Source organism: Oryzias latipes, chromosome 6 (assembly GCF_002234675.1).
Source record: "Oryzias latipes chromosome 6, ASM223467v1".
NCBI classification, from domain to species: domain Eukaryota; kingdom Metazoa; phylum Chordata; class Actinopteri; order Beloniformes; family Adrianichthyidae; genus Oryzias; species Oryzias latipes.
The window spans coordinates 2,562,585-2,706,763 of NC_019864.2; the positions used below are offsets into that span (position 1 = coordinate 2,562,585).

General features: G+C 41.7%; 1 protein-coding gene and 1 long non-coding RNA gene across 2 annotated transcripts; one reads left to right on the forward strand and one right to left on the reverse strand.

Moving 5' to 3' along the window:
• Positions 1 to 28,213: 28,213 nt before the first annotated feature.
• LOC101175057 (solute carrier family 23 member 2-like) lies at positions 28,214 to 93,553 on the reverse strand. The gene is made up of 12 exons (XM_004086272.4): positions 93,110 to 93,553; positions 85,022 to 85,168; positions 76,761 to 76,918; positions 75,371 to 75,554; positions 74,169 to 74,350; positions 70,180 to 70,297; positions 63,412 to 63,568; positions 56,945 to 57,198; positions 45,703 to 45,867; positions 38,585 to 38,693; positions 29,221 to 29,316; positions 28,214 to 29,119 (listed from the first exon to the last, which is right to left on the reverse strand). The coding sequence occupies exons 1-12, from the start codon at positions 93,158 to 93,160 to the stop codon at positions 28,935 to 28,937; spliced, it is 1,806 nt and encodes a 601-aa protein (XP_004086320.2). The 5' UTR covers positions 93,161 to 93,553; the 3' UTR covers positions 28,214 to 28,934.
• A 31,619-nt stretch (positions 93,554 to 125,172) lies between these two features.
• LOC105353637 lies at positions 125,173 to 128,618 on the forward strand. The gene is made up of 3 exons (XR_002873348.1): positions 125,173 to 125,352; positions 127,966 to 128,349; positions 128,435 to 128,618. It is a non-coding gene; the product is annotated as an uncharacterized LOC105353637 (long non-coding RNA).
• Positions 128,619 to 144,179: the final 15,561 nt, after the last annotated feature.

Below are 144,179 nucleotides of genomic sequence, written 5' to 3' on the forward strand. Positions count from 1 at the left end.
AGGAAGCACAGAGTGACAGAGTGACACTCCCAATGTGCATTTTCAATTGTTATTACCAACAAAGCACCCCCACACCATCACACCTCCTCCTCCATGCTTCACGGTGGGAACCAGGCATGTAGAGTCCATCCGTTCACCTTTTCTGCGTCACACAAAGACACGGTGGTTGGAACCAAAAATCTCCAATTTGGACTCATCAGACCAAAGCACAGATTTCCACTGGTCTAATGTCCATTCCTTGTGTTCTTTAGCCCAAACAAGTCTCTTCTGCTTGTTGCCTTTCTTTAGCAGTGGTTTCCTAGCAGATATTCTACCATGAAGGCCTGATTCACACAGTCTCCTTTGAACAGTTGTTGTAGAGATGTGTCTGCTGCTACAACTCTGTGTGCCATTGACCTGCTCTCTAATCTGAGCTGCTGTTAACCTGCCATTTCTGAGGCTGCTGACTCGGATGAACTTATCTTCTGCAGCAGAGGGGACTCTTGATCTTCCTTTCCTGGGGCGGTCCGCATGTGAGCCAGTTTCTTTGAAGCGTTTGATGGTTTTTGGTGACTGCACTTGATGACACTTTCAAAGTTCTGCACAACACAACTGATGGTCCTAACCCCATTTAAAAGGCAAGATATCACTTATTAAACCTGACAGGACACACCTGTTAAGTGAAAAACATTTCAGGTGACTACCTCTTGAAGCTCATCAAGAGAATGCCAAGAGTGTGCAAAGCAGTAATCAAATCAAAAGGTGCCTACTATGAAAAACCTACAATATGACATATTTTCAGTTGTTTCATACTTTTTTGTTATGTATATAATTCCACATTTGTTAATTCATAGTTTTGATGCCTTTGGTGTGACTTCGGAGCTCTTTAAATGAGAAGGTGTGTCAAAACCTTTGTTCTGTTCTGTGTGTGTATAAAAAAAAACACCCCTCTCACCCTCCGGTGATTTCTCCTCCAAGCTCAGGTCCTCTACCAGAGGCCTGGGAGCTTGAGGTTCCTGCGCAGTATCTTAGCTGTTCCTAGCACTGCGGCCATAGGAAGAGATACAGACCACGGATGTGTGTATATATATATATATATATATATATATATATATATATATATATATATATATATATATATATATATATATATATATATATATATATATATATATATATATATATATATATATGTATTCGTCTGGCTTCATTGTCTCTTGTGTACCTCTTTAGGCGGCTGCTCAAGGCTAGGAGCCTTTGTTTGGCAGTTTCCAGTGCTTCAGGTATGGGCATCTGGCTGTATCTCTTAGGTACTTGCTTTCTCATTGTACCTCTTTGAGCCTCTGTCAGCTTACTCACATCCTTCCGAGTTGCCTTGATTTTGGCCTCGAACCGTTGCTTCCACGGTGGGTACTGTTTTCTTCCATGGTTGCTCTTGTAGCCAAGCATCTCAAGGATCACTGCCGCTGAAGTGTAAACCAGTTCATTGGTTTCTGTGATGGTTGTGGTAGGAATTGCCCTCAATGCTTCATTCACAGTTTCCAGTAGACTTTCAGGCGGTCCATCACTTAACCGTTGTAGCTGGTGTCGGGGTTGCCTAGTGTTCATTGTAGACATGATCTTGTTTTTTAGGTCAGATGCTGCCTCGCTCAGCGTAATTGTGGTTGTTGGGGCTGTGTACCCAATCTCAGGGTGGGAGTGTGGTATAACCTCCTCTCTGACCTGTTGTTCTAGCTCTCCCGTGGCATTGTATTGTAGCGCTTCAATCTCAAGTTGTGATAGGAGTTGCCGTTTGTAGATGTTAGAGCACTGGGCTACCAGTTGTTTGGCAGTTAGCCTTGATTGTGGGTTGCGAAGCATCCATTCATTCCACGTTCTCTGCATGTAACCCCTCTGGGTGGGATTACTTGAGTAGTAGCATTCTAACAGAACCTTGTTCTCACATCTAGTCCATTTCCGTCTTGTTCCAGTAGCCCACTTTCCATCAGGGTGCTCTGGTCCCTCAGCACCTGACGCAGACCTTGTTTGGCCGGGCGACGTCTGAGCCGGCATGACATGTGGTTCATTATCTCTCGTGTTGTGAGGTAGGCATTAGCGTTAAGGGTCGTGCCCAAGGACCCTCAGTAGGTGAGATTAATTGCCCGTCATTGTTATGGTAATTGCCCCATTTCCATGGTATCCGTGGATTACCATTAATTGTTCATTCCGTCCTTGGAATCGAACCCGGGTTTCCTGCATTTCCAGCCGGAATAAACAGGCTCTTTGCAACTCAACCTGCAAAAGTGTACGCTCAGTGGCAGGGTCAAAACAGTCGAGAACTGAACAGTACTGGAAAAGTACTGGAAAAGTATATGGGAGAAAGAGACAGCACATTACAGCAATGCCCCCTGGCTGGTCTCTCTGAGAAAAGAACATAGCAACCTCCCTGAACAGAATCCAGTAACCATCACAGTGGCTGACATCCAAGAAAGAGTCTCAGGTATGAAGAACTGGACAGCACCGGGCCCTGACATGATACATGCCTACTGGCTAAATAAGCTTACCGCACTCCACGAACTCCTGGCATCACAAATGAACCAGCTGCTAAGAGATAGGACTCACCCCGAATGGTTAACGGAAGGGCGAACGATCCTGATCCAGAAGGATCCCTCAAAGGGTGCAGTCCCATCCAACTACCGGCCAATAACCTGTCTGTCCACAACATGGCAGCTCATGTCAGGCATCATTGCAACCAAGATAAATAGGCACATGGATCAATTCATGAGTAACACACAGAAGGGCATTGGTAGAGACTCCAGAGGAGCCAAACACCAACTCCTGGTCGACAGAACAGTCGCTCAAGACTGCAAGTCACGACACACCAACCTGTGCACAGCCTGGATTGATTAAAAGAAGGCCTATGACTCAATGCCACACACATAGATCACTGAATGCTTGGAGCTGTACAAAATCAACAGGACTCTAAGAGCCTTCATAGGAAACTCAATGAAGCTGTGGAAAACCACCCTTGAAGTCAATGGGAAGCCACTTGCACAAGTGTCCATCAAATATGGGATATACCAAGGTGATGCTCTGTCCCCACTGCTGTTCTACATAGGTCTGAACCCCCTCAGCCAAATAATCAACAAGACTGGCTATGGATACCGACTCAGAAATGGGGCCAACATCAGTCACCTCCTCTACATGGATGACATCAAGATATATGCTAAGAGCGAGCGTGACATTGACTCCCTGATCCACACAACCAGGATCTACAGTACTGACATTGGGATGTCATTCGGGCTCAAGAAATGCAGCCGGTTGGTGACAAAGAGAGGCAAGGTAGTCCACACAGGAGGGGTCTCACTCCCAGAAGGAACAATAGCAGACATCGAGGACAGTTACAAGTACCTTGGAATTCCGCAGGCAAATGGCATCCTGGAGCAGGCAACAAGGAAAGCTGCAACAGCTAAATACCTCCAACAAGTAAGGCAAGTCCTGAGAGGCCAGCTCAATGGCAAAAATAAGACCCGGGCAATAAACAGCTACGCACTGCCAGTTATCAGATACCCTGCAGGAATAATAAGATGGCCAAAGGAAGAGATACAGACCACGGATGTTAAAACACGAAAGCTTCTCACCATGCATGGAGGGTTGCATCCCAAATCCATCACCCTGAGACTGTATGCTAGCCGCAAGGAAGGAGGCCGAGGACTAGTGAGCGTAGAAGCCACTATCCAGGATGAAACATCCAAGATGCATGAATACATCAAGCTCAAGGCCCCAACTGACAGTGTGCTCAGTGAATGTCTCAGGCAATGGAGAACAGAGGATACAGTGCTGGAAGACAGATCCTCATGGGAGGACAAACCCCTGCATGGGATGTACCACCGGACCATAACTGAAGTGGCTGATATTAAGAAGTCCTATCAATGGCTAGAAAAGGCTGGCCTACAGGACAGCACTGAAGCGCTCATCCTGGCAGCTCAGGAACAAGCCCTGAGCACCAGAGCAATAGAGGGTCAGATCTACCACACCAGACGCCACCAGTGTGTGAATGTGTGAGTGAATGTGTGTGTGACTGGGTGAATGGGTCTGTGACTGTAAAGCGCCTTGTCCTTGTAGGAAGAAAGGCGCTATATAAGTATACGCCATTTACCATTTACCAGACAAGACCCAAGGTGTAGGCTGTGCAAAGAGGCGCCTGAAACAATCCAGCACATAACTGCAGGGTGTAAGATGCTGGCAGGTAAAGCATACATGGAGCGCCACAAACAAGTGGCTGGAATAATATACAGGAACATGTGTGCAGGATATGAACTGGAAACCACAAGGTCAAAATGGGAAGTGGCTGGTGGTAGAGAATGAGAGGGTAAAGATCCTGTGGGACTTCCAGATCCAGACTGATAGGATGGTAATGGCGAACCAACCAGACATTGTATTGGTGGATAAAGAACAGAGGAAAGCCATTGTGGTGGATGTGGCAGTACCAAGCGATGGGAACATCAGGAAGAAGGAACATGAGAAACTGGAGAAATACCAGGGACTCAGAGAAGAACTGGAGAAAGCATGGAAAGTGAAGGTGACAGTGGTGCCCATGGTAATTGGAGCACTCGGGGCAGTAACCCCCAAGCTGGAGGAGTGGCTACAACAGATACCTGAAAAGACCTCAGACCTCTCAGTCCAGAAAAGCGCAGTGCTAGGAACAGCTAAGATACTGCGCAGGACCCTCATGCTCCCAGGCCTCTGGTAGAGGACCCGAGCTTGGAGGAGAAACCACCCGCGTAGGGTGAGAGTGGCGTTTTTTTTTTTTTGTTTTTTTTATATATATATATATATATATATACATATAAAGGTGTCTCAGTTTCGTGAACTTTTTCAGCACAACTTTGAAAGCTTCTTTCTCTGTTTGTTTTACCAGTGCATTGTGTTGTTCATCCGGATTTGCTGTTGAGCTTGTCAATGACTCTCTTCCAAGCCGTGTCTTCTGCACATACAGCTTGACAGAGTTACATAAATATTTGATCACTAGCAGATCATCGTTTTCATTCTGTAACCCTTGTGCTATCCTAGGCACTTGAACATTGGGAGTTGGGTCATCTAGACCCACTACACAGTGCCCTGAACCTTTTTTCTTCAATGATTTGTGATCTTCACTGGTGTCCATGGATTACATGAAATCTTTCCATCTTTAACCACCTTTGTCATGGTAGGGAGAACACGTCAATGTAAGGGTGGGGTCATCTAAGATAGCACAAGGGATAATCCTGGACTTAATTTTCTATGAAGGTTTTAACCTTTAAGTTTATAAAGTGTGTAGTGAGGGTTTTTATAGTCTTGAGACTTTATGTATTTCAGCTACTGGGGGTTATTTTTGGAACCTGTCCACCAAGACAAATGAGGGAACACTGTGTATTGTATTTGAGGATAAACTTTGTTTTTGTTAGTATTCCTGTTTATATTTTTTTGGGACCAGGGGGGTATTCCAGAGGCAGGTTATGCTAGTTAGCACGGTAAGTTTGAGGCTAAGGAAGCGTTGTTTCATTCGTTTTATTGTTAAAAAAATGAGTATATCCGCAGGCTCAAACTTAGACATTTGAGAGTTCAAAGTGTACAATAAATTAAGATGGAAAAACATTTAATTGAATTGGAGTAATATGACATTTAGTTAGATAAATATATTGAGTTGAATAGATGTACGAATTTAGATTGAATAAATTCAATTCAATTACTTGTTACCAATTGAATTAATTCATTTAAGCTGGATAAGTTATATATATATATGCATTACAAGGAAAATGAGATAGAAAATCGTGCGTTTACTTTGTCCGTTCTGTTTCTCCAAGCAGAAACTCTTTCTTTTGCTGAGGATGCAGCCGTATTACTTTATTGATGGACGTATAATCTTCATACGCCGTCATTTAAATCTCCTCCGTCTCACTGAAATATAGCGCTCTTTTTTTCTTTTCTCCACACGTTTCCATGGTGACTCCGGAAATCAGCGATCCATTGAGAATGTCTTTATGTACTTGCTGTGCACGTGCATTAACCCAGGATTACCAAGTGGAGCGTAATTACGCTAACTCATATCCGGTCTTTTGGAACCGACATACCCTGAGTAAGCAAGTTCAGGCGGATTTCAGCCAGAGTTCAGGATTAAAGTAAGGCTAGTTTAAACATGCTTCCTGGAATACCCCCCAGATGAAAGAGAGAAATGGAGTGGGATATTAGAAATGGTGGCATGAAGAAAGGAAAGACAGGGAGGTAAAGTGGTTGGAGGATGTATAAACAAAGACAAAATGGTCGAGGTGACTATTTTCACGTGTAGATGTTATCAAAAGGGCTGGGTCTGTCCACAGACATGTTCATCCACAAAGATAAATATTATAAACATACTTGTTGGCTGCTAAAATATTTTTATAACCTTTTTTTGTGTGACAGAAATTAGCTTTTTGAGGCAAAATGTTTTTAAGTGTACTTGCTGAAACAGATTAATGTTTAATTTGATATTTCTGTAAAAAGAAATGGTTGAAACAAGATCACTTAATGCTTCTGTTCTCCGTTTAGTTAAGCCATAGTGTATAAAAGTTGAATGATTGATTTATCAGTCATTCTTATCCCAGGTATGTTTGCTTGAAGCAGGTATAGATTTTATGTGAACTTTATTCACCTTTGCACTCATTTTGGGGAGAGTTACATATCTTGTTAGTACGTCTTTGAAAAACCTACTTTACACTGCAAAACACTTAAAAAGGTAGTAGCAATTTCGCAAGAGGCAGGTTGAGCTTAATTTAGGATATTTTGAATTTGTAAACCATATTTTTTTCAATATGAGTGCATGATGTCACCTTTGCTTGTTTTCCACATAACTCTTGTGCTATCTTATGGGGTGAAGAGGCTTTCATGTAATCCATGGACACCAGTGAAGATCACAAATCACCGAAGAAAAAAGGTTTAGTGCACTGTCTTGTGGCGATACTGTGATATATTCTCCACTGTTCAGTTTTTGGAATATATTCTCCACTGTGCTATAATTCAGTAGGAATCATACTATATCATATTGATATGTTACTTATTCCTGTCTTCTTACTGTAAATGGCTGGCCCGGGACAAGAGACATAAATTTTGTTTTATCCCTGTGGTAAAATGACAAAGATTCCCGATTCCTAAAAAAAATGGACACATATCAGACTATCTCAATTGCCAAAAAAATTATCTGGGGGGGATTTCACATGGTCTAAATTGGATTATAATGATCTAGAATACCGGAGAAAGGTAGTTTTCCATCTCTCGGTGGGTGGAGTGTCCTTGCCCCAGGTGGAGGAGTTTAAATACCTTGGGGTCTTATTCACGAGTGAGGGAAGATCGGAGCGTGAGATTGACAGGCGGATCGGAGCGGCGTCCGTAGTTTTGCGGTCACTCTATCGGTCCGTCGTGGTGAAGAGAGAGCTGAGCCGAAAAGCAAAGCTCTCAATTTACTGGTCGATCTTCGTTCCAATACTCACCTATGGTCACGAGCTATGGGTCATGACCGAAAGAACGAGGTCCCGAATACAAGCGGCTGAAATGAGCTTCCTCCGTAGGGTGGCTGGGCGCTCCCTTAGAGATAGGGTGAGAAGCTCGGTCACCCGCGGGGAGCTGGGAGTAGAACCGCTTCTCCTCCACATCCAGAGGAACCAGTTGAGGTGGCTCGGGCATCTAGACCGGATGCCCCCTGGACGCCTCTCTGGAGAGGTGTTGCGGGCGTGTCCCACTGGGCGGAGGCCCCGGGGAAGACCCAGGATACGCTGGAGAGACTACGTCTCTCGGCTGGCCTGGGAACGCCTCGGGGTCGGGGGCTCCCTCCCTTGGGGGCCCCTCGGGGGCCCCTCGGGGGACTGAGCTGGAGGAAGTGGCTGGGGTGAGGGAAGTCTGGGCATCTCTGCTCAGTCTGCTGCCCCCGCGACCCGGTCCCGGATAAGTGGAAGAAGATGGATGGATGGATGGATGGATGGATGATATAGAATGTTTTGAATTACTTGAAAAACATTTGGTCACCTTGATGCTTCTTTTTTCATACCACCTTGTGTTAACCACAATTGTGAATTGGTGCTTTATAAACAAACTAAATATATTTGAATTCAATGTCAAACCACTGCCTTCAGTAATTTCAAATACTTCACCGAGGCCAAACATCTCAATAAATTCCAGGTATCTCAGTGGACTTTGACTTTAGTAGAAGAAGAAATGACTCTCTTAGACAAACTAGAAGGAGAAGAAAACCCACATTAACACAAAGTTCAAGTAATGTAAAAAGGTAAATAAAAAAAGCAAAGACTCATGCAATATATAACCCTGAATACATTTAGAAATCACACCAGGAGTAAACAGATCTTAATGTCTGCCAAGGTTGATAAAATAAGCAAATGTAGAACGCAGTGGAACCTTTCATAGCCCTACACACATCCATAATTCTGATTAATGAATCTAATGTGAAACTACACTAAATGGCTCTAATCAGCCAATCATACGGCAGCAACTCAATGCATTTAGTCATGTAGACAAATACCAGACGATCTGCTGCAGTTCAAACCAAGCTTCAGAATGGGGAAGAAAGATGATAGAAGTGACTTTGAACTTGGAATGGTCGTTGGTGTCAGACGGGCTGGTCTGAGTATTTCAGAAACAACTGATATACTGGGAATTTAACTAACAACCATCTCCGGGGTTTACAGAGAATGGTCTGAAGATGAAGAAATCTGCAGTGAGCTGCATATTTCCTTAGTACCAATTGAGGATGGTTCCAATGCCACCTAAGTATTGTTGCTGACCATGTCCATTCCTTAATGACCACAGCATTCTGGTCTGCTGTGTGATTTGTGGCCCTGTGACAGACTGGCGACCTGTCCAGGATGTCCCCTGCTTTGCCCACAAGTGGCCAGGATAGGCCAGCTCATTAACCCTGAAAGGGACAAAAAGGGTTTAGAAGTTGAATGAACCTCAAACTGGTTTCTAGGACATGTCAATGAGTTTACTGAACTCAAATGGCCTCTACAGTCACCATATCTTAACCCAACAGAGAACCTTTGGGATGTGGTAGAACGGAAGATTGGCACCATGGATGTGCAGCCGAGCAACTGTGTGATACTGTCATACTGCCAAACTCTGATGAATGTTTCCAGTACCTTGTTGAATGTATGCCACCAAGGATTAAGGCAGTTCTGAAGGCAAAGGGGGGTTCAGCCAAGTACAAGCAAGGTGGACCTATTACAGTGGCTGGTGAGTGTAGAAAGTAACTACACTTTCATAACAGAGCAAAACAGGAAATATTTGCAAAAAGGAAAGAAATTATCTCTGTATACTATTTCCTAAATATGGGGTTTGACTACCGCAGACCCAAAAGTACAATTTTCGTCCAAGAGGAAGTGTAACACCCTCATTCAAAAATGTGTCACCAAACATTATGCAACCAATACTTCAGTCAAAAAAATGAAGTTGTCCCATCTGGTTTGTGGTTGAAAGATGCTCAAACCTTTTGTGATCACAGATATTGCATGTTCTTTGAAGTTTCTATGCTTGTGCTGAACAATAAAACACTTGGATTAATTAGCAATACAGGTCTTTGGACCAGCACAGATGGGTTACCAAGGCTATGCCAATTATTGGGAGGCATCTAATAGAGGTACTTACGCCCACAGAGCCGAGAGCACTTGGCTGGCATGGAGAAAAAATGGTTTGGGATGTGTGGGATTGCACATGCTCATTTTTGCATGCCATTTACCCTGATGAGTGGGTGAGTTAGACAATACAAAACAGAAAAAGAAATCCTATTCGAGCTGTGAGGATCAAACTCAATTTGTTTCACAACACTTGTTTATTACACTCACCTCACTAAACCATCTAAACTAATTAAATATATTTTTTAAATTACTAATCAAAACAATAAAATTTATCAATTTATTAAAAAAATAGTTTTGATTAAAGAAGATGTCTGTAAAAGATCATCGTAACCCCCCCACCATTCACCCCACGGACAACTTGCTTAAATCTCAGTGCAGTAATCATGGGACTTTGCAATACTATAATATACTCTCCACTGTTCAATTTCATAATATATTCCCCACTGTGCATTACTTAAATATATTCTCCACTGCTCAATTTTGTAATATATTCTCCACTGTGCAATACTCGATAGGAATCATTCTATATCCTATTGATATATGCTTATTCCTGTCTTCTGACTGTTTTTCATGTCCCCCAGCCGGGACTTGAACCGGGGGCCTTCTTGCTGTGATGCAAGAGCGCTAACCACTGCGCCACCGTGCAGCCCATCAATGGGGGACCTTTCTGTGTGGAGTTTGCATGTTCTCCCCGTGCATGCGTGGGTTTTCTCCGGGATCTCCGGCTTCCTCCCACCATCCAAAAACATGCTACATAGGTTGATTGGCAACTCTAAATTGTCCATAGGTGTGAGTGTGAGAGTGAATGGGTGTGTGATTGAGGAGATTCCACCCTGAGACAGACTGGCGACCAGTCCAGGGTATCCCTTGCCTACGCCCAAGTGGCTGGGATAGGCTCCGGCAACCCCGTGACCCCGAAAGGGAATAAACGGTTAAGAATATGAATGAATGAATGAATGTCTTCTCACTGTAAACAGCTGGCCCGGGACCAGAGACACAAATTTCGTTTTATCACTGTGGAAAATGACTATAAAGATTCCTGATTCCTAAAAAAAGTCTTTAAAACCTTGAACAAAGTTCAGCAGTTTTATCTGCAGTCGTCGCACATCAGAGACTATATAATGTCTGGAAGTACAAGAAATGGTTAGCAAGCAGCAACGTATTTGCACTAAGAAACTAAAACAGCCTGTTATAAGGATATTATCTTCGGTGATCACAGGGGGAAAATGTTTTTGAAAATAGAATCAAAATTGTGACCTAAGTGGAAGTTGATACAACAAAAATTAAAAATATTCAGTGAAGTTTTAAAATGACATTAGTCGAAAGTAATCTTTATTTATTTACCCCTTGTGCTATCTTAGATGACCCCACCTTTACATTGACGTGTTCTCCCTACCATGACAAAGGTGGATAAAGGTGGAAAGATTTCATGTAATCCATGGACACCAGTGAAGATCACAAATCATTGAAGGAAAAAGGTTCAGAGCACTGTCTAGTGGGTCTAGATGACCCAACTCCCAATGGTAAAGTGGCTAGGCTAGCACAAGGGTTAAACATATTTGCTAAATGGCTGAAGCCCATTATTAGACAAATTCACACACTAAAATCACAAATTTCTCATAAACATACCGAATAAATCTAACAAAACCGAGGGGTGCATTATGTCAAATTTTCACAAACCTTTGGTATCTGTCACCCTGGACAGGTCGCCTGTCTACCACACAGGGGCGGACTTACCATTAGTCAAAAGTAGGTGATTCAAGCTGAACACTTAATAAAAATGTCTAAAATAACTTTTAGGCCCATTATTATTTAACTGAACTGGCATAAGATTGATCATGTAAAAGTGTTCAGTCCTGCGCGTCCATCTTCAGGAATATTCCTGATATTAATGTCAAAACCACGTTAACAGCCTGGTGGGATTTCCTTAAAATGAATAACTCTTCCCTCACACGAGCAAACTGACACCCATTTGGAACAATCCTGACATCCTGAAAAGCAAGAAAAAGCTGAACTTTCCAACCTGGAAGGCTAACGGTATTACACATTTAGAACATATAAATCAAGATAAAACATTTGTATCTTTTGAAAACCTAAAAGAACGGTATCGACTAAGTAATCAAACATTTTTAGAATATCAGCAACTGAAATCCGTAATACGTGCAAGGTTTAATCCAAGCAATATAAACTTGACACTCCCTGATACAGTGAATACATTTCTGAAACAAACATCATACAAAATTATGTCTAATATATATATATATATATTTATTAGTAATATTGGAAACCAAGTCACATTGCCTACAGAGAAATGGGTTTCTGACTTGGGTTTTAAACTCTTTTTGGTCACAGATTTGCTCAAACGCGTTTAGACTAACCAAAAGTCCAAATCTGCAACTGATTCAGTTTAAAATTGGTCCTAGAACTCACTACACAGGACAAAGAATATTCAAGATGGGTCTCAGAGAATCAGACATTTGTGGGTTCTGTAACAGCAATAACCCAGATCATTATTTGCACGCATTGCAGCTTTGCACGTCGGTCTCCTGGATTTGGCAGAAGGTGTGTGTATTTTTCAACCTTGTTCGACATCCCTATTACAGCCTCGCCAACTCTTTGTGTACTCGGTGAAATGAGTGCCAACAGTATAGAGGAAATATCGAAATCCGTCATCTTTACTGTCACGGTGCCCCTGTCTGCCCCGCCTCCTCCTGCTCTGTTCCTGATTCCACCAGCTGTGACCACTTCACCTTCATCAACCCGTCTGCTCTTAAGGAGATCCAGTCCATCCATTCGACGCCAGATCGTTACCCCTTATGGTGACTACGCCTGGTCTGCCTGCTCATGCCTTGTTTACTCTCGTCTTGCCACGTTCTAACCCTGTGTATCCCTGTCACAGGATTCATCACGACGAAGGTCACCTGTGTGGAAAACCTCGGCTGCTTACCTGTTGCTACGACGAAATCCGGAGACGCTCTGCCGCTACTCTGCCTCCAGCCACGCCACGAGCCACGCTCTCGCCAAGGATCATCTTACAGCCAAAACAGAATTGACATTAAAACACTCTTGTGATCGTTCTGGGTTTCAGCGTCTGGGTCTGTCCCGCCTACCGATCATGACAGAACGATCTGGCCAAAATCCAGACCCAGCTGACCCAGATGGTCTTCGCTACGCTGTGAATCTGCAAGGGATCACCCTGGGACGTCAAGCTGATGCTCTGTCGCAATTCGCCTCAGTCCAACAAGAGCTTTTCCGACGCCTTGACGGTATGTCGCAAACATTACTGGAAGTTACTGGTCAAGCCTCCGCTTCTATTCCCACAGTTCCTGTCGCCGCTTCCGGCAACAATCCTGCTTCCGCACCAGTCCTGACGTCAGAGAATATCCGCCTCCAGCCCGAACCATTTCACGGAGATGTGGAGGCGTGTGGAGGCTTCCTCCTCCAATGTCAGCTTCTTTTCCAACAAGCTCCACGTTATTACTTCTCCGACCACAGTAAGGTTACACTGATCATAAATTCATTACGCAGTAAAGCCCTGCAATGGGCACAAGCCTTTCTGACAGCTAACCCCATAACTCACCTAACTTTTGAGCGTTTCATTGACGAATTCAGATTAGTGTTTGACCAACCCCGGAAACAGGAGGAAGCCGCCCGCAAACTGTTAGCCCTCAGGCAACGTAACCGCCCCGTAAGTCAACACATCATTGATTTCCGCATTTTAGCGGTAGAGGCTGGTTGGACCGACCCGGCACTCCGGGGCGTGTTTTATCAATCTCTCAGCGAACCCATCAAAGACCATCTATGCACCCAGCCGGAAGCTAATTCATTCGAGGAGTTGGTTGCTGCGGCCCTTCGTTCCGATATCAGGCTCCGAGAGCGCAATCTTGAACGAAGTCATATGCCCCGTATTGTTCCAGTATGGACATCTCCTAACCTGCCAGTCTGTCCCGATCCTGGTTCTCAACCAGAGAACCCACGCGTTACCCCCGATGAACCCATGCAGGTTGGACATTCGAAGCTCACCGCGGAAGAGCGGATGAGACGACGCAACGAAGGTGCGTGTTTTTATTGCGGGGAACTAGGTCACCAGGTCAATCAGTGTAATCGCCGTTTAAAACTCCAGAACCCCCCGTTAGATGACGGGTCGCGGGGGGATAATGCTAATTCAGCAAATGAATTTTTTTTTGTACCCGTCAAAATATGTCATCAGTCTAAAATGGAGAAGTTTCGGGCGCTCATCGATTCTGGCGCTGAACAGAGTTTAATAGATCAAAATATAGTCAATCGGTTATCTCTACCCACCGAACGCCTTTCATCCCCTGTTAAGGCGGCCGGCCTCGGTGGTCAACACCTCTCGCTCATTACGCACCGCACTAAACCTGTCATGCTAGTTACCTCGGGGAATCATCACGAATTCTTGCAATTTTTCGTTACGCACACTCCTCAAACATCCGTGGTTTTGGGGTTTTCCTGGCTTAAGCTCCATAATCCCCATCTCGATTGGAGTAACCACAATATCATGGGTTGGAGTGATTACTGCTTGAGTAATTGTCTCAAATCTGCGGTTCCTTCTATCACTGCTCCCATTAGCGTTGAATCTGACATCATCGATCTATCTAACATCCCTAAGTGTTATCATGATTTGAAACTGGTATTCAGTAAAGCCAAGGCCGTCTCCTTACCACCTCATAGGCCCTATGATTGTTCCATCAATCTTTTAGAGGGGGCCCCCCTTCCTAAAGGGAGATTGTTCAATTTGTCAGGCCCTGAAAAAGTGGCCATGGAACGCTACATTCAGGAAGCTCTCACCCTTGGTCATATTCGTCCCTCCTCGTCTCCTGCCGGAGCGGGGTTTTTTTTTGTTCAGAAAAAAGACAAAACCCTCAGGCCTTGTATCGACTTCCGTGAACTCAATCAGATTACGGTGAAGGACAAATATTTGTTGCCCCTGATCAGTTCGGTGTTTGATTCACTTCAGGAGGCGCGCGTTTTTACTAAACTCGACCTCCGCAACGCTTATCATCTCATGCGCATGAAAGAGGGGGATGAGTGGAAGACCGCATTTAACACCCCCATCGGCCATTACGAATACCTCGTAATGCCCTTCGGTCTCACTAATGCTCCCGCTATTTTTCAACGTCTCGTTAACGACGTCCTTAGGGACTTTTTGAATCAGTTCGTTTTCGTATACTTAGACGACATCCTAATCTATTCAAGAGATCCTGTCGTCCACCAGAACCATGTTCGTCAAGTCCTACAGAGATTAGTCGAAAATCAGTTATTTGTGAAGGCTGAAAAATGCCAGTTCCATGCCAACAGCATCCCGTTTCTGGGCTACATCTTTGAAGCCGGCAGCATACGTCCAGATCCCGCCAAGATCACTGCAGTCTCCCAGTGGGAACCCCCTTCTTCTCGCAAAAAACTCCAACAATTCCTAAGTTTTGCCAATTTTTATCGTCGGTTCATTAGAAACTACAGCGCTATTGCCGCACCTCTCACCCAGCTTACTTCCACATCCAAGCCCTTCCACTGGGGTCCCTCAGCTCAGAATGCTTTTGATACGCTCAAGAAGTTATTTGTCTCTGCCCCCATCCTCATACAGCCAGACACCTCCAGACAGTTTGTGGTCGAGGTGGACGCTTCTGACTCCGGAGTAGGGGCTGTCCTATCCCAGCGTGAAGAATCATCAGGAAAACTCAAGCCTTGCGCCTACTTTTCCAAGAAGCTATCCCCAGCTGAACGGAATTACGATGTGGGAAATAGAGAACTCCTCGCTATCAAACTGGCTCTTGAAGAGTGGCGACATTGGCTGGAGGGCTCGACACATCCATTCATAGTGTGGACTGATCATAAAAATCTTGCATATCTGCGCTCAGCTAAACGCCTCAACTCACGTCAAGCCCGTTGGTGTTTATTCTTCGATCGGTTCAATTTTTCTATCACATACAGACCTGGCAGCCGTAACATCAAGCCGGATGCCTTATCTCGCCAATTCTCTGACTCTGTACTCTCTGAACTCACCACCAGCATCATTCCGGAGACCTGCATCATTGGCAACCTGACCTGGGACATAGAGACAAGAGTCATTCGGGCGCAAGGTGAGGAACCTGACCATCCCACACCCCCTAACGGCACTCTCTATGTTCCCCTCTCACTAAGGTCAGACGTCATCACTTGGGCTCACACCTCCCGTATCGCCTGTCACGGCGGAGTTACACGCACTCTCAACCTTGTGCGTCGACGGTTTTTCTGGCCTTCCATGAATCGAGACGTTCGAGACTACATAGCCGGCTGTTCCACCTGTGCGCGCTCCAAGTCCTCGACCTCTCCTCCAGCAGGGTTGCTACATCCTCTGCCCACGCCCAACCGCCCTTGGTCCCATATCGCACTAGACTTCGTCATCGGCCTGCCCCCGTCACAGGGTAACTCGGTCGTACTCACCATCATTGACCGGTTCTCTAAGTTTGTCCACTTTGTTCCTCTCCCTCAGCTGCCCTCGGCCACCCAAACCGCTGACGTGTTGGTCAATCATGTCTTCAGGAACCACGGCATCCCCTCCGACATCGTGTCCGACCGCGGACCTCAATTTGTATCTCAAGTCTGGAGAGCTTTCTGTTCTGCCCTAGGTGCCACCGTCAGCCTCTCTTCGGGTTACCATCCCCAATCCAACGGGCAGGCCGAGCGGGCCAACCAGGAGCTGGAGACTTCCCTCCGTTGTATTGCCGCCCAGAATACTACAGATTGGGCCCGATACTTAGTCTGGGTCGAGTACGCCCACAATTCCCATCCTTCCTCGGCCACAGGTTTGTCCCCCTTTGAAGCCTCACTCGGTTACTTGCCTCCTCTGTTTCCCTCTCAGGAACTTGATTTGTCCGTCCCCTCCGTGCAAGAGCACCTTCGGCGATGCCAACGCATCTGGCACCAGGCTAAGGCAGCCCTCCTACGCACCTCGGAGAATTACTGTCGCGCAGCCAACCGCCATCGTGTTGACGGCCCCACATACCAACCTGGCCAGAAAGTGTGGCTTTCCTCCAAGAACATCCCTATTCAGGCCACATCACGCAAGTTGGCTCCCCGGTTTATCGGTCCGTACACCATCGACCGCATCATCAATCCCACCTGTGTCCGTCTCCGTCTTCCCGCAGCCCTTAAGGTACACCCATCGTTTCACATTTCTCAAATCAAGCCTGTTCTGGACAGCAGTTTGTGCCCGCCTTCCGCTTCCCCGCCACCCGCCCGGCTCATTGATGATGCTCCGGCGTACACGGTCAGCCGCATATTGGACGTCCGGCGCCGGGGTCGCGGCCATCAGTTCTTGGTGGACTGGGTGGGTTATGGTCCTGAGGAACGGTCCTGGGTCTCCCGTTCCCTCATCTTGGACCCCTCCCTCATTTCCGACTTCTACCGCGCTCATCCGGATCGTCGGCCTGGACCGCCTGGAGGCGGTCGTTAGGGGGGGGGGTACTGTCACGGTGCCCCTGTCTGCCCCGCCTCCTCCTGCTCTGTTCCTGATTCCACCAGCTGTGACCACTTCACCTTCATCAACCCGTCTGCTCTTAAGGAGATCCAGTCCATCCATTCGACGCCAGATCGTTACCCCTTATGGTGACTACGCCTGGTCTGCCTGCTCATGCCTTGTTTACTCTCGTCTTGCCACGTTCTAACCCTGTGTATCCCTGTCACAGGATTCATCACGACGAAGGTCACCTGTGTGGAAAACCTCGGCTGCTTACCTGTTGCTATGACGAAATCCGGAGACGCTCTGCCGCTACTCTGCCTCCAGCCACGCCACGAGCCACGCTCTCGCCAAGGATCATCTTACAGCCAAAACAGAATTGACATTAAAACACTCTTGTGATCGTTCTGGGTTTCAGCGTCTGGGTCTGTCCTACCTACCGATCATGACATTTACTGCCCTTTGCATTGCTAAAAAAACAATCTTAGTCAATTGGAAGAGAAAAACAGCATCAGTTATAAACAATACCAAAACTTACTTTTAGATCATGTCAGCTTAGAGTTAACATCCACAGTTAACAAAAACAATACAGAAGAACTCCAGTCCCTCTGGTCCCTTGTAATTAGCACCGCCACCTAGTGGGGAGGGGTGGCCTGTGTGCTTCTTTCCAGGGCCTGTGGGTGGGGGTGTGGTGGTCTGGTCTGGGTCTGGCTTCCGGGGGTTTTCCGGGGCAGGGGTCTGGGAGCTCCGCCATCCAGGTTGGTATCACTACCTGGGACGGGGTGGATGTTTTTGCCCCTGGGGTCTCTAAATTGGGGGTGGGGATTGGGTGCGCGCGGGGACCCTGCTTGGCATGCACCAATTTTAATTGCACCCCTCCTAGAACATGCACCACACACTAAGCACCAACTTACATAAATACACTCATGTAGGGCCCGGTGGTGGACAAGTTTGGGTGATCAGACTCTGCTGTTGTAGAATGGAGGAGTCTGTATCACCCCTGTCCACCAATTTTAATTGCACCTCTTTAACACACACACCATGAGAGGGGGATGCTCACGTTGCTCCCTGACCCCTGCCCCCCACCCGGCGTCTGCTGACAGGGTTTTGGTGGCGCTGTTGGGCCTCCTGCGCCCCTGATCTTGCTGCTCTTTTTCCGTGCAGGGAGGGAGTATACAACATCTGAGCGGGCTCGGCGGCATCCCCTGGGGGCTGGGTGGTGCCCCTCTCTTGGGTATACCAGGACACCCCAATCTTTTCCATCCTTGCTTACAGCAACTAGAGACTGGTCCTCAGGCTCACCGTCCCCTGGTCCTGTCTGGGGCCTCCGCTGGTCGGTCGGGCGGTCGGTTTCTGCCGCTTCCCCCCTATTGACCTTGGTGGGGCTGACGGGCAGGTTGCACGGGTGTGCAGTGTGGGCTGACCATGGGCTATGCCGGCCTGCCTCTGGGGTTGGGGGTGGGTGGGGGCTCAGGACTCCGGGGCGGTGGCGTGCCTCTCGTCTGGGCGCCGGTCGGGCATTGGGTATAGGCCCGGTGCTAGATGGGGTGGGGCGGATCCTTGGCAGGGCGGGGCTCCGGCTCTGCGTGTTCTCTGTTCCTCCTACTCCTCGGCCGGGAGGCTGCTGGGTCCTGACCTCCGTCTCCGTTTCTGTGGTGGGGGTCCGGTGTATGGGAGGGTGGTTGCTCCTGGATCTTTGTCTGACGGTGAGGCTCTTGGATGCCTGGATCGGCCGGGTTGCTGCACTGTCTGACCCTAGCTCTGGGGTGTGGGGTGCCGGGCACCCTGCCTTTGCTGGAGCATTGCATGGGTATTGTTTTTTTTTTCTCTTTTTCTACAACCCACTTCATGAATATTGGTAATGCGAATATTGTGTGTACCTGTGCAGAAATCTTGGGAGATAAATCTTTAACCATTGATGCATGTTTATACTTCAATCCTGTAAGTAGTTGTGTGCAGACTATTTTTTTGTTTGTTTTTTTGCTGTGTGAACTAAATTATGTAATTTAATTTACTTACGACACTTTTATGTTTTAACTTTGTAATACCGACCACCCCCCACTCTAACCCCTTATCCCCCATCTCTGACATCCCACTCTGTTTCTTTCTCTCCTCTTTTGTTTCTTTTTTCTATCCGGTCCAACAAGGATGCATACAAATGTAATTTTCATAAGTAAAGCTTAGCCTCAAATACAAAAGGGGTTTATACAAATATACACTCAGTCTGTCTGAAGATCCATAAACCCCAATTGTAACAATAAAATTTGTCCAATACAGGAGCACTCAGCTCTGATCTGCTTGCTCAGCTGTTGGGCAGGACAAGTTAAAAAAACTAACTTGGCACAACAAAAACACTTTTCAACTGGTCCAGATTAAATGTTAAAAAGGATATTTTCACACCAAACACACGTTATCAGTAGGCCACAAAAAATATTGACACTCATGGTTTAATATTAAACAAAAAGTGAATGAGTCTTTCACAGCAGCTACTGAACAACCAGCAGTTACGGCACATAAACTGTAAAATATACAAAAGACGTAGTGGTTTATTTTAAAAAGTTTGTTGGATCTGAATTATGGATTCATGTTTTCCTGTATTCATCTTCAAATATGGCTTTTTTGTGTCATTGAAGATAACATGGAAACCATTAATGCGTCACAAACATTATTTTTGAAAATGTACTTAATATTAATAAGATTAAGATTAATATTGTCCAATGAATCATCCAATAATTCTTTAAATTCTTTTGATTCATTGTTCCCAGTTGTCTTTTAATTATAATTATGCTGAATTTAGAAAGAAAAAAAAACCAATATGTATCATTTTTTAGGACATAGTTTCTGCTGAGCAGCATTATTTGTGCAGTAACCCCGCCCACCTTTTTCTCCCTGTTTTAGAGAGTATGGAGCTGGGATATTTTGTTTTATATAATGGAATGCCATATTTTTAACAAAAAAAATCTTTTCTAAGGTCATTTTTTATCTCCTGATTTATAATTTCAATAATTACTCAATCCTCAATCATCAGAAAAATGCCACAAGAACATGTTAAAAACACAGTTTTCATCAGATCTTTAACAACATCCCAAAACACCAAGTGTACTGCATGTTACAAGCTAAAAAAAAGATTCTTTAATTCAAGAATTTTGTGTCTTGAAAAAACAATGTTTTGAGTTTTAGGATTTTTTTAAGGATCCTTCATCTGGTAAAAAAGGAAAATCAAAAATACTTTTGTAGTCCTCCAACATTATTCTAACATGGCATTTAAATATCAACTGCCCACATAATGTACATACAGCAGGTTTTATTGCAATGAAAACATGTTAGTCACACCATTTATATGTGTGTTGAGTTGAGGGCAACCATCGAAACAGTAGATGTCATGGATTGGCCACGTGGTATTATTTCAACAGAAGGGCCAGACCAGGAGCTTATGTGTGGAGTGTTTTGGTAATCAACCTTAAACGAAAGAGAAATAACATGGAATCTGGATGAAAACACTTTGACTTAAAAATGAATATATAATTTAAAACAGAACATTTTTGAGTTTTTATTTCAAAACTGTGGCTTTTGTTCTTATTTTAGAGCCAATTGCACCAATGGCTTGATGTGACTCATGTAACAGGCAAACTTAGAGAAATGCTGCGTTCATGTGGTGTTTCAATGATTGGAAGACTGAAAAACAACTAATCAGGGGCCCCCAAACCTTTACTTGGAAGGGGCCACACAACTTTTGTCCTCTCTGATGTGCCTAATTTTAAACTCCTTTAGTCTTTATTTATTATGAAGCGTTCATTCATTCATTCATTCATTCATTCATTCATTCATTCATTCATTCATTCATTCATTCATTCATTCATTCATTCATTCATTCATTCATTTATGATTCTTTTTAATAAAGCAAACAACATTATTTATGAAATAAAAAACTATCCAAATAACTCTCTTTGAGATCTTCAAAGAAAAAAAGTCAGGAAAATTATAATAATACATTTCAAAATTATAACCAATAAATAGTAAATCCTCTCCCATCATAGTCCCGCTGAGACTTTGGAGGGCTGCAACTTCTCGCACATCTCATAGTTTGCGCTAAACTTCACACATAAAACTAAGAAGTTGCACGTCTGTTTCTCATCCAATAATAATAAAAAAAAGTCTAATTCTTCTGTCTTCTGCTGCAGCTGGACATATATCTGCGTTACCTTTTTTTCATCAGCACAGTGTTCCCTCATTTCATATCCGTGAACAATTATGGCAGTAAAACTCCTCACTACCCACTTTCTCCACTTTTCTCAGACAGACATGAACATTTTCACACTTTCCTCTCTTGTTTGAAATCTCAAAGTTTAAACCTTCATAGTAATTAAGCAGGAGTACAAAATGAAATTGAAAGATCTGATCGCCATCAAGAATCGCGTGGCCAGACTGAAAAAAAAAAAAAATTCATGCGGCTCTGATATTGTTTAGGGGGCCGGACCAAACATGGAGGTGGGCCGGATCTGGCCCACAGTCTGTATTTTGCCCACCTCTGAACTAAGATAACAGGAAATCAGTTTTTTTATGACACAAAAGGCTTGTGTCATAAAATCATATCAAGTGGAGCTCAGTGCTAGAATATTATTAATGATGGTTTTAAGCCTTAGCTGTAAATAGTGAAAATGTTTTTCATTAGGTGGTTACCAGTTTCATGAGAAAACAGGGATCTGAGTGTGCAGCAAGACTTGAAATGCAGGGATTGTCAAAGAAAATGGCACCAGGCTATAAAGGCTTATTGAGTTGAAGAAAAAAAAGGTTAAATTCAATTATGGAAGGCCATTGACAGAGACTAAACAAAGACAAATGGGTTTTTCTCATGAAGGAACCTGTAAGAATGCAGCTTTTAACTTTAATGGAAATTCAGGGCTCCATCATGGTTTAGTTAAGTATAGTCAAATATATTCCCTCCATTCTCCTTTCACAGGGAAAACAAACAATGTTGAAAGGAATTACCCACAAGAAATGAAAGAGAGTTTTCTAAAATATGTCTCCTGTAAATTTTGTGGCAGCTTGTTGACTTCTGCGACCCTTATTGAATTAAATAAATGACAGCTTTTGGGCGCCTGTACTCCATGGATTAGTACACTACTTCTACCTTAGAGTAAAGTTCCATAAAGTAGTTTAACCAAGAAGAAACAAACCTGCTCCATCTTTTGTGTTAATCCCTAATCTGTTGCTCTTGATTGATTACCTTTTGTTCCTGATGGTTAATATAAAGTCTTCAAGAAAGCACAAATCCTTTCTGTGCAAATGTTCTCAATATTTGTCCAGAAAAAGCCATATTCTTCTTTTTTAGTGGTAGAATAAAATGCATTGATTGACAAACATATTTGTCCCATTTCTACAATGAGTAGATTCTGATAGATCTTCTACCTTTGAAGTCTTTACATTACAAGTCAGTCAGAAATCACATTTTGTAAAGGATGATAAATCTTGCTTGGTTAATTCTCTAATGGACTTTATCTAATGCCTCACATTCTGAACATGGTGTCCTAAAGTGCATCTTTACTTGTCAAACTCTCAAGTCAGTTCAGCCCAATCAGCCCAATAATCTTCTTAGATTATTGTCAGAGAGTAGTTTGCTTGTCTTGACAAGAATTCAGAGTTTTTGCTTCTGTCAATGACCTGTTATTGTCACCAGGTGATAGTGGACTTCTCAGACTTGGCCCCAACCCTGACCTCATGGCTTTGCAAGTGCTGCTGCTGCTGCGTGTGTGGTCTAGTTTTCCTCGCTGTGTCACTCAGGACATTGGTAAAACCTGCTACCCTAATTGCAACAGATAGTACAGCTAAGAGTTCAAACTTGTTCTTCAAAATCCTTTTAAGGAAAAAAACAAAACAGAAATATTAAACTTTCACCAATTTGATAATCTTTTGAAATGAGTTAGTTAACAAATGTATCCAAACAGGACATCTAACATTTACTGTTTTGTGTTTTTTGTGCAGATAATGTAGTGTCTGACTAAGCTGACTGTCTTTGACAATTTAAAGCTTGAAAATTGTATCTGTGTGTCTGCTGCAGTGACATCTCCACATATAACTGCAGCAGTAGAAAGTGGTGGAGGATAATTATATACACTCGTTTTAAAAACCACAACAAACATGATCCCTTTGACATTTTGAAAAAACAAACATTTGTTAATTACCACGATAATGTTCTAACATTAAGCTGGCATACAACTCTCTATTTTAGAAAAATACTTTAAACAAAGAGGGACACTGACCATATTAATTTTATTTTTGATTTGAATAAAACGCCTCTTTAATGCATAAAATCATCACGTTATTCAAAAGGAAACGAAAAGAGGACACATGTCTAACAGTGTTTATTGCATCACCAGGTCGTGTTAGACAGATTTTTTTCCTATTTAATTTTTTCTTAATTTATGTTGTCAAATGCTGCTCTTTAAGGACATTTTGTGAATTGGATTAGCTGCTAAGTTGCATCCGCTTGTCTCAAACAATGTTCAGCATTTTTATCTCATTTAAGCTTTTGTTAAACACAGACATGCTCAGACAGACAGAAGGCTCTTCATGAATACCACAGAGGATTTAACCTGGGAGTTTAGTGACATGCTGGATCCGGATGGGACAGATGTGGATCTTAACGCTTAGAGCATTCTGTAGTTTTTATTTAGGAGAGCAGCTCATCTTTGCTGTCTACTGATCCGAAGATCAGTATCTAAAAGGAGGAGTCAGAGGTTTGATTGTTTTTTTAATGCTTAATGGTGGAGGAAGACAAAACAGCATTTGGATGTTTACTCCGAGGTTTATTTAAAAAAAGACAGAACATTCCTAAGCATGTGGACGCACACACCTACAATGTAGAAGAAGTACTCTCCTTTTGTGAAGGTTCTTAGCTCAACAACATAAACCTAATCTTAACTACTACCACTAAAGACCTAATCTTAGCATTAGTGTTAACCCACTTAACCTTCTCCTCAGTCATTATCCTTACTATAAACTAGACAGCACAATATGTGGCACTCAATATCAGGTTTCGGTGGCCAAAATAAAAGTTCGATGGCATGAAAAGAGTTGTCTTTGTGAAAAAAAAAACAAAAAAACATTCTTTTTCATTTTAAACTCTTCTCAACTTGTTTTTTGGCATCTGTTTGAACTTTGTTTTACTGTCAGCGCATTTCCCCCTTCAACATAAGTCAAAAATGTCCTCGGTTGAGCTACTGTCAGGTGTTTGCACAGCATTTCCTTCCTTCCTCACCTTTCGTCTCACAAGCACAAATATTCGTGAGCATTCCAGTATTCCTGAAATAGTTTGTCTTTCACTTGGTTTCTACGGTGGCCCTGGAGTGCAAATTACATCAACAAAGCACTGGACACAAAAACATTTTAAAGATCACAATGACAGTTAAAAAAACAAATGACTATAAAAAAAAAAAAACACAAGTCCCAAAGTATGAAAGAAGCTAAAAATGAAAAGTTTTGGAAAACAAAAGTAACTTCCAATAATCAAAATGAAATGTTACAAAATGAAACTGTATAAGAAACGGTAATACAACACATCGCTGATTGGATAATGATGTTTTTCAAATGTGTCTTTAAAGCCTGCATCCTATTAAAAGTATTATTAAGGCATGGAGCATTTGCAGTATTGCTGCATGCCAAATAACCTTCGAATGTAACCCTTGTGCTATCCTAGGCACTTTAACATTGGGAGTTGGGTCATCTAGACCCACTAGACAGTGCTCTGAACCTTTTTTCTTCAATGATTTGTGATCTTCACTGGTGTCCATGGATTACATGAAATCTTTCCACCTTTATTCACCTTTGTCATTATTTTTATTGTTAAATAATTTTTACTTTTGATTTTGGACAATTTCTTTTGTTTTCCGAAATGTTCTTTTCTTTTTTATGGAAAGTGTAAAGAAAATTGTCGTTTTGATCTCTAATATGTTTTTGTGTTGAGCGATTTGTTGGTGGGATTTGTTCTTTAGTGCCACTGTAACCTTCCTGTTTTTAAAATAACTGATTCAAAGCATGTAGCTTGGAAAATGTTGATTTGATGGTAGAACTGAATCAAAGTAGGAGCGTGTTCACATGTCTCTGTCCACATGTGGCAGATGTCACATGTGGGACGAACGGACTGGTCATCTTTTCTGCGTACATCCTCAGATAAAACCACAATTAAAATAACACGTGAAATTCTGAAAAATTAGAAGTAGAAAACGTATGGAGGAATGTTTCTAAAGAGTTAAATCTGGTGCAAACCGTCCTTTGATCTACAGGTTCTTGGGACTTTCGGTGGAAGGATGGCTGTGGACTGTGGTTGCCCTAAAAACGTGACTCAGACGACTCAGTCAATCACTGTCCAGAGATTTGGCCTCATTTTGCGATAGCCGGATGTAAGGCATTTTCCATAGGTGACGTCCCACCCTCTCTGCCCAGTGATAATATTTTGTAGCGATGGTCACAGACATATTGGGCCTATGGTCAGATCTGGCAGAGCAAGGAATTGTGGGATCCCATTCACTTTGCTTGTCTGGGCAGATTGGGGTTTAAGCGTGGGTACTTGTCAATGTGTTTTGTTGTCTAGCTGTTTTGCCCTTTGTCAGCCTATCCTGTTAAGTTTATTTGTTTCTGCATCATGAGTGAGAGGGAGGGAGAGGATGAGGAGACCCTTGTGCTGAAACACGTGTTTCAAAAACAATGCCAGAGTACATTTGGACTGACTGCTATGTAATACATGCCTAAGATTGATGCCTGACACTGTCAGAGACGTGTGGCCCAAGTGCACAGTTTGAGCCAGTAGGTGTAGAATAATTCAAGGATTTACAATAAATATGTCTTTCTCATCTTAAAAATATAATAATCATAATTAAAGCTTTCAAGTTTTTGTGGTTACTTAAAGTGCTATTTTTAGAAGTGCCGGTACTCAGTACAGGTGTGTACCGACCCACTTAAAGCACTTCTTGTTCTTCAATGGAAAAATTATGTGTAGTTATGTGGATCAATTGTGATTTCACAGATATAACATTCTGATTCCCAACTTCCCCCTGATACACACACGTTTCATTTGCAGACATGGTCATGGCAGACATAAAGCTAAGAAACAAAAACAGGCAAGAAGCATGCTATTGACGAAAAAGTATTGGCCTTAACCGTTTATAAATAAAGCCTGGAGCATAGGTGAGAGATCACTGACTTTCAAACTCAGCCTTCCTAGAGTTTATTCTTATCTGAGACTTGCACTGTCACCACCTATGCTTATGTAAGAAATCCTTCTGCCGAAATAGATGGTATCAAAAGTTTGCTTTTATGTTCAGATTGTATTTCTTGGTGTTTATAAGGCCTGCATCTTTTCTTTTCTGCAACATGGTGATTTTAAATATTTTGGCTAGTTTCTTTTTTATCGCTCCATAGTGGCACATTGGTTTGCACGCTTGCCTCATTTTGATAAGGCCCTGGTTCAAATTCTAGCTTGGTCCTTTCGGTGTGGAGTTCACATGTCCTCCTTGTTCATGTGTGGGTTTTTTCTGGACACTCTGGGCTTTGTCCAACAGTCCAAAAACGTGCTTCAGAGGTTGATTGGTCACTCTAAATCAGTGTTTTTCAACCTTTTCTGAGCCACGGCACACTTTAACCTTAAAAAAAATCCCGCGGCACACCAGGATCCAAAAATAAAAAAAAAACAAAAAAAACGGAGAAACTCAGTCTGTATTGATCTACAGCCCCTCCACAATCTCACATGCATTTTTGAGATAATTGTGGCAGAAAAAGCTTGAAACTGCAGCTGTTTTTTTCTAAAAGATGCAATAAAAGTTAAGTTAGAAGATGTAAAAACAGTTTGATGTGTGTTCGTTGATTTCAAGACGTTTAACAACAGATCTCCTTGAGCGCTGTCACTCTCACAACCCAATGCATCATGGGAGATGTAGTGCATTAAACGGCCGGCGGAGATCGCGTCTCTGAGCTTCCTTGTTTTGTTCACTTGTTCCACGTCTGACATCGGATTCTGTGGAAAGCTGCACCGATAAAGACGAGCTTTAGCTGGTATTTATGTTAGAACTGAGCGACTTTACGAGCTAAATCGGGACAAGGAAGTGAAGACTTTAACCACTTCTGATTGGTCAGACTGATGACACGTGATTAACCCCCCCAAGAATGATTGGTGGAGACAGTTAAAAGGACGGGACTTTTCCAAAATACAGCCGGAGTTGCAGGTGAATCGCGGTACGTCATTCTTATCAAAATGTCTTTAATAAAATAAAATAAACGCAAAGAAAAAGTATTTTACGATCTTTTATATTCTTAACTCCTCAGTGTTTTATCAGGGCCTGTTTGGATGAACAGAGAGCTGAAATCCTGGAGATGGGAAATGTTTAATTTTTCAGTTAATGAGGGCAATTTCCCACGGCACACTTGACCATCTCCCACGGCACACTAGTGTGCCGCGGCACACTGGTTGAAAAACACTGCTCTAAATTACCCCTAGGTTTGATTGTGTGGCACAGCAACAGACTGGAGGCCTGTTCAGGGTTTACTCTACGTTTGTCCAACAGTAACTGGTTTGGCTTCTGAGACCCCAAAAAGGATATAGGGTTCTGGAGATGGATGAAATTCTATGAGGTCAAAAAACTACCTTCAGCAACACATCATGTAAACAATACTTAAGTTCACTCTCAATATCCACTGACGCCTTGTTACTTTCCAGGTCATGTTGCTAAAATGCTGAGCTCAAAAGGTTTTCAGTGGCTTCTGAAGATGAATATATGGATGACCCAAATATCTGCCAATTATCCTTTCAATCAAAACTTATCTGAAAACTGTTGGTACATTTTTTAAAGGCTATCATTCCAGCAAAACTAGTCTGGTAGATCTAATGTGATCGAAGGCTGACTTCTGGGACAATTATAAAAGTTCTGTGTTGAGAAACACACATGTACTCATTGAATAGAGACCACACAAAGGCATTTAATTCTCTGGTCATAGTTATATATATATATACACATATATTTAATGCAAATATTACATCCTAATAAAACAAGTGGGGTCTCAGGTAGTTACACTTTTGGACAGGGTATAAACAGTTTTTGTAAATAAGTTAACATGAAATGAATCATAATCTAATATATAATTCTTTAAATTACATTTCAGAGTTTTATTAGTAGAATGAATTTAAATAACAAAAGCCTCAAGTCCATAACTAGACTAAAAACAACATTTTACTATACTGCTATACAATTATCGTCAAACAAAAATGTATAATACCTAAAGCATGGTGAAAAAGGAATTTTTTTCATCTCTATTAAGAGATGACAGATCAAAAGAATGAGGCGTACAGCCTAAAGCAGGAGTGTTGAAAAAAGAATGTGCAAAGCATTTTTTTGAAGATGTTGCACCACTTCTTTGGTAAAACTGCCTGCCGATCCTGTTGGACCTCCTCTTAGTGAGGTAGGGTTGATCCTGTGTACATTTCATGCCTAACCCTCCAAACTCATGTGAAAAGGGCTTTTTAAGCTAAATTACAACTTAAAAATGAGTTAGTTTTGCTTCTCACAAATTTGGATCTAGCATTCATTTTTGTCATCAAAAATAGCACCCACCTTTCTACTGGATGTAAAGCGAAAACTAAAAACACTAAACGCTTTTTGCTGCAGCATTTTCCAAAGAAGGTGAAGCAGAAAGGCGATACTGTAATCTGATTCATCCACATTGCATTTTCTTTAACTATAACGATAAGATCAAAGCAGTACTGTAACATTATACACTGTCCTTGTTTGTGCCCAAAATACATAAAAGGAATGTTTTTTGAATGCAAGATGTTTCCACCATCATTTGGCCTTGTTGAAAAGCTGAAAACCTTCCTACTTGGATACTCTCTCCTTTGTGTTTTTGTAAGAAGGAAGGAAGGGCAGATACTGAAAACATTTCAACCGTTTGAAAACACTGTGGCAGAAAGGAATATCATAGCACGACAAGTCACATGAACTATTCATTTCCTCTTGAACCTTGTCTTGCCAGTTCTTGATCCCTCTTTCTTTATCAGTACCTGATAAAAAAAAACAAAAAACAAACAAAACAGAAGCATACGGTTAGCTGGTAAAAATGAGTGGGTTTGTTTGGCCCTAGAAGAAAGAAAAACCCTCTTACCAGGAATTGTATTGTCTAGGATGAAGCCAAAAAATCCCCCAATAAACATGTGTGTGGTAAAGAGCACCACAATCACTTGGTCCAGCTCCTTTAATCCTTGAAATGTAAAGCAGAATATATAATGTTAGTCTTTATTTTTCTGTATGTGTCTGTTCAGCTGGTCTTCTAGCTGACCATTTTTGGATAGATGACACATACTTAGTGACCTAAACACTAAAAGACACTTTAATACCCTCAATCTGTCCAACTAGAACTACTTACCCCAGCTGAGCAGCTACTTCCTCTTAAGTGCAATGTTCCACCTTTTAGTGTGATTGGTGCAGCTTGTTGAGGAGACAACCGTGTACTTCAGTACACTCTTTTTTTTTTGAGGCACCACCATTTACTGTTGTTTATTTCTGAGTGTGCAGGATGGGTGATTTTTTTAACAGCACAATGAGAAGTGCAGCCTTCGGCTCTTTTTGTGTCTTGGGTGTAGAGCCAGAACGTATCTGCCTTCTAAAGATGGGATAATTGTTGCTGAAAAATCTTACTGTTGTTGCCAAAGGCCAAAGCTGTTAAAAGACTTGGAATCTTTTCAAGACTTTTCAAAACTAAGACGAATCAGTAAATGATAACAGGTGCTGGGATACAACATCACTAGAGTGTAGTTGGAGTGAGCTGGGCTATAATTAGGCTTTGATTAACTTAACCCTTTAACATCGGAGCTGTTGCCGGCGACACCTGAATAACACACACTCTTCGAACTACTGTAACTCTTCAACCGTTAACGCAATCAATGTCAATAAGATGATTCTGATGCAAAGAAAATGGCTAACGGCTAGTGTTGCATGACAGTGCAAGGCCCTCAACACAAGGCTGCTTTTCTCCCCTTCAGAATCAGTTGTACTTACCTTAATTGTGTACATAGTTGAAGAGCTACGGTAGTTTAAAGAATGTTAACAATGAAGCTAAAGCTTCTATGTTAAAAAATTTAACTGGGTGGCTGTGTTGCAGGGCGGTGGGCCTCTCATTGAGGATCGCAAGTTTGGTTCTTCTCTTGCCCGTCCATGGGTCATAATGTGTTTGGGCAAGACACTGAACCTCACATTGCTCCTGGTGGTTACAGGTTGGCATCAGTGTTAGACAGCAGAGCCACCATCAGTGTGTGAATGTGTGTGTGGAAGGCTGAGTACTGAGTAAAACACTCTGGGCATTAAATGAAAATAGAATAGAAGTATATAAGTGAGGTGATAAGATGCATTTAAATGAATGTTTACAAAAGAGAACATTAAAATGACACTTGTGGTGACTGACATTGTCACCTTCACTGGTACACTACATACTGGATTTTCAGAATAAATAGCCTCTGTATGATATTTGTTTGCCGGTGTATAACAGATTTTTTAAAGATGAAAAATAAGAAACCCATACAAAAATATTGCTATTAAAAGTAATATTATTAATTACCATATTTTTTGAAGTATAAGTCGCAAACTATTGACTGTGTCGAACTCCCGGCCTTCAGAGCAAACCTCCCGCTGGTTGTCCAGAAATCCTGTCTTTTCTACTGATGATTACCTAGATCATGTGTCTTTAGCCAATAAGGAGCTTCAACAGCATATTGGTCGGAAAACATATTCAACACTGGCTTTTGTGGCCTAGATCCTGATACCGCTGGTATAAGAGAACTGGACTGAGCGAGTGTGACATCATATGTCTGGCTCCAGCAAAATGAAGCCCATTCACTTGACATTTTTCCGCAAAACTGACGCTGCCATTTAAAAAAGTCTTAAAAACCTTGAATGTAAAAATTTGAAAATAAGGCCTTAAAAAGCACAGTCTTAAATTGTGATATCTTGGTCGAAAAATAGTGCTGTTAAAAAAAATGTTCTGGTCTAAAATTTAATCTTTCAACCATGACTATGCAAGTAAAGCATGTTATGCACCATCAAGCTGGATGCCAACCACTGACAAAAAAAAGAAAAAAAAGAATACAAAGAAGAAGAAGGTAAAACAGGTAGCACCTGTGTGACCAGGGCTGTAAGACGATACGATCCGGTACTGTTTGGTATTTCTGCTTTAACACTCATACAATAGGAGCTGCGGCTGTGAACTAGGCAGCACTTTATCTTATAATTTTAGCGTCTCAGTGTCCTAACATCGCTACAAAATTTGATCTTACTTTATCTGCAAATTCCGTTGCTTCCCTAAACAAACACGCTCTTACAGCCAGTTTACGTTTGAGTTGTTGTGCGGGGACACTCAATTCATTCACAATCAGGTAGGCATATTTCTATGCAAGCTGGAGGTTGGTTGGTTTGCAATGGGACTAAAAAACACTAAATGATTCTACCACAGTTTTCTGAACACTATTGTAATTAATAGTTCCAGATAAAACCTAATGCAATGGTAGAAAGGAAACATGCAGCAAAGAAAATAGTTTATGTTTGAAAAGGTCATTGAAAAAAGAACAATGCAAGGGGAATATTGTTCAGAAGGAAGATTGTTAGTGAGGATGAAGATGTACAAGCTGAAATTAGTTGAGGAGAGGAAAATGAAAAATGAGGGATATATGTGAATTCTTAAGTAAAATAATGAATTCAAATATTAGATCCATCCATCTTCTTCCACTCATCCGGGACCGGGTCCCGGGGGCAGCACTCTAAGCAGAGATGTCCAGGCTTCCCTCGTTCCGGCCACTTCCTCCAGCTCCTCTGGGGATCCCGAGGCGTTCCCAGGCCAGCCGACAGACATGGTCTCTCCAGCGTGTCCTGAGTCCTCCCTAGGGCCTCCTCCCAGTGGGACGGGCCCGGAGCACTTCCACACTTCCCAAGTCTACCCTCCCCCCCACTCTGGACCTCTACCAGTTTGCATATCGGTCAAACCGTTCGACCGATGATGCCATCTCAACAGCCCTCCACTCACCCCTCACTCACCTGGAAACAAAAGACTCTCATGTCAGAATGCTATTCATTGACTTCAGCTCTGCCTTCAATACAGTCATCCCCCAGCAGCTCATCCACAAGCTAGACCAGCTAGGACTCAACACCTCCCTGTGTAGCTGGCTTCTGGACTTTCTGACAGGGAGACCACAGGCAGTTCGTGTCGGCAACAACACCTCCAGCACCATTACAATTAACACAGGGGTCCCCCAAGGATGTGTGCTGAGCCCCCTTCTCTTCACTCTGCTGACCCACGACTGCACCCCAACATCAAGCTCCAACCTCTTTATCAAGTTTGCGGATGACACCACAGTGGTGGGTCTCATCAACAACAACGATGAGACCCCCTACAGGAGGGAGGTGAACAGGCTGGCTCTGTGGTGCAAAGACAATAATCTCCACCTGAATGTGGAGAAGACAAAGGAGATGGTTGTGGACTTCCGGAGAACTCCCACCCAGCACGCTCCACTCATCATCAATGGTGCTGCTGTGGAAAGGGTGAGCTGCACCAAGTTCCTGGGGGTGCACATCTCCGACGATCTGTCTTGGAACCAAAACACTGCATCACTCGCCAAGAAAGCCCAACAACGCCTGTACTTCCTCCGCAAACTGAAGAGGGCCAGAGCTCCTCCCCCCATCATGCAGACCTTCTACAGGGGGGCCATCGAGAGCATCCTGACCAGCTGCATCACCGTGTGGTACGGAGCCTGCAACGCGTCCTGCCAGAAGACTCTGCAGCACATTGTGAGAACAGCTGAGAAGATCGTTGGTGTCCCTCTTACTGGCCTCTCGGACATTTACCGCTCCCGCCTCACCCGCAAAGCCATCAGGATTGCAGGGGACCCCTCACACCCATCCCAGAGACACTTCAACCTGCTGCCATCAGGGAGGAGGCTGCAAAGTCTGCAGGCCAGAACCAGCAGACTAAAAGACAGTTTCCTCCATCAGGCGATAAGGACACTCAACTCCCTCCCTGCCCTCCCCCCTCTGGCCCCTCCACTCCGTCCTACAAGCCCGCACTGAAAACTTTCACAACAGTTCAGATCGCCACTTTCACCAAAGACTGCCATCACTAACCCATCCACTTACTGTTCTCAGCACTGTTGTCACTTTAAACTGCCACTTTAACCATCTCATTGCTCCCTGCACTGTTTAGACTACTGTTATTCTTCTTATTATTGCTGTCTTTTTATCTATTTTTTAAGTCGTTTATTTATTTATTATTTTATATGCTGCTTGCACTGTGGGGTGAGAGGAAAGCAATTTCATCTGTGCTGTATGTCTTTATGGATGCAGTACATTTGACAATAAAGCCGACTTTGACTTTGACTTTGACATGGAGGCGTCCGGGATGTCTTCGAACTAGATACCGCCTCAACTGTCTCCTATTAACGTGGAGGAGCAGCGGCTCTACTCCGAGTTCTCTGCGGGTGACCGAACTTCTCATCCTATCTCTAAGGGAGCGCCCTGCCACCCTACAGAGGAAGCTCATTTCAATGGCTTGTATTCAGGACCACATATCATCGGTCCTGACCCGGAGCTCATGAGACCATAGGTGAGTAGTGGAACGTAGATCAACCGGTAAATTGAGAGCTTTGCTTTCTGGCTCAACTCTTCACCACAACGGACCTAGATTTTTAATCTCCTCCACCAGGGACAGGAACACGCCACCCACAGAGAGATGGCAAATTACATTTTTTCAGTCAAGTAACATGGTGTCGGATCCCTCTCCCATGGGCCCACCACCTGCAGGAGAGCTCGAAAGGGCCCGGTCCAATGTGGTTTTGGTGGCAGTCAAAGGCAGGTTCCTCGTCACCTAACTTGGATTTTGTTTTTGCTTTGTTACGTTCAAGATTTATGCAGCTGCATTTATCTGCATTAGGGGTGTAAACAAGGATTTATTTCCTAATTTGTGGTCACTGATCAAATTAATAGTCAATATTTGTTCATTTGGAATGGTTCAATTTGATCCGATTCACTGAACTAAAATGGATCCAGGACATCTTTAATAAAACTTCAACCAGTGTGACTTAGAGAGAAATACCTGGTGCTGAGCAGTCTAAGTGAAGTTTTCCAGATTCTTTGTATTTCTAAGATAATCAAGTATAAATTAAATATGTGTACAAACAAACTAGTGAACAAAAATTAATGTCGGGATAATTACTTTTATATAGAAATTGATTACTTGACTTTAATTACTGGATAAAATAGTAATTAAAATACTTATTCCCAAATTTAAAAAGTAATTCACCACTAATTACTTTTTTCCACTCACATACAAATTCTCAAGGGAATAAAGCTAACACAAACAAGATAACCTCATTAAGATCACCACATCACATGAAGATGAACAAAAACATAGCACAATGAATATAAATATAAAATAGTAGCCTACATGGTGTATAGACAGGTTGATCATTGACTCTAGCGCAGTGGAAAGCAGTTTATCTCCAGGACATAACATGCATCTAGCTGAAATTCCTTTCCATTGCTTTCAAAAAATTGGAAATAAGCAGAATATCTCCTGTTGTCGAATGACCCTACGTACTCGTCTACGTCCAAATTTATGCTCTCTTCATGTTACTTTGACCAATATCCAACTAGCGCACATGTGTTGTTAGCTGTTTTATTGTTTTTTTTTTTTCTTATTGGCATCCGTTTTGTTTCGAGAGAACGTCAGAGTTTACACACATTTTTTTAGTAGCCCCCCAGTTCCCTGCACCAAAACGTGATTGGTGAAATAATGAGGTTCGCCGAGTCTAGTAATTGTAATTTCTTACGTTACCCTGTAACTGACAAGTAATTGTTCTAAAGTTCAAGGATTTTGTTTTTTCTTCGTCCATGGGAATTTGGGGAATTTGTCTTAATTTTCTATATGTTGTTGTTACTCTTTCGGCTTTTCCCATCAGGGGTCGCCACAGCGAACGAGTCGCATGGTAAACTTGGCAATGTTTTACGCCGGATGCCTTTCCTGATGCAACCCTCTCAAAGCAACCGGGCTTGGGACCGGCACAGAAGTAGAGAAGGGAACAGGGAGCAGCCGGAGTCGAACCCAGGTTTCACGGACGGAAGGCGCCGCAAACCAGCACAAGCTAAACCGGCTCCCCTCTTAATTTTCTATATGCAAGATCTTAAAAAGTCTTTAATTATACTTTAAGAAATGTGTAGGAACCCTGTTTATAAATGTTTTACAATGACGTCTGGTTAAATGTCTTTATTACAGAATTTGTTATGTGTTTTTAGGTTAACAGTTGGATTGATTTGACTGCTTTTCTAAGCACAGGTCAAAGATGAGCAGCACAGCTTATCATGAGTTAAAATGCAGAAATCTGTTGTGGGAAATTAAGGACTGCACTTTCTGACATTATAGTGTGATATGAGTGTAACACACAGGCATTGTTTCAGTGGGTGGTAAAGTCATGAAAAAAAATAAACAAGTTGTCTCTTTTGAAAACTCTTTCAGTTACTTGACATTTTGCAGACCTAACTTGGCATTGTTTTCCATTGGAACCAAAATTTTACAAAGTAATTTTTCAATTGTGGAAGCAGCACAAACTAAATTCAATTAGCCTGCATAGCATTGTGCAGGCAGTCATTACAAGGACAGACGTCTCAGACTCTTCCAATAAATCCTAACTGTAGCCTCAGCCAAACTCATGAAAATGTAGGGATACAATAGTTTAAAAGTTGCATCACCGAATCTTAAACCTTAATTTATTTTCTTGTTGTAAGAGATTTGTTCTTGATTTTAAATAATACCACACAAGATGCATGACATTACTAGTTTTATTTGACTCCTTTTGAGGCCTTATTACAGGAAATTTTTTAACAGTCACAGCCAGTACCACAACAAGGCCTCATAATATAGTGGATTTACAGTGACTTCCAGATTATGCTTGTTAGGCAAGCAGAACTTTGTAATCACAATACCAGTACAATGCTAGTTCCCTGAGTCAGAAACAGCCCTTCATGTGACATGTGTACCACGATACTGATGAATACAGAGATACTTTGAGTTTGTGGATTCCTGCATGTCCAGTTGCTTGCTTTCATAATACCCTTCAGGCAGTAAAATGCCTAATGAAGGTGCATCAAATTGAATCAAGCACTCCACGCAGGGCTGACGTAGTTGGCCTCTGAACACACTCTTGTTCAAATGGCCCACCCCAGCATACACACACAGTTCCTGTCCAAAAAAGTAGCAGTCAAAAGTTCAAGGTATCCACTGAGTTGCCGGTAAGTCTCCCCGGCCTGTACATCAAAGAAATCTGGATGAGAGTAGTTTGTTTACAAGACGCACTGACTCTGGTGTGGAGATATCAGCTGAGTGTTGAGGCTGGGGAAAGACTCTGGGGAAAGAGTGCTTTATCTGATCCCGCCAGATTATGGCTACTGGCATGGGGGTTGGCCAAGAGGATTGGGAGGTAAGCAGCCTAGACCTGACAGAACCAGACAAGCCTCATGCCCAGTGGTGAACTCTGGATTAGCACTTTTCTGGGAGACACTCGCACCACATGATTCATAGGATCAAGGTCTTATGTCTGCAGAGAAGGGCTATTTTATCGGAAAGATTGCTCTTTTGACGGGGACTTGAAAGATCCCTCACCCCCTGCAGATCAATAATTCATCTAAAGGAGGATAGCAGCAGAGAGTTTGTGATTGATCAGTGATAGATTGCAAATGCTTTACTTTGTCAAGATAAATTATTTTGATTAGCTGACATTTCAGGATTGACTTAATGCTCTGCAGTTGGAAATGAAAAGCAGAGTTCTATGTGAGAATTAAGGAAACATATTAGACTAGAGTTTTTACTTCCACTGCTTCCAGACTAACCACAGGAGAGAATATTGGTATTCATATCAGTATTCATTCCTACTCCATAAACCGCCCCCCATAGGAGTCAGATTTTTTTTCTATGGTGCATTTGTCACTTTGGGTGTTACTCTTTACTTCTGCTGATGTTATACAATCACTACACTGAACTAATTCAGGACTCATGTAACCCATAACAATGTTGAGAAAGTATAATTGTGAGGAAAGGTAGCTTAGAACAACCAATCAGTAATGTATTGTCATGTACAAGAGTCTGAAAGCAACTTGTAAAACACCACTGATATGAGAAAAGACAATCAACCTGAACCCCAACAGTGCCCTCAAAAGGCTAAACATCTTCCTACACCCAGCTGAGTCTTGGAGGTCTAGCAGGACCAGCTGAGTTACAAATGCAATGATTTTCTCCTTATTTGACCCGGAGAAAAGGGGAGGAGGAAAAAAAACTATGCAGACACGATCAGCTAAGACAATTATAAAAGGTTGCCCATGCCCTTTTAAAATCTGGGCTAAAGATTAAAGGTGAAGCGTTTGCCATCTGGGACTGTGGGATTTGAAAACAACTTGGCTTTAGGAGCTTAGGCTGGCAATACCGCTGCCATCTTTTCAAGTGTAATCTGCAGGTAAAGGGACAGTGGGAAGATGGAGCTTCAAACTTGATGGCATGTAGGCCTACCTGAGACACACCTGAACGTTTTTAATGTTTTTTAGGATAAAAGAAATCAAACTCTAATTGACAAGAGGCAACAATTCCAGAAACGGAAATCCTTTTAGTGTCAGTGAGGCATCGCTGAAGTCTGCTAAATAATTTTGGCAAGATAATGAAGTTGAAAAAAAGCCTAGCACAAAAGGAAGTTGAGGCATGTTGGTTCTGATAAATTACTTAATACGAGAAAGACTATGTTTCAGTCTGCACTTAAAGTATTTAAAGCATTTAAATTAGGAATTTACAACTAAGATCTCCAGAAAAACAAATGACAAGAGTTCATTAACACCTTACCCTTTTAACCCTACATACCATTCCTATCATATTTGATACACACCTTTCTGAGACCTTCTATCTCATTAGAATGATCAGTAATGTCCTTAAAAACCCATTTTTTATAACTTGGTCCATGTTGCCTGCCCTGTAGTTCATAATCACCCCACTAGGGGCAGTATAAAGGCTTTTCTTGCTCATTTCAAAATGGCTGCTTCTTTAAAATCTCAGAAAGACTTTGGGCGGGAAGTATTTTTTGCATCTTAAACCAACATTTTTATGAACAAAACGTACCAAATCATCCAACATATCATAATTAACACTATCTATATCAAATAAAGATTGATATTGGAACATTTTTGTGGATATTATCATAGGGTTGAAGAAACCTCCTAGTTACAAAGACAATTTAATTTTCTTTCAATTCTTTGATGTCGTGGACTTTACAGGGTTAAATTAAATGTAATCGGCCAAAAAAACACAAAAGAGTCTGTGGAAAAAATAAGGCATAAATCAAAAAATCATATACAGCACGCCAAATAGTTTAGAGGAGTTTGCACATATATTTGGGTTGAGGTAGTCCTTGAATGATTCTGCTTAAACCAAAAAAGTTTTTTTAGAAGCTAGTAACCTGTGTCGATGATGCCAGGATTGGAGTGAAACCAGCTGGGTAGCACAAGACCGCTGAAAGTGGAGAAGCCCAGGATAAGGAGGTTGCGAGACGAGTTGAGGTCCACGTACTGAATAAAAAAAAATAAGGAAAGCAATTATGAGAGACAAACAGTTTTAGGAGGTTTAATCAATTCCAGATGCAAACCATTAATTTATTTTTGTGTCTAAACAAAATAAGGAATGCTATGTTGGTTTTGGAATGTATCTAAAATGTGATTAGAATTAATCTGGGAACAGAAATGACCTACATTCTTCTTTGGTGTGGGATTCACCTTTTATTTAATCATGAGTAAATGTCAGAGTGTGGTCAGCCCAGCCATGAATAGGTTTCACAATAGGTATGTGATTAGATTTTGTTTTTCCATACCACAGCCCAAAGAAGACACAGACACAGAAGCATGTCTAAACATGCCTTTCATAAATTTGTTTTGGTCAATAAAATAGTTTAAATGATAACAGAAAGAGCAAAGTGTTTCAACCTTTTACAAAGTCTGATGAGAGAGGCTCTTTAAATGGAAAAAAAAAACCTTGTTGGGTGGGCTGCAACACTAATGAGTAGGTGAACTGTTGAAAAAATGCGTAGAAATGATCTTGAGACTTTGAACATTAGTTTGCAGGCAAATTTCATTTGGTGTCTCTGCTTGTTTTTAGTGAAGGTTTAGAGAGCTACAGAAGTCCTTTGAAGATAGCTAAAAAGTTATTTTTCTACAACCTCAATAATAAACTGACATAAAGTCCAGCTCTAACTAATGCTTTTTTATCTTAGTACTAGCCGGTTTTCTTGACTGTTTAAGACTAAATATCAGAAGAGTGAAGACCTGCGAGGCTCTGGTGGGGGATGGGCTGGGAGGGGGGGGGGGGGGGGGGGGGGGGTCAGTCCTGTACTTGATGGGTTATTTTTGTGGGATGGGGAGGGTTTGGGGTGTTTGGCTGTTTGGAAGACCCACTAAAACCCTTGAGGGCTCCTCTTTCAGCGAGTGGCATGGGCTGGTTGGGCCTGGGGGGTCTTTACTTTTGCCGGGGAGACCTGAAGGCTTGGGGGGCTTGGGGGACGAGTCCTCCAAAAATATTGTGGGAGAATCTGGAAGCTGTCCTCTGACTGCCCTCCTTTCTCACATGACAATTCATTAGAATGTCTGTGGGAGGGTCAATTTGCAATGCTTCTTGGGGATTGGGCTACTTGTTGGTGATTCTTCCCCTCTTGGTTTTAATCGCACATTAGACATATATGGTCTTTCGGTGGGAGGCTGATTAAAAGTCACTGCTAACAAGCAGAAGGTGTTCTTACTGTGCTCTACCCACCAATTTAAAACTACACTCACTCCTTACTCCGACACATTATACACAATAGGGTTGTGCCGATGGACGATACCATCGTCCATCGTGATGGGTGACTGACATCCCGATGGAGAGACACCATCGTGATGCCACGCCCCCGGCACGCTGGGAGTCGACACCATAATCCGCGGTTACATGTGAAAAATATCTTGACCGGATCAATGGTCGGATTAGAATTCAACTGTGTACATGGTTCCAGAAAAATGTTTTCAGAATATAACAAACGTTCACATGGGTCACACTTTTGGTCGGAATAAATCATTCGCACATGCGCAGTAGGGTTTGAAAAACCGGAAGCGGATATCAGTTCCGCCGAGCGGCTATTTTTTTCTCAAACTTTATGAATGTAACAATTCAATACAAAACAATGTTGCCGAGCGCCTTTATACATTTATATATCAGCTCGGTAATATACAAGACGATCTTCTAAACGTGCTTTTAATAATGTTACGATTATTATGAAACGCCTGTTCGCTCATCATTTTATTTTTAATCCGTGTGGTCATTGCTTTTTCTGTTGAAAAACGGAGCCGGAAAGAAGCCAGAATTAGCAGTATGCTAACACGGGCTAACAACATTAACTTTGGGTGGTGCTGCAATCTGCATCTTGGCTGCATGTAAACATGTGGGATCAACATCAGCCTTTATTTAGTCGGGACACGACTCGACTTTCGGTTTCGATTGTTTGAACGATTTCTAAGGACTGAGCGGCCTTTCTGCTTTGAAGCTTACACCGCCCCAAAGCGCTGTGTGTGTGCTCACGATCTTCTGCTCAGACACACACTTTTAGACCCGGTTCTGAGTTCGGTAGCCCGTTCCCCTGGAGCTGCGGAACGGATCGCAGTTCTAAATCTCCCACATACCGCTCATGTAACAAAGCACCCCCCCCCCCCTTTCCACTCAAACACAAAGCTGTAAGTCCCCGCTCCGCCGGTCCACTTGACTAGTTTAGTGCGGGAGCAGACCATTTCTTTTCTAGTTTGTTAGTTGCTTTTTTGTTAAAGTCACTTCCCTCAGTTTATACTGGATAATCGCGGATGAGTCATTAGTTGGGAAATAAAATAAATAAAGTAAAATAACGAATAGCAATTATATAAGACCGAAATATTAAAAATACCCCCCCCCCCACGACGATATCAACGACACTGTCAACGGCCAATTTGAGTGACATCGCCCAACCCTAATACACAACATGTAAACATGACATTTGGAGGGTGGTACCCACAGATTCCCTGTCCCCTACCCAATCCCTTGTATGGGGGTCCAGCCATTCAGCAGTAGTGGCTATTTACTTTGGGTATTTGGCTTCCTGGGTCTGGGGATCCTGGCCCAGGACCAGGGGGATCTCTGAGATGTTTGGCTATACCATGAGTTGGAGATCCCTGTACATCATAGTTGGGGGTGTCCATTTCACAGTGGGGCTGGTTCTGGTCCTAAGCCTTCATAAGGGGACCTCCAACATTGCCCCATCACTTCTTGCTGGAGTCCTCTTATAGGGTGGAAGGATCTGTCCCTGCATATGTTCTCTGCTAGCCTCCAGTGTCTAGTAGTTTGCCTGGAATACTATGGGGGAAATTCTTGGATTGCCCTAGTTTACCTGAGGTTAGGGGTGGGGGATGGTATGGACTCCTGAGTGGTGGCAGGCCCCTCATCTGGGCTAGTGGGACTCTCGGGTAAGTAGGCAACTTGTACTTGGTCTCTAATTGCAGCAGAAGGACTGGCCTCTGGTTAAGCTGGGGTTCATGAGGGCCGCAGCTCTTTGATGCTAGGGCCTCCTCCTGCGGTCCCTCTGGCTCTGGACTGGGTGGCTGGGGTGTCTGGTTCCCTGGTGGGTGGATTTCCTTGCTCTTCTTCTCCATGCTGGTATATTGCGGGTCCTGGCTGCCACTGCAGCCTTATCTTCCGCCGAGAGCTTGTGTGGGCGATTGGGCGTTTGCATCATTTTTTTTTTTACTTTCTACATTACACCAAATCATCCATTAGTCTAGTAAACACATACTCACCTGAACACAGGTGTCTACTCATTCTTGCAAAAAACAAGATAATTGATTGGCAAATGCTTGACATGTATTTGCATGTGCATTGAGTTGATCCGTATATGTGTGTACATATGGGTCAGCATAGAGATCTATGTGAAGGTTTAACTTTTTGAAACGGCTCATGGTTGTAAAAGTACAGAAAAAAGCAGTACTGTTCAAGTGTTAGGATTAAGCCTTAGACACAAGCACCAGTATGGGGGGTGGAGTCGTTTAGGTGCTGCATGTTTTTGGGTTGAACATCCCCATGGAGGGTCGTAAAGCAGAGCGGCCAAATCTTAAGGGGAGCACAGGTGTACATTGCAGTTCCCTTGACACTTATGCGCAGTGGCGGTCCTAAAAAAAAAGCCTTGATCATTGATGTCGTTGTGGCAGGTAGCACTGGAAAATGTCCATCCGTAGTTATGAGGACAAACCCTTTTGTTATCTCGTTTCTCTTCTTATTCTTTTCTTTTTTATAAATGGGGCACCAGATGGCTATGACCTTTTTTTGTCCATCTCTCTGGCATTTTGGCATTTGACAATAAACTTCCTACCAAAGTCGTCAACTAAACCAATTTTACCCTTTGGTGACCTCATCGTTTTGTGTTTCCCCTTTTTATTTGACCATTTTACACAAAAATTAACAAAAAAGGCAGAATTTTCTTACCTGTATCTGTACCTGTAACTTCACTGAATGACTAATTTCTAACATATTTATGAAGTAGACACCCCCATACCTTCCTCCCCCATCCATCCACTTATTTTAGGAGAGACCAACAGTTGAACTGATTCCTTCCACCCCTCCCTTTTTTCTTTATACACTTTTCTGGTGTCTTCTCGGTCAAAAGGAACGTGTCGCAGAGCTTTGGCTGAGCGCGTGCAGATGAGCGTAGATATACCAGTTTCAGCCCGTTCCAAAAACCGTGATGTAAGAGATAATAGAAAACCATACCAAATATAAAAAATCTTATCTCTTTTAAAGACAAAATATTTTTTTTTATCTTCAAAGGGGTTGGCGCTTCCTTTGAATTGGTGCCCCGACAACCGCCTGTACTCCTTGTACCTAAAACCACTACTGCTTGTGCGGCTACCTTAAGGCAGTGTGTTTCAACCATCTTTCCTGTGGTTGGTCTGGAGATGGTCAGGAGTGCCGTGGGAAATTACCCTCATTAACTGATCTAAAAACGTTTTCCATCTCCAGGATATCCAGCTCTGTATTCATCCAAACAGGCCCTGATAAAACACTGAGTAGTTAGGAATATGAAAGATCATAAAATACTTTTTTGATTCTATTAAAGACACTTTGAGAAGAATGACGGTACCGCGATTTAGCCACAGCTACAGCTGTTTTCGGAAAAGTCCCGCCCCTTTAACTGTCTCCAATCATTCTTGGAGGCTTAATCATACGTCATCAGTCTGACCAATCTTCACTTCCTTGTTCAGATTTAGCTCCTAAAGTCTCTCAGTTCCAACAAAAATACCAGCTAAAGCTCGTCTTTAGCGGTGTAGCTTTCCACAGAATCCGGTGTCAGACCATGAAACAAGTGAACAAAACAATGAAGCTTAGAGAAGCGAGTCTGTCTGCCAACGGCTGCAGTTTTTGCACTACATCTCCCATGATGCACCAGGTTAAAGTGACACCGTTTCAGCGTAAAATGAATCTTCCCTGTTAAACGTCTTTAAACCACAATGAACACACATGAAACAGTTTTTCAATCTTCTTGATGAAATCAGAGGTCATCAGTTTAGTTCTCCTTCAAGGTTTGTGTTTATTAACAGCCAAACATCCCAGAGTTTGGTCCAAGTCATCTTTCTAACTGTTACCGCCCCGACAGGCAAACCTGTCCCAGTCTAGGGGAAATCAAAAAGGGGCCAAAACGATGGACACCAAAGTTTAGGAACACAGTTTATTAGATGGTAGAAATAACCTGTGTCCTGTAAAACAGAATTACTGTGCTGGTCCCAACAAAAGACAAAACAAAGGGATTGGAGCCTTGGCCAAAAATAAAATAATTTAGGGAGACAACTGACCCAGCCACGTTGACCGTCGGAGTCAGCAGCTCCCTGCTAAGGCTGCCTAACAAAATCTAACTATTGAAACAAAATAAACAAAACCCGCAAATAAGGACTACCAAGGTCCAACTCCAAAATAACATAACAAAACCCAGCAGTATAAGACTGCTGAGGACCAAGAGGGAATCAAAATGGAAACAAACCAACCAGCACAGCTCCAACACAAAAACAACTGCTCCTCAGCCTCCTGCTCTGCTCTCTCTGCATGCCTCTCCTGGTTGTGGCCTCCTCTGACTTAAATACCTGGCAGGTGCTGATCAAGATCATTGGCCACACCTGCCAGGTGAGCAGAATGACAGGTGATGCAGCAAAGCAGAAGCAGCAAGACATAACACTAACTGAAACACTTTTCTAATAAGGTCTGGATTATTTCATATGTTCAATTTAAGAAGAAGTAATAACAACATTTAAGAAACAGGATTAAGGTGAAATGGCCAACAGACACATTTAAACTAAATTGAAACAACTTAATTATCTAAAAAGCAATAAAACATTTTTGTTAAAGTTTTCAAAGAGATCTTTGATTAAGACAAAAGAAAAACTAATAAAACTTCAATGTGTTCACTTTTTGTGTAGCTACAGAAAACAGAAATATAATGTTAGTATTTTTGTTTAAAATTTATCAAACATTTTGTGATCATATAATTGTTCAAAGGTTACAGTTGCCTTTGCACTAACATTGAAAAACATATTTAAAAAATTAATCACTATTTAGAAAGAATATATATATTTTTTTGTGAGGTTACATAAAATTTCATGTTAATAAACTGAAGGGAAAAACAACTACCAGGGTAAAATGTCAAATAATTTAGTTGTAAATTATTACGGAAAACTAACTTAACATTTATTACATCTTTTAAAAAAAAAAACAGCTGCCACTTCCAGCTTTTTCTGCCACAATTATCACAAAAATGCACATGAGATTGTAGAGGTACATCAATAGAGACTATGAGTTCTTCCTTCTTTGATTTTTGGATGCTGGTGTGCCGCAGGAGTTTTGTCAAGGATAAAGTGTGCCTTGGCTCAAAAAAGGTTGAAAAACACTGCTTTAAGGGGCATTATGACAAAGGAATATACCATTGTTGTGTGTGTAATAAGTGTATTGTGAAGTACTCGTGAGCCTAATAAAGTTACATGCACTTATGACGTTTGCATGATGCTGTTGTATGGTGGCCTTATCCCACACTCTAGTCATTAGTAAGGTGTGAGATCTGCCTCCTTACTAACTGTGCATAAATGCTGTACCCATGGGGTGTGCAGGTGATATTCTAGTGCCTGTATAAAGCCTGTAGGATACCCAGACAATTCTCTAATTTGCTCATTTCTGCATGCACTGAGCCAACAAGGAGCTTATCACGTGAACAGCATTTACAGGCTGCCCATTCGGGCAGTCTAAAGGATTTGGGGGGGTGGGTTAAAAATGAAAAATCTGCACGACATCCCGTCATCTCAACTGCTTCACCCTTGCAGTACTTTACTAATGCTTATTATATGAGTGTTTGGCACTAGCCGCTGCTCACAGCATTTTTAGTCGACTTGCTCAACCTTACTATTTTGTGCGTTCATCTGCGTGCCTCAAACAGCAGTTGTGACTAAGGCTTTAATCATGTCTCAACTTCGGTAAACCATGTAAAAATGTGATAGATACCTGGAGGTTAGAAATCCCTACAGCTGCTATCATTCCAAACATAACCAGGAACATGCCTCCAATGACTGGGTCTGGGATGGTGATAAATACTGCTCCAAACTTCCCAAAGATCCCCAGAACAATCATGAGAATTCCAGTGGTCTGAAGAACAAGTCTGCTTCCAACCTAGAGGGCAGAAGCAGAGAAACATGTTGTTATTTTGAGTACAAGATGGTTAAGGCACAATTCCCAACAAGCTAAGGTATCAGAAAGAAACTCTACATAGAAGGTTAATATTTTGGGTTTAGAAAAAATATCAGCAATGTAAAGCAAAAAGAGTGAAAAGTTTCATTAAAAGACTACTTACTGTAAGTGAACTTTCTATGCAGAGAAAGAAGTTCTTCATGAAGACAAAATTTAGATCAAGGTGCTTAGCATTGTGGATTGCACTAGCCCCCCCCCCCCCCCCCCCCCCAACAATATTTGTACTCCAGTGCAAATGGAGAAAAGAAAAGAAGAAAACAAGTGTATCCTAGTTTTGGCAGTGCATTTTGTACAAATAAACAAATGTTATTGGCATAAATATTCTTCAAAAGTTTCTTTTTTAAAGTTTTGTTCCCAACCTCTGCAAAACAAAAGACATGGACAACACGTTTTAAAGTACGCTAAAGTACACTCTATTGCTCTGAATAAAAAAAAAAAACTTTATGTTGAGCAATACTCCAGTGCTCCTTAAAAAATGTTTTACAAAGGATTAGAAATGTTTCAGAAGGGTTTTTGATGACTAAGGATCGGTGACAGACATTCTCCCGCTGCGGGGGTGGTTCTCCGTATTCATGGCTTTTGAGTTTGAAGATGTTCTTCAGCACAATTTTGCATGCTTTTTTTCAAGACCTCTGTGTTCTGCCTCCTGATCGGCTGTTGACCATGTCAAGCAATCTCCCCTGTGCCGTGTCTCCTGTACAGAATTTGTTCGACTCATAAATCTCAGATCATGAGCAGATCTTTGTTTTCATTCTAACTGTGAGAGTTTAAAAAAGAGAGAAAAGTGCGAAAATGTTTGTCTGTCTGTTGTGTTTCTGTTGCGCATGCCTCCTCCAGGAACACTACACCTGTTGCTCATTCCCACAATCAGCACCTCCACACCTGCTGGCCATCAAGGACACTCTCTATTCCTCCAGGACCTTCAGCCAGTGCTAGATTATTGTCTACCTTGTGGTAACAGTCTTCGGCCTCTGACATTTATCTGCACCTAAGAACTACTGAAATCAAACTTTTGCATGATCCTTTTCAGAGATCCCATCCTATTAGCCCGTCTGTCTGCCTGCCAGTCCGCCTGCCTGTTTGACCACCTGCAAGTCTCTCTGCCAACCGTTTCTCATAAATAAACCAATTCACTTCCACCAGTTTATGTCCGCCCTTGAAATGAGTCATCCACCACCTTCTGCTATCTCTGTCTGAGAAAAGTGTATAAAGAGTAATGATGGGATTTACAGCCTGAAAATATCTGTAATTCTATTTCGCTGTTTATTTTTCGACCATAACCCCCACAATATACGAAGGAACACTTTACCTATTTAGCACTTTTTTTTACTTATTAGAAAGCCCAAAGTGTTTTACAGTGACAGTCCCATTGACTTATGCACACACACACATTCACACACTGATGGTGGCTTTGCTGCCTTACACTGGAACCCACCTGTAATTATCAGAAGTAATGTGAGGTTTAGTGTCTTGCCCAAGGACTCATGAGCAGGCAAGACAAGAACCCAACTTGCGATCATGCAATCAAAGGCTGACCACCCTATCTGGACCATGGAACAAGTAAAGGTGGCATATATGACTACAAGCCATTGGGTCAAAGCCACAGAGTCTTTGAAACTAACAGATGACACATTTTAATGGTGTGCTTTTTCTGTAGATAGAAGACTAAAGACTTTATGCTGAGATGCCTTTTAAACAAGGCCAAAAATAGATTTTTAATAGTATAACCTGTATCAATGTAATGTCAGATAAAAAACACAGGATAAGTAACTAAAATGTGTAATTTATTTTCAAACTACTGGGCAAAAATGCATTATACTGTTTGTAAACATCGCAGGGGACACAAATTACTTTATAGGAATTTATGGCGTTGGCAACAAGCAAGTTATGTTAATTAAATGCACGTGTTTAAAATTTTAACCTTCATTTTCACACGGGGAGGACTGTTGTCTAACAAGGATTACATTTAAACAGCTTTAAACACTTAAACCACCACGTCTGCCCCTGTGGTCATTGAGCAGCTCTACTGGAGCAAAATATGGCTAAACGCCTAACTCTAGGGCACCCATCTGGAGTTGACAGAATTAAATTAAAGTGAAGTCTGTGAAGCCTAAAGTTTGATTTTTTATTATTTTTTGCTGTCAAAAAATTTGAACCAGCAACCATTCCTTTAGATGTTCTTTAAGCCCTTAGGTCAGTACTCCGAAAAAACAAACCAGACTTTCCGAATCAATCTGGACCAGGGATCTGCTGCATTCTTTCCAGGACACAAATGCGAGAAAAATCTTCCAAGTAGATAAAACAGTTGAGCTTTTATCTGTTACTTATGATAGAATATTAGAGCTACCAAAAAACGTAATATTACGAGACTTAACGTTGCAAATTTACCAGATTTAAAGTCGTCAATTTACGAACTTTTTCCCCGTAAATTTAAGGTATCTAAAGTGGTAAAGTCGAAGTGAGCAAACAGTGCTGCAAGTGAACGCTGCGAAGGCCAATAAAACAGGTCAGCTGAACTGAATTGAACAGGTAAGCTGAATGTTTATTGCTAACGTTACAAATGTTTGGAAGCTTCTTCGTTTGATTTATGGTTTAATAATGTTTTATTTATTGACATGTGGCTTGCAGGATCTCTGCAGCCAGTTGATGAAGTCATCAGTATCCCTGCAGCTGTCCACCTAATATCTTCTGCTGCATTTTCAATGTTCTTATGCTAATGTGACAGACTATTTTAATTCCTCTTTGTTGTTTTGTGTTGAAACAAGGCATTTACTTTGGAGGAGGGGACGTTTGTAACACTATTTTCATCCCCCTTGTGCGCATGACACTTACATGATGTAACGTGACAAATGTACTTCTGGGTATGTAAATGAAAAGGGCAGAATAAAGTAGTGGTCCTCTTTACCCAAACGTGTCTCTGAGCTCCTTATTATACATATAAAATTCAGCTCCTCTTAATTCCTCTTTGAGCATGGCTCAGATAAACAGACAACTTTTGCTGTTTATTCTTGTTCATTTATAACTTTTTTCTCTTAAATTACAGGTTTCAAAGTCATAAATTTACTACTTTAAAACATGTAATTTAAGAGAAAAAAGTAATAAATTTAGCCTTTGACTTTTAAAGTCATAAATATAATTAAAAAATAATCTAACAGCTATGACTTTTTTTCTCATAAATTTAGGACTTTATAGTCGTAATTTATTATTATTTATTATTTACCAAGGCTGTGTCCCACCAAGGTGGGGTAGCCTAGACCAGGCACACAATTTTAGCTCCCTCTGTCTCTTCCCCAAACCCTCCTCCTTCAGTGCGTGAGTGCGTGTGTGCGTATGTGCGTGCGACTGGTCTGAGATCTGGTCTAAGCCACACCACACTGCACCAGGGTCAGCTCCACAGCCCAGTGTGGGCACCTCCACTGCAGGGCCTCAGCCAAGGCTGGTTTCCCCTTGCCGCTTCATCCCAAGACCAGACCTCTACCACACCCATCCATTCATTCATACACAAACTCCCTCCACCCATCCCTGTCCTGAGCAGCCTCTCTCCCCTGCACCACAGTCATCCCTCTTGCATTCAACGCTCTTCTTACACCCTCTGTCCATCCCATTCGCGGTCTTCCTCTCATTCTCACTCCACTCACATCAGATTCATATACCCTTTTCACCAATCGCTCCCTTTCCATTCTTTCAACATGTCCAAACCATCCCAGTGCCTTTTGCTCTGCTCTTTCAGCCAACTCTCGCGTCACACCAGTTCTCTCTCGGATAACTTCATTTCTCACACGATCCATACGCGTCACACCACACATACTCCTCAAACATCTCATCTCAACTACATTCAGCTTCCTCTTTTCCGCCACTTTCAGACTCCATGTTTCAGCCCCATATAACGCTGCAGGCACCACCACACCCTCATACAATCTCCTTTTCCTATCCTTTCCCAGTGACCTACATTCAAACACTCTCTTCATTCCCCCCATATCTTTCGTACTTCATTCATTCTAAACTCTACCTCTCCCCCTATTCCACCATCCACACAGACACACGACCCCAAATACTGAAAACACTCTACCTCTTCCAACAACCCCCCATTTAATGCCACATTCAATCTGCGTTCACCCTTTAACCTCGTACACCTCATCACCTTACTCTTTTCCACATTCACTCTCAACTTCCTTCTGTCACACACCCTTCCAAACTCCTCAACCAGACGTGCCAAGCTCTCTTCTGAGTCAGCCACTAGTGCAGTATCATCTGCAAACAGTAACTGATTCACACTCCATTCGCTGCCGTCAGTCTTCACCATGCTCACACCCGTACCCGACATCCTCTCATTCACCTCTTTTACAACACCATCCATATACACGTTAAACAACCACGGAGACATCACGCATCCCTGACGCAGACCAACCCTCACAGGAAACCACTCACTCATGCTATTTCCCACTCTCGTCCCACTCGTCGTAATTTAAAAAAAATAAATTTTTGTTTTTGTAAATTGGCCTTAAAACTCCATCATAGTTACTTGGAAGACAATAGAAATATTTCACTCCTTCACCAATTTAGGGAGATTTTCTAAATAATATTAACCATCTGCCTGATTTCTGAAATTTTATGAAATCACTCATCTTATGGACCTGCTTAGTCCCGTTAAGGGTCACAGCTACTGCTGGGTTAAGGCGGGATCCACCCTGGACAGCTCATCAATCCGTCTCAAGGTGAAGCAGAGACAGAACCATGCACACCATCTATAGAATATTTTAGAGAACCCAGTCAAGAAATGAAGCACGGTTTTGGATTGTGGAAGGAAGCCAGAGTATCCTGAGAACACTCCACACAGAAAGGTTTTGGACTAAAACATCATAACACTAAAACGATCATGCATGCTTATTTTATTATAACAATAATGCTCATTAATAGTTAGATTTTTTTTGCAAGTGGACAGAGTACAAGATACCTTTTTGTGCTTTTAAAGAAAGCTTGATTTGTAATTAGCACTTAAAAAAAACAGCATTGAACTGAACTGAATTGTATCCTAAATACACAATAACTCTTAATGATGTTCCTGAGCTCAGCTTGATTGAGATCTTTATGCACAGAAGTTTAGACTGTGAGTTTTTGTTCCAGTATGACTTTATAAAGCTATAAACCTGACGTTATGTATTTTCCGAGCGCTGGCAGCTATGCGCTAACATACAGTAGGTGGCCGGCAACAATCGATGATAACGTCTGTATTTGATGACACTATTATTTCCATATTTCTCCGCTTGGAGGGATAAAGGCGGGTATAGGGAGACGCTGGAGGCGTAGGAAACAAATTGGAATGCAGCCTTAGTCTCTGTCTGATTGTCTTAATTATTAGGTCAAGCATGGTTTTTATTCTGTCCTAGTTACCTGTCTGTCTTCAAGTCTGTCAATTTATGCCTTGAACAAGTTTCTGCCCTTTATTTTGGTTTTTGGATAACAGATTATTGCCTGCCGATTGATTAATGTTTGTTGTGACCTCTGCTATGTTTGCTGAACCTTAAGTTGGATGTTGATTCTGTTGTGGGGGAACTTCAGGTCAGGACCCCCTCTGCATGCCACCGGTCTGTCACTGGAATACCTTGTGCTCCCTGGATTCACCTCTGTCAAGTATCCCTTTAATTGACTGCTGTTCCTGCTGGTGAGGCCTATTCCCAGCTGCCCTAAGAAGGCCTCAAAATACTATCTTAGCATTACCGCTAACCTTGTATTTTCTCACGGTCTAACAGCAGAACCTAGCAAATGTCTTTTTAAACTGTTTTTTTGTTTCATCTTTTGGGTATTGTTGTAAATTAGTGGCTCTGAGTAACCATATATGTGCACATTAGTTGCACTTAAACTTGCAAGTCTTGAACTTAGTACTTCTTACTGGAGAGATGTGAATCTATTATGGTTAGAACTTTTAGACTGACATACGAGCACCTGTCATTGAGAGATATTGACTCATAAAGCTTCATTCACCATTTTATACCTATTTTCTAATGTTTCAATTTTGGCTCTAACTAACTCTAACCGGTAACAGTACAAACACATACTACCAGAGGTTGTTTTTGGTGGTCTGGTAATGAATATATAATTTAGATTCTAATGTTCTTGCTTTTAAATTGAATTGGATGCAATCGAAGTCAGGATTGGCGTTTCTTTCATGAGAAGCTCTTGCAGGGGCTATTACTGTGGACGCCCTGCTATTACTGTGGAGGAGGACTGCAGCTACGGGTGAGGAATTGGTTGCAGATCTGCTGTTTTGAGGTAGTTGGTGTTAAACTAACATCAATGTAAATTCCAGGTTGAAGGGTTCCACGTAGGAGTGTCGGTGGGTGTGTGGCCTTGCATGTGTGAGTGTGTCTGAGATATTTCCATGTGTCTGGGAGGCTTTGACATACACTCACAAAGAAAGGTCATCTTCTTTCACCTTTTACTCATCCGAGTTCTGGTTTTCAGTTGCTGTCACTTTGTCTTCATTCTGCTGTCAGACTTCATTCCTAACTATTCTCACTGCTCTGGTCCAATAGCACCAAAACATTCCTTCTTTTGAGAGGCATTATGTATTTTTTTATTTTTAAATGTTTCCAAATGTGCTTATTTTATAGATTGTGTTGAGCATTCTCTTATCCGAACCATCAACACCTGCAGTTGAGCTTTCATCCTATCTTCAGCTCCTTGACCCCAGCTGCTTGGATTGAGAATGCTAAGAATCTGCAAAGAGCAAACACATGGGGTGTATTCAAACTGGAAAAAATCCGCTGGTCTAGACCCAGTCCGCTTAATTTGATCTGGAACAAGTCCTGAACCTAGCGTTTGGTCTGTATTAAGACTGACGTCAAGCGACCTTTAGAACAAAACCATGAAACTTCAAAAAAAATCCATGTGAAAAAAAATCTCTTCACTCATTGATCAGGAACTACGAAGGCAGGGTAAAGCAACTAGAGGCAGAAATTATGTAAGTCCTGGGCTTTGCAGTCCTTCTCAGGGTAGTTCATGCAAATTTTATATTTTGGTGACCAATTTTAAACGTCTGTATCAACATCAGGCTCAACACTTTTTACTCGCTTTTTTGGTCTGGAGTCATACTGCAGGGCGGTTACTGACAAGAAGACAGCTAAGAATTTACACTGATAAGTGTTTATGACATACAGATTGTCAGGATAACCATGAGAAGCAATTTCTATCACGGTAAAATTTGTTTTGATGAGCCTGAATTCATCCAAACACATTTCACATTTTGATGAGTTGAGTCTCATCGTTGTGGTGTTATGGCATTGTTTTTGAGAGAAATCTGTTAAGGAACTAAAAGGCAGCTTTTAGCAACGCATGCTGTGTAAAAAGAGACAAAAAAGCATGCAAGAAGCCTTTTCAGCCGTGTTCAAAAAAACGTTCTAACAGTTGGACCTTTTTTTCTGTTTGATAACATGACAATCGTTGCTTTATATTTGTGGCTCATTTGTTGGTACATTCCTGTTTACGTCTGCTCCGGTGGCCATTTGGTCCAGTTGTTCCACTCTAAGGATGGATTGTTTTCAGACTTGGGATCTCAGAGCGAACCGGAGCTCAGTCGGATTAAAAAGAACAGAGACCACCTCGAAAGATGGGTCTGAGAACGGTTCCTGGTCTCAGATCAGGGTCCAATTGGGAGTATTCAGACTGAAAATTTGTTTTAGATTAAGGAAAGGAAATGAACTCTGGTTCACTTTAAGCCAGGGGTGTCAAACATACGGCCCGCGGGCCGTATCCGGCCTGCCAGGTGCTTTAGTCTGGCCCAGACATGAAGAGTAAAAATCAAAAGGATGTTCAAAATTGAAATCACATTTCTAGTCATTCCTGTGGCAAGTTATGATTTTTAAAAGAAATAACCAAACTGAGCAATCCGCCACTAGGGGGAGCAAAGGAAAAGCAAAACAGGAAGAACAGCATATCTCTGCATGTGACAAAAGCAAAGCCTAACAGCTCTGGGTAGGCAATAGTTTGGTTCCCTGTGAGCTTCACCACTGTTACGTTGCTATAAGAATGATCAGTAAGGACACCCTAATGACCAAAATGTTGGCAAAAAGAAAAAAAAGTTGAAGTGAAGTCCTGAGCTTTCCAGGAAAAATTGACAGTTTTATTTGTTCACAGAGTTGAATTCAAAACCTGCATGCTTGGTATGTCATCAACAGGTCACTGTGCTAAGATAATATAACTTTCAGCACCGCAATGAGACTCACCTTGAAGAAAAGTTGCACCATTTGCAGTTAAGAAAAAAATAAGATTTATCAACTATTAGCTGGACTGATAAATAACTGTCTGCATTTACTGAAGCAGTTTTGTCAGTGATGGAGCAGTGACACCTAGCTACCTTATTGCAAACAAGTTGGTGCAAACATCCAAACCATTTTTAGATGGTGAACTTGTTAAAAATGCTGAAGGCTACAGAAAGGTTGTATCCCAAAAAGCAGTCGACCTTGTCCAACATGAGTCTGTCAAGGATCACGATTACAGACACAACTTCTCTGAGGAGACTTGGGCGCCAAGTGAAGGAATTCAGTCATTTATTGCATTTTTGGGCACTATTGATGAAAGCACCGACATCACAGATATGTACAGCTGTGCATATTTATCAGATGTGTTGAAGAGACGTCACAGCGGAGTTTCTGGAGTTGTTGGACACAACAGCTGATGACATGGTCAGCTCTCTAGTTACTGTGCTGGACGATGTTGAAGTGAACTGGTCACGTAACGTCAATTTGGTCACTGATGGTGCCCCATTAAAGGTCAGGATGTAGGCAGGTGTTGCCACTGTGTTTTGCACACTTGAATGACAGTAAATGTGTTTCTGCACAGGATCTGAATCCTGACATTAATGGCCGGGTGAAGTTTCAGAAGAGAAAGGGAGGTTAACTCCAAACTCCTATGTTCACAAATGTTTGCAAGTTTATTTTAGTGTAATTTTTAATGGTTTGGACATTTACATTTTAGGCAGATGTTTAATTTTTTTCCGTAGCCCTTCTTGAGTTTATTATCAGGATTGCTTCAGTGTCAGATGTAAAATATTTAGTCTGTATAAAATTAAATAGACCTTTTTTTAAGTGAAATTAATTTTATTTAAGATCCATTGGCCTCTGTGAAAGAATGTGCAATAAGAAATGATTAGGCTACCATGTTGGTTAAGGCATGCTTTCCAATTAAATAAGAAAAAACTAAAACAAAGCTATTATTTTGCCTTTACGTTACTTGTCCGGCCCACTTGGGTTCAAACGGGTTGAATGTGGCCCCTGAACTAAAATGAGTTTGACACCCCTGCTTTAAGCAGACCAAATGTGTCCAGTCTGAGTACACCCTTAGCTAACTTCCTTCTTGTGTTTTGTAAATGATTTGCCTGTCATGTCACTCCAAACCACAGGCAGATGCAGATTCATTATAGTTGTTTTTTTTTTTGTATCTTGGACTGTTACCAACAGGTGTGAAACAGAGGACAGGTACCTGTTCACGTGATAAAAGCTTGCATAGTAGCCATAACAAGGAACTGACTGAAAAGTGAACAATTGAGACTGAAACAATGGACAGACATTATAAAAATGTTTAATTCTATGGAGATGCATAGAGTAAATCATTCAGCATTTAGTAATGACCACCAGTGTATTTATTCAGGCACCAGACTTTTGCTTGGTGCAAAGTCTTGTATTGCATTTGCTGACAGTCTGAGTATAACGTCTCCATTTATCCCTTTCTGTATCTTGACCTCTGCCTGTTTTGACTTGGCTGTATCTCGCTCTTGCCCAGTTTGCTGAATCTCTCATCGGCTCCTTGACCATCTTCTCTAGCCCTGTATGTGTTTGTCAATAAAAACAGTTGCACATAGATCCAAACGCTTCCGCCTGTTTATCACTGAAGACTTCGTCAGACCCGGATCCAGCAACAAGCATGCCCTGTCCTTCGAATAGGCCATATTTGCAACGCTACTTGGAATACGGTTGCCAACTCCATTGCTTGAATACTGCAACTTATGCCATTATGGAGCAATTACTTGCTAACACTACGCAGTGTCACACTTCAACAGTTATTGTGGTGTCAGATGTCAGGTTTTTTTTGTTTTTTGGGGGGGATTTGTACAGAATGGGAAATCAGCTGAAAATATTAAATTGCCAGCAAACAGTCTCTATACAAGCCAGAAAAAAAAATCGTTGGCGAAATTGCTAGTATTTTTAATTAAGATTACTTTCACACTATAGAAAGCAGGACTCTGTTTAAATTAGAGAGGAAAGTTGAGACATTTTCCACCTTTACTCGGTTTTGTTTGTCGTCACACACTGCACTCTTATTAGTGAAACTAGCTTGTTGAAAAAATAATGCAGCCTTAACAGCTGCTCAATTGGTAGCATTGTTGCCTGCAACGGGGTTAGACCGAGAGGAGGGAGAAAGTGCAATAAATACAAAACTGTTCATTTCACAAGAATATCATTCTGCCTGCACCTACTCACTATAGAGGTTTACTTAAACATAGAAAACTTGTCGTTCACTCCTCTTCCATTGCTGCTTAAAATTGATTTATACTAGATGTGGAGATTTCACACTGGCCGAATCACACTAGAAATTACTTGCACTGTGAACTGAGATCCACTTCTCCTCAAACCTGGATTAGTTTATAGTCAGAACCGAAGTTCAGGTGAGCTGTCCAACGTGACAAACTAAGCTGATAGAGTGAGAGGAAGAAAAATAAAATGTGGCCTAAACTTGCCAGCGTGAAGGTTTCCTCAGTGAAGAAGGGTACTAACTTCACCCTGGCAGAACCCTTTTGGGTTCTGCCAGGGTGAAGTTAGTTTCCAAAAGGGTTCTGCCAGGGTGAAGTTAGTACCAAAAAAGGTTCTGCCAGTTTTTCTTCTTCTTCTAGACACTGCAAACTATGCAGGAACCTTTAGGAAAAGCTTTAAAAGCTCCAATACAAATCTAAATGTGGTAAGAGCTCTATCAGCTTTTGTGAAATGCTTCTTCTAACACTTCGTACCTTGGTTATTCCAAGTGCAGCGATGTTTTGGCTGTAAGAGGTGGTGCCATTCCCAGTTCCCCATAATGCAGCCAGGATACAGCCGATGCCTTCCACAGCAATCCCTCGGTTGATGGCATGAGTTGGAGGTGGGGGGGCACCAGACAAGCGAGCACATGCATAGTAATCACCAATGGACTCCATAGTTGATGCCAAGACGCCTGCCATCATGCCCAGAACAGAAGACAGACTCACTGTGGGCACACCCCACTGACCTGTGGACAAGTGGAAAGAGTACAAGAGACTGTAACATTCTATCTATAATTGTCTTTTCAAATGCACTTTAACCCTTTTAATGCTGATTGAATTACAGTAACTCTGCGACTGTTTACGCAATTAATGTAATTCCAAAGGATTTCGAAGCTGAGAAACTCAGCTTTGCGATTATATGCAACACATATCAATTCTTATCTTGAACCTGCTTTTGGTTTTTAATCCATGGGAATCTAAAAACTATTTGCTAGTTTTATTGTTGTATTTCCAATGCAGTCAGAATCTTTTCTGATTGAAGAGTTACCCACAGTTACTTAATTATCCACTTTTATCTTTGGCGGAAAGGCTTCAGTCATCCACCCTCAGGATCAAACACACAAATTTCGATTATTTGTTCTACATCAAAGATATATTTATTGCCTATACCAGAGGGATCTGTGAAAGCTGCCAGAACTCTTCTTGCCATGCTGACTTTACTTCATCTGTTAAACAAACATCTGAAAAGATCCAAATTTCACGCTGAGATTTTATTTTGTAGCATGTGGTAATGTTCTGATATGGTTAATTCATCCCAGCTGTCACAGTAAAAGCATATGAAGTTCTTAGGTGAATGTGGCAGATGCTTTTGACTCACTTGTTACACTGACTGCCTGCGGGGAACTGCTGGTCTTATCACTATGTACCTGCAAATTCAAGGTTTTTAAGAGTACCTTCACCGCTAACCTTTATCCCTCCAAGCGGAGAAATATGGAAATAATAGTGTCATCAACCACAGTTGATGAAATCAACTTTTTTTTTGTATTTTTTTAATTACTGTTGACATTACACTAGTTATAACTACATTTGCTGCATTGAGTTAATCCCATGTGACAAAGGGGGTGTATTTGATCTTAAAATAAATCATGTAAAACTTTGTTGAAAGTAGAAAATTCTTTCATGTTTAAAAAAAATATTTTGATGTTTTGTTGATACAAAAATGTTAATTTTTTTTAACTATTTATTATTTATATTAATCATAACAGTAACATAAACACAATCAGTTGCTGCAGTTCCATGTGCAAAATATCTTTGATCGGATCAAAGATAAGTGTTAATATGGGCACAGAAAAATATATCAGATTGTAACAAATGTTTACATACGCCACACTTTTGATCGGAATAACACATTTTGACATGCTGAGAACTTTCCAAAACACCAGAAACAACCCTAGAAGAAGAGTTCTGTTGTAAACAAGCAAAGCTAGAGCGAGATCATCTTCCAAACGTGATTTTATTATTGTTATGATTATTATTAAGTGCGTATTCCCTCATAATTTATATGTGATATGTGCGGCCAGTGCTTTATCCTTGGCGAAACGGAACCGGAAGAAGGGTTAGGATTAGGCTAATACGTGCTAACAACTTTTAGCCATGGATGAACTTAAAATTCATACGGGTAATGCCAAAAATGTGCATCTTGGCTGCATGTAAATATGTGGGAATTACATCAGCTTTTATTTTGTCTGGACATGATTGGAAACATGAATTCACATGATTGTTTACATTGTTTTTCAGGACTGTGCGGAGCAGCATTTCTGCATTCAAAAGTTGCCTTCGCCAGCTCACACACCGTCTCCAGCCACTCCTCTGCTCGGAGTTACAGTTTCTTCTGGGAAAAACGGTTCTCCTGAGTCCTGCAGCTCACTCACGCAGAGCAGCCGGACGGACAGCGGTCTGAAGCATCCTCCAGAGCGCAAACCGTAACAAAGCACCCTTCCCTGCCATAAACACAAAGCTACAAGTCCGGTTGCTGTTCTCAGGGACATGGTTCGCTTGCGCGGGGCAGACAGCCGTCCTGTTTGCGCTCCAAAGCCTCCTTTGGAGCGCCACACCGTCTATGCATTACGTAAAAGCCGCTGCAGTAGTGACCCACTATCGGAATAAATTGTTTGTAGGCACCACGGTTGTATCAACAATCGGCATAACCCACCTATATCGATCAGAAGGAAATTTTGATTCGAGTAAGACATAAGTAAGAGTTTTCCGAACAGTGTGTTTACATGACTTCTTGGGTTATTTTATCTCAGACACGGTTTGTGTTTTTTCACACACCTGACATGTTTTGGCGGAATCACTTCCGCCTTTGTCAGAGTTGTCATCAGGGACTCCGCCCCTTGATGTCAGTTTGCTGCTGGAGGATGTTGCTCCAGGTATAGGAGAGCAGGAAGGCCCCCTCATCTCGGTTCATGGAAGTGTGGGCTTGCTTTCGTATCTCCACCGCCTCCATGATCCATCTGCGGTGTCTGTTGTCTTCAGTGCGGAGGACTTTGGCCTTTTCCCCGTCCATGATGTGGTTTTCTTGCTTGCAGTGGTCCGTTACGGCTGATTTTATATTTTCTTGAACTGCCTGTTATCATCTTGCTACTGTTAGTATTTTCTTTGTTTCCTTTTTGCATTCTTTTTGATGTTCTGTTTTTCTTGTGATGAAGGTTTTTCATGGCCCTTTGGATGCCTTCTGTTACTCCTCTGATGTATGGCAATGTGACCATTCCTTTGTTTTCTGTCTTCTTTGTCCGTTTCTTCCCTGTTTCCTTGTTTTTCCTCTGCTCCACCTGTTTTTGTCCCTTTTTTATGGCCCATTAAGAATACTGACACCTGGTTAGTGCATTTTGTATATGTTTCTGTTCTTCTTTTTTGTCCTCCACATACGGTACCAGTTCTGCGAGGCCAAATAAAGTTCTACGGATATTTTGTGAGTGGTAGGGTGTTCCAATGTCCATAATAGATATTGGTCTGTGTGAGTTGGTTTCCTATGCACTTTTATTTTTATGTCCCTATTTTCTGTATGCGTGATGTCTATATCCAGAAAATTGATGGAATTGTCTTTTTCCTCTTCATGTGTGAATTTGATTTGTCCCACATTGTCCATGGTGTTCAGCTGGTCTGTGATCTCCTGTGTGTGCCCAGATTTGATTTTCTTCAGAATGTCATCAACGTCGCGTTTCCATTGAGCCAGTGCTCCGGTGCTGATGTTATTGCTTTCTTTTCCAGGTCTTCCATGAAGAAGCTGCACATTGTCGCTGATAGTGGGTCACCCATGGGAAAGCCTTCCTTTTGTATATAGATTGTGTTGCAGGATTAGAAATAGGTGGATGTGGTAATTAAACGGAGTAGTAGTGCAATGTCGTTAATCGTGAGATTCCTTAGAGATTTGTCTGCTGTTAACCGCTCCTGCACTATTTGTAGTGTGGCTTCTACAGGATTCCGAGTGAATAGTCATACTACATTGTTTGAAATTAATATTTCGTTTGCTTCCATCTTTATGTTTTGAGTTCTTCTGCCAGCTGTTTTGCATTTTCAAAATGGCAATCTGTGTTCCTAGGAGGATTTTCAATATATCGGCAATGAATTTGGATAGGTTGTATGTTACTGATTCAATGCTGTCTATTATGGGCCTTAGTGGTGCTCCAGGTTTGTGTATTTTTGGTGTGCCATTGATCCGGGGGATGATGCTGGCTGTCGGTATGAGGTGGTTTATTGGTGATTTATTTTTTTCCTGTAGCTGTTTCACTATAATCTTGAGTTTTTTCTTCTTTGCTTCTGTGGGGTCTTTTTTCAGGACCTCATAGGTGTTCTGGTCTTCAAGCATCTCTTTCATTTGCTGTTCGTATTGCTCTGTGTCCAGGATGACTGTGGCTCTGGTAATATGGTGATTTCACTATTGTTTTTCAAATTGTGGACGGCTGCCATTTTTTTTCTGGTTATGATGCTTGGTGGTAACTTTGCGGTTTTGAGGATGCCTGCAATTTCATTGCGTAGTGGTGCAACGAATACAAGGAAACAGGGAAGAAACGGACAAAGAAGACAGAAAACAAAGGAATGGTCACTTTGCCATACTTCAGAGGAGTAACAGAACGCTTCCAAAGGGCCTTGAAAAAACATCACGTCAGCATCCCAGTTAAACCGCAAAAAAATCTCAGGGAGCTATTGGTTCATCCAAAAGACAAGATTAAGAAAAATAGAAAATGCATTGTCATTTATGTAATACCATCTCACATCTGGTTCACACAGGTTCTGAGGGTCCGAACAGGGGATCTCCCCTGTGTCTTTCCGACCACGGTCAGGAAGAGAAAAGTCAGCGCAGGAAAGGTTCAACACTTCCTTGTCCAAATTCACCGGCTGTGCCTTGTCATCTGCCTCAAAGCCAAAGTGTGCCCAAATAGCAGACACAGTATTTGGTTTAGACACTAAATTCGTGGCCATTTTTCTCAAGCGCCGCCATAGGTTATATTGCCTATGAACCATCAATGAAGCTACGGGTAGGCATACTTGCAATTAAAATATAACTAACTCCAACTGTTTTAATTACGCTATTGTCTTTTATGCCCCTGTTTGTGTGTATTAAATTTAACATTATCTGTAAACATTACAAGTACTGAAACATGGCAAGCAGTTAATTAAAATCACACACAAAAAAGTCCCCCATAATATGTATAATGGACTGTCCCTCCCTAGCGCAGGAGGATGCGAGCTTTTTTCCCCAGAAGCCCTTGAAGTTTGAAAATAGGACTCACGGAAAAAGTAAATTATTAGCAAAGATGAATGTCTTTGTTATAGTTCAAATCACACACCATATGCAGAACTTTAAAAAAAAAAAAGGAACGTGCGGTGACGAGTCATCACCGCGGTGATGCAGTTATCGTCACACCCCTACATACATACAACCATGGATCTCAGATGATGGGTAAATAAGGACACAAAGCTGATGCCTTTGAATCAGAACACCAGCAGAATCCTTCAAGCCCCTTGTGTAACTTTTAAGAATTTTCAAAAGCGTATATATTACTTAGCACACATGCTTAATATTTGTGGAAGAGAAAAAAAGGAAACCCAAAGCCTTTACGGTAAAGACAGATTTCAGCATTAGTTTTTTTTTTACAGTATAAAGTAAATTGCTGTATATCTTTTGAAAAATAATTAAACAAACCCATTCCATCTTTGTCATTTATAATATTTGCACTATTAGATTTTTTTCCCCCAAGTTTTCTTCCCAGAGAGAGTTAAATTGCTTTAATTTTTTTTCAGTTTTTCACTTTGTCTTTTTAAAGTCCCACTCCAGGCATCTTTAAATCTATTTTTGCCAGGGGACTTTTAATTCTGCTTATGCCGTTTTTGGCCCAAATTAATAAACCTGTGAATGAAAATGAAAAAATCCTCTATGACAGGAGTTTAGTAGAAATACACCTCAGAGTTGTGGGCGGGACCGCTGGAGCGGAGAAAGCCTGCACTCATTTCTAATGATCCCTTTTTTTAAACGGTATTCCTTTAGCCTACAGCCCTTCACACCCCAAACCTAACATTATAGGTGCAACAAAAATGGCTGGCATTATTGGAGCTATCCAGCCTTACAGTGTACATCCAGATTCCAGCTTAGTGGAGGAATAATAATAATAATAATGGATTGGATTTATCTGCGCTTTTCAAGACACCCAAAGTGCTTACATTGTGTCCATTATTCATTCACTCCTCATCCATACTTGGTGATGGTAGCTACTGTTGTAGCCACAGCTGCCCTGGGGCAGACTGACAGAGGCGTGGCTGCCAGTTCACGCCTACGGCCCCTCTGACCATCACCGGGATCATTCATGCGCATTCACACACCAGTGGAGCCACACTGGAGGCAAGGAGGGTGAAGTGTCTTGCCCAAGGACACAACGACATTTTGGCTGGTGGGAGCGGGGATCGAACCACCAACCCTTCGATCATTGGACAACCCGCTCAACCACCTGAGCCACTGTCGCCCTAAACAATGACATACGTAGATCTATTTGTCTGCAGGCAGATGATCAGAATGGAGCGGAGCAGGAAGCTTGCGGCCTGCCGACTGTAGTTTGTAAGTAACAACTACAAGAATTTTAATAAGGAATTTTTTCAATTACTCTTGATTCACAATTGCAACTGTTTCGTTTACCTAGCTTTAATCTTAGTTGTCTTTATATATGTCCGCCATCATGACAAATCTGCCACAATAACATGTTAAAAACACCAAGCCCTTTTTTCATTCGAATAAGTCTTTAACATAAATTCAAATTTTCATTTTATGTTTGTCATTTTTTGATCCTACCTTTAAAATCATTGAAACCATTTCATAAAAATTGTAATAGATTATTCACTAAAAAATCAAAAACATTCTCTGTGAACTTCAACTTTTGTTTTTGTCAGTTCTCCACACTTACCCGGGTATGGCACGTTAATCCAGGGGGAGTTCGTCACAGCATCCATGCTAATATCAGTCCTTGCTGCAAAGCCGTACTGATCAGACTTTGAAGGCAAAACGTCAAAGACGGTCAGCAAGAAGCAGACCAGCCAGCTGCCACACATCCCGAACAAAGCCTAGAATTTCAAATAACACAAACCATTTCATTACACTTTCACTGAAGCTGTATGAATGATGCTAACCAGCCTTGAATTTTTTTTAGCAGTACCTAAACGATGCTTTTGCTAAAGAAAATAAACATTAAAGATATTTAATAATGAACGGAGCACACACATTCCGAGCCTCATGCAGTTTAAAGAGCCAACATTTCCTGTCACTTATCAACTTTTCATGAAAAGTGAGAGAAACCAATAAATCACACGCCGCTGCCTGCAGTCACACAGCGGGTGAGATTCATCTGAAGCACATGCTCCTTCAAAGAAATTCCCACATCTTTTAACAGCCTAAATGTTTAAAGATGTTTATGATTCCACACCTCTGGTTCCTTCTACATTTTAGGTGCACTCTCATTTGCTGCACTGCTTTTAAGTTGCAATGACTAAGCATGTGTTTAAGAGCAACGTGCCAAAGGGCAGCAGAATGTAAACCTAAATGTGCTTTATAGGGAAAGCAGTAAACAGGAATATATATTTTTTGTTTAAGAGTTACAAAATGGTTGGAATTAAGTAGAAGAAAATCAAAATAAAACCCTGCAGCAAAGTATGACTTTAATTTTCCATCCATTTGATTTGCATGGTAATAAACAGGAGTTTACAAGATTTTGTCAACCAACTGAGCTGTGTTGGTTTTCACTTGGCCTCTTTTCCTTGCATCATAAATTACAACACTGCATATTTTCTGTGGCAAAATGATAGCTTGTGTTGAAAAGCAAACAAAAAAACATGCTCTTTTGTTAGCATCAAAAGGTCTGGTGGTTTTTTTGGTTTGTTATTATATATTTGGCTTTGGCAAATTGGTTAAAAGCATAATTAGGCATTTGTCTGAATAATATAGAACACACCTTCTTGGTGTACGGATACATTCCTTTTGATGTAATGAAGCCATGACTTCAGTTGTTTCATGGCTTTGAAGTTTGTAATGTAGCTACGGGCAGTTAGGCTGGGTAAGATGTGGAACTTACAAAAAGAAATGTAAAATGAAACACAGCAAATGAAACACATTCAAGAGCTATGATCAGAAAATTACTTGATTCAGAAAAACCTAATTTGTCCGAATAAATCATTTCTCGTTAAAAAAGCCAAAGATCATGCATTCCCCTGAGATTCTGTTTGATCTCTTATACATTTCTTTAGGCTTTTATCTTCTACGACTGCATTTCACCTACGTCTAGCTTTCTGTGGCTGAAATATGTGGTGTGCATTGATCAAAAAGCTGTATTTGCATGTGTCATTCAAGAACAGATGCAGATATGCAGAAACAGGCCTTGTTCCACATTCCAGTCCGAAGTGTGTCACAGCTTCATTAAAACCAGAGACGGGATCCCTTCTCCGAGACTTTCAGACATGCAACAACTCACAACAGACCATCACACACAATTTACAAAAGAAGATTAAAAGAAGAACCAGCAAAAAGTTTTTAATATAATTTACATTCAATAATATACATATGCTTCGGTGGTTCGAAGATTTAAGCATTCCTTTGCAAGACATCTGTTTGTAAAACTGTGTGCTGAAAACTGCTGTCTTAGGTTCAAATAAAGGTCGGATTGGTGAGGGGTCCTTGTTGTGCACAACAGTTTGGATGAAAAGTAAATCTGTTGTCTAATTCATTGCTAAGTTGCTCATCTGAGCTTCTTCAATTACTTACAAGTATTAACAGTGGTCCTTCGATATGACGTGGTTCACCTTTCACGTTCTTGCTGTTTTCCTGATTTATTTTTTGTCCGATTTTACAGGCTTTGCTTAGTTTTTGTAGGACATTGTGTTCTGCGTCCTGATTGGCCGTAGACCATTACCATCAACCTCTTCTGTGCCGTGTCTCCTCTACAGAATGTGTCCAACTTGCCAAATTTACATAATGTTTTGATTGGCATTAGATCTTTATTTTCATTCTATAATATTGTACTTATATATTTATGATAGTTAAAACTGTAAGCGTTTAAACAAGAGATATACATTTAAAAATGTTCATGTTTGTCTGTGAAAAGTACATAAAGTGTATAGTAGAGTGTTTTGCAGCTTTAAAAAACATAAAATATTGTACAAAATTAAGTTGACTATTTTGCAGATTTTGTTTATTGCAGGTTATTTTTAGAACAGAACTTCTGTAACTCATTACCAATTAGTAGAGGGAAAAATAGAAAATAATGGGAGAATCTGAAAAGGCTTTACTTCAAATATTATTGAAAGTGTCTCATTAGTAAAAAGGATTAATTCAGGCACCTAGATCAATAATACTAAAAAAGTGTGGCAGTGCGAACTATACATTTACTCCTGTCCAGAGCCCTGGGTAACTAAATAAATGAATGGTAAATGGTGTATTCTTATCTAACACTTTTCTATTTTCATCAAAACCCAAGGCGCATTACAATTAGGGCTGGGTTGATAAAATCTATTAATCAAACTAAATCGATTCAAGGTTAATAAATCATGAATCGATCCACAAAAGTAGCCATTGATCATTTACGCCTTTCCTCTTCTGGTGACATGACACATAGCAGCAGTAAAGCCAAAGCCCACTACCATGATGCTATTGTATAATGGAATTTCCCATTTTACTAATGGGAAATGCTAACGCTAGTTTGACGCTTGTTTGACCAAAACATACATTGCTGACTAAACGAAAAGCTTTATATCCTCACAGGCATGAATTTTCCAAACTCTTTACGGAAACAAGTATTTTGCTCGAATCTTCTGGAATAAAGTGTAATGCTATAGCACCAGCTCCACCTAGTGGCCAAACTGAAACGCCTTCCAAGAGAGGCAGAACAGAATGATCTGCGCATTTTTGTTGGAGTTTCTACTTTTTACACTGTGTATGTGAACTGTATCAGATTAATAGGAGTATCCTCAAAACATATATTGATCATTGTTGTATTTCTACACAAATATTTCTAAATGTGTAAACTGTGTAAATTCAAAATCGACTCATATTGTAAAAAATCATTGTTTGGATCAATCCAGGCTCTGGTGAATTGAATAAAATCGATTCTGGCTTTTATTGGTGAGACCCAGCTCTAATTACAGTCACATTGCTATTCACCCATGAACAGACCTGTCATGCAATGTTCCAGCCGGACTACCAAAACCAATGTGGGATGTAGTGTCTAGCCCAAGTAAACTTCCAAAATGGGCCAAAACAGAACCCATGACCTCTGGTCACAGGTCGACCGCTCAACTTCTTGCCACAAGTGAAGGCAGAAATCTGATTCAATGTATGCAATAGCGGTTAGCACTCTAACATAACAGTGAGAAGGCCCTGGTTGAAATCCTAACTGTGGAATTTTCATGGTCTTCTTGTGCATGCGTGGTTTTCTTCAGGCACTACAGATTCCTCCCACAGTCCAAAAATATGCTTCGTAAGTTAACTAAATTGTCCCTAGATGTGGATGTGAGTGTGTGGCCCTGCAAAAAACTAGCAACCCATTCAGGGTGTGCCCTGCCTTTGCCCAACAATAGCTGGGTTGGTAGAAGATTGATGGATGGATGACTCCAAGCTTAAGAAACATATCCATAGTGATGTGCATGACAGATTTAAGTACTGAATAAAAGACATGACAAATTAAAGCAAATTTTACAGACATGGATAGAACACTCTTCCTTTGTACAAATTATTCATATGTAATGTAGACATATCAAAGTATACAGATGTGTTCAGCACACATTTGACCCTCAGTAACTATTTCTGGCATTTTTCCAACTTCAAATTCTGGTGCTTTAATCCGTTTTATCAAATTTTGTCTGTGAAAATGATCATGAAAATAAAATAAATGATTTTACTTACATTTTTTTCCACTTACTCCCATGATATTTTTAAAAAACAAAACATGATTGGCCTTACTTTTTGAGTCCGTGCGCCAATCCTTCTCCACAAAAAGCTCTATGATCTGTTGGAAAGTCTTCCTGATTTTCCTGTATTTTATTTGAGTTTCTCCCTCTCAATGGAGAAAGATGTTCTTAGTCTGTTTCTACAGCACCAGTGTAGCTACAAAGCAGCTGTCGGCTCACGTCTGCCCCCTGCTGGTAAAGCCTTTTCTGCGGGCCTACAGCAGTGTTTTCAGCGCACGTCTCTGTTAACATTGAGTCCTGTCGTCAGACATGATTGAGTCCTGTCGTCAGACATGACACATGAGCTCCGTCTGTGATCGCGCAACACTCAAATTTGGCGATTTTGACCTCAGAAACTGTGGAAAACGTGTTAAGTTGACTGAAAAATATATTTTACACATCAGTGGAAAATACTGTTTACTTAATTTACCTTTTTCTATTTTATCACAATTATGACAAATGAGGCTGTGCCTCACTTGCCTCACCTGACCGCACGTCACTGTCTAGTCTATCTAGTCCATGTACTCTCACACTCTGCCTATGCATTAAGTGGCATCAAAGCTGAGTGTATAACTACAAGTCTATGATTAACAGATGACCAGTAACTATTTTCCATTCATGGGTGCTGACTGTTTACATTGCTGTCAAAAGTAAAGACACTGAAGAAGTGATAGTGGCGATGCCTAAGCTGCATCAAAATGTTACCAATCTAGGACTCAGCTAAGATTGTATTTCTAAATTTGCAGTGGTAGATGAACAAAAGTATCTTCAAATGCTTCAACTTATTCCTGCACAAAGGAGCAGCAAATCTACTGAGCCTCTCCCAGGAGACTGAACTTTTCACCCCATCCTTGATACCGAGCCAAGACAACTTTGACAGAAAGATTACTTTAGCTGTTTGTCTCTGCCGTCTGTTCCTGTCAACACACAAGGCTTTGAACACTGTCAGTAAAATCTCAGCTTTGTTATTTGGCTCAGTTCTGCTTTTGCCACAACAGCCTATCAAACTCAAAACTCCCCTGTAATTTATAGCAAGATCTGCCATCTGGGCAGTGGCGGATTTAGCAGTTTGGGGGTCCAAGGCGAACAACAATACGGGGCCCTCTCCAGCAGTTCTAGCAATTCTTTTCTTAAATATCCTTACCTGTTGGTAAAATGTTGAATAACCTCCTAACTGGTCCATTTTTAGAAAACATCATTGTATTTTACAATATATACATTATTTTTACTGGGAAAAAAACAACATTTATTAAATGTACTAATTTGTTAATCCCTCATTTCCTAAAGGAACATGAACTCAAGAGATTACTTCAAAATTGTGATTTGTTAATTTAATGAATTGATATTGTATTTTTAAAGGACATATTAATTCAGTATCAAATAATGTATTTTTTAAATGCACCTGAAGTTACACCTTATTTTCTGTAACCCTTGTGCTATCCTAGGCACTTTAACGTTGAGAGTTGGGTCATCTAGACCCACTAGACAGTGCTCTGAACCTTTAATGATTTGTGATCTTCACTGGTTTCCATGGATTACATGAAATCTTTCCACCTTTATCCACCTTTGTCATGGTAGGGAGAACACGTCAATGGAAGGGTGGGGTCATCTAAGATAGCACAAATCAATGATATTGATATTGGCAATTTCCATTTGAATTATGACACTGTAGGTTTGTTTTACTATAACGGAAAAACAACCAAGTGCATCACAGCAGACACAAAAATGGATCAGTCCATCATTCCAGTCCAACGTGTGGAAACACTTATTAATTTAGCAAAGTCATGTGACCATCCAGTGTCTAGAATGTTCTAAGAAAGTTCCCTTTGGATTCTTTGGATGTGGAAAAACAACAGTGGGCTGAACTTTAGGAAACTAACATGTGAATGGATTTGACATTCATTCTAGTTTACTTGTTTGTTTGGACACATTTTTCATTTATACTTGATGATCTGGAAGAAATAAAAGGAATCTGAAAATGTCACCTGCACTGTTCAGGTATTTCTCTGAGTCACACTGGTTGAAGTTTTGGATAAAGATGTTCTGGATCCATTCTAGGTCAGTGAATCGGATCAAATCGGATCATGAATCAGATTGGCAACCACAAATAATATGAATTAAATCATAACAATGAATCACTACATCCCTATGTTAATTCATCTGGATGTGTTTGGAAATATTTTAACCAAATATTCTGGGGTCACATGACAGCAGGGGGGTGATCGAGACTTTGAGGCAATGGTATTCCTCTTTTGGGACTATTAGAGGTTCAAAGTAAGTCTCTGGACTTGACCTTTGTTTGTGCTTGCTGACCTCTTGTTTTCCATCATTTTCGTGGTAGACTCCCTCGCCATCTCTGTCTGGTAGGGTTTTTAAGGTCTTGTGATGCCTTGGTTTCTCCGTTGTCTGCCTGGTCTTGATCCATGGACCTTGTTATTTAAATGTGTGTGCAAGTTTGTGTGTGTGTCCCTGCAACCCACATACCACCAACATTTTTTTTTCTCTTGTTCAGAATCTCAAGAAAAACAATTATGTTTACTTAAGTATCCTATTATTGTGTTTAGATGTAAGACTGCATGATCTCTATTGCAACAGTAGTGTTTTCTCACAAAAGAGGAGGCTCCCAACAAAAAAAACAAAATTAAGAACTGTGATCAATTTCAGATATTAATACGAATGATACCTTTGCATGATTTGCAAACAAAAGAAGAAAGTAGAGCTTGGTCATTTTGATAACTCACAGAGAAGAGCTTGAAGAGTGGGTACTGGAAAACTTTCCACTTCTTCTCCTTATAAGCAATCATTGGGACGTTTACTTTGCTGAGATACTGGGAGAATAAGAGGATCAGACACACCGTGCTGTCAAAAACAAGAAAAAAGAAATTAGACACACAGGCTCTTCCGGGAAAAAAAAAGCAAACAACTACAGATCCACAAAGATCAAAGTTAAAGACATTTCAACTTCAATTAAAGAAAGACTCGGCTTCACTTCACTGGGTTTGGAAGTATCATAATATTTTATGCAAAGTATTACAACCAAAGTTCACAATTCAACTCCATTTTGAATTTACCTTGATTCAACTGAGGAACAATTTTGCCTCTTCAAGTTTAACCAAAAACAATGTTTGGTCAGGAAAAAGAATATAGTAATTGCAATGTAATAAATGTGGAACTTTAATAATTAAAATTAACATGTTGATCCATCTTTAATTCCGGATTAACACGCATATTGGAGAAGTTGCAAACCCCAAACAAAAAAACTTAGTAGGGAAGTGAAACAGGGCCTTCTTGCTTTGACAGTTTTTAATGTGATTTATTTGTATCAACATAAACTCAATGAATCACTTTTTTTTTTAAATAGTGATTTTTTCCATTTAATGAATTGATATTACATTTCCATGTCAAATTATGTATTTTTTAAATGCACCTCAAGTTCTACATATATTTTTCTTTATGTACTATGTTGTAAATGATGCTATAGGTCGTTTTTCTTGCTGCCCGCTTAGTTTATTTAACAGAATTTATAATGGAATAGTAACAATGGAACAAAACATATTCTGTGATGTCTTACTATTAGAAATGGTGAAAAGTGACTTCATTTTACCTTCAATGTCTATGAAAAAAATTGGTTCTTAGGTCCTACCTAATAGAAAATGATGCAGTGACAAAATAAAATAAGAAAGCTCCATTGATTACATATTCTTTTAAATGTGTAAAATCTTTTTAAATATGTCAAAAGATGATTAGAACGGGTATTTAAAATGTATTTTAAGAAATAATGAAAACTATTTGTAATTGAGACTTAATGCATATAATTTATTTCTAAAGCATGATTTGGCATAATTATTTAATCTATTTTTGTTTTTACATACATGATCAATTAGACACGTTTTTTTACGCCCTCACCCATTGTTATTGATTTATATGGTTAAGTCCACATCATATATAATTTTCTGAAATAAAGCCTGTCAGCTACAGACAAAATATCAGTTGTCAAAAGAGCCTTGTTGTAACCCAAAAGGCCGGTCCGGTTTTATACTTAGATCTACTGTGACAGTTACAGACCAGGAGTCAGAATGACTAACAACATGACATTTTACACAGCATGTGTGCCTAAAATGCAAAAAACTGGACATGTTTATGGGTTCATAACAGTCACGTGTTTAGTGTGATGAAAGCGGAAAAAAATAATTAAACCCATCTGTCGAATTCCATTGCATGCTGTTTGAGAAATACTGTAGCTGCATATGAAATCACTGCTCAGAGGATAACAAGAAACGCCTGGCTCAGAATTTCTTCCTTCCTAACGTCAATGCTTTCAAGTTACACAAACTACGCATTTACAATTTAGTCCAAGACATATAAACCAGTAGAAAAATATTTCTAAAGATCTAGTTGGATGTTTGGAAAAGAAAAAAAAAGACTATAATTCATGTATGTTTATGGAGGACATGATAAAGTGTAAAAATACTGTCTTTTCTGTGTGAGACGGTCTCCTTCCTTTTCTGCATACTGGGTGCATTGTAATGCTTTAGATGTCTAATCTACTTTATTTGAACACATAGACCCATTTGATCTGCCGTTTAAACAACTAAACCCGCTCATATGTTCAATAAGTAAAGACTTTAATCTTTTGAAAGAGATGTTCGACCGGTCAACAGATATAACACAGTTGGATTGCTAATGAGATAAAAAAAAAAAAGTTGTAGCTTGAGTGTTTCAAAAGCCTGTTGTGAAGGATGTGAAAAAATGAAATCGTGATTTAAAAAAAAACAAAAAAACATCCACATCGATCCTCCAAAACACCCACTGTAAAATGCTGTAGGAGAGTTCTACTACCTCTACTGACTCCTGCTCATGAACTTGCTGACATCTTCTCTAGAGAAGTGGTTAACAGGGGGAGGGGATGCCAAGACTAAGGCTCAAAGGATAGATGAGTGATTACCCTCCATGTGTGGCATTAGGAGGTGGATGTACTGGACCTTTTAAAAACCACAGGGATTACTTAGACTAATGAGGTTAGCGTGCATTATATGGAGATGGCGACAGAATAAATGAAGAAAGATTTCATGAACATGGTCTGGAATGAGGCTCAGGTGACCGTCGATAAAACAGTTTATGGAACAGAAAGTTACAGTAGTATCTGCCATGGACATGCATTTATGAGCACTCTAAAGTCACTATGAAAATAATCATGTCCAGTAAAAACTAAATAAAAAAAAAAGAATATCTAAGGAACGGGCTGAACAGAGATGTAGCCCCTGAAATCTTCTGAGGACCTTTAAAGAAGAGGCTCAGGTTGCTAATTCTCCAATGTTGATGTAAATGGGCTGGAAATGCCGATACATTTGATTGCTTTATTTAATTTGGTTTACTTTCACACAGGAGGTAACCAGGAACTGTAGCAAACCGAACTGCCAAGAGGAATCAAACTTTTCCGGTTGTAGCATTCCCTAAAACAAGGGGAAAAAAATGGGCAGTCACAAAATCTACCAACTAGTCCTGCCAGTTTTGATTAGGCGACTCATCTTCCAACTATTTTGTGATTCACCATTATATTTTGCTAAATACTTTTTTATTTTTTATTTGTTTGTCTAGTTCAGAGAACTGCAACCTGTAATGCTACAAGAGCCATTTGTATGGGAACCCAAAGTCCCACTTAACTGTTAAGAAAAATGCAATTCACATGTATTTATATTTTCATGGCTATTAAATAATGAAATGAAGTTTTAAAAAATGTACAACAATTGATTCAAAACAGTGTTATGTTCGATTATTTAACTTTTGACAGCGGCACATGCCAGTTCCTTTCAAAATAAAATGCATCCTGTGTCAAATAAGATCCTGCAGCAGAAGATTTACAATTATACTTAAAGAAATTTGTTTCTGAACACCAATATAGAAAATGAAATTTAAAGTGTTCTTCATATAGATGACTGTACCATAGATAGGACTTTACTTACTTGCTTAATAATCTTCTATGCATTTTTGAGGAAAGGTAAATGCCTCTTGAGTTAGTGTATTGTCAGTGATAATGAAAAATAGTTAATTTTAACTCATAAAATATCTCCTCATCTTAAACAAAACAAAAAAGTAAATGACAAAGCTTAGCTAAGAAATCCTTTATTCAAATAGTTGGCATGATTCTTCAAAGCCAAAGGGCCACAATAGAGGGATAAAAAGCTTGAAGCCTCAGGTTGCAGACCCATTGCCCAGCACTGGGGTCAGACTTCAACTGACCACAAAGTTAAAAAAAGTCTTCCTCATACTCTACCATTGACATTTGTTGCAATCTTCTAACACACCTGCCTCAACTTGTAATTATCTAACCAGCCTCTTGCATTGCAATAAAGAGGGAAACAACAAAGAAAAAGCTTATCTGGCTCCACCTAAGGGTTTGCTGATGTTGTCGTCGTTCATCTAAACATCTGGTACTGAAACCAGTTTATTTATAAACTTGCATTATTTCCAGGCTACACGTGAAATATGTGGGTAATATTATCTTGGCATCATTTTATACCCTCTTACTTTTATTAGAAGGGCTTTGAAGAGTGCTATGACATGATGACCGTGTGCAGACGCAGGGATTTTTTGCCAGCAAAGATTTCAGTATTATTATTTAAAAAGGTCAATATGTCATCAGACAGATTGAAATAATGAGGGAAGGGTTTTTTTTCCTATATGTAGAGAAATGTAAATAGAACTCTATGAAGTTGGACTTCTAACTCACAGAGCAGCTATTCCCCAGTGACCGCCACATTTCTTCCCAGCTTCAATGAAAAGAGAAAGACCAATGAGGTTGATGGTGGGAGCAATTGCCAGGGGGCCAATGTACTTCAGCACAAAGCCCACCAGCCCAGACAAGCCCAGAAAAATCTGGAGTAGGGAGGACACCAGGATGGCTCCTTGGATCTGTAAAAGGCAAAGAAAGGCTTCATTTCAATCAAATGACAAAGCCTGTTTGTGTCAGAAAAACACACTTATTGTAATAAACAAAAAAATGTAATTAAAATCTTTACCTTAACTAAATTTGTAAAGCTTTAAATGTCACATTGCAGATTTATGTATTTCAAAAAAGCTTCCATGGCACTTTTTGGAAATTACTAAATAAATAAATATTAAATAAAGCAGTCTTACCTTGATACAAGTAAGAATAAAGGTCTTCCATTCTAATTAACTATTTAAATAAGTTTATAATTATTAAAACATTGATGTTGGTTGATATTTACAAGTTTTTAATTTATATTAAAATAAATATTAACATATACTAATTTGTCCCCTTAAAATATTAATTTGAGCACATAAAACACTAAATTGTGACCAAAACATGCTAATTTTCTAGCCACATAATATGAATTTGTGGTCACAAATTATTAATTTGATGGAACAATCTATACTTTTCATTGGAATGTCATGTCCAGGGCTCTGTAGTTTCTGGCTAAATGTAACACTTAAACATTGTAAATGGTTAAAAACACCAAAGAAAGCAGGTACTACATCTATCAAATGGCTGTTAAAGCCAAAATATAAACTAAATGTTGTTGCAGTCAGGATGAAAAGAGTGGGTTGTATAAATCTCTCTATGTGGAGGTGAAGAAACTTCTTTACTTTGCATGTAGTTTCATGCATTCACAAGAACGAATGCATAGAAGACTTCAAAGCCATCGCTTTACTTTCCTTACAGACCTCTGCTTGGCACTTTCCCATACAAACATGGTAAATCCTTGGAAACACAGTGACTAGCAGGCCTCTAATAATGTATATTTGACAGCTGCTCCAATATCAACCCAGGCTGAATGTACAGGTTGAACAGAGAAGACCCGGACTCAGAGAAGGTCCGAGTTCTCTCATGTATTGTTTGTTTATTTATGTTAAGGCGCCATGAATCATCTTCCAATGAAGGAAACCTTTTTATTTATTTATTTTTTTTACCTCTCGTATTCTTGACATCCACACCTCATCGGACTCTTCCACCTCCAGAAGACGGGTGTCGTTTGCTGTCAGCACAGACAGCATTGCAGGGGATTTGGGGCTTGGGCATTGCCACTTAGGCAAAGCAAGAATAGCCAGAGTTGGAGTGATAAAACTAAAAGTCCCACCTTGGAGAATTGGTAATCTGCATGCAAGCATGAGGAAAAGAAAGCAGATTTTCTTGTTACTCAAAACGCTTTTACATTGTTTCTCATCTTCCCATTTGCCTACACAATTGCCCAGCAATGGTCAAGCGGCTTTGACAAATAATCTAACCCAACAGAGGCAACTAAGGGTTCGGTGTCGTAACTGGGTTTACCTGGAATTGAACCTTCAACCCTATAGCTGCAAGGCAACTGCTGCTACAATGGAGCGCTATATTTTTGCACCTATCTTAGTTAAAGTTGATAAATAAACTGTCTTTTAGGGGATTTAAATTCCATATACTGCAATAATTCTGTGCGTGCTTCTGTAAATCTCTAAGTTGTTTGTTCTGCATAAACTATACAAAGCATACAGACATTTGAAATATGTAAGGAAAAGAAAGGATTAGTTAGCATATCATTCAACGTTGAAGAGTGTTCTTGGATCCAGTGTTCGACTTGTTAGCTTTTGCCAAAAATGTAGGTGGAGAACTTAAATAAAAAGCTTTAACTGTTTGTTCACGCTGGCGGGTATAGCAGTGAAGAAAGATGTGCATGTGAAGCCCTTCGCAGTCCTCAATAGCAGCACTTGTTCCCAAACAGACAATAAACTAATAAAAGTAAAGCTGAAAGATCACTCCTTTCATTTCACAGAGATTACTGTAATGAATTGCGTTCTTAAATTTAATATCTGCATAATAAAGGAGGGAATCCAAATTAAATCACAGAAATCCAACAAAGAATCCATTTGATAACTTTGGGAAACGTAGGTGTGACAGTCTAGCTGCAGGCTGACACACAGGATGATGAAAGCAGCACAGAGACGCACTGTTTGATAATCCTACATAAATTGAAATTTAAATACTTCCTCTTTTGCAACAGGGTCAGCCCCTCTGTACAAAGGCAAAACAGTTCAATAAACAAGAGAAACAGTGATCATTCAGGAACATTCTTGCAATTTGCAACTGCTGCTCAGGTTATTAATGAAGAACTGCAAACACAAACACCCACTCATGCAGACACTGATTAATGTCGCCTTAGAAGTTAGATGTGTAAACTTCTTAGTGAGTTTACACTTCGATTACCATGCGGAAATTCCTGTGTCAGTGAGTCTCTTTGTGTATGTTTGTAGGGAAGCTTTGTGAGGCCCGGTCCTATTCTGGTTCAGTGGCACTGAGAGGCAGTGACTCAGGGTGAGTCAGTGTTACCTGGTTCCAACAGCCGTTTGCAGCAGCGTGCATAATCCTGACACAAAGAAGATGGTGGAGATGAGCTGGCTTTTAGCCCCATTGTTGTCCTGTATGCAAAGAGGCTCGGCGAGGATCAGCGGGACAGCAATGATGCCCCCAAATGCAAGGATGTAGTGCTGTAGACACGGTACAAGGAGAGGATGAATGAGAAATACTGAGAAGTATATGTTTCAAAGTTGTAACACTAAAAAGTGTATTATCTTCTAAATCTCTTAAAAAGTTTTTTTATTAAAATGCATCCACCATATCTCTGTTTTTGGAAAACCTTTTAATTGCATCTAATGCACATGATGACCCTACGAAGAGCCCACCACTCACTCTGTGATAGAGTCTATCTAGCCACAAAGTATGAATTGTTTGATTGCCATGATTGCTCTGGTGCAGTTCTCCCTAAGTCCCAACTATGCCGTCCTTTTCTGCCGTCCCAACCTGCGTCCTTTTCTAAGACTGTTTCTGCATAGCTGCAGCAAGCAGTTCATTAGAATTTCACCTATCACTTGTGGGCGGGACTATTGTCACGTAGTAAGCCCTCCTCTACTTCCCATTATCAATTTGTTCACACTCTCTCCAGCTAGCTTACATCCCTTCACAAACCAAACCTAACATTACCAGTGAGCAATATTGGAGTTATCCAGCCGTACAGTTTTGATCCAGACACCAGGTCGGACGAGGAAAACAAAGACGGACTTGGATCTATTTGTCTACTAGTAGATGCATTAGAATGGAGCAGAGCAGGAAGCTTGTAACCCGCTCATTGAATTATTTTTAAGTCACAACTACAAGGTTTTTTTCACACTGCACTTTCATCTGCTTCTGATTCACTGACATTTTTTGAGCTTATTTTGAGCTTATATTCCTAATAAATGTCCTCCATTGGGGCTGCACGATATAAGGAAAACTCGCGATATGCGACATCAGTGATCAATGTTGCGATGACGATAACTTGCGGTATATGAACAAATAGCAAAACAACCAAAAACATAATTTCCATTTCATTGCAACAATTTAAAAATGATACTTCAAATGACCCTCGTCTAGATAAAGGGGAACATCCATCTATCCGGTGAGTCAACAACGTCAAGGGGTCAATCCAATTGGTCAAATGCATAAATTGATTTATTTGATTGGTTAAATACTTCAAACTGCCATAAGATTGTTTTAGCACATTTATTTTAACCATTTATTGCAATTTTCGCCGTCTTTTGCGGTATGCGTATTGCACAGCTTGATGTCACGATGACGATAAATCTGCGATATATTGTGCAGGCCTACCCTCCATCATCAGAAAAAGGCCACAAGAACTCCCTTAAAAACACCAAAAAACACTTTCATCAGAGCGGGTCTGTAAATGTGTTCCACAGTGCTGATGTTTTTAGGAGAAAGCAGTGAGCTCTGTGTCTCAGAGGAAGAATTTGCTCTGAGATTTGGATACGTGTTTGAATTCACAAAAGACTCATTATGAAGACTGTAATAAAACTGCAGCCGATGCCTATGACACGTAGCACCATGGCTTGGATTAGGTTTTGACCACCAGCTAAGACTGCCGAGGGGGATTGGTCAAATAAGGAGAGGAATTCTCACAGTGGCAGATGTGTGTCAACTACTATCCCAATATGGGAGTGATACTCAAGTTCACTTTAAAAACCTTACAGAAAAAAAGGTGCTTCAATGTTTCTGGTTCAATGAATAAAAGCTAAAACAAGATGTTGTTCAAGAGCAAAAGCTTCTACGAGAGGTTAGCGTGGAGTCTGTAGAGAGGAGATGTTTATCCCATTGATTAAAATGCTGTTTTCCAAAGCATATTTTCACACAAAAGAATGTATTTTGCTTTATTTTGCATTTATAATGCCTTCTCCTGGACATATATCTGTCACTTGTTAACTCATAACCGCTTTTACCAAAGACACCTTAAGGTCTTTCACAGATATATATATGCACAGGTATTTTTTACTGGCAAGGTCACTCATTGCTTTAGAATATAGCACTCATTAATCAGCTTTTTCTGTAAGTGTTGGCACTCATCTCTACACAAATTCTCACAGCTAACTGAATCAGGAGTCACGCTCTCTACTTCATTTTCCGTGTCTCCGGTTCAAACAAGAGCGCTTTAGGCCGCAGAAAGCTAACAGTATCTCTATTTTAATAGCCGATTCATAGCCAACACCTCAGTCTTTAAGGCCATGTCTGAGCTTCTTTGTAACCAGTTTCAGTGCATCCTTTGAAAGTCATCCTTCTTTAATTCAGATATAAATCTTAAAATTCTGGTCCTCTGAAACCATTATACAAGCACAGACCTACATGTTGTCCCATCGTTTTTCCTGCATTTAGTCCCTATACATCCCTTTAAGAACCACTCTGAATAAATATCATGTTTTTGGTGTTTTTAACATGTTCTTGCAGCATTTTTCTCATTATGAAGGACATACAAAAAGAAATATAGGCTTAAAATTGCATTTCTGAGTATTTCTTCATACAAATCATTGTGAATCAGGAGCAGACGAAAAAATGCCATGAGACAAAGCTTGTAGTTGTGAAGTAGCTACAATTGGCAGGCCACAAGCTCCCTGCTCCGCTCCATTCTGATGCATCCACTGTCAGACAAATAGACCCACGTCTTTGTTTTCCTCATCTGAGCAAGAATCTGGATCTAAACTGTACTGCTGGATGGCCGTAGTATTGGTCAGAATTTTTTTTTTTTTTTTCTTGTTCTGTCCAACAGCTGAGCAAACAGATTAGAGCTGAAGGCTTTTTGTGTTGGACAGGTTTTACTATCACAAAAAGAGGTTATATAGCTTCGAGAAACCAGAGTGTAGATTTGTATAAACCCCTTTTTGTCGTATTTTTTTATTTTATTTAATTGTTACATTTAGTGTGTGTGGGGAGGGAGAGGGGAAGAATGTGAGGGGGGGGGTGGAAGAGAGTAAAAGGAAGAAAGGTGAAAAGGTGGAGGATACAAGCACTGGTTTGATTAAGTTATTATTTTAAGCTGTAACAATTATACCAGATCAAAGACAAATATTACATCAAAGGTGAAAATCTGACACTAAGATGAGCGAAAAAAATCTGTCCATCAATACACTGTAGGTAAGGAGGAGGGATGAAGCAGACAGGGAGCAGTGTGGCAGTGTGCACGTGCATGTGGGGGTGGAGATACATGCATGCTGCCGACGTGAACCGTGTGTTCATAAAGGGAGCCAGATCCTACCCAGCCAGACCAGGAGAGGGGAGGAGAGCCCCCAGGCCAGGAGCCCCCCCAGCATCCCAACCCAGGCAGCCCGGGGGGGGGGGAGAGGAGGGGACCGCCCACCCCAACAGCCAGGCACAGAGAAGGCCCCCCTACAGGGGCCCCCCCAATGCCCAGAGGCATAAGCAAACCCAGTGTCCGGCCCCCAGGCCACAGGACAGGAGCGCTTAGCCGTACCAGGCGGCAGCCATGGGGGCCACTGGGCACCGGACACCGAGACAAGGGCCAAGGACGAAGCCAGGGCCCCCAGAACCCATGAGCCGCCCACCACCTGATCGGCGCCCCGTCTCCGCAAGCCAGCCCAGGCACGCGACCCGAGCAACCCAGGGATCGCCACGCACCCACAGCCACCCCCCATAACCTTACGACCCTACACACTACATCCCCCCCCACCATTATATCTGAGCCCCCCTCCCCAACCCTCTCAGTGCCCTCCCCTCTCTGTGATGGGGAGGGAAAGCCCCAGAGGGTCCCAGCGAGCCAGCCCCCAGGTCCGTCCCACCCATGCACTCACGCACACATACTCACAATCATCTGGTTATCCTCCCCACCCCCCGCCACCACGCAGTAAACCCCCCCCCCCCCCCCCCCCCAGCCGGCCGACCCCCAGCGCCGTATGCCCGACCATTCCCGCAGCCGACAGGATACCCATAAGCCCGGCCGCCCTGAAAGGACCAGGCGGGTGAAGACCGGCCTCCCCCCCCTGACCCCACCCATGTATGGAGGTGTGGGAGTGCTGTGTGTGTGCTGCAGGTAAAATAGGAGGTCTCCAGTGTGGGGGGCCCCACCGCTGCCAAGCCGCAGAGCCCCCCACTCCGGGGTCCCTCTGTGAGTGGTGTGTATTTGCTGTGTGTGTGCTGCTAGCATGCAGTGTGTGTGTCTACAGAGAGAGTTAAAATTGTGGGGGGGGCCAGTGAAAGGTGAGCACGGATGTTTCACCGTGCCCCCCTCCCCCAGACCCTCTCCACAAGGCCCTAGATGAATCAGAGTGTCTAATATGCAAGTAAAAAGCGGGGTGGAGGGCGGGTGCCAACGCGAACCCAGAGAGGGGCATCCCCAGTGAGCCCCGCCAGCATACTCCTCCCATCTAGTTCCCAAAGCCCTATGTGCCTGTGTGCAATATTTGTTTGGGTGAGAGCGGGGAGGAGCAGACGGATGGGCAACACCGGGTGGAGAACGCTCCCCCCAGCCGGCCACGGTAGGCGCCCCCCCTCCCAGGGCGGCCAGGCAGCCAGGAAGCGGCAAGCCATCCGCAGTTGGAGGCCAGAGCCTCGTAGCGCCGAGAGACAGCCAGCAAGGAAGGGTCCCGGTGCCATAACGGAGGGGCAGGGGGTCCAGCCCCACCATTCATACCCTGGCCTCCCCAAGGACTAGCACACCGCCCCCCCCAGCCCCCCCCCCACCCAAATTTTTTTTTAAATAATAATAATAAAATAAATAATAATAATAATAATAAAATAGGAGCCGGTTTAGCTCGTGCTGGTTTGCGGCGCCTTCCGTCCGTGAAACCAGGGTTTGACTCCGGGCTGCTCCCTGTTCCCTTCTCTACTTCTGTGCCGGTCCCAAGCCCGGTTGCTTTGAGAAGGTTGCGTCAGGAAGGGCATCCGGCGTAAAACATTGCCAAGTTTACCATGCGACTCGTTCGCTGTGGCGGCCCCTGATGGGAAGAGCCGAAAGAGAAACAACAATAATAATAAAATAAACCCACCCAAGTGAACCCCTTAACCCCTGCTGTGAATGCGGCGTCGACCCCCGGGGGGCCAGGCCACATGCCAACTACCGGCCACGGGCGAAAACACCGGCCATGGGCAGACTACCCCAGGCCCCAGAACCCCAAGCCCCCCAACCCCCGCCACGGCGACCAGCCACCCAGCACGGCACCCGGCCGCCGTGCCCGGCACTACCTACCCTGCGCCCAGCAGGCACTCGCCCAGGAACCCTTGCCAAGTTGCTGGCAGAGTGCGCGCCCCCACCACCACCCAACCCAGGCAACCAGAGCCCCGAGCCGGGAGAACGGCAGGCCAGGCAGAATTTTTGTTGCACCGCCAATACTACGTTGGGGTTATGAGGGGATGTAAGCTAGTGAGAGAGATGGATGACAGGAAGGAATGGTGGGTTTATACACCAACGCCCACATTTCTAATAAAGTCCTGCCTCACTGCAGGAATTATCTCCTATAAAACATGCCAGGTTTTCAGATTTAGGCTTAAAACGGCATAATCACAATTAAAAGACCACTGGGAACACTTTGAAAATAGATCAAAAGATGATCAAAGTGGGACTTCAAATTAGAATGCTGAAGACTATACTCCATTAGAATTCTACTGCTCTACTGATATCAGGTCATGCCGGGTCCAGCCTAAGTATGAAATCCATGGGACTCACCATAAAGAGTTTTAAAGTTCTGTAACATTTTTAATAGTACTGGTGATCAAGCTTTGAAGGAAAACAATAGCTGTCTTGTAATGTCTGTAGACACATTGCCGTTTGAGGACCAACACATTGAAGTTTGTGTGATGTTATACAATAAGTGATCAGTCTGCGGTCAGTGTTCAGACAGGCTGGAGCCTCACTCACATCAACTAATGTGACTGCTTTGGAAAATGTTATTTTCTGATTGCTTGAAAAGGTCATATCAGACAGAATCTGCCGTGTCAAACCCCACAAACAAAAATAAAAGGTGTCATGTTTTTAACACCATTTTTAAACAAGTTTGGTTTTTAAAAGGTTTTTGAGTTTTTTCAAATCCAGCTCAAGTATTTTTACATATATGTTTTCAGATCGAACAAGCAATGGTTTCTTTAATTAACTTTTAAAGGAAGCAAACTTTACCTTCAAGTGGTTTGTTTATTAAAAATAGAAAAGTTTTTTTACAGTGTAATAAAGCACATTTAGAAGATAGTCTCCTGCAGCTTTGCGCTTAATTTACTGTTCGATGACAGCTGGATTCCCATCAACAGCTATAGCAGATTTCGCCATGCTAGACGTTTGCTGGTTGCACCAACACGCACTCAGCGGGAAGCTTAGTGTGTGTTGGTCCAACCATCTATCTTCTAAATGTGCTTTTATTGTTGTGATCATTATTAAGGGCCTGCTCGTTCATATTTTTTTAAATCCGTGCGGTCAGTGCTTTTTTCTTCGCTGGAGGACCCGAAAGACGGGTTAGCATTAGGCTAATATGTGCTTTAAACATTAGCCGTGGAGGTACTTAAAACTCCTTGTGGGCAATGAGCATCTTGGATGTAAATATGTGGGAATTACATCATCCTTTTTTTTTCTGGACACCACTGGAAACACAAATTCATATGATGGTTTCTCAGTTCGTAGCAACATTTCCACCTTCGGCGATCTGGAGCTTCGGGTCGCGGTGCTTAGCACTCCGCTATGCGAAGGCAGCTGCCAGTCCGAAGAAAAAAAGCTTGTCGCAGTGCGTCCGCATTAGGCGTAAATACTGCTACGTAGTCCTGAGAAGCTGCATAATCATCAGGAGTTCACAACCATCACAAAGCCCTCTCCTCTGCCGCTAACACAAAGCTCCACTGCTCCTAGCATGTGTCTGTTAGCCGCCGGACACACAGAGAACGCACTGACGTCATCGCCCCGCCTCCCCACTGGAAATGCTTATTCGAATTGAATAATGTGACAATGTTCGCAGGGTGGATGTTAAAATGAAAATGCAATCCCCTCTTTGCATTTTCATTTTAATTATGACACAAAATAAGCGGTTTTTAAGTAGAAAATGAAAAAGCATTTTGAAGTATTGATTTTTCATTTTAATTTTGAGTTATTTGATGCAGTTAGATTTTAAAAATGAAAAAGGATTTCTGATAATCCATTTTAATTGTCAAATTAGACATTTCTAAATGAATTTTGCTACATATTTATCAGAGAACTTTTTGAAAATGAAATGTCAAATACAATTTTCTTTATCATTTTAATTAAGTGACAGAATAATCAATGTTGAAGAAGAAAAGGAAAAGGCATTTTGGCTGATTGCTTTTTAATTTTAATTTTGAGTCAAAAAATGCATCTTCATTTTGAAAATGAAAAAAGCATTTCTGGTTTTGACTTTTATTTTTAATTATGCTACAGAATCGCTTCCTTAGATTCCTACTGAAATTTTATGAACCACATTATTAAACACTTCAGGGACCCGCTTTTAGGCACTTTATTTTAATCTTCCTTCAATCTATGCAAACAATAGGTAAAGAACGTATGTGAAATGAATGAACAGCCTGTTAGAAAATACATTTATTCCCGAAATATTTGGACAAAAAATCTTGTGGTTTCAAACAACCTTGTGATTTCTTCTTTAGTTTCATAATCTGTTTGTTATTTCCAGCAGAAGAACCAATTTAGCCCTGTTTTATTATGCTTTCTTGCCAACACTAAACTACAGATAAGTGGCCATTTGACAAGTACTCCTTAGCTGTATATTAAACATCAAATCAAAATGTCAAACTATTTAGCTGGTAACCATTTTTTACGGAAGAAAAAACACACATTTTTTTTGTAAAAGATGCACCTAATCATTTCTTATGAAACTGCTCTGTTTGTCTTATTTCAGAACTCATTTGCACAGAGCTCTGTGTTCTATCATATGAATCATTTGTGGCCATGAATTAATATTTTGGTGGAACCAATTTGCAGCTTTTGACCAGAATTAGTATTCTGTGGCCACAAAATAACAACTTCTTAACATTTTGTTGGCACAAATGAGCATTTTGTGTGCACAAAGAAGCCAAATAAGAATTTTGTTCACACAAATTAGTAGTAGAAATTAACGATACTAAAATACTACTTTGTGTGCACAAAATACTAATTATTTTCCACAAATAATTAATTTGAGGGAACAAATTTTTTTATGTCATGTCCACGGCTCTGTACATTTGACCTTAAATATATTAAATTAAATATTTAGAAAATGACTTTTCCAAGTGCATCTTTAACGACCTCCAAAATTCTAATTCCTCACCTGGAAGCCAAGCAGGATGCAGAGGTACCAAGGTGGTCTGTCATTGAGAGAGTAAACCAAATCTACACCTCTGTCCACAGGATCTTCCAAGACATTCTCAGTCTGTGGTTCCATGTCGACTGTCAGTTGAGGTTGTTCATCACCGTCCTACAAAAAGATAATGAAAAGACTTTAAATCATGGAGCTGCCGTTGCCATTTGCTCAAGACAGATCAAACGAGCCTAGAGATACACTGTTATGTGATTTGTTCATTCACTTTTCTCCAGCTGCAGTGCAACTCAAAACCCCAAACTGCACAACAAGACACACTATTTAATCCAACCAAATGCAAAAATTGTCCCAATTTGACGTCCATCCAAGGTTGAATTGAGGCCTTTACATTTACCCAACGCTAGCATCTGTCTTTATTAAACCCTGCCTTCCACTGTCCTTCTGGCTAGGGCAGGATTTTGTGCAGTCATGGTAAATGCCTTGATAGCATTCATTGCATTGGATTTTTTTAACCTCTTGGTAAGTTTTATTGACACTTTCTATCATCCTCTGGCCCATGCAGTGGAGGGGGCTTGATGTCTCATATTACAGTAAAACAGGTACACAGTATGTGTTGATGTGCGGATTGATACTTTCTTAAAACAACTTCACTGTTCATGATTTTTCCTAAAGCTAAATGTATTTCTGACTGAAATTGTTGCTGGCTTTTATAAAATGCTTTGCTCATGGAAGCACAGTCGATGTAAAAATCGTTCCTGGTGTCATTCTTCCTTCATGGTCTGACTCCTCTGAAGGCATATTAGTGTCTGAAGGCATTGAGGACCGTCCAGAACGCTAGAGAAAAGCACTTCTGTGGTCTCCACACTGCAGTCTGGAGAAACAGTTTGTTGATTTGTAATGGATCCCAGGCTCCTCATGTGATATTTAACCCCGTAAAGCCCACTACATCAAACAATTGACAGAAAATACATCTTTTTTAGAGTGAAAAAATGTTTGCAATATGGTAAATGGCATCTACATTATGGCACTTTCCCACCTACTTAGAAGGCCCAAAGTGCTTTACAATAGAAATGTGAATATCAGTTATAATGGAAATGATTATTTAGGATTAAAAGTTATTTCCTGGCTAATCGTGATCCCTTTAATGCCATCATACACTGGAATTGTTTTCTCTGTCTATCTTTTTAAATGATCGATAGTTCTTAGGCTGGGACGTGGGCAAAGTCAGTTTTGCGACCCACAAGTCTCAGTGCAGTGATGTTATGTGATTCCTCTACCATGGAGTTTTCCAACACAGTTCAATCTGTGCCCTGGGTGGGTCTCTTCACATTTTATTGCTCTGCCACTGCAATGGCTTAGAGGAGAAAACCTGTTTATTTTCTTGGCATGTTATTTTAATAGCAACTGATGTTTTCGCTTTATGGCAGCGCTTGCTGCCTCAGTTATGGAAAGACATTTCTTTTGGGTTTTTCCTGCTGTTTTATACTGCACTGTTCTGGTTTCCATAATCATCTTCCTCTTGTATAGGTTTGACTTTGATCCTTTTTTCCACAAACTGCCTTCATCTAGGTACTCATCTTGAAAACATGGATAAGTATAGCTGCTGTAGTCCATCAGCTTATTAGTTTTTGTGGCATCCTAAATGTAGATTTTCTATAAGACACTTTTTTTCTTCTCATGGTGTCACATCACAGTGAATACTGCAGTTGTTGTATTTTTTTTTAAATCTTTGTTGGTCTAGTTGAAAAAGAAAATATCTTTCTTTATCAATCAAATTCACAGTAGATGGATAGATGGATTTGGAGGTTTTTTGTTTGAGTGTTTGAATTCTTGGAACTAGAGTTACAAATTCAAGTCAAATCTTATTTTATTAAATTTTGAACCCGTAACTTTTATAAAATCTAGAAAAACTTACCAAAAATGAAGCAGTTGCAGTAATAGGCCAAAATAAAATGAAAAGTTTTAAAGAACAAGAATGTGAGAAATGTTTTTCATAATGAGTTTATGGTTGAGTTTAAAAGAATAATATCCTTATTAAATATATAATATATCAACAAATATCAATCTTTTGTATAATTTGAACATCTAAAGAGCTTGAACTAAAACCATAAATATTCGCTATACATATATATCAACATATTTTTGTTTTTCCTTACTAATTATGTCACAAGTCATGAAGAAGGTCTGAGTGGTGACAGGTTTTTGAGTTAGAATAGGAGGCACAGTTTTTAGTTCTCTGTTTCTGTCTCAGTCTTTTAAAAGAGGCACAGGCACCTGAGAAAGGCAACCCATGCTTTATGCAAGGCCCAAGCATGCTTACTTTGCAGACCACATGAGCTTTTGCCTCCATCTAGTGACTCTAAATAAAAGTCAAATGTTCTAGTCAACCCACTAAATGCTTCTAATCCCAAGACATTTATTATTGTTTGTTTCAAAACAATACAGTAGAGCTCTTGGGATGTAATAATTATAGTTGAAAACATTTGGACCTTATTTGTTTTATCAGTTCTTGACAGATAAATTCATGATTTGGTGGCAAAGTTACCCACTAACCTGTAAGTACTGTAAATAAATAAGAAGAAAGAAGAGAAATATGAGTGGTTGAGGCAGTAAAAACATTGAACGTGTCATTTTTCACTATGCAAAATCCCTTCTGTCTTGTGGCCACACGGCAATGTGCATGCATGAGGAGAAAAAGGAAAAAAAACCTGCATTTACTGATATGCCACGAGTTTTAACCACTTGAATGTCATCCATCCATCTTCAGAACCCTTTGAATCCCTTTTGGGGTCACATGGATGCTGGAGTCTACACAGCAACTGTTGGGCATACGTGGGGTACACCCAGAACCGGTCACCAGTCTGTTGCAGGGCCACACAATCGCACACTTGCATGTAAAACTAGGGACAACAAAGCCCTCAATTACCCTGTGATTACATGAAATCTTTCCACCTTTATCCACCTTTGTCATGGTAGGGAGAACACGTCAATGTAAGGGGGGGTCATCTAAGATAGCACAAGGGTTTTAATTATGAGGTGAGATTGCTGACCACTATGACACCAGGCAGCTGTACTTGACTGTTGTTTTTCCCAATAATCATCTGTATTTACATTTTTTCTGCATTCATTACTAGCTGACATCATGCTCTCTTTTTCTCAGTAAACCTGATGTTATAGCTTCTGTCATTTAGCTGAAAATGTCTTGGTCTCTGCAGAACCAAAGCAAGGACAGATCATGTCAGTCATCTCCATACTACACTCTTGTGGCCCCATTCACAGCGAGGCTGTCTGCTCGTATAGCCTACTTGTTGGGACAGGTGTGACAGCCAAACTATGGTGGATGTAGAACATGGAAATCTCATTCAGCACAGAATCACAACAAGCAGGCTTGTTTGCTCAACGTTTATGAATGTCTTAACCTCCTAGTTTACAGAGGTTTTACAAAGTCAATGAAACGATGCACTTTAGAAATCTAATCTGGGTATTTGCTGTAGACATTTGAGGAATGTGTCCTTTCTGTACATGTGAGGGTTTTCCTTTTACCAAGTTTACTGAACCAGAACACTCTACTGTGTTTGTAATGTCACCATTATAGGCTCTTAATAGTCAAAGAAATATTTCTCTGTCTTTATTTATTTAACCCTTTAGCCAATGAGTGCCCCCCCCCCCAGCTTTACAAACAGGAAGTAGCTGCTGGTTCCAAAAAGCCAAAATCCCATATACTTCTATAGAAAAATAAACAGCTGTTACTCAGTCATTCTATTGGTCAGAATAAACAGTCTTGCTCTGAAAAATTTTTTTCAACATGTTCTTCAATTTTTTGTGATATTTATGCCGTAGTGTAAGTTATGAACTGGCCAGTTAGATGCCTTAATAAAGGTAGGTGGTCTCACATCAAACATTTTAAGTGTTTGAGTCTGCTGTGCTAGTATTCACTGGAAAGTGTGTGATCTTCTAACAAGCTCACTCCTGATTGGAGAGAGTGGTTGCCATAGAAATGTTGACTCAGACCGACTCGGACCAATCACTGCTTACTAATTATTTCTGCTCCCAGTAAGGCGACTGCCCTATCGCAAAAGTTTCTTTTGACAAAACTGACTTTATTTCATTGAAACCAGAAGTAAGTTATTTTCTATAGGTGACATCACACTTGCTCGCTCCAGTTCTCATATGTACACTCAATGCCCTTAACACCATGCAGTGTTGACATTTAACTCGTCAACCATTGATACAATTAATGTATTCCCAGCAGATTCTGAAGCAGAAATAAGCTCCCATGCGCTGATGTCCAAAAGCGCTGATTTGATGATATGCAATCATCATAAAGCATCCATTTCTGGTCTCAGAGAAAACTGGTTAATCATTATTGATGTAATGCATATCTGTAAAAAACAGTTTTGTCTGTAATTTATGTTGATCGCAACAACGGTTGGCATTTAAAAATGAAAATCCTAATTTTTTGGAAAATAAATCTTTTCAACATTTTGTGATCTGTTCAAGATACAGCTGAAGCTTCACATATTTATTTTTTCAGATTTGAAGAATGCAAAACTGAATTTACTGAAACAAACACATAAAAAGCTGCACAATACCACGACGACCTGCAAAGTCTGACAAATCTCCCAAAATGCTTTGTGTATTCTACAAAGACATGTAACCCCCCCAAGCTCCATGTCAGTTTCAGTAGAAGGTCATGTCCTTATGTCACTGACTATAACCATGACAGGAAAAATGATTGTTCAGGTTGTCAGTGGAACATTATATGCACAAGTCTAGTCACATGAGAACTGCTGCTGCAGTTTATTTAAGACAATGATTTACTAACAAAAAGAGCCAAATTTAATGCAAAAGCAAATAGGTTATTGCAAGATGTATATTTAGGATTTGCAGTTGATTAACTAAGAGTCATAGGGTAATGAATAACAGCTGCAGACAGCACTATTTGAATGGGAATTTATTGTGTAACAACGCATTGCACAAGTTGATCACAATGGGGAGTCAATGCGGAGGAAACCGGAAAGCTGCTTCTGTAGCAAAGGAAAGTGAATGCAGATTCTAAAGATGATCTGACCTATATAATGCATGTGGGAAAAAGAGGTATAATATACACTGATGATGGCATTTAGGCCTGTGCCACAGAAATCAGCATGGTTAAGGTTCCCAAAGTCAAGTGCGCAATGGGTAGTTGACTTTAACTGCAGTGGTGCTTGTCATTGTTGTGCTAGTTTGTAGCTGCCTTTGACACATGAAAATAGTGCAAAACTGTGGTCACAGCCTTATTTCATATTGGATAAATCACACTTTATATGCAAAGTTAATCTATTTGTGTCATTTCCTGTAAATGAGAACTGGAGAGAGTTACCCCTTCCCCTTGGTATTCAAAATAGGAAGTATACCAGCTGGTTCCAAGAAACCAAAATCCCATAGACTTCTATTCATAAATAAACAGCTGTTACTTGGTCATTTGTCAGACTAAACATTCTTGCTCTGATACCTTTTTTAATTAAACACGTTCTTGATAATCCTCATTTATTCTTATTTTTTCTGTAGTCCAAATTTTTCCAAGTAACAAACTGACTAATCAGATGCCTCAATAACAGTAGGTGGTCTAGCGTCCAACATTCAAAATGTCTGATTGACAGATTCCCCTGAGCCCGCTTTCAGTGGTAGAGGTGTGGACTTTCAACAAGCTCACTCCTGACTGGCGAGAGTGGTTGCCATAGAAATGTTGACCCAGACCAACTCGAACCAATAACGACAAGATGGTGACTGAATTGACTTCATTTGTGGGAACTGGAAGTAAACCATTTCTATGGGTGACGTCACACTCACTCACTCCAGTTCTCAGATACAGTCAGTGATTTGTATCCTTATCTCCCATTTTTTGCAGGTTTTGCTAGAAACACTGACATTGCAAATGTATCAAAAGAAAATGCACAAACTGGATTGCGGGCATAAATTTGCTTGTTTAAGAGGTGCAATCGTGTTAGTATTCAAGTGTCTTTCCATGTCGGGCTGAGAGGGGAGAATCTTGTCTAATCCAGCCTCTGCTGGCATCTGTTGAACACAAAGCAATTGATGTTCGGAAGTCTTCAATAAACTGGTGAAGCGTCCATGGTGTGCCCCACCTTTACCAGAAAGTAGCTGGGATGGGCTCTAGAACCCCATGACCCTGACAAGGAAGTTCAGAAAATGAATGGATGGTATTTTAAAAGTGACAACAGGAAATGATGATTAAAGAAAGAGTTTTAAAAAATACTATCATCTCAGAAGTGTTCTAAAACAACAAATAATATTACAGTTTCAGTTTTCTTCTGCATAAAAAGTGACTGACTTTTGACATTTCCACCTCTAGACAAACGTTTATTACAAAAACCACCGGCTTCAATTACATTTATGGTAAAATAGGACTTACGTAATAAGTATGCTGCTGACGGTTGGAAGCAAAAAGCACCAGAAAATGTAACCTGGCAGGATTCCTATTTCATTTAAATGTCAATTCAGCTTCTGGTTTACAGTTTAGACCCTTTTCTCTTGATACTTGATACTCTTAATGAACTGGAACAACCTGACTTCCTTCTAACCGAAAAACAAAGGCTCTGTTCTGTGTACAGGAAAAGGGCAAAAAAGTGGTTTAAAGCTTGCAGAAAAACAGATGATACATATGTGTTTTTTATATATTTGATTATTAAAAGACTTGTTTTTCTCACCTATTTGATAATAAATAAAAACGATTAAAATTACAGATTAAGGAAAACATAAAGACATGGAGGGGAAATTTAAACTTAAGTGACTGTTTTCAGGAAAGACCAAGGTAGAAAACAAGGAAAATAAACGATAGAAGAAACAGAAACACAAATGTAAAAAGGCAACAAGAATACAGACAAATAAGCAAACCCAAACTCTATTTAAAAAATTTAAAAATAAAACATTTTCTGAAAATTTCTTTCCTTACAATTTCCATTTGTGACCACCAGACACAAACTAAAGGGACCAAAATATCCACGTTTTTCCACGCTGAGAAACTAAAAAGATATTTTGTAAAGTGCTTATTCTCACAGTTTTACTGTCATATAACATGCAGTGAGGCCTAGCAGATTCCAATAAAAATGAAATGTGTCCGCCCTCCCAAGTCAATCCTGCTAAGACAAGGCTCACTCAGCCCCAGTACTGCTGACACATACTTACTAAGCAAAATTAAGATTATGTAAAAAAGGCAAAACTGTCTTAAAAATAATATTGACTGTATATTTTTAAGCTTATGGGGATTACTGTTTTAGTACAAACAGTATTAGTTATGATAAAGAAGTAAAAGCACAAGTCAAAACTGTGAAAAATTAAGCAACACATTTTAAAACAAATCTTTCTAAAACTGTAAAAGAAAAAAAAAATGTCACTATGAGCCTAGCAGGATTGTGGGTAATGGATGCTTAAAACAAATTCTTCCACCTGAACACAACTTTGTTTTCTGTTCCCATTTTTTTTGTTCTTGAGTTCATTTAAGACAACACAAAAAGACAACATCAACCCTGGATTCAACATGTGTGCACACCATGCAGTCTGCTCTTTTTACCCTTCACACACACATAAGCACACACACACTTTAATAGATTTACCCTGACAACACGGATTTTGTTACAGGGGTTTCTAGACCAGCTTAGACTGTTTAGGGGGATAAACTTTTCATAAGAGAAAGAAGTAATTTACCAATTGTGTCAACAAATTTGAAGTCTTACTAGAATTTAGACTCCATTCATGTCACACATTCTATCAGCCTGAACTACTGATAGTTGCATTTTGAATGTTAAGTCTCCTAATTTGCAGATAAAGCCTGGAGCGATTTCCTTCTTTCATCTACATGTAAGATGAACTGTTGCCACTAAGCATGAAACCATGCAACAAGTTGGGTTTCATAAAACACGTGCCCACTTGGGTCACTTCACATTCCACAGTGGCTTAGATTCAGCTCTTTTTGCTGTTGAATAACAAACTCCTAACATTTTTTTTTTGTTTTGACAAACTGCAATGAAAAAAATCACCAAACTGTTTGACCACCGTCAAGTCAGTGAGGGAAAGCAGGAGGAACACTTTACTTACCCCGAACGGTGGGTTCAGCCCCAGCTCTATCTTCTCTGCTGTGAGATGCATTGTGGTGAGTGAAGGAAGGTGGTGTACAGTTGTCAGTTCCTCACACACACAGAGTCACAGTGGGACTCTTACTGACTTCAGATGTAAGAGGGACTCTGTGAGCAGCAGACTCACGTCACCAGCGATCGTGCTATCATAGCCAAAGGAGAGTGGCTCAGTAATCTCCTTTGCTGCTCTCAGACATTTCTGCTGCGCTCGTACGCAAAGCTTTAGTTACTCTGACTTGCGGTCATGTGTCTGTTTATGTGTGACGGTGGAGTTACAAGGATAAGAAGCACGTTTGTCACATGAAGATGTCCTGCTCATCTGCTCTCTTTATCGGCTTGAAAGGCGAAAGTCGCATGGAAAAGGTGACGCTTTCAGACGCCACAACTCTGTAACCTTCTGAAGGCTGCAGACCACAGTATCACTTGCCTCAGCACCATACAAGACTGTTAAATTACTTGAGTGTTGTCAACATATTTGTTACTTATTGGAGTAACAAATGGATCATTGTGTGTCACTGACCCACTTTGATCAACATTAACCATTACTTTCTTGAGAACTAAAGCCCTTTGGTCGTGCTACATGCTAAAAAACATTCATGTCTTTATTTAAAAGTTAAAATTTAAAAAAGTTATTTAAAAGAGTTAAAATAACAATATTTTGACTTTTGTTTAACCGGAAATCTTTATTTCCCCTTTTCCTGTAGCAAATTTTTCTCAATTTCTTTTCAATCTTCAGCTGTTTACATTTAATGGTGAATATAAAGCGCCTTGGGCCTTTGAGGAAGGTAGAACAGCGCTATACCAGTATCCATAAATAAATAACTAAACAAAAAATGTAAATACGTAATTTAAAAAAATAAATAGATGTTTCATGCAAATCAAAGCATTATGTAATGATACATTTATGCAACCTGTTAAATGCTTACATCAGTGAATCTTCTTTTTCTTTGCCTTTCAGCTGCTCTATTTAGGGGTAGTTGGTTTTGTGAAAAGAAAACTCAGAGAAGAAGGAAAAACTTTATATATAAATTGAGGTTATACATAAAAAGTTTTCAATTTATGTAAAAATCCATCAAAAATCCTAAATTTCTAACCTAATTTGAATTTAATTGAATTTTCCCCTTTTTACTTTTAAGTAAAATTTCCCTAACCTCCAAATTGGATTTTCTACATGTATATTTTGGACACCATCTCAGAAAGAATATAAATTGTTTAGAAAATTCAGATTAGACACATTTGGTCCATTTGGACCCTGGTCCAGGACCAGGAACCGCTCTCTGACCCATCTCTGGAGGTGGTCTTGGTTCGCTTCAGTTCGCTCTGAGATTCCTCAGTCTGAATACAATCCGTCCTCGGAGCGGAAACAACTGGACAAAAACAGCCACCATGGTCGGTGGTCACATGATCTAAACACAGTCAGAATGAACCAACAAATGAGCTGCAGACAAATGTAAAGCAACAGGAAACATGAAAAAGGGTCTAACTGTTTATATTTTAGATTTATTTTAACACAGCTCAAAATGCTTATTACATGCTTTTCTGTGTCTATTGTTATGCGGCACGCCATGCTGTGATGTCATCCTAAATACTACTTTGTCGATCCTCAACAGAATTCTCTTAGAACAATGCCACAACACCAAAACAATGAGAAACAGCAACCCATTGAAAAGTGGTCGGATGAATTCAGACTCATCAAAACAATGTTTAATGTGATCCACATTGCTTTTCACTGTTTTCTCAACTGTTTTCTCAACTCTATTGGCCACCTACTCACTTTAAGCTGACTCACTTTATACCTGTCACTGACCAAACTGTCCAAGAGACCATCACCCGTCTGAACTCGTCTACATGCTGCCTTGATGTGTTACCCACTAGATTTCTAAAGTCTGTCTTGAACAGTGTGTTGCCATCAATTACTCAAATATTTAACATGTCTCTTCAATCTGGAATATTTCCCGAGGCCTTAAAAACTGTGGTCATTAAACCTCTCCTGAAGAAGAGCGGTCTTGATCCCAATGTACTGAATAATTACAGACCTATCTCTAATCTGCCATTTTTAGGAAAAGTCCTTGAAAAAGTTGACAACCAACAGCTCACTGATTTTCTCTTATTAAACAATTCATTTGATGTTTTCCAGTCAGGTTTTAGACCCCATCATAGCACAGAAACTGCTCTTATCAAGGTAACCAACGACATCCGCCTGAACACTGATGATGGCAAAGTCTCTGTCTTAATCCTGCTAGACCTGAGCGCTGCCTTTGATACTGTTGATCATGGGATCCTTTTGCACAGACTCCAAGACTGGGTTGGCATCTCTGGATCTGCCCTAAGTTGGCTCAAGTCTTATCTAGAAGACAGGAAATATTTTGTTGAGATTGGGAGTTGTGTCTCAGACTACATGGCCTTGACTTGTGGTGTGCCCCAGGGATCGATCCTGGGACCCCTTCTTTTCAACCTCTACATGCTGCCACTAGGGCAGTTAATAGCTAATAGTTAATAACATATCTTATCACAACTATGCAGATGATACTCAGATCTATGTGTTACTGACAACAGGTGAATATGGGCCGGTGGATTCACTCAGCCACTGCCTCCAACAGATCAGTGCGTGGATGCAGAACAACTTTCTCCAGCTAAACTCAAACAAGACCGAAGTTATTGTTTTTGGCGCACAGAAACAAAGAGAAAGTGTCAGCAGCTACCTTCATTCTCTGTCTCTCAAACCCTCAAATCAAGTCAGAAATCTAGGGGTAATCATGGACTCTGACCTAAACTTTAACAGCCATATCAAGTCAGTAACATCAGCGGCATTTTACCACCTGAAAAACATTGCCAAAATCAAAAACATAATCTCAAAGCGAGACCTGGAGATACTTATCCATGCATTTGTCTCCAGTAGGTTAGACTACTGTAACGGCCTGCTCACCGGCCTGTCCAAACGAGCTGTAAAACAGCTTCAGTACATCCAGAATGCTGCTGCTAGAGTCCTGACCAAAACCAGGAAGTATGATCACATTAGTCCTGTGCTCAGGTCTTTGCACTGGCTCCCTGTACCTCAAAGAATAGACTTCAAAGCAGCTCTGCTTGTGTACAAGTCTCTCCATGGCCACGCACCAAAGTACATCTCTGACATGTTAGTGCCATATGAACCATCTCGTACTCTGAGGACCTCAGGGGCCGGCCTCCTGTTGATTCCCAGAGTCAGAACTAAACAAGGGGAATCAGCGTTTCAATATTCTGCAGCTAAAATCTGGAACAGCCTCCCTGAAGTCGTAAGACAGGCCTCTTCTGTGTTCATGTTCAAATCTAGACTTAAAATATTTCTGTTCAGCCGTGTATATGACTGAAAGGTCCTATCTGCACTTTTCTTTCCTTTCCTTCCTTTATTTTTAAAAGAATTTTCAATTTTTTTCTTTTCTTTTAAAGTAAATTTTACATTGATTACTTCTATGATGTATTGTGATTTTAATGCATTTTTCTGTTTTGTGAAGCACCTTGAATTACTTTGTGTACGAATTGTGCTATACAAATAAACTTGCCTTGCCTATGTCATAAACGTTGATCAGTGTACTTTCTTAGCCGTCTTCTTGCCAGTAACCGCCCTGCAGTACATTGCATCCACCAGAGCAAAAAAGAGGTTCATGGAGATTACATCAAGAGGTCTTCCTCATTTTAGCAAAGACTTTCACGTTATTGTTAAACAGAAAAGACTTACTTCTCAAGCCGAGTATGTTAAGAGCATGTGTCTCTGTTTTTGTTGTTGTAGCTCAACTATTTAAAGGCAGCTCCACCCATCAATCTATCTATCCATCCACATATACATCTTCAGAACCCACTGGAATCCCTTTCAGGGTAATGGGGCTGCTGAAGCCGACCCAGCAACTAAAGGCAGGGGAACACCCTGAACAGGTTGCCAGTTTTTTGTAGGGTTATTTAGAAGCAGCTCTGGCAAAACAGTGTCCCTGAAGAGGATAAAGTGTGTTAAGAAAATGGTTAGAAGTTCAGGACAAGAACCCTGGCATTGTTACTACATATTGGAGTTGTACTTCACGCGCTGATCACACGGTCACTGGATACGTCACGTGCCCTAAGCTGAGTCCCTGATTGGTTGACACGACGTGTTGACCTTGCAAAAAGGTAGGTTCACTCTGGCTGAGTCGATTCGCATTTAAGAAGCCACTTTCAATGAAAAGACTATGGCCACGTTCACACCGCAGGCCCAATTCCGATTTTTTTGATCCTATGCGACCTGTATCTGATCTTTTCATGACAGTCTGAACGACACAGATCCGATCTTTTGAAATGCGATCGCCGTCTGAACAGCCAGGCTGCATGAATCCGACCCGTACGTCATCGATACGCTACAAACTTCATAATTCTGCATTGAAGTAGGTGGGAACTAGAACATAAACATCAACCATTGCAGACGATGCTGCTGAGACCAGTCAGTGGAAGGGAAGCGAGGTCACCGATTGGATTCATATTTGGGGTGACCGCTCTATTCAGGCCAAACTCAAGGACTCTTATCGCAACCTGGTGGTTTTTGAAAATATTTCCAGCGAAATGGCCGAGCGTGATGTTGAACATTTCTCGCGTCTCTTACACACACACACACACGCAACACATACACATCCCCATTCCACAACAGTGTGTCCAGAGGATCCTGGCTCCAATGCCTTCTTAAAATGAGAAGATTGTTATTGTGCTTTCTCCTTTGTGAAAATAAATTTATTAAAGCAAAAAGAGCTCCGCTGTTGACAACACTGTTGTTGACATCCATTGTTAACGTTAGCTACTTCCGCAAACGAGTGACGTCGTTCACCGTTAAGGACTCATCTGCGCATGCGGGTCACTTCTGGGTCATTTCACGGTCACACAGGAGATCACAAAAGTTCAGATTTAATTCGAAATGTGAACGACCTTGCAAAAAAATCTTTTTTTCTTTCAAAAAATCGGAATTGAGCATTAAGCCCTGCAGTGTGAATGTAGCCTAAGTAAATGCATTGAAACTGGTTAAACTACTTGGCTGCTGAAATGTCAAACGGTTGATCTCTCGGAGTTAGAAGTGATGTGTAGGTCGTGTGCTTTTCAAAATATGGAAGTACCGCCCGTTGGAAACATGATCACAAAGTAAAATTTAAAATTTGCCTTTTTCTGCCTGGCTGGAACACCAAGTCTTTCATATATTGGAATAGAGTTGTGAAAAGAAAAAGCCTATTTTGACATTTCACATCAAGCCTCGTTCCTCTCAAAGTGGCGGACAAGTGCTAGTAAACAGTAGATAAACAAAAGAAGGAGAATCCCTCCACCTTTCCCTCCAGGCTTCTCATTGTGAACACCACTGTTCGCGCATTCAGCCAGTGGTGTTCACAACTGGCTGAATGTATGTTCATGAAGCCCCGAAATTGGGCGTACGTAAAACCATACGCGGCTAGTGTAGCCACTTGAAGTTCAATTATTTAAACTCTGGACGTGCTGTGCCCAACGGCCGCAGGACCTAAGATCACATCTGTATAGATTTAACATTGAAAGCCGAGGTCCCTGACGCTCAAATTATGTTCAGTTTGAATGCAGTGTTACACTGGTGTCAACGTGTAACCAGGAAATCTGGGGATCTCAAAAACGACACTATTAAACAACAAAATTCTATTCTATATGACACGAAAACACTAAGGTGTATTCTCACTCAACTTTTTTAAAGTTTTCCTGTTAAACAGTATTCTGATCTTGTTGTCACACTATTCAGGGGACAGGCCTATTATTCTTTTTTTTTTTTTCAATTTAGTTTTTGTTTAACCTTGTGAGAACTAATCTTTTGTTTGATATTCCTTTTTTTTTTATTTCACAGTCACGGGGCTCCAGGTAATCAGAGTTAACTACAGTGGGAATCGAACCTACAATGTGATGTCCGTTCACGTGGACGCCAGGTTTTAAGGGGCTAAACATATGTTTTCCAGGTCTTTCTTTAAATTTGAAAAAAAAAATATTTTCACTATTTTAATTATTAGCAGATAAACCTAAGGCATCAGCATAAATTTGACCCTTCAAGTCAATTTGACTTGAAGGGTGGGAGTGATGCTGTAGGGGTGGGAGTGATGTTGTAGTATCGCGAGACCCAGCGAGACGAGTGTGGTGAGTCGACTTGGCGGCGCGTAAGCATTTGAACAAACATTTTCGATCTTGTTTCATTTTTCCGCCATATTAAAATATTTCCTGCTAACTAACATAACCTGTTAAGAGTATTAAGCTTCTGTCAGCCTAGAGGACCTGGAGAATTTCATTGACGAGTGTTTTAATACCTGCAACATGGTGAAGCCCAGAACCGCCACCACCACCCCCTCCGCCAAGCGTGAACGGCCTGAGGACTCTCCCGGGGCTGTGTCCTCTCCAGGCAGCGGAATGAGCGATATCCTGGATTCGATTGACAAAAAGCTCTCCAGCTTTGATGGCCGCCTCAATTTGCTGGAGATCCTCCATAGAGAATTTCAAGGTCTGCGGGAGTCTCTGGAATTCAGCCAGCAGCAGGTGCGGGAGCTCGCAGCGGAGAACCAGGCCCTCAGAGAGACCGTCAAGATCCTGGGCAATGACACCGCCCGTCTCTCCGAGGAGAACCGATCCATCAAGGAAACCCTCCTGGATCTTCAGTCGAGGAGCATGAGGGACAATCTAGTGGTCGCGGGGGTTCCAGAGGAGGCAGGAGAAGACCCCGAGGCCACCGTTAGATCCTTTTTACAGGTCCACCTGAAGCTCCCCAAGGAGGAGGTGCAGAAGATCTCTTTCCACAGGGTTCACCGCCTCGGAGGAAGAAGGTCCGACCACCAGCGCCCGCGTCCTATTGTGGCTAAATTCGAACATTTCAAACAGAAGGAGTTGGTGAAGGGCCGCGGACGGGAACTGAGAGGCATGCATTACAGCGTGAATGACCAGTTCCCGGCAGAAATCCTCCGCAGAAGGAAGATCCTGTTCCCGCTGAGGAGGAAGCATCTTGCTGCTGGTTCGAGAGCGATTGTGGCCGTTGACAAACTTTACGTGGACGGCCGGCTGTTCCGGGACCCGGAGATCACCCCCTGGCTGTGCTGAAGGCTTTCAGATCCGTGCTGAGAACATCTGCGCTGCCCAGAAGAAACCCGCTAAACTAACTTCAATGAATGGAAAACCGGATCATCAATAATCCACACCTCGATCGCAGGAAAACAGTCTTTTTTTTTTCTTCGTCACCTCAGTCCCACTGATGTTTCTATTGTTGTTTTGTTGTTGTTTTCTTTTCCCTTCTATCTCTTTTTTTCTTTCCTTTACTCCCCCCCCCCCTCTCCCCCCTCATTATATGTAAATCACCTGGAAGCAACTCATCCTCGGTAAGTATTTATTTATGCACGGAACGGGCGCGCGCGCACACAAGCGCACACAGGGGCGTGCACATGCGATCCCGCACACACACGCCGACATACTGCAATCACCTCACACAGGCTCTCATAGGACGCACGCGACACGCAGCTCACATAGCCAGAAAACGTTCACGCGCACAGCGCTTCTCAATGCGGGCACGCGCACACGGACTGGTACACAAGCACTACTTAGCTTTACACCTTTTCAGTCAGAGCAGTTATGAACAGTCTTAACATCGTTAGCTGGAATGTGCGTGGACTTGGCTCTGAGCCAAAGAGACTGAAAGTGTTAAATCACCTGGATGGTCTAAAAGCAGATATAGCTCTACTGCAGGAGACCCATTTATCGAATTCTTTGGATCACCTTATGTGCTGCTTACAATTTCCAGTTATATACTCTGCCAGTTACAACTCCAAACAACGAGGAGTTGCTGTTTTAATTAACAAAAATCTTAATTTTACTCATAAGGATACAGTTACTGACCCAGAAGGCAGATTTGTAATCATTAATATATCCATTCAGAATAAGGACTTTTGTATAGTGAGTATTTATGGTCCTAATGTTGACGACTCTTCCATCTTTCACAGATTCTTCACCTCACTCTCAGTTCACTCTGACTCCACAATCATTATAGGAGGAGACTTCAACCTTGTTTTGGACCCTGAACTTGACGGACTCAGCACAGCAGCAAACCAGCGTACATGGCGATCTGCAAGTATTCTAAAGCAGTACATGAATGATCTGGGTCTCTGCGACGCGTGGCGCTCATGTTACCCAAGCACTAAAGGGTTCACCTTTTTTTCTCCAGTTCACTATTCACACTCCCGTTTGGACTATTTATTAATCAGTAACTCTCTTTTAAAAAATATTCAAAGCTCCAATATCCATCCAATTATTATCAGTGATCATGCACCAGTCTCTGTAAACATTTCTAGGGAAAAATCCACACCCTCTGGTACAACCTGGAGGTTTAATACGTCTCTGTTAAAGGACCAGGAATTTCTTGAATTCTTTAAAAAAGAGTGGGCAACCTTCTTAGACTTCAACAATACTCCAGACATCCCACCGTGCGTTCTGTGGGAAGCAGCAAAGGCAGTCATGAGAGGGAAAATCATTTCTTATTCAACGCACAAAAAACGCAAAGAGAAAGCAGATTTATTAGAATTAGAAAATAAAATCAAAACCCTGGAGACTGCTTATGCTGCTTCAGCACAGGAACGCATTCTGGGAGATCTGAAAAATTTAAAGCTGCAGTTAAATGACATCATTAATAAACAAACACAATTTCAAATACAAAGGCTACGACTTGAAAGATTTGAAAACTCTAATAAATCTGGCAAATTTCTGGCTAATCAGCTTAAAATTAACAGAGAAAAATCATCAATCACCTCTATTATGGACCAAACAGGAAATGTCACCCATGACCCGGTCAAAATTAATAACGCATTTGAAAACTTTTATAAAAACCTGTACACACCGCAGATCAATCCGTCAGAGCAAAGTATTGACTCATTTCTTAATAATGTAAACCTACCCAGGCTAAATGAGGATCAAATCACAAACTTAGATTCTCCGCTCTCGCCGTCTGAACTTCATGAAGCTCTGTTACTTATGCCCAATGGTAAAGCACCAGGGCCTGACGGCTTTCCTGCTGAGTTTTATAAAGAATTCTGGGAACAACTGGCACCAACATTTTATAAAACTGTCACATCTATTAATGAGAGCCAATCAATGCCACCTAACATGAACTCAGCCAACATAATTCTTCTTCTAAAACCAGACAAAGATCCCACTAGTCCTTCAAGCTATCGCCCTATTTCTCTAATCAATGCAGATGTAAAAATTATCTGCAAAGCACTAGCACAGAGAATAGAAAAAATCACTCCTCACATAATTCACTTCGACCAGACTGGATTCATCAAAGGCAGACACTCGGATGATAATGTCCGTAGACTAGTTAATATAATAGACTTTGCCACCATTAAAAACCAGGAAATGACGGTACTATCGCTGGATGCTGAAAAAGCCTTTGACAGAGTTAATTGGAAGTTCCTTATTGCTGCCCTCCATAAGTTTGGTTTTGGAGAAGCATTCATCAATTGGATCAAAATATTATATCACAACCCCAATGCATCAGTTAGAACTAATAAACAGACTTCCAACAGGTTTTTTCTTGGAAGAGGAACCAGACAGGGCTGCCCACTCTCTCCTTCTCTTTTTGCTATATTCATTGAGCCTTTAGCTGCAGCAATAAGACAGAATGAGAGCATTATAGGAATAAAAACCAAACACAGCCATCATAAAATTAGTCTTTATGCGGATGACATATTACTGTTTTTAAGGAATTTACATTCTGTAAATGAAACAGCAATGATCATAAATGAATTCTCCTCCATATCAGACTATTCCATTAATTGGAATAAGTCTGTTTTATTACCACTCAACAGGAATATGGAACAAAGACTCACAATTCCAGTTAAAACAGGAAATATCAAATATCTGGGTATCTACTTTTCCCCCAAACTATCAGAACTGGTGCAGCTAAACCACACCCCATTACTGAAAAGCATACGGGACGATCTAACACGCTGGACCAACCTGCCTCTGTCCCTTATGGGCAAGGTAGCCACGGTTAAAATGAAAATCTTACCCAAAGTTAATTATCTCTTCTCAATGATTCCCACACAACCGCCATTAAAATGGTTCAAAACATTAGACTCATCCATATCAAGCTTTCTATGGAACAACAAACCTGCAAGAATTAGTCTAAAAACTTTAAAATCTGCAAAAAGCTGTGGAGGATTAGAACTACCTAATTTCCACAAATACTTTCTTGCAAATAGATTACAATATATCTTAAAATGGTTAAAAAATAATCCAGAAACCAACTCATGGTTAGACTTGGAACAGGTGTTATGTGGAAAGATCAACCTGTCACAGCTACCATTTATTAGCCAAACAGTTAAAAAACAGGATTGTTTCAAAAGCATTAATATAAATGCCACCTTAACAGCCTGGTGGGAATTTCTCAAAATATCAAAATCATCAATTCAACCGTGCAAAATGACACCCATCTGGAACAACCCGGACATCCTTATTAACAAAAAAATGATTCACTTCCCAGCTTGGCAAGCAGGGGGCATAAAACAACTAGAGCACGTAATTATTGATAGAAGATTCATAACCCCCCAGGAACTTCAAGACAAACATGGAATAAATAACTTCTTGGAATATCAGCAACTTAAATCAAGTATTACTAAAAAGTATAAAATTAAAGACGACGATTTAAAGCTACCAGATGTAGTTACCACTCTGATTAATTTTTCAATGAATAGAACTCTCTCCAAAATATACAAACTTTTATGTAATTTAGATAACAATATTGCCCTTCCAACAAAGAAATGGGATGCAGATTTGAGCATCAGCACAGATGAAAGCTTCTGGTCAGAACTTTGTCTAAACACCTTTAAACTGACAAAAAGTCCAAATCTGCAGCTAATCCATCTCAAAACTCTTCACAGAATTTACTACACTGGACAGAGGATGTTCAAGATGGGTCTCAGTAACTCAGACATTTGCGAGCACTGTGATAATAATCTACCCGACAGCTACATGCACGCACTGTGGTTCTGCACTCCTGTCCAGGCTCTCTGGCAGCAGGTATGTGCCGATTTATCAGTCTGGCTTAAGGTCTCAATCACTGCCTCACCGTCACTTTGTGTGCTTGGTGACATGAGTGCCATCGATATAGAAGAAGGATTAGCATCTATCATTTTCATAACTCTTTGTATTGCCAAAAAAACTATTTTAATAAATTGGAAGAACAAGAAAAATATAAACATAAGTCAACACAGAAATCTGCTGTTTGATCATATCAGCTTGGAAAAAATGTCAGCCCAAAGCTCAAGTAACTTTGAAAGAATTCAGTCTCTCTGGTCTCCTGTGGTTGACTCCATGACTTAGGGGGTGGAGGGCTTGGTCGTCGCTGCTCCTTGCCCTTCTGCCGTGGTTTGGGGTGGGGGTCGGGCCTTCCGGTGCCTGGCGGGGGGCTCCGTTGGTTGGGGGGTCGGGTCCGGTGCCTGGGTGGGGCGGGCTGGGGCGCTGCGTGGTCTTCTGGGCTTGGGTGTGGGGGTGCGTGGTGGGGGGTGGGGTGGTGGTCTGGCTTGGCTTGGGGGGGTGGTCCCTTTGCCTGTGCTGGGGGGGGTTGGCGGGGGGCCCTGCTCGGGTGGGGGGGCCCAGCGGCACCGGATGGGCTGCCCATCTGCACCTGGGGCTGGGATCGGCCCTTCCCTGGCTCTGGGACGGGACGGGACAACCCTCTCGGGGCCCCCGGTCGCTCTGGGTGTCACCCGCTTCGGCTGCGGGGTCTGGGGTGGGGTGGGGTGGGGGGCTTGTCGGCCCTGTCCTGTGGGGGGGCGTTCTGGGGGGGAGGGGGGCCCATTAGTAGTACGGGTCGGGGGGGCTGGCGGGTCGGGGTCTCCACCGAGGCAATCAGTGGTTGCCTCGGCCGGTTGGCCTCCTCGGTCCCGTCGAGGCCTGACCAGAGCTCTTCTAGGGCCGGCGTCTGGGGGTGGGGGCCTGGGCTTGCTCCGGGGGGGGGGGGGCGACGCTTTCTGGCTCCTCTCTCTCTGTGTGGGGTGGGTGGTGCCGGGCCTGGGGTGTCGGCGCCTCCGGGGGTGGGCCCCTGGGCTGGGTGGCCCTGGCCCCTTTGCTGGGGGTGGGCTGGGGGACGGCTGTTTGACCACCGGGGGACAGTCTACCAGCTGTCCCCAACTTACCCCCTTCCTTATATAACCTCATATTAGGGTGAGGGGGTGGGGGGTCTAGCCTGCGATGCGCCTTGTGGGGGGGGCTACTTGGGAGTGGCCCCCCTCCTATGGTTGCCGTATGGAGTGGGCCCCCCCTCTTTCGGTTTTATTTGCACCTTAGACATGTAGGGTCCTTGGTAGGGGGGGTGCTTGGACATCACTGCAAGCAAGCAGCAGATGTCCTCCTGGCACCCTACCCGCCAATTTTAACCGCACCTTAGACATTTAGGGCCCCTTGGTGTGGAGGGTGAGGGGACATCACTGTGAGTAATCAGGAGATGTCCCCTTAGTGCCCTACTCGCCAATTTTAACTGCACCCCCCTTAGTACACACACCCCTCCCCCTTCAATATATACATTCAAACATAAACACACACACATGCACACAAACACCCTCTCAAACACCCATACACGCACACACATTTTACAAGGAAGGTGGGACCTGGGTCCATCTGTCCCCTACCCCTTCCCTGGTGGGGGGTGCGGGCCCCTTGGCGATGGCGGCCGTGTCCCTTGGGTGCCGGCTCCCTGGGCCCGGCGGTGCTCTCTCCGCACGGTGGGGGGGTTCATATTACACCTGAGCCGGGGGTGTTCGTGTCCCTGGGGGGTGGGTCCTGGTCCTTGCCCCTGGGCGCTGGGCCCCGCCAAACTTCCAACATGGCCGAGCCTGGTCGGGCCATATTTTTTTTTTTTTTTTTTTTTTTTTTTTTTTTTTTTTTACCTTGTCCTGTCCAACAGCTGGGCAAACAGATGAGAGCTGAGGGCCTCTTGTGTTGGACATATTTTACTTTAACAAGAGGGGTTATTAATCTTCAGACAAACCAAAGGTATGTCTGAATAAACCCCTTTTGTAATTGAGGCCAAACTTTATTAATTTCAAACATGTTTGAAGATCTTTGGTGTTGGACCGGACGGAAAAGGAAAGAGGGGAAGAAGAGAGAGGGACGTTAGAAAGAGGGGGGGAAGGAGGGTGATAGTAGGAGGGGAAGGGGGATAAGACCATGAAGCAGCATAGAGCAACAAGTTTACTGGTTGTTAATCACCATGGTAAGGCTCAAATGCAGTACAAAAAGGGCGGAGCCTGTCCACACACACACCCAAGTGTCAAACACACCTGCTAGTTGCAAAAATGTCCATCTGTCGACATGTACACAAAACAGATAGTGCTCACACGCATACTTATGCCTTAAAACCAACTAGTGTGAAACATTTCAGTCATTCAGTCACGCAAACCGCCAGTGCAAAGGTGAGCCAACACCCGTGCTCAGGTGAGTGCTCATGTTCTTCTAATATGGATGGTGGAATGTGTAAAGAAGGAAGGAGAGCGCCCAGCCATCCCCACCCCAAGACCCCCACCGCAGCAGCAGCGGCAGCCGGAATCCCCCCACGCCACACGGAAACCGGCAGGGAACAACCGCCGCCCGGGCGACCAAGCCCGCCACCCAGGCCAGGGCCAGCAGGACCGCCGCAAGGCCCCCCAGAGCCAGAGAGCAGGGAGGCACAGAGGGAAAGAGAGGGCCGCCCCAGCCCAACCAGGAGAACAGCCCCCCCGCCGCGCCGGGAGAGCCCAACGCGGCGGTCGGGCCATATTTATAACATCCCTTGTGGGCCGCCCTTTTTTCCCCGGGGTTCCCCCCTCCTGGGCGGGGGCGGCGGGCCCCTGCCTTGCTCCTACCTGGACCAACCGTGGGCCGGGTGGGTGGCTGCCTGGAGTGCGGAGCGGGTCTCCCTTGGGGGGGTCCTGGCTCGTACCTGGGTTCGGGGCGGGGGGATGCCCGGAACTCCTGGGTGGTGGTGGGGTGCTCGTCTGGGGCTGTAGGCGTCCCTCTCCGGTGGGGCCCTGCGTTGGGCTCTTCCGGCGCGGCGGGGGGCTGCTTTCCTGGCTGGGCTGGGGCGGCGCTCTCTTTCCCTCTGCGCCTCCCTGCTCTCTGGCTCTGGGGGCCTCGCGGCGGTCCTGCTGGCCCTGGCCTGGGTGGCGGTCTTGGTCGCCCGGGGGGCGGCTGTTCCCTGCCTGTTCCCGTGTGGCGTTGGGGGAATTCCGGCTGCCGCTACTGCTGCGGCGGGGGTATGGGTGTGGGGGTGGCTGGGCGCTCCTCCTCCTTCTTTTCACATTCCACCATCCATTTTAGAAGAACATAAAACCTCACCTGAGCACTGGTGTTAGCTCACCTTTGCACTAATAGCTTGCATGACTGAATGACTGAAATATTTCACACTAGTTGGTTATCAGGCATAAGTATGCGTGTGAACACTATCTGTTTTGTGTACATGTCGACAGGTGGACATTTTTGCAGCTAGCAGGTGTGTTTATAACATTTGAGTGTTTGTGTGGACAGGCCCCGCCCTTTTTGTACTACATTTGAACCGTACCGTAACGATAAACAACCAGTAAACCTGTCTGCTCTATGCTGCTTCATGGTCTTACCCCCCTTCCCCTCCTATTATCACCCTCCTACCCCCCCCTCTCTCTAACGTCCCTCTCTCTTCTTCCCCTCTTTCCTTTTCCGTCCGGTCCAACACCAAAGATTTTCAAACATGATTGAAATTAATAAAGTTTGGCCTCAATTACAAAAGGGGTTTATTCAGACATACCTTTGGTTTGTCTGAAGATGAATAACCCCTCTTGTTAAAATAAAATATGTCCAACACAAGAGGCCCTCAGCTCTCATCTGTTTGCCTAGCTGTTGGACAGGACACGTTAAAAAAAAAAAAAAAAAAAATTTGACTTGAAAAAATTACCCTTTATCGCAATTATTGTGGCTTACAGTAGTATGAAATTTTGCATTCCAAAAGCATTACTGTGAAACATTTCTGACACTCAGTAACTACGTTCTTCATCTAAAGCGTGGATGCACACAACCTCTTGTGATGCTTTAAACAACAGGCTTTCAGAAAGTGAACAATGACCAATGTGAAGAGCATTCACATGTGCTCACCATAACAGCAGGAATTAACCTGATCCAAACAAAGGACACTGTACTCATAAAAACAGAAACAGCTCAGATTTTCTGATTTTCTTCTTTATTAAGTTTGTCACTTCCCTAATTCTAAGACGTTTAGAAAAAAACAACACTGAAATTGAATTAACTTTCTTATTTTCTTATTTTATTACTTTTACATTTTAGACTGTTTACGAGTGTCTTTTCACCCTTGGCTGGGGTGTTAGTGTTCGGGCTCCAAGAGATTTTGGCCATGCTTGTCTTCTGGCATCTCTTGTTCCTGCTCCTCCGGGCTGCTGGGCCTGGTGTGCCCATGTTTGGTGCACTGGGCCTGGGGGTTGGGGGTCTCTGGGGCGGGGGGTGCTGGGGATGAGTTGTGCTTGTGCTGCATAGATGCTGACACCCCGGCCAACAGGAGGACAGGGCGGACGGCGCCTTCTGGGTTTCTCTTTTCTTAATCTCTGTCATTTCTCTTTTACTTGTGCTTGTTTTTGTGTATTTTATTATGAAGGGCTTATTTAATTATTTTATTACATGTGTGGGGATTGGTTTTATTGTATTATTGTTTGTTTTTTTATGGAAAGCACCTTGAGCTGTCTGTTTGACATGAAAGGTGCTTTATAAATAAAATTAATTAGAATTAGAATTTGAACTTTACGTAAAAATGTGTCATGACTAACAAGACAATACAGACCCAGACCCTGGAACCCGGAAGGAGACACATGTGAGTTCTGATGTGAGTAAGAAATAGTTTTAATTTCTGTTCTTGATGCTGTAGGCTGCAGGCGAAGCAGGAGGATCCGAGGAGGACCCACGACGAGGATAGATGGTAATCTGTGGCTCGTGGCGTCTCTGGTGGATACGGCCATAGCTCGTGGCGTGACTGGAGAATCGGCAGAGGCTCGTGGCGTGACAGGAGGAAATGCAGAGGCTTGGATCCGGGAACGTAGATGACTCAGGTGACCACTCATGGTATTGGAATCCTGAGAACAAGGTAGAGAGCAAGACTTAGGCAAAGGCTTAGTAACCATAGCTATGAATGTGACGACCATACTATGCACCATCAGGCGCAAACGAACAGGCGATAAATGCTGGAACTGTATCTCCTTTTGAAGGCAGGAAGGTGATGAGGTGAGTGGTTGCAGTGTCGAATCAGGAGCCAAGCAGAGAGGGGAGGGAGAGAGGAACTGACAGAGGCACCATGACAAAATGTGCGCTTTTAACCATTGTGTTATCCTAGGCACTTTAACATTGGGAGTTGGGTCATCTAGACCCACTAGACAGTGCACTGAACCTTTTTTCTTCAAAGATTTATGATCTTCACTGGTGTCCATGGTAGGGAGAACACGTCAATGTAAGGGTGGGGTCATTGGATAGCACAAAGGTTAAGCCAGGAAATCTGTGTGTGTATGTGGGGGTGGGGGGGTGATTTTTTTTTCTTTGGTCACTCGTGCGTCCCCTACAATATTGCATCCTGGGCGTCCGCCAACATTGCCAATAGGAAAGACCGCCACTGAAAGTTGTGGTCAGGGTCACAGAGATGTGAGCCTACCCAGCCAGAGTTGGCTGAAGGGCAGTTTGCCAGACCATCGGAGGACAACACGAGACAGACACCACACTCTCTCACATTCACACCTAAAGCCCAAGTCACACACACGTGTGTTTTGTGTTTGTTGGACCTGTGGAGGGTCCTAAAGAGGAGCGGCTGCATCTTAAATGGAGCACAGATGTGTCAAGTAACGGAAATGGAACGTAACATTTTTGTACGTGTGTTAAGCGTTTCATGAAGTACTCATAATGTCAGGGAACGAAGATGTGGACACAAGATGCAGGACGACAGAAGTTGAGAAACACAAGGATTTTAATCCTGAGGAAGGCTCTGAGACTCGTAAACTAGTAACAGTCATAAGAGAACGATCCGGTGATAAGTGAGGAGGAACACAAGGTATATATACACACAACAGTGATTGACAACAGGTGAGTAAAACAGGTGCTGGCGATGAAGACGTCAAGTCCACAGAAGCACAACAGAACACCGAACCGGAACCTAACAAAATAAAAGCCCCAACCCGGAAGTGAAGGTGAACTTAACCGCCCTGGACCCCGGTACCCGACAGTACCCCTCCCTCAAGGGGCGCCTCTGGGCGCACCACCGGGCTTGTCAGGATGGCGGCGGTGGAACTCCCGGAGCATGTCCTTGTTCAGCATCCTTGATTTCGGCTCCCTGGACCTCTCCTCTGGCCCGTACCCCTTCCAGTCCACCAGGTACTGCAGACCCCGACCCCGCCGTCTGACGTCCATGATGCCTCTGATGGTCCATGCAGGCTGACCGTCGATGATACGAGGCGGTGGCGGTTGGGAGGGAGAAGGCTGGAGAGGACTCGTAACGTGTGGTTTGAGCTGAGAGACGTGAAAGACTGGATGAACACGCATAGTACGAGGAAAGCGCAGTCGGACCGCCACAGGGTTGATGACCCTCTCCACCTCGAAAGGCCCGATGTACTTGGGAGACAGCTTCCTCGACTCCGTCCGCAGCTTGATGTTAGCTGTAGATAGGAGAACCAACTGACCTGGTGTGTAGGTAGGTGCAAGTAACCTATGCCGGTCGGCCAGTCTCTTGTTAGCTGCGGACGAGCGAAGGAGAGCAGCGCGTGCCTCCCTCGAGATGCGCCTGCAGCGGCGGTAGAGGTGTTGAACCGACGGGACCGTTGCCTCCTTCTCTCGCTCCGGAAACAATGGAGGTTGGTAGCCCAGGGAACTCTCAAAGGGGGACATACCTGAAGCAGATGATGTCATAGAGTTGTGGGCATACTCAACCCACGGCAGCAGGGTGCTCCAAGAGGTCTGGTTACGGGAACAGACGCATCGGAGAGCCACCTCAAGGTCCTGATTGGTCCTCTCGGCCTGCCCGTTGGACTGTGGATGGAACCCCGAAGAGAGACTGACCGTGGGGCCAAAGGCTGCACAGAAAGTCTTCCATAATTGTGAAATGAACTGAGGGCCGCGTTCAGAGATGATATCCACCGGAATGCCGTGCAGCCGGAACACGTGTTCAATGACGAGTTTGGCGGTCTCAATGGCCGAAGGCAGCTTCCTCAGGGCCACGAAGTGGGCTGCCTTGGAAAACCGGTCCACGATCGTCATGATTGCAGTCTTCCCAGAAGAGGATGGCAGACCGGTAACAAAGTCCAGGGCGATGTGGGACCACGGGCGGCTCGGGACAGGTAAGGGGTGTAACAGACCTGCTGGTGGTCGATTGCTGACCTTGTTCTGGGCGCAGATCGTGCAGGCCGAAACAAACTCTCGGGCGTCCTTCGCCAAGCTGGACCACCAGAAACAGCGACGCAGGAAGGAGACAGTTCTGTGTACACCGGGGTGACAAGTGAGGCGAGTAGCGTGAGCCTATTGAAGGGCCTGACTCCTTACGGCCCTGGGTACATAGAATCTGTTAGGTGGCCCACTACCAGGGTCAGGTTCCCGGGTCTGGGCAGCTTTGATATCCCTCTCCAGCTGCCAGGAGAGGGCACCCAGAACACAGGAGGCAGGTATCACAGTCTTAGGTTGCTGCCTCTCCATCACCGGTTTCTGTTGCCAAGAAAGAGCGTCCGGTTTGACGTTCTTGGAGCCAGGGCGGTAAGACACCACAAAATCAAAACGAGCAAAAAACAGTGACCACCGTGCCTGTCTAGAGTTAAGCCGTTTTGCGGTCCGGATATAGGACAAGTTCTTATGATCAGTCCAGACCACAAAAGGCTGACCCACCCCCTCCAACCAGTGCCTCCACTCCTCCAATGCCAACTTGATGGCCAGAAGCTCCTTGTCACCCACGTCATAGTTCGTCTCCGCCGGCTTAATAAAGAAGAAGGCGCAAGGATGGAGCTTGCTGTCCGCACCCTTACACTGCGACAACACAGCTCCAACCCCAGTGTCCGAAGCGTCAACCTCCACAACGAACTGGGCGGAGGGATCAGGTTGGACAAGGACCGGCGCCGTGGTGAAAAGGCGTTTAAGGTCCCGAAAAGCGCCCTCAGCGGCCTCTGTCCAAAGAATAGGAGAGGAGGTGGAGGTCAGACCCGTAAGGGGGGCTGCGACTGAGCTGTAATTCCGGATGAAACGGCGTAGATAGTTGGCAAACCCCAAAAACCATTGGAGCTGTTTGCGAGTGGCCGGGATGGGCCAATCCACCACCGCACTGACCTTAGCCGGATCAGGTCGCACCTCCCCACCTGTGATTACAAAACCCAGAAACGATACACTAGACGAGTGGAAATCACATTTCTCGGCCTTCACAAACAGTTTATTCTCCAGGAGCCGTTGGAGAACCAGACGAACATGCCGCCCATGTTCGCTGGGGGTCCTGGGGAAGATGAGAATATCATCCAGGTACACAAACACGAAATGATGGATGTAATCTCGTAACACATTATTAATCATGCCCTGGAAAACAGCTGGAGCGTTGGACAAACCAAACGGCATCACCAGATACTCATAGTGTCCAAGATGTGTGTTGAAGGCGGTCTTCCACTCGTCACCCTCCCTCATACGCACCAAGTGGTACGCATTCCTTAAGTCCAATTTAGTGAAGATCCGGGCCTCCTGCAAAGACTCAAATGCAGTGTTCTTGAGAGGAAGAGGATAACGGTTCTTAATAGTGATGGCGTTTAACCCACGAAAATCAATGCATGGCCATAAAGAACCGTCTTTCTTCCCTACAAAGAAAAACCCCACTCCCACAGGGGACGAAGAGGGTCTGATAAGGCCCGCCCGAAGAGAGTCAGTCACATACTGCTCCATGGCCTCCCTCTCAGGCTTAGACAGACTGTAAAGATGAGTCCTGGGGAGTGTAGCACCGGGCTGCAACTCTATGGAGCAGTCATAAGGCCTGTGAGGAGGTAATGAGAGAGCCCGGGATTTCGAAAACACCTCTCCCAGATCGTGGTATTCAGAGGGCACCTTGGAGAGGTCGGGTGAGGACGGCTGTCCTACTGGGTCAGCGGAATCAGCCCCTGGATGCCGAGCTGAGCGTAAACAGACCTCGTGACAGTGATTACTCCAACTGTTTATACGGTTGTTAGGCCAGTCAATGACTGGATTATGGGCCAGTAGCCAAGGAAACCCCAGAACCACCGGATTATGTGGTGAGTCAAACAGAAAAAAACGAGTATGCTCGTGATGGTTCCCAGACAGTATGAGGTGGACGGGCTCAGTAATCTGGTCAATAGTGGCGACAGCCTCTCCATTAAGGGAGATAACCTGCCAAGAACGGGGGAGTAACTCGGTCTTTAGTCCGACCCGTTTGGCTAGCTCGGCATCCATGAGGTTCTGTTCAGCCCCTGAGTCCAATAAGGCCTGAACAGGAAACCCCCCACCCCTAGAAATGACATGACCCTCCAGAAAACAGGAGGTGGATTTTGAACAGGTGGCCGCATGCCCTCCGTTCGTCAGTGTGCCCACTCTTAATGACGAACGGAGACATTTGGGCAGTGCTTACAGAAATGTCCCCGCTGACCACAGTAAAGACACTCACCCGCCGCTATCCGTCGTCTGCGCTCAGAGGGGGATAAACGACCACGACCCAGCTGCATGGGTTCCTCTAACGGAACTACAGGAGAGTCTGTGGAAGCAACCGAAGAAGGATGAGAAGAGGGCGGGTCGTAATCGTCAGTACGTCCCCGGGAAAAGGAAGCGTTCGACCGGCGCCCCCGTCGGCGATCCTGCAGTCGATTGTCGATCCTGATGACTAGAGCGATGAGAGGCTCCAGAGACGGCGGCAACTCCAATGGAGCTAGGTGGTCTTTCAGCACCTCGGACAGCCCCTCCAGGAAAGCGTCTACGAGCGCAGCGGGATTCCATCCGCTCTCTGCAGCGAGAGTCCGGAATTCGATAGCGTAGTCTGCCACCCGACGATTTCCCTGCGTCAACCGCATCAGCGCCCGGGCTGCCTCTCGACCGGGTTTCGTGTGCTGAAAAACTTGGGTGAAGGCGTCGAGAAAAAGAAAGAGAAGCTCCGGCTCTGCCGGTGAGGTGAGAAATAATAAACGCCACCTTGGCACGATCCGTGGGAAAACTGGCAGCCTGCAGCTCAAAATGGAGTTCACACTGTGTGACAAACGCCCGGCAGTCCCCAGAGTCACCAGAAAACCTCTCCGGTCGGGCCAGCTGAACCGCTGGGGCGGGAGACGTCTGGACCGGAACCATCGGTGCGGATGCGGCAGAGGAGGGATGGAGCGGATGAGGTGTCAGCGGCTGCTGAACCTGTCTTGCCAGGGTGTCGATGCGATCGCAGATCGCAGTCAGCTGTTTCTCCTGGCGATCGGCCATCTCCAGCATACCTCGGCGGAGGCAGTTCAGCTGTTCCTCCTGGTGGCGGATGACCCACTCCTGGCTGCTGGCGTTTGCTCGAGAAGCTTCTGCGTCTGCTGCGTCCATGTGGACCGGATCGTAATGTCAGGGAACGAAGATGTGGACACAAGATGCAGGACGACAGAAGTTGAGAAACACAAGGATTTTAATCGTGAGGAAGGCTCTGAGACTCGTAAACTAGTAACAGTCATGAGAGAACGATCCGGTGATAAGTGAGGAGGAACACAAGGTATATATACACACAACAGTGATTGACAACGGGTGAGTAAAACAGGTGCTGGCGATGAAGACGTCAAGTCCACAGAAGCACAACAGAACACCGAACCGGAACCTAACAAAATAAAAGCCCCAACCCGGAAGTGAAGGTGAACCTAACCGCCCTGGACCCCGGTACCCGACACATAAGGCTAATGCATTCATGACGTACTGTCGTACAGTGCCCTTGTGCCACAATAGTCATGAGTGAGGTGCGTGCTGATCACTTACTGAAATTGTGGTGCAAATGATGCACACACAGGTCTATAGGAAAATGTAAATCTGTACGATATGTCTCCATCTTATCTACTTCACCTACTTACTCTTGACCTGTAGCCCCACTAGTGATGTGTCGGTTGCAAATGAAACGTTCCTTGGAGTGAACAAGAGCTGGATTTTTTTCTTGGAGCTGTTTGTTTAACTGCCCTTTCACACTTTCTTTTTTTTTTTTTCTTTTCAAGCCACGCACGATTGGTCAATACGTGTTTGTGCTGAGCAGAGGGGGTAGAGGTGAAAGCTCCTTAAATGCACAGCAGCAGAGAGAGAAAGACAGCTGCAAGCGACAACATCAACACTAAAGCCTAAAGAAAACGAGTGACTCTGGAAAACGAAGCAAAATCTGGAACCATTTCACTTTTATTGATAATACTAAGGCAGAGTGAAAGAAAACAGTTCCATCTAGAACCAGATCCAGTGATAACTGAGAGAACCTGCTCCTAAACAGGGCAGATTATTACTGACTGACAAAAACAGATCAGCTCCTCAAAGCTGAGCCAAATAGTATTTTTAACCGCCAGCTTTTGCCGTGATCAAAATTTTCGTATTTGTTTTTATCTGTTTTGCACATTTTAATTCATGTTGTGGTTGCATTGAGTTTTTTTTTTTGGTTAACTTTAAATCTGTTTAAAAAGACAAAGCTAAAAGTTGAATTGCATGTAGCTGGTTTTTATTTGTATTATATGTTTTTTACATTTTACCTGGAGGGAATAAATAAAAGCATATTGATATTATACACTGAATAAAAACACATTTTTTACATTAGTTATTCATTTTGTGCATACTTTTATATAGTTGTTGCTAATAAATTGAATAAAGAAACAAAACAACATGAAGAGTCGTTTCAGAACCGAAAGAGCCGGTTTCTTTTTAGTGACACGATCCAAACGAGTTGGTTCTCTAAGAAGAGCCGGAAGTCCCATCACTGTTGCGCACAGCATGCCCATGGAAAAAAAATATTTATGAACATTTTCTCTCTATGGGCTCACTGTCTGGTCGCTGCTTTTTTGTGTGGGCCCCCTGCATGGCCACACACCCGCAGGGACCCAGCTGGGATTTGAACTAGGGCTTTCTTACTTTAGGCCAAGACTTGAAGAGCATTGCATTAGAAATTATACTTTTCTATCACAACAAATAATAGTAATTTCAACAAAATCTATGAAGTTCTGCCACCCCTTTTTTGAGTTTACTCTTGAATTATGATACATCTTGATATTGACATGTGGTCTTGAACATCTCTTTTTCATTTATATAAATAAACAACCTAAACAACATTTTAAATCAATACATACAGCCTTGTCCTCCACACATGATAGTTTAGTCACATTATCCGCAAAGCTAACTGTTTCAGCTGCACAGCAGTGGTTTGACACTTTAATGTTAAGGTCAGTCTGACATGTTGCTGCCAGATAACATACAGTAGAAACGCTGCAGCAGTTCAAAGCGAAAATGTAAACCTCTTTTACCATATAATGCTCTTGTCTCAATTATTATTTATTTTTTGACCAATAATAATGAAAAAAGATTTCAAAAGCAACTGATTTTCAGTCAAAATGTAACTGTTAGTCTTGGCAGTTTCAAGTCATTTTATTGGCTAATGCGGATTTCTTTCATTTCTGTAACCCTACTTTGCTGGACTAAGGATTCAGTGTCCAGCCGAAAGATACTATACTAAGACATTGTGATAATAAGGAATTGAACTATCAACTCTGTTCTAACACGACCACTTTATCTCTAAGTCATAAACACTTTTTAGTTTTGATAAAAAATGTCTAAGTAAATTTAGTAAAAATTTGATTTTAAATGCCTGTTAGATAAATAGCTCATGCAGATGACATTATTCTGTAAGAGGCACGTTTTTTTTTAACAAGAAGCACAAACAAATGAAGTTCCAAAATAAATATAATTTTCCAGTATCTCTTGTTCTTTTCAACAAGATTGTAGATTATATGTTTTGTAGCAGTGTCTAAAGAAGACTAAGATTATCCCTTTATGTAACCATCTTTTCTTATTGGGGAGGTTTTTCTCATGTGGCCTCCTGCTCTGCAAACGTAATAGTCTCAAAACTCCAACAGCTCATTGTGCGTTCAAGCCACCACTTTTAATAAAACGTCTATGTAAATGGACATATTTGGGCATTTCTGGCTTCCATGTTCAAATCTCTCACATTCAGTAAAGAGTCGGTATAAACATTTTTCAGAATCTAAGGACAAAGTTAAACCAGGTCAAACATTAACCAATCGAGGACTTGAATTTGGAAGTGGCATATGGATGGTGTCCAATATTATTCACAGAATGAAAATAGATCATGTAGGAGAAATTAATAATCACAGTTTTTGCCCAGCAGGAAATCAATGGCACAAAGTCTGTCATATTTTGGTATAAAGGTGTGAAAGAAAAAGTCTTGGGGCAAGATTTCACACCAAATCTCTTCCAACTGTGAGTACATACGCTGGTATTGGGTAACTACAATCCAGTGTGAACACCATATGCTAAAAGCGCTTTTTAACCCTTCTGCTATCCTAGGCACTTTAACATTGGGAGTTGGGTCATCTAGACCCACTAGACAGTGCGCTGAACCTTTTTTCTTCAATGATTTGTGATCTTCACTGGTGTCCATGGTTTACATGAAATCTTTCCACCTTTATCCACCTTTGTCATGGTAGGGATAACACGTCAATGTAAGGGGGGGTCATAGGTTAGCACAAGGGTTAAGATTCTGTGTTCAGCCTGCTCTGGATCGTGCATCACATGCCCGGTGTGTATGTAACATTAATGTTAAAGTACAGAAAACAATAAAACCATACAAATGGTTTTGTCTTGGTATCTTAATACAAGTCTTGAGAGTTTTTAGGACTCCCAAACAACTACACAGACAGAATTTGAACTGTTTGAGGCCTCCTTGTATGTCCATTTAAAACTGAATGACTTGGAAATGTTACAGTAGATACCTGATTCCTGAGCAAACATATGCCAATATTCCATCAGGTTTTTTCAAATGCCATTCAACAGGTGATGGCTTGCTAGGTGTAAAATTATGAATTGACGAACTGATTTATCAAACCAGATCAATCTGTCTGAGGCAAGTTTTTATTCAAGCTGAATAAAATCGACCAATACCATTGTAAGAAAGATATATTTATTTTGGAAAATACCATTTAAATTGACACATGGAAGGTTTATTTAACGCAAAAAAGAACAAGTACATCACAGTGGACAACACACGTGATGTCATTAAAACTGATCAGTCCATCATTCCAGTCCAATGTATGGAAACACTTTAAATTTAGCAAAGACACATGACCACCGTGTTAGAATGTTCTATTAATGTTCCCTTTGGATTCTTTGATGTGGAAAAAGAACAGTGTGCTGAACTTTAGGAATCTAACATGTGAATGGATTTGACATTCATTCTAGTTTACTTGTTTGTTTGGACACATATTTAATCTACACTTGATTATTTTGAAGAAATAAAAGGAATCTGGAAAACTTCACCTGTACTGTTCAGTAGCAGGTATTTCTCTCTGAGTCACACTGGTTGAAGTTTGGGCTAAAGATGTTCTGGATCCATTTTAGTTCAGTGGATTGAATCAAATCGGATCGTTCCAAACTGACCAATAAGTACTATGAATATGCTGTATATCGACAATTGAATGGAATCCTTGTTATATTAGTCAGTTTGTTAGTTCATTTTAGTATTTTACTTTTGAACTCTTTGTATTCGTGATCCTTTTGAGTTCCTGTTTTACTTTGAAGCCCATTGAGACGACTGTTGTTGTGATTTTGGGCTATACAAATAAAATTTAATTGAATTTAATTATATTAAATTGTTACACCCGTATTTGTTACCAAATATGTGGCTTTTTTCACAATGATCTTCTTTGATTATAAAATAATTTTGTCAAATATTTGTCACTGCAAATAGTGTTTTATCTCAGGGCCTACAGGTTTTCATGTTCAAAGAAGGACCACGGGTAAGGGTGATGAGTGACAGCAGGAAAATCAAACTTTGTCTGACTGTCAGTCCAAGAGTTATCTTCACTTACTCCCTCTTTGGTTTTTGATTCTGAAGTGCATATTTTGCTTCACAGAGATGCTGCTTAGAAACCACACAACAGGTGTCTGAAGGTAGTAAAGAAGGGACTCCACGTACTGAAAAGCTTTTTTGTAGAAATGGTGATGGTTTCCACAGGGCGTAACAGTCATGCTGAGTGTTTTACGTGAGACATTTGCAACAGAACTACTTTGTTCTGAAGAAGCAACTCTTGGTTTATCTGGACAGTAAACGACACCTACTTTCATTAGAAGTTAAAAAATGGCTCAGTTTGTGTTTAATTCTGAGGTTTTAGTTGCAGTTCAAAAATGTCTAACAGTCAGAAAAATCTGCCAGACAGTGACCAATGAAACACGTGAAACTAATCAATCAAAGCTTGATTTCCAGGCTTGGATGAACCGTAAACCCTTGTGATGCTCGAAACAAAAGGCATTCACACAGTAACCCGTGAGATACATGCCAACAAGTGACCAGCATGTGCTACTGTAACGGTATTCATCTCCTGCATCAGTCGGCGGAGCTCAAAACGAGGCATATTTCTGCTTTCAAAGCTTTAGGAAAAGTCCCAGGAAGAATATCAGGCAGAATTATGTGCATGTGAAGAATTCATCCGTGACTGAAGAGAATTGAGAAGGCATCTTTCTTTTTTGTTCACATGACAAGTTTGTGTTGATTCAGGTGACACCATTATGCTACCATAAGCCACTGTTACAGAGGAACCTCTGCTGATACACTGAAAAATCCACCACTTACAGAGGGTGCTGGAAAACTCATGATTGCCCATCCAGGCCACATGCTTTGTGGATGTAACCCTTGTGCTATCCTAGAACCTTTAACATTGGGAGTTGGGTCATCTAGACCCACTAGACAGTGCTCTGAACCTTTTTTCTTCAATGATTTGTGATCTTCACTGGTGTCCATGGATTACATGAAATCTTTCCACCTTTATCCACCTTTGTCATAGTAGGAAGAACACGTCAATGCAAGGGGGGGTCATCTAAGATAGCACAAGGGTTAAAGAAATCATTTGATCTTGTCCCACACAGTGTCCTATGGGAGGTAATCTGGCTTTGTAGGCCCTCTAATCAGGGCCATCCACGTTTCTCCCAACCAGAGCAGACTTTTGGTGAGTGAGTCAAACCTGTTTCCAGCATATGTTGGAATCTGGCAGGGATGTCATTTGTCACAAGTATTTTTTTCAAAGACAGAATTTCAAGGTTCATTCGGGGACTGCTAAGAGTCTGAGTTGGGGACTACAATATTTTGTCTCTACTGTCTCCCTACAGGACAACAGATGATGTTGTCCGGCTGGCCTGATCAAGCCAGGACTTTCGGTGTGCACTGGAGTCAATGAAGCGCAGTCAAGTGTCAAGCAACTGATATCAGCATCTCTATGTTGGAGACCATGATTTTTAACTGTAATAGGTGGTAGATGGAGAGCTCCTGCCTCAAGTGAAAAAAGTTTGAGTGTCTTTAAGTTTTGTTCAAAAGTAAAGGAAGGATGGAGAGTAAAGCTATGTTCACGCTATGGTACAGACGTGATCGGAGGTCCTGCGACGTGATTTGAGCGCCGCGTCGCATCTACCAATCAGGGACTCATCTTTGGACACGTCTCATGTTCAGGGATTCCATCAGCTCGTGGGATCGACCCCAGCTGGCTGGTTGGTGGGCAAAGGCACGGGAGCAGCTGCACCATTTGGGAGGCAGCCTGTTCGGGTTTCCTGAACTTTTTGTAACAGAGACAATAAAATTCTGATATTATCTGATATTGTCATGAACCAGACATGAAACGTTATTACCGCTTTTGTAGAACTTTTTTAAATAACTAGTTCTGATCTCTAAACAACATCCGTGTCTTCCATGCAGTGGACATGAGATATACAGGCACCTCTCCATGTGGCTATCAGGCTGAAAACATTTGGTGGTAGCTCCTCCCACACGCGTCTGGGGCATCAAGCTCATGAAAACATTTATGGACAGGCCTCGAATGAATTGCATTCAGCTTGAACGCTGCTTTAGTTTGGCAGGCAACTTTGCTTTGGCTGCTGCCCTGGCAACCTGGCTCTAGATACAAGGAAGAAAAAAAAGACGGATGAATATGTGTCGACTGCTCTCTTGACTTTCAGTACTGCTCTTTAGACAAACTCTTCCTCCTCCATTGTCTCAAGATCAAGCTAAATCCTTGTCATGGGTTCCCTGCCTGGGTTTAAAAATAAAAAGGGGGGGGGCGGTTCTGTAACTTAACAAGAACACCAAAGAACAATGTAAGAACCTGTACCAGAAAAGACAGAGTTTCCCTCCTTGATTGTCCCTGTCATTCTATATGTTCCTCTTGTGACCTTAACAGTGACCTTAACAGTCTTTCTGTAAATAAAACAGTACTAAGAAAGCTTGTGTTCTGTGCCAAATTAGTACTTATTTATCAATTAAATTAAATTAATTAAATGAAACAATGTCAACAGTATCTTTTTTTGTATGTTTTTTGAAAGATATTTCTGAAAATGGGCTGCATTGCTGATCATGATGTATTATTAAAAGAAAGGGTGAAAGGTTTTTTTAAAAATCCATACAAATAAAGAAATCAAACCTATTCGACATGTGATGAAACTTACTCAACCAGTCGTTGAACCATCAATCAATCAACACTTGCCTCTCTCCATGCTTTACTGAATAAAGCATGACTAACAATACCCTTTAAGGAATATAAAAACATCAATGATCTATGACCCATAGACCTGAGGATAGTTGACACAAATGTCAAAATATTTTGTTTCAGTAAAGTCAATCAATAGTTATTTTATTTACAGTTTGGTGTTAATGTCAATGCAACTTTATATATGTCCACCAGATGGCAGAAGAGCCAAAGTCAGAATGCAGAGGTTATTTCCTGAATATTTGATAAGACAAAATAATTACTTTTATGAAAAATCACATTTACAAAGTGAATAATAAGGTTACACAATTCAAATACGTTGATAAATAATCTGTTAAAAAAGCACAGGAATATTCTGTTGTTGGTTTTTTATGCTAACAAAATGATTCCTAAACGTTTGCATGTGTCCAATAAAGCCTGATGCAAACAAATTGTAAATTTTTCTTTGATGTAGCTTGGGTTTATGAGCCTGTGGCCTGTTTAGTCCAAAATGTGAATTGATTACTTATGTAAGAAAGAGTGCACAGTAAAGAAAAACAGATTGTCAGTCACTGCTTGTCTTGGTTTGATATGTTCATTAGAAACACTTCAACTGTGAGAGAAGAATGCAGAAAATCTCATTGTTTGATTTTTAAAAAATTGATGTGAAAAGGGTAGAAGATAATGTATGTTTATCTCCTAAAACAATCGAGAATTCTGCCCCTCACCAGCTTCCACGGCGTGCACTAGCCAGTCTGTGTCAGCCCCTTATACCCATCAGCTGCCAGGTGACAGCCTCTCAATCAGCTGGTCCACTTCAGGTGTTCCACCCCCCAGCTGGCAGAGTTGCTGAAAAAAAACAGATCCAAAAACAAGAAAACACCCAGAAGGTCATAACAAAATGCTTTAACATAACTCAGAAAGCTATGTGTGCTTCATTTTGAAATGAATTGTATCAAACACTATTCAAACTGTCTTACACTCATGTCAGTATAATGCCCTCTGCTTTTTTTGTCCCCCCCCCCCCCCCCCCAATGTTTGCTCAATTTATCAATAAGATCTAAATAAAAAATGATGGTGAATATTGTTATTTTTGTCATTATTATTACATTTTGTTTAATGAACACATAAAAGTTTCAGATTTTCATAAATGAATAATTTTAAGTTATGTTTTTATTGATTTTTGCATTAATGCATCACAGAGACTCCCCACTTCGTCCACCTCGCTGAGGGTAAGTAGGGTGGGGAGCCGTCAGTGCTTCATCAGATAACCCTGAACTACAGGAGCCAAAATAGAAAGAAACCATGTACAGCTCAGAGACACTGATGTTTGTCTTGGTTTTGGCATGTTGATAAAAAAGAAACACTGAGGTATGAGATGAACATATTAAAAAAATAATTAGTCCAATAGTCTATGCTTTTTTGAATTTTTTCAATTATTAATACATTTTCACAAATTTTATTAAGATATATAAAATAAAATCTAAAATAAATGACCACTAAAACTTTTTTCCCCTGTTAAATTTGCACACGAATTAGCTGCCAGTTTTGCCCATTGACTACATGCACGAAATGCTACCTAAATTTAAACGTTAACAGCAAAACAAAATGATTTCAATTTTGGATAAATTGCAACAAGAGATGTTATTAAAAAAAAAACGATACACTGACAGAAGACCAGACTAAAATGGTTGTGTAAAATCTCTGGATGAGACAGAATTCTGCTGGAAAAGTGGTTTTTAAAGTAAAGGTTTTTTTTGTGACGTTTCCATAAATATGTGTACAGTCTATTTTATTTACTGACACAAAACAGTAAAAGACGAATAGATTTGGCACAGAAAGAGTGACCAACCATCATCCATGGACTTTCTGCATGGATAAGTTCTGGTTTTGCCGATGTTCCAATGGGCTAATTATGAAGATAAGCTGGGCAGCCTGCTTTTGATCAAATATTTTAATTGCAGCATATTTTACCATACTGAAATACACAAAAATGCACAATAAGCACACAATTACTTAGCCTTCTACTCTGCTACTTCCTGAGTTCATCCAATTTTGTAAGGTTCTTTTTTCCATTTCAGCTTTTGTGCATCTTTTTTTTTTAAACACACAAATGCAGCACTGACGCAAATAAACACTTACACTCAGGGGAACAATCAATTAAATTCCTGTAGTGACATACTGATGCCCTTCTTTTACTGACCTTTTAACTCTGTGGCAGTGGGGGACTGAGCCACTGCAGAACAAAAATGTCCTCTGGGCTTTGTGTGTTTGACTGACCCAATTCTGAGCGTTTAACAAACCAAAAATGTTCTCTGTTTACATGCATGATTAGAATGAGGTAACTTAGTTCTTACCACTAATGTTTGCATCAGTACTACTGAACTTAGTATTTTAAAATAAAATACACATTTAGCTGCCAGTTCTGGCTGAAGACTTTGCTGTATTCTTTTCCTCATCGGCAAAAACTGTGTGGGGGGGGGGGGGGGTAGAAATAAAAAATGAAATCCCTTAAAAGTCCTAAAAAATGTCTTCAAAATCAAAAATGGAAGTTTTAAATTTTTGACTCAAAAACTGTTTGCAGTTGTTTAACTCCCATCAAATAAAAAGTAAAGCATTGCATTTAGATTCTAACATTTAGACTAAAACAAAACCCTGAATTGGCTTTGTTAAACCTATTAATTGTCAATCAAGGCTTTATTTACCAAAGCCTAGGTTAGTCAAAGTGCTCCATGCAATGCAGGTGAGCATTTTCATTTAAGGTGGGGCCCAGGTGAGACCCCTTACGGTGGCTGTGTGAGCCTCAAAGGAACTGCAAGACACACCTGCGTTCCTCTTTTCTACAACCCTCCACGGACCCGGTTCAATACCTGTACAGGTGCATGGTGACTGAGGCTTAGGCAGGTGAGAAAGCCAATGAACAGATAACAGACATGGACTTCAGAAACATTGTAGAGGGGCTAGACTCAAGCTGGGACCCGGGAAGCAGAGGAGAGGCTGAATCAGAGAACGCATACAAGAGCTCTACTAAGCCTCTCTGTTGACTCATGGTAGCCTTTAAGCAAGCTAAACTATCTAACAAATTTGACATCAGCTGCATCCACCACTCCTTTCCTGAAACTGTTTTAAAAGCTCAAACCCTACATCCATCATGCTCTTGTTCCGCCTGGGTTTTTCCTGTGAATAAGAAGCTTTACATGTCCCACCCCATTCAGAGTCTGTAGTCCATTCCCTCCCTTCCCCCTCTTCCAACCAGCTGCTTTTTTCATGAATGAGCGCTGACGCCCGCATCATCATACCACTGCTGCTGCGATATACCACCAACAGAAACATCCGGTCCTTTGCACAGCATTGTGCACCGGCACAGACACGCGCTCTGCACTCGCTCATTGCAGGATTATAGCATTTAATCCACACTGCAGCAGCTGCCAGATGCTGCAGCAATGCTGAGCTGATGGGTTTGAGGTTGAAAGAGAGGAAGAAGGCACATAAGGTGAGCAGGAAAGAAAACAGCAAATTAATTAGTGGTTACCCAGATAAAGAGGTAGGGAATGAGACTAATGACATGTGATTAAAAGTGGTTGCTTGTTCATTAAGTGTTTGTCTTTATTCATACTGATTGTCAGAACGAACAGGCTGCAAATTGTTATCTGGGGGAGGACAACAGGACGGGTAATAGTCCTTGACGTCAGGGTAAAGAGGGTGGTGCTTCTAGAAACAGAGAGGGAAAATGTGTCTCCCGAAAGCAGAGCACACAGAATTGAAGCTTTGTCATTTGACCTAAGAGCTTCAGGTCATTCCAAAACGATCTGTGGCTCTGCCTATATTCTGCCAGTACTCTTCTGGAGGATTTAAGGGACAGCAAAGTGAAAGTGATTACTCATACTCGAATGAAAGTAAAAAGAATAAGAGCTGCGCAGGATCACATGCAGTTATCGAGGTGGAACACTAAAATTACACATTTTATAGCCAGGAAGCAATTGGTTCTAAAGATGTGTGCATGGAAACTTTTCGCTTCCGAACATTTTTACAACACAAGTTCTTTTAAAGGAAGATGTAATCTATCTGACCTGAAATTAGACTAAATTCTCCAAATATCTGTAAAATACTTTTCTCTTTAACTTGCATGGCAACCTTGCTCAGATTCATGACTGGACTTGTTTGGTAAAGTTTCCAAAATTGTATTTTACACTTAGGTAGCACAGCCCCAATATTGAATGAGCACGCTCGCGGATTGGCGAGAATAGTTGGCATAGAATTGTTGACTCAGACCAACTTATACCAATCACTGCTTGTTGACAACATCTAGATCCAAATTGGCAGCGTCCGTATCACAAACGAATGGATTTTAATGGCTTGACAAAATGCAGTTACATTAAATATCTGGTTTAAGTGATTGGCATAATTAGACCTCTCCAGAGCTTAGTGATCAACTAATTTAACAGAAAACATGCAATATGTTGGTTCTCAGGACAGAGTTTAAGGAGGACTGAAAAACAGGCCGGTATAACCAGAACTTTATAACTATTTTATCGTTCAGGATTTCAGGAATACCTAGTTTTAAAATAGGAGTGCCAAAAAAATGAAACTTTCCTTTCTGAACTTAAGTGATCCATTTTTAAGAGATTTATGGGAATCGTTGCTCTTCTCAAGTTTTTATGGTTCTCTTGTTCAGGGTGTGTGCAGATCATTAAAACGTCTAAAAATGTCTTCAGTTGAATTTTACTAACATAAGGCCTTAAAACGATGAAACTGTCAAAATTTCTGGTGAAAGGGTCTCAATTTTTTTTCTAGTCAACACGATGTGACTTCCTATCACTAAATAAATATGTATATTTCCAGGATGTGTTGGTCGTGAATTGATGTAAATCGTTTAACCTCAGCTAGTTAATTAGCTCATGTGTGTTGGTGTGTAAAAATGGAAGTATGTAAATTCATGGAGAAAGGACTTGAATAAATGGAGAACTTATAATGGTTAAAACTTGTTAGTAGAAGAGAACTGCACCTTTTGCTGAAAGACATCTAAACTTGGCATAAAGGGGAACAGGTCGATTGTAATGCATGTGCAGAGTAGGAAACGCAGCTAGTTTGCCAAAGCCTGACAGAAGGCTTTTTCTCTCCTACTCCTTCCTCCACTGCAAATGATGCGACTTCTGGTTTCACGACGGATGGGCTGCATTGAACCAAACATGCCTCTGACATCCGAACAATGTGTGGCTCCACGCTGACAGTCAAGTCGGAGGGGACCTGGATGCTGAGGAACAGTGGCTTGATGGCATTTTGAAGACTGTTAGCATCATCTGCTGTTGTTTACTGCTCATCTGTTTCCATGTGAAGATGATGATAGTTTTTGTTGAAGTTAAGGAATTTGTGATAGGTTTAAAAAATACATTTGTGATTTGCGACAAAAGGCTACAAAATGACACACAAGTTACTTGGTAAAGACTACCGGTAATTGATTTGTGTTTCAAGTGTCTTAAAATGTTTTTTCTGGAGTAACGACTCAACATTTTCTGATTATTCTATTAATAGTAAATATTTAGAAAAACAATGACAGTGCATGAGTTGTAGTATTTGAGAAGTGCTATAGGCTGGTTTCTTTTTTTGGCTTGATCCTACACTATTTAATGCTTGCATGTCTGCTTGCTAAACTAGCCATGACATTCATTTTCTTTGAACATATGGTCTTAAATTAAATTTCGAATGGTCTTAAAAAGGTTTATAAACCCCTAAATCTTATTTCTGTTAATCTGCAGACATCCAATTCCTGAGATCCTGAACAATAAAAATCTAAAATGCTTCAAAAGAATGAATTCCATTGGATTTTAACCATTCCTGTTATATACTGTATATCTTCAGAATCCACTGAATCCCTTTCGAGGTTATGTGGTTGCTGGAGCCAACCCAGCTGCTAGGTTTAGGCCGGGGTACACCCTGACCAGGACCAAAAACTGACACGCACACTTACGGTCTGGGGTTTGGGGGAACGAAATAAGTCTGAATGGAAGCAGGCAATTTGCTGTACTGACTCTGAAGGTAGTAGCTGAAAAGAAAAAGAATTTAAACACACCTATGCAATCTAACACTTGTTAATTTCTTTTCATAGTTCCCTGTCATGCTGAGATGACTGAGCTGCACAAAGGATCTGAACTGCCTCAAGAATTTGATTTATTAATACGTGGGTTGTCCAGGAATCAAGCCAAAGTTCTATTTGTCTCACACAGTTCAGTTCAATCGTTTAAATGGAGTTTATACATTGCTTCAAACCAGTGTTTTTCAACTAGTGTGCCGCTGCACACTAGTGTGCCTTGGGAGATGGTCAGGTGTGCCGTGGGAAATTGCCTGTCATGGTGCCCGGATCAGTTCCCCTCCCCTCCTCCAGCTGCTCCTCTCCTAACCACCACCAGCTGTTGTCACTCAACCTCATCAAACCCTGCTGTTAAAAGGAGACCTCATCCACCAGTTCATCGCCAGATCGTTACCCCTTATGGTGACTAAGCCTGGTCTCAAGTCAGATTTTGCTTTGCTCTCTGTCTTGCATCTCGCCTTTGACTAACCTTGCTCTCCTGCTTCAGGAAACCTTTGCCACGAGTGACGTCAGTGGAACTCAGGACCCGCTTCACGGAGCACCGCTGGGGAAATCCCAACACGCCGACCGCGTTCGTAACTCCAGCCACGCCACCAACCACAGCCGCCTCTGGATCACCCTCGGACCTTTGGACCTCCTGGGAGAAAATAATAAATAACCTTCTTACCTGTCTCGTTCTCTGGGTTCCAGCACTTGGGTCTGCCACGCTAAGGAAATCATGACATTGCCCTCATTAACTGATCTAAAAACATTTTCCATCTCCAGGATATCAGCTCTGTTCATCCAAACAAGCCCTGATAAAACACTGAGTAGTTAGGAATATGAAAGATCATAAAATACATTTTTATTTGTGTTTATTTGATTCTATTAGAGACATTTTGATAAGAATGACGGTACCGCGATTTAGCTGCAGCTTCAGCTCTGTTTTCAGAAAAGTCACGCCCCTTTAACTGTCTCCACCAATCATTCTTGGAGGCTTAATCACACGTCATCAGTCTGACCGATCAGAAGTGGTTAAAGTCTTCACTTCCTTGTTCCGATTCTGCTCCTAAAGTCTCTCAGTTCCAACAAAAATACCAGCTAAAGCTCGTCTTTAGTGGTGTAGCTTTCCGGGATCCCGTATCAGACCGTGGAACAAGTGAACAAAACAATGAAGCTCAGAGAAGAGAGTCTGTCTGCCTTTGGCGTCAGTTATTGCACTACGTCTCCCATGATGCATTGGGTTAACATGACAGCATCTCTGCGCTACAGTGAGTCTTCCTTGTTAAATGTCTTGAAACCACAATGAGCAAAACTCAACCAGTTTTAAATCTTCTTGATGAAGTCAGAGGTCAACAGTTTAGTTCTCCTTCAAAGTTTGTGTTTCTTAACAGCCAAACATCCCAGAGTTTGGTCCAAGTCATCTTTACAACTGAAACACTTTTCTAATGACGTCTGGATTGAAGGACAAATTCGCTTTCAGACTTCTTAAGCAGAAGTAATATTTAAGAAACAGGATTAGGGTGAAGTGGCCAACAGACACAAGCTGGGACCCTTGTGCTGTCTGAGATGACCCCACCCTTGCATTGACGTGTTCTCCCTACCATGACAAAGGTGGATAAAGATGGAAAGATTTCATGTAATCCATGGACACCAGTGAAGATCACAAATCATTGAAGAAAAAAGGTTCAGAGCACTGTCTAGTGGGTCTAGATGACCCCACTCCCAATGTTAAAGTGCCTAGGATAGTAGCACAAGGGTTAAACTTTTTAAATATATTTTAGACATATTTAAACTAAATTGAAACAATTTAACTATCTAAAAAGAAATAAAACGTTTTTGTAAAAGTTTACAAAGACTTAATTTTTTATTAAGACAAGAGAAAAACTAATAAAACCTCAACATGTACACTTTTTGTGTAGCTACAGAAAACATAAATATAATGTTAATTTTTTTGGTGTAGATTTTATCAAACAGATTGTGATCATATAATTGTTCCAAAAATTACAGTTGCCCCTGCACCAACATAAAACAATATCAAAAAATAAATAAATCACTATTTAGAAAGATTTTTTGGTTGTTGAGAGGTTACATAAAATTGCATATTAATAAACTGGAGGGAAAAAACAACTACCAGGGTAAAATTTCAAATAGTTTAGTTGAAATTGTTTACTGGAAAACTAGATTAACTTTTATTACATCTATTAGAAAAAAACAGCTGCAACCTTCAAGTTGTCTTTGCCACAATTATCACAAAAATGCATGTGAAATTGTAGAGGTACATCTACATCTATGAGTTTCTCCTTTTCATTTTTGGATGCTGGTGTACTACGGGATTTTGTCAAGGATAAAGTGTGCCTTGGCTCAAAAAAGGTTGGAAAACACTGCTTTAAACAATCTCTCCCCAACATACCTACACTTAGAATTTTGAAGCAGAAATCAAGTCCAAGTGTGGGGGGGATGAGAATTAAAGGAAGCAGTCTGAGAGATGAATTATCCTGTGATGACTAATGTATGAGCCATTCTGAGAATCTTCTCCGCTTGTCAGCGAGCACCCAGAAAAATGATGTTTTGAAAGCCACCCACCAAACTGTTTTTGAATAGACTCTTGAGGATGCATTAACACCATATCACAGCCATGAAAACTTGCTGTGCATAAAACCATAAAAGACCAAAAAGAAATGTGTTCTTCACATTAAGTGAGGCAGGATTTACTGACCAGATTCTTTAAAAAAGAAAAAGCACAACAATCCCATCTATTGGTTTGTACAGAATAACTACAAGTTTTTTCTTACGGCATTTTTCATCTACTCCTGATTCACAACAATTTACATAAAGAAATACTCATTAACTCAGTTCAAGTTAATCTTAATTTTCTTTGTTTGTCCTCCATCATGAGAAAAAGTCTACATGTTTTTGTTTTTGTGCCTGTTAGGTATGCTAGTGTTTTATAGAGTATTAATTATGGTTATATCATCAAGTAACCTATTCTTCTCCTTGACAGTCCATAAATAAATGCATGAATCCATAATGAGCTAAAGGTCATACTCAAACATTTCTGTATACTCAGATATCTAAAATATTGATGAGACCACCAACATAAATATTTATATAGAAAGTGTGTATATATTTTTTTTTCCTACACTACAAAACATGCATGTATATATATTTTTCCTACAAAACATGCTTTACAGTTTATACTTTGATGATTTTAAACCCTCACTAGTTGTGATTGTTGTTGGCTATGTCTGAATTCCCGCCCTAACCCCTTTTTTTTAACTGTTGTGGGATGTTTTTTGATAACTTGGTCCAATTTCAAGGACATCTGAAAAGTTACTTGAAAGTGTTCCAATTTCATTCATGTATATTCATCTGTTCTGGACCCTCAACACCATTTATTCCTGCTTAGCTTTAGAAAAACACACCCCTAGACAACAACTGATACTTTTTCCAACTAACTGATGACATCAAAACCAGTCTTTTTTTCTAGTCATGTACAGTTACTTATTCAGTTTAATTTAAAAATCATTCTAGAAAGAGTAAAGCCTTCCAGAGAAAGGGGCTCAAGAGAGTCTTGAATACTAAAAGTCTTTGAAACTATTGGTAAACCAGTTTAAATCAGTGCAGCAATCAACAGTGCTTCTATCTATCGTTAAACAGATAGGTTACTCTAAATCTTTCTATTTATTGTAATAACTACACTGGTCTTGTTGAATTTAAATAAATTATGTTTTTACATCAATCCTCATAAATTAAGGTTAACATATACAATAGTAAATTAACCATCAATTAGAACACACATCTTTTTGCTAGTGTAAGAAAATACTAAACTGGGTAAATGCAGGTGCCTGGTGAAACAAAAGTGATACAATATGCAAGCAGGAAGTTTGCTTAGATTGGCTGTACTTAAATTGTACTTCAAATGCCACATGATGACAGGAGAAAGCTCAAACATCTGACTCAGATGTGCACACACGCTGATCGCATTACAAAGTCTGACCTTCAGTTCGATCTGACTACACAGAGGGGGAAATACATTCATTCCCTAGTCTTACAACTTACTTAAGATGCATAAAATAAACAGGAGATGTCCTGGCTTCCATATCGCTGACTCCCATACTGCAATGCAAAACAGTGCAACTGTCTGACTACCTTGTCTTATGTAAAAACCCCACATCATTAAAAAATCATGACTCCACACTCCACTTTTTTTTTTTTTACATATGCCAGCTCAAATAGAATGCTGACTTCATTGTGAGCAAATAAAATGAATAATTTGTTAGATTGAGATGACATCATTCCTGAGAGTCATCTATGGAGAGAATAAGAGCACATGTTTCAATCTCTGGATCCTTGTATTTCTAAGGCAAGGCAAGTTTATTTGTATAGCACAATTCGTACACAAAGTAATTCAAGGTGCTTCACAAAACAGAAAAATGGATTAAAATCACAATACATCATAGAAATAATCAACGTAAAATTTACTTTAAAAAAAAATTAAAAAAATAAAAATAAATTGAAAATTGAAAATTGATTTAAAAATAAAGGAAGGAAAGGAAAGAAAAGTGCAGATAGGACCTTTCAGTCATATACACAGCTGAACAGAAATATTTTAAGTCTAGATTTGAACATGAACACAGAAGAGGCCTGTCTTACGACTTCAGGGAGGCTGTTCCAGATTTTAGCTGCAGAATATTGAAACGCTGATTCCCCTTGTTTAGTTCTGACTCTGGGAATCAACAGGAGGCCGGCCCCTGAGGTCCTCAGAGTACGAGATGGTTCATATGGCACTAACATGTCAGAGATGTACTTTGGTGCCATGAAGAGACTTGTACACAAGCAGAGCTGCTTTGAAGTCTATTCTTTGAGGTACAGGGAGCCAGTGCAAAGACCTGAGCACAGGACTAATGTGATCATACTTCCTGGTTCTGGTCAGGACTCGAGCAGCAGCATTCTGGATGTACTGAAGCTGTTTTACAGCTCGTTTGGAGAGGCCGGTGAGCAGGCCGTTACAGTAGTCTAACCTACTGGAGACAAATGCATGAATAAGTATCTCCAGGTCTGGCTTTGACACTATGTTTTTGATTTTGGCAATGTTTTTCAGATGGTAAAATGCCGCTGATGTTACTGACTTGATATGGCTGTTAAAGTTCAGGTCAGAGTCCATGATTACCCCTAGATTTCTGACTTGATTTGAGAGTTTAAGAGACAGAGAATGAAGGTAGCTGCTGACACTTTCTCTATGTTTCTGTGGGCCAAAAATAATAACTTCGGTCTTGTTTGAGTTTCTCTAAGATGATAATGTAACATGTACTCTTTCTTTCTTTCTTTCTCTCTTTCTTTCTTTTAAATTCTAAGCTAAGAATCTTATATTGTACGCGTTAATAAATAAATCCAATATTTGGATGGAGCAGCTAGTTTTTTGATAAAACCCTCTTTCTGTACAAAACATGTATGTCTGGAAGTATAACCCCTTCACGTTTTAATGTTTTTTTGACCATAAGGGACAGTCGTCACTTATCAACTGTCAAACTAGAAATATTCTCTTTTGTGCTCTTGTAAAGGTTAACAAACACCTGGATGTACAATATGGCTCTCTTCAAATTCTTTAGTGAGCGCAGTCTTTGTTATTATTCTTTACCAGGTAACATATGAGACCATGTTTATGTCAGGTCAAGCCACCCTCATTCCATTTCTGAATTCCCTTTTGCAACCAGCCTCCAGTTGAAACGTGAGGAACAGAAAACTTTTATACTTCCTGGTTGACTGAATTGAACAACTACACCTGGCTGTGGCCTGGGGAACGCTCAACGTCGCGGAATGCCTGAACGCTGCAGAATGTTAACTCCGCCCACATTACACTGTGGAATGCTAACCCCGCCCACGTTGAGCCCGTCTTCTTCTTCGCATTTTACAAGTTTCTACGTGCAATATTGCCAATATTCGGTGCAATATTAGTAAGTTAATCAAATTAAGGCTCAAAAGAGGTTCTTTTTGCTTGGATTCATGGACCCAGAAGAAGTATGTGTGGCACACTTTTATCCTTGGACGCACTTAAAAATACGTGTTGGCAATGGAGCAATGTGCATCTTGGCTGCATGGATTACGAGCGGCCAACGTGAATTTCCATCGGTTTTTGTGTTTGAATGCACGTAAATAAAAAAGTTTAAGAATCTTATTTTTTTTTTAAAATGCTCCCTTTTACATATGGCTTCAGGAGAAAAGAAAAAGGCAGACTGAACAAAGCTGCTGACTGTGACATTAGTTGTCTCTTGGAAATAAAGTTTAACTGTACCTGTCATTTGTTGATCAATGGTTTATGTTCACAATGTAAAATGATATCACAATTTAAAAAATATATGATTTATCACACCCAAGTTCCACCAAGATATTGTGTATGTAATAACTGTTGTATTTATGCTCAGTCTCACACAACTCAAGGAGTGCATAGTCTCAGGTCAGTTAAAGGTGGAAAGTGAAACCACTGTCCCTATGCTAGACATGCATGTGTGGGTTTACTCCAGGCCTTCCTCCCGCTGTCCAAAAACATGCTTAATAGGTAAATTGGTCACTCTAAAGTGTCCATAGGTGTGATGTGAGAGTGAATGGGTGCGTGATTGTGGTCCTACAAAAGACTGGCGACCTGTCCAGGGTGTCCCCTGCCTTTCCCAGCAAGTGGCCGGGATAGGCTCCAGCAGCCCTGTGACCTCAAAAGGGATGAAACGAAAGAAGATGAATGAATTCAATGCTACAGTCATATAGCATTACACATATACAAATATAGACAAACATTTAAAAAAAACAGCAGACACTGCTCATTGTTCCTCAAAGCGCACATACACCTTTAATTTTCGATTATCCATAATTTTTGTGCAAAATGCTTCACAGTCGCTTAAAAAAACGAAAAGCTCCCTCAGTTCCATCAATCTCTCTTCACATTCACTCGTGAGGGAGCAGTTTTGGAGTTCTTTCAAAATTTCCTTCTGCTCTCCTTCATCCGCCTTCAGAACATCAGGCAGGGAATATCTGAGTTCTGCTCCATGTGGCTGTCTGAATGGTGCCGTGTAGTAAGGCATCTTCTTCCTGCACAGGAAAAAAAAGTAATTCTTAGATACTGGGGATGGCAACAAATGGTCAGTTAAGAAGGATCCATACATTCCTTCCTGTCCCACTGCTGGTTGTCATGTCACTTTCCCCTACAAAGAGAATAGAATGAAAAGAAAAATATAGAAATCACACTAAAAAAATCATCCTGGACATACCACCTCCTAAAGTTTTATAATAATTACAATATTATATTATACTTAAAGGGGCATCTCAGGTCACCCAAATAATCTAACAGAGAATGAAAGCATGCAGGGAAAAACTGCGCTGACGAAGGAGTATCACATACAGGAGCTCAACATGGGCGGGGTTAGCATTCCGTGATGGAATGTGGGCGGGGTTAGCATTCTGCAGCGTTACGTGGGCGGGGTTAACATTCCGCAGCGTTCCAGCATTCCGCGACGATGAGTGCTCCCCAGGCCGCAGCCAGGGCTTACTTGAATTTAAAGTCAACCAAGAAGTATAAAAGTTTATTGTTCCTCAAGTTACCACTGGAGGCTGGTTTCAAAAGGGAGTAATATCCCATAAAGTGGGGCAAAAAAGTATTTAGTTAGCCCCCAATTGTGCAAATTGTCTCATTTAAAAAGATGAGAGAGGCCTGTTATTTTCATCAAGTGTTCAGTGGAGAAGTAGTTACGCAAAAACCAACTAATTCTGATGCAACACTTTTGTAAAGTTGCTTTTCTCCCCTTCCCAAATTCATTAAAATTATATTAATTGTGTAATGCACTGAGCCCCAAACCCCCAGGGATAGGCTCCAGCAGCCCTGTGACTCCGAAAGGGAATAAACTGAAGAAGATGAATGAATAAATGAATGAATGAATGAATGAATGAATGAATGAATGAATGAATGAATGAATGAATGAATGAATGAATGAATGAATGAATAAATGAATGAATGAATGAATGAATGAATGAATGAATGAATGAATGAATTGAATTGAATTGAATTGAATTGAATTGAATTGAATTGAATTGAATTGAATCAGGTCCAAAACCTCATTCCATACAGAAGCATTTAAAAAATTATATTTTTTTTGGAAACCAAAAGCTTAAAGAATATTTAAAAAACAACTCTGGCCTCTTGCAGACCTATTCGGGAAAATCCGGTCAGTGTCCCAAAAAAGGTTGGGGACCACTGTTGTAAATAGTCCATGAATTACAGCAGTTCAAAGTGGCTGGTGACAACTCTGGTATTTAAAATCTTGAACAAGAGTTTTTGATGGTAACTTTTTAAAAACGACCCTCTGTTGTCACAAGAACACGCAAATGGCTGGATCCAAGTGCAGCAGGTTTATTAGCTCAGCTAAAACTCCACAAATCTAAATCCAGGTCAGGCAGGGGACAATAACAGGCATGAGATCAACCGAGGAGAGACAGGGTAAACGGGATCCAGGCGAGAGGCAGGGCAGGGGGACGGCCAACAGAGTCAGGGTCAGGAGACGGAATAACCGGTATGAAGTGAGCGACCTTGGGAGCATTTCGGTAAGACAACTCAGGCAGGCTTTTCTTAGGCCACTCCCCTAGGGCGGGTCAGTTAATCAACTCACTTGTGCAGCATCCTATTTAAGTCCAGGTGTGTAAGTTGTTCATCCTTCTTTACTGCAGCACTGCGTTATCTTCAACACACGGTCTGGTTTCCGCTGTGTGGGCTTTCATTCGGTGCTGGCTTTGTTGTGGTGGCTCTTTGTTTGGTTTCTTTTCTGTTGAAGCTTTGCACATTTACTAGTTTAAACTGCATTTGGATTGGTCAGTTATGGACTTGTCTCTTCTGTGAGTGTAACGAAGTGGTATTTGTTGCTGGTGTGTGTCAACTTGTGTCCACTCAATTTTACCTGTTTTTTCTGCTCCCCTGCTTCCTCACCAGGGCATGTTTGGACAAATGTTTGTTAAGATGCTTGGCAGCCATTTTGAATGTTCAGCTGAAACCATTTTGAAAGGGGTGTTCAGCTGTTAACCCCGCATCCCTTCGGTAATGGTTTGATCCAATTGGGGCAAGGCTATATAAGCAGTGGTGTTTGCTCAGTAGGGGGAGTTGTTTTTGAGGACACATTGGACTGTGAAAAATACAAAAGTAGATAAATAAATAAATTAAACAACCCTGTTGGCTTCACACAACCAAGACCCTAACTGGTCACTGTAGCACGGCCACTTCTGCTCTTCCTTCACAGTGTGATTAAAAACGTAAATCAGTAGAGTAGTTGAGTCAGCCCTAAGGTGGCCTCTCACACGTTTTTTTTTTTGGGTTTGGCGCCATTGTTTGAGACCTGTCGGCGCCTCGGTTCCTCCATTTTGTGGGGGGTGGGGGGGTGGGGGGTCATCAGCATCTTATTCCTCGTGATCCATCCAGTTTTTTGTTTTGCTTTTTGGCTGACCTTGCTATCTTTGATTTATTCCACCGGACGCAGTGCAGGGCTGGGGATGGCTGATTTTGCTGATGCTCCCTTTGTTCTGCCTCTCCATTCCTCCCGGTGGCGTCTTCTGGCTTAGGTGGGTTTTGAAGTGTTATGTGTCTGTTGTACGTGGCCCTGTTTTTCTCTGACTCACTGATGTTTTGTTGTTTCTCTGGTTTTAGGGATTTGGGTTGATTTGTGGGGGGTTTTGTGATGGGTTCGTGTGAGCCCTAATTTTTTCCGTTTTGATTCGGTCCTAAGGTGGCCACTCAGGCATTTTCAGGTGTGACGTGGTTGTGTCGTCTGTCTTCCTCGGTTCCTCCATTTTATTTATTCATGTATTGTTATTTATTTTTTGCATCAGCGGCTTTTCCCTTGTGATCCTTCTGGTTTTTGTTTTGCGCTCAGCTGGCTTTGCCATCCCTGTAATCTTTTCCACCGGACGCTGTACATGGCTGGGGGAGGCTGATTCTGCTGATGCTCCTGCTGTTCTGCCTCTCCATTCCTCCCGGCGGCGTCTTCTGGCTTAAATGGGGTTGACGTGTTATGTGTCGGTGTTCCTTCGGCTGTCGTCTCTGTCATGTTTAACTTCAATTGTCAGAAACCCTGTGCTGGATTTAGTGTAATTCTATTGGGCCCCCTTTGTTTTGCAGTTTTCTCTTTTTCAATGTTTCTCTGTTCTGTTTTCCTCGTCGCCTGGCTTTTGCAACTCTGTGGTCGCAACTCGTTTTGGATCTCGGTTTCCGATTTATTTAGTTTTCTGAATATGTGTAATGTGTAAATCTGTGTAATTCTTTATTGTTTTGACTACGATAATCGAACTTAATCAAATCAAATTTAAGGAAGGCATTTGGTTCTCTGCCTGTCTGGATTTATTTTTACACGGATCTCTGGTTTATGATGCATACTTCTCTGCCTCCATGTAGTCTCTTGCGTTTGTGCGGCACGTAATCTTTCCCATCTTTGGAGGTACGATATGAATCGGTCGCTGTTGGGCCACCTGTGTTTTGCTGTGTGCATCCTCCCCCACTGCCGTCTGTTCATCTTGTTCTCGTTCTGGGTTGTTCCTTTCCGGGCCCCCGTGTTCCCTTGTTCTGGATTTTCTGTTTTGCTTTTCTGGTCTCTAATTCTCTGCGCTTAGCGTGGTTTTATTATTGCGATGTTGTTTCAGGTCATCAGTCTCCCTCCACTTGTTTTGTGGCTCCACCCTCCTTTGGGGGAGAGGAAAATGCATGAGGACTCGTTTATGAATGTCCGGCCGCCAGAAAAAATGTTTGGTCGTTAATCCAAACATTCAGCTCTACTGGTCCATCAACGGCTCATGTGGTTCTGAGAGAATTCATCCGTGGAGATTATTACAACGCTTATTTCAAGAGTGCGATAATAGTAATGTGCCATCATTTAACATGGTTTAGTTTTAAATAACTTGTATTATGAGCTAAATTCCTGGCTGTAGAAATTATCACTGATGCTCTTTAGCTTCAGCATCAAGAGTAAAACTTTGGGTCGCAAACCAATCCTCAGTCTGCCCTGCTTCAAGCATATGACGCTCGACTAAGAGTATCTCCTTTTGAGACTTATTCTCATCCGCCTCTCAATGCATGAGGTTCAGCCATTTTATTAGACCCTACGATCTCTCTTCAAATCTCAAAAGATTTTCTTCATTATGGTTTCCAGGCACCCCTTTGGCAATTAACTTTAAGTTATACGTGCTTTTGTTGTCAATCTATTGTGAACCAATGATGTCAAGTTGTAACCTCAAATCTAGCCGAGCCGCTGTCCATGCTACGTGGGATGGCGACCTTCCTCATCTACGTAATCTCCTTGGACCTTGGTTATCCTTTTATTCGCCTGCTCCTCTGTGGCCTTCCTAAGGTGCGTCCCTCCAGGAATGACTAAATGTTACTTCTCTCTTACTATTGGTGCATATATAAAATATATTTTGGTGATATATTACGTGCAGATTCTGTATTGACTGTCTTTCTTGTTGGGATCTATGCTAATGGTTTTCTATGGTACTATGAATACAGAACCTTCTCTTTAAACTCACTACTTGATATCTCCTTCTCAGAGTTGTTCTTAAAAGGAATTCATTCCCTTTCATCATAAGCCTTCTAAACTAATCAGGTCTAAATTATTTATGTATTCATTGCCAAGACTAATACTGCTTTGTCTATCTATGCATCGCTTCCTGAGCCTGCGGCCCACTCTCCCCGGTCAGCAATCCAGTTTCTGGAGGATGATGTCAAACCCTTGACAAAGTCGGATGATTTCCAAGTTCCAAAGTCTCTGCTCGTCCTGCTGCTCCCCTGCAGATTGTTGCCCCTTCACCCGATCTGGATATACAACGACGACTGCATTCCACACACCTACTCTGCCCTGAAGTGGTGGGGTGGCAAACCTCTTCCGAATTTCAATGACTTATCTTACTTGAATCAACTGATATGTTAGTATCAGAATGGCATACAAAATTTCAGATTAGATTTTATGAAAATTATTTGCCAGGTGGAAGCCTCAAAATTAGGATGTTCTTAAGCTGTGTTACGATATGTGTGTAGTCCGAAATTCGAGGTTACTTGGGCTCGTATCTTATGAGCCGGATGAAAGCATTAAAAAATTATAGTGTTAGCTCATTCATAGTTCTCAAATGGAAGCTTTTAATTATGGATATCACTTATGCTTTATTATATTATTCCAGTGGAAGCTTCAAACTTGTATGTTAAGTTGTGCCGTCTACTTGCCGCTACTCGGAATGGAGTGGCCCGACGGTCTATGGTGCCGGGTCACATAACGGATCCACCAGATAGTGTGTTCCCTTCTTGGCGTCGTGCTGGAACGGGAGCGGCCCAATGGTCAATGGTGCCGGGTCACACATAGCAGACTCAATAAATAGTATGTTCCCTTCTTGGCATTCTGCTCGAACGGGAGCGGCCCAATGGTCTATGGTACCGGGTCACACATAGCAGACTCAATAAATAGTATGTTCCCTTCATGGCGCTGTACTCGAACGGGAGCGGCCCAACGGTCAAAGGTGCCGGGTCACACATAGCAGATCCACTAGATAGTGTGTTCCCTTCTTGGCGCTGTACTCGAATGGGAGCGGCCCAACGGTCAAAGGTGCCGGGTCACACATAGCAGTCATACTTGTAAGTCTGAATATAGAATGCCTCTGAAACACACTTCATCTGATTACATACTGATATACATTTAATTTCTTTCCAACCTTGATTAAATTGGTGTTGGGGGTAGTTATTACCCAAATGTTTATGGAAATTTCTCTCTCTTGGAATTGCACGGAGTTTTATGCCAAACCAAAGGAAAGTGAAATGCAAAGTTAAAGGAAAGTGAAATGCAAAGTTAAAGGAAAGTGAAATGCAAAGTTAAAGGAAAGTGAAATGCAAAGTTAAAGGAAAGTGAAATGCAAAGTTAAAGGAAAGTGAAATGCAAACTTGGAGGAATGCGAAATGCTTACTTGGAGGAATGCGAAATGCTTACTCAGAGGAAAGTGAATTCTAACTAAGGAAAGTGAATGTCAAAGAATGTGAAAGCAACAAGTATGTGGAAGCAAACTAAAGATGTGAAAATAAATATTGTTACTACTGCATGAGTTGTCTGACTGAAGTGAGCGACCTTGGGAGCATTTCGGTAAGACAACTCAGGCAGGCTTTTCTTAGGCCACTCCCCTAGGGCGGGTCAGTTAATCAACTCACTTGTGCAGCATCCTATTTAAGTCCAGGTGTGTAAGTTGTTCATCCTTCTTTACTGCAGCACTGCATTCTTTGCCCCACCCTCCTCCCCGGCTTCCACCTGTGAGCTCCGTTAGGGGTAGTTATTACCCAAATGTTTATGGAAATTTCTCTCTCTTGGAATTGCACGGAGTTTTATGCCAAACCAAAGGAAAGTGAAATGAAAAGTTAAAGGAAAGTGAAATGCAAAGTTAAAGGAAAGTGAAATGCAAAGTTAAAGGAAAGTGAAATGCAAAGTTAAAGGAAAGTGAAATGCAAAGTTAAAGGAAAGTGAAATGCAAACTTGGAGGAAAGTGAAATGCAAACTTGGAGGAATATGAAATGCTTACTTGGAGGAATGCGAAATGCTTACTTGGAAGAATGCGAAATGCTTACTCAGAGGAAAGTGAATTCTAACTAAGGAAAGTGAATGTCAAAGAATGTGAAAGCAACAAGTATGTGGAAGCAAACTAAAGATGTGAAAATAAATATTGTTACTACTGCATGAGTTGTCTGACTGAAATGCTAACATGTAGTTGTAGTGTTAGATACGTTAATTCTTCTCTATGAGCTCTGGTACATCGCCTGTTCGTCCTGGGGGAGGATCCCTCCTTCATGTGGGTACCCCTGAGGTTTCTTTCTTTTTTTCCCGAAATCCTTTTTTTTTAAGGAGTTGTCCCTTACCGCAAACGAGGGTCTAAGGGCAGGGATACCCAGTTTAGTCTGTTTAGTTACTGCAGTTTAGAAATTTCCTATTAAATCGATTTATTTACGATCCTCATAATTTTGCGGTTACTTTACAATTACCGTTACGAAGCCCATTGGGACGCGGTTGTTGTGATTTTGGGCCATAAAAATAAAATTGAATTGAATAAAATTGAATTGCCCTGCGGCAGACTGGCGAACTGTCCAAGGCGCCCCCTGTGTTCGCCCACAAGTGGCTGGGATAGGCTCCGGCAGCCCCATGACCCCGAAAGAGAATAAACGGAAGAAGATGAATGAATACATTGAATTAGACTGAATTGAATTGAATTGAATTGATCTTGAATTGAATTGAATTGAATCAGGTCCAAATATAAGACTCAGTAAGGAAAGCAGAATGGCACAATCAAAACTTTGCACTGAGCTGATCTCAGTACAGTTCTTAAGCTGTGATTGATTGAATGAATGAGAATCAGGTGTGACTAGAACTCTGGGAATGGCTCCCGTCGGTGACCAAAGGGGGAGACAGAGCTCTTACTTCTGACATCCGCCCTGTATTTTGTTTTTGGCAGAGTGCTGACGAAAGTGGGAACTCATGTTTTCTTACACACTCCTCCACAGACTCCTGCTTCCGCTCAACCATGACATCATGTTGATTCAGTTAGACTTTAACAGTACTAGATCATTTTACAAGGGTGGGGAGGAGGGGTAAAAATGTCAGTGAGGACAGAACATCCTGTCTATTGTCTTAGTTTTGCAAACTTGAGCAACAGACAAAAAAATTAAGCTTTTGTTTCAGCAATTCCTCACTTCTAAATAATTCAATGAAACAAGACGGATAAATGTCAAAAACACACTATCAGTTTTTGAAAGTGCCACTATACATTTTTAGCAAGTCTAAAGGCCCATCTCTGTTGTATTTTTTCTGTCTCTGCACTATCTCAGTAGAGTTCAGTAGTAACTGAGGATTCCCTGAGCGATGAGCCTTTAATGGGGTTCTTATCCTGGGTTGTCGAAGTGGCTCCTCCTTTGATGATCTTTTGGACTTCCTGTTAAGATGAGGTCAAACTCTTCAGTGTTTACCAGGACATACAGGAATTTGTGCAACTTAAAGGGACTGCTGGGAATTCCACAAGTGTCCCATTTCAGACAAGAGCTTTATCGCCTAGAAGGGCCAAGCATGTGGCTCAGAGGTTAAATAAATAAAACTTGATGGCAGTCCAAGAGCAACAAGTATGTCTGCTTTTTAAACAGTTTGTTCTGCACACTTCAGCTGACATTCTTTCGCCTTGCTGTCTTATTATAACCTATTGTTGTTTGTTGTTGTTTGATGGTGAATTTTTTGGAAAGTGTTTTTACAAAAGTAGCTGTGACCAAATTTTGAACATAAACTCTAAAAAGAGTATTTGGGCTGTCGTTGGACAAACAAACATTTTTACATTGTTCTAACTTAAGTATTTAGTTTGGTGAAAATAAATCATTTTTTGAGTTCATTCAACTTAAAAATAACACGTAGTTGTCTGATAGTTATCGTACTTTCAATCAACTTAATTCAATCAAATTGGTGTAACTTTGGTGTGAAGCTGTCAATGCGTCATGACGTCTTTACGTAAGGCAGCGCAAGGAATTGTGGGATACCATTTTCTTTGCCCATCTGGGCAGTTTGGGGTTTAAGTGTGAGTTTTTGTCGATGTGTATTGTTTTCTAGATTTTTTACTCTGTTTTTAACTAGTAATTTAAACTGTTATGTTTATTTCTTTCTGCACCATGAGTGAGAGTTTGGGAGAGGATGATGACCAACCCTCTTGTGCAGTAAAAAATTGTACATCCCGATATTAAAGACAGAGTTCACAATTCGTAAGTTCCTGCCTTGTAATGCAAGACATTGCTGGGTCATTCAGGTCTTTGATATGAAATCACAATGCCCATTGGTTGAAACTTGAAAAATGTGTCAATTTACTTTGTATAGAAAAAATAAAAAAAAAGTTTTAAGTTAGATCAACTTATTACATTGAGTTGAAAAGCCTTAAAAAGTTAAGTTGATAAAAACGTAATTGTCATGATTCTTCAGGCTAAGCGAACCCAGAGTAAAGACAGGTCAGTGGCAGGTGAGTAATGGTTTATTGCTTCTCCGTGAAAGGCTGAGGTTAAGTCCCGACGAGGTCTGAATGTGAAGATGGCTTGTGGCGTGGCTGGAGGTGCTAACGCGGTCGGTGTAAGGCGAGGAGTCTTCCGGCTCACAGGAACGGCTTAGCAGATGATCCACGCTGGCGTCACTCGTAAAGTGGTTTCCTGAGGCAGGAGAACAGGAATTAGGTTGGGAACGTGA

What these genes read in the sequence shown, in the direction of transcription:
- LOC101175057 (XM_004086272.4), bottom strand. Translation starts at nt 93,160, where the DNA reads ATGCATCTCACAGCAGAGAAGATAGAGCTGGGGCTGAACCCACCGTTC. An exon ending in GCATCCTGCTTGGCTTCCAG is followed by an intron (nt 76,919 to 85,021) that starts GTGAGGAATTAG and finishes CCGTGTCTACAG; the next exon opens with CACTACATCCTTGCATTTGG. An exon ending in TCCTGGCATCATCGACACAG is followed by an intron (nt 29,317 to 38,584) that starts GTTACTAGCTTC and finishes TTACATTTCAAG; the next exon opens with GATTAAAGGAGCTGGACCAA.